The sequence below is a fragment of the Panthera leo genome, chromosome D1, assembly GCF_018350215.1.
Source record: "Panthera leo isolate Ple1 chromosome D1, P.leo_Ple1_pat1.1, whole genome shotgun sequence".
NCBI classification, from domain to species: domain Eukaryota; kingdom Metazoa; phylum Chordata; class Mammalia; order Carnivora; family Felidae; genus Panthera; species Panthera leo.
In genome coordinates this window covers 38,351,618-38,495,796 of record NC_056688.1, presented here as the reverse complement: position 1 = coordinate 38,495,796, position 144,179 = coordinate 38,351,618, and the positions used below count along the sequence as shown (strand labels likewise).

Genomic DNA, 144,179 nt, shown 5'->3' with positions numbered 1-144,179 from the left:
GGGTTTCTGTTGCTGCAGAACAAAGCAGCCCATTACTTCATGGCTTAAAACAACAGTTTATTATTACCTGCCATAGTCCGCGGTTTGACTGGGCTCAGTGGGGCCGTTCTTTGGGGGGCCTCCCGGGGTTGCAGTTATATGTTGGCTGGGGCGCAGGCATCTGAAGGCCCAATGGGGCCTGACATCCAAGGTGGCTCACTCCGTCGGCTGGCAGGTGATGCTGGCTGACAGCTGGGGCTATTAAGGAGATACCTTTGCCATAACCTCTCCAAGTGTTTGGGCTTCTGACCGCATGCCGGCTGGGCTCCAACAGGGATGCTACAAGAAACCCAGATGAAGTGACTTGGTCTCCTGTAATCTAACCTCAGAGGTCCCAGAATCTTGTTTCCGCAACATTCTATGGTCAAGTAAGTCACTGAGGTCAGACTGGATGCAAGGGGATGGGAATTAGGCTCCATCTGTTGATGGAGGAATGTCAAGGTCATTTTAGAAGAGCAGCTGGGATGAGAAATACTACCGGAGGCATACAAGGAAAATACCATCTGTCATAAGTATGTACTATTAATGTCCCATTCTACAGATGAGGACATTTTGCAATGATTCGCTAGGTCATAAGGTTAGCTTGCTCATTTAAGGGCAACCAAATCCACACTCCCTCTGATTTCTTAACCACTATTGCTTCATTTAAGACAGAGTTCTAAAACTTTAATAATGAAAGACTTATCCCTTTTGGGGTGCTTGGGTGGCTCAGTGAGTTAAGCATCCAACTTCGGCTCAGGTCATGATCTCAAGGTTCATGGGTTCGAGCCCAGCATCGGGCTCTGTGATGACAGCTCAGAGCCTGGACCCTGCTTCAGATTCTGTGTCTCCCTCTCTCTATGCCCCTCCCCAGCTCATACTCTGTCTCTCTGTCTCTCTCAAAAATAAATAAAAACATTTAAAAAAAATTTTTAAAGACTTATCCCTTTCAAGGATGCAGTATTATTTTCAAGAATATAAAAATGTAAATTCTAGCAAAATGTATAAACTTGAAAGGCAAGTTCCAGTAGGATCGGGGATGTCATGTTTGACAAGTATTACTAAAGAAAGAAGTCCCATTTGTTTCCCATCCAAATACTAACCAGGCCCGGCCCTGCTTAGCTTCCGAGATCAGGCACATTCGGGGTGGTATGGCCGTAGACAGAAGTCACGTTTGTTAAGCTGCTTCAGTGACCCAGGTACTTACACACTGCATATAAACTCATTTAATCTTTCCCATCATCTGTTTCCCCCAGATGGAAAAAGAAGTTTCCAGAGGTTAAAGAGCTTGCCCAAAGTCACATAGCCACTGAGTGATAGAGGCAGGATGGAAACACAGGTGTGTCTCAGGCCACTTTCCATGCAGCTCCATGTTGGAGGTCGGGCCCCCAGGAATTCTGATTCCTGAGATGAGACCAGCATGATGGAAGGTAACTGATGAGCGCTCAGGGAGCACCCCTGAAAGAGGACACAGTGTCCAGCAGAGGAAGAGGTGGGCTGTGGCCGTCATACCAAAGGCCTCAGCAGGCCCTTGGAGAGCTTTGAAGCTGGAAGAGCTCTCCAGAGTTGTCCCGAATAGAGGGCAAGGTGTGGGGGCTTTATTACCACCCCCTCCCCACAGCAGGGATCACAGTAAATGGTTGCCCGATAAACAACTGCATCAAGCGATCAATCCAGATTGAACTGTATAAGGAAGCGGCACCACAGAGGGGCGGACCGGCTGACGGGTAAGGGGCTGAGCCCCGGACCAGGACAGTCTTTCCTGTTGGACACAAGAACATTCAGGCCCTGACTTCCGGATAATCCTCAAAAGGAGCAGCCAGATCGCTAAGCCCAAACGAAGCACTAAGATGAACACTGCAAGTCCTTTCAACGAAGCTGCCCAAGGAGCCCTCAGCACAGGCTGGTACATTTTTAATGTTGCTGAGTCCAGGCATGGCCCCAAATGGAATCAGCTTACAGTATTGAATTTATTTATTGTAGGGTTCCACGTTGTGACCACACACCCAGTGAAAAGTTCCTAAAAGTAAATAATTCAGAGGCTGTTTACTCCTAGAGGCTGCTGCTGGTGGTGGGAGCTCGTTAGGTGACAAGATAGTAAGAGCCACTCACAATGGCGGTCATCTTCAAACGGTAGCGGCCAGACAGGGTGGAATGGTATAAAGGAAGCGCACATTTCCCAGACGCACCCTTCGTCTCTGCGGCTGATCCAGTCTCACTTTCCATCTCTTTGGAGAAGGGGAAGAAGGAGAAGGAGGGAAAATTAGAAGTCAACAGGGAAGAGGAAAATATGAGGCGGCTGAAGGGAGATAGGGCTGACTTATTGAATATGTTATCTCTCTTGACCCTTCTTGCGACCCTCTGAATTCATTACTCTGATTGCCAGCTTTCAGATGAGGACATTGAGATTCAAAAGGACTAATTGAGATCCAGTCGGTGCGGGAGAAACAGGGGAGAGAAGGAAAAGGGGGTGACGGGAGGAGGGAAGGGGGGGAGACTAGACTTGGGCCCATTTAGCAAAAAGGGGAGACAATTTTTAAGATGTTGCCAAAACACCGTCATGCTGCCAGAAAACCACGCTTCCTCCCCCTAGCACTCAAACTGAGAATCCGAGAAGGAAATACGTACCCGAACCCTCCAGTCTTCATTCCAGCTTCTTTTCCTCCTTTCTAAATATCTCCAGCTCCTGCTTGAGGTGCCCAAAGACCTCTGAAGGACTGTCTTTCCAGAGACTGATGACAGAAATCATCTTCGGCTTCATTTTGAATAGAATTTTCAACAATGAAATTAACACTCAACTGAGCATTTGCCGCACACGAGACACTTTCAAATAGGTTATTTCATTTACTCTTCACAAAAACCCTGCCAAGATAAAGGATTGTGGTTTCTGTTTTTTGTGGAAGATGAATCGGAAGCTCAGAGAGGTTGAATAGCCGATCCAAGATGGAACGGCCAGTGTCAGAACCAGGATTCTAAGCCAGGTTAGAGGCTGTGTGTTTTTCACTTGTTCCTCCTGCCTCAAGGTTACTGGGGGGTCCGTGAGCCCCACATGGATGACCCTGGTCTTGCTTTTGGTTGATCCAAACATTCAGCATCGGTCAAGGATCACAAGTGTGCCAGGGATCAGTTACCCAGTCCTGGGCATTTTATTTTTATTTATTTAATTCAACCTTTTTGCGTGTGACTCTTGGTACCCATATAGTATACAGCCCTCTCTCAAATAAGCAAAACTTCCCAACTGTACTGAGTCATCTGGCAAGACGAAATGAACCACAGCCAATGCAAACAGAGGAGGAGCACAGGCAGGGAAAAGGTGGGGGTGGGAGGAGAATTCGGTCACATATGGAGCTGTGACTTCAAGCACCTCATTTTCGTCTCCCGCAAAATAACCAACACCCCCATGTGAATATTCTCCCCAAGGAGTCACTCAGTCTGTACTTTCGGTCTGTGGTCCCTTAGTGACCCCACAGCCAGCACCTACTGCCCTCTGCCTTTGGCAATCATCCTGGGTCTGGGACTGGCTCTAACTTGCGTGGACGCCTGTGGATGCTGCCAACGGGTCCCCAAGGTGGGGCAGGGGTGTGACCACCCCTGAGGCTCTGCCCTTCTGCAGAGCAGATGGGAGAGACCAGGTCCTCCCAGGTCTTGGCAGGGTGCTGAGACACTGGCAGGAGCTTTGTGGGGGGCTGACAAGCCAGAGCCGGAAGGGAGAGGACCATTCTGGGGGCACAGCCAGCAGAAGGCACCACCTCTCAGATCTAAATGAGGAGGCAGGCGGGGTGGTCTATGAGGGGGGACCTCCAAAGCAGTGACACTGTGACCCTAAGTGCTACTAAGCAACCAAGGAAGCGGGGCAGGTAAAAGGGAGGTGGGTGAAGGAGGGAGTGAGGGTGTTATTTGCTGGGGCACATGGAAGGCCTGGACGCAAGTACACACCAGCCACAGTTCTGGAGATGGAAAGGGGACAACGTCGAAATGGCATTTGTTCTCAGCCCTGGGTGGTGGAAAGGAAAAAAAATGCACATGTGTAAATTCGTATGTGTATATATTCATGTGTGTGTGCATGTGTGTACGTAATTTCTCTGAAACAGTGCTGGGTTTGAGACCCTCTGCCATTCACCAACCGTGGGACCTCGCACAAGGTGCAGGACCCGAAAGAACTAATTCCTGGGGTCAAGGCTGTCAGGGAGGAGACAAGGGCGCCCACACTCAAAGGGCAGGAAATGTTCTCTTCCCTTGCACTCCCCCGGAGCGATGAGGAAGGCTGCTTTGTTTTCTTCGCAGGCAGGGGACCTGGAAGAACGGTGGTGAGGCTCCTGGCCGGCTTTGGAGTCCTCGAAGGGAAGGGAGCCCCGGGCGTGGCGGGGCAGCCTCGGCCCCGGGAAGGCGGGCGACAAAGGGGCTTTGTTCCTGGGAGGGCAGGCCGGGGCGGGCGCCGACTTCGCCGCTGGCCTGGGAATGGGCGGGTTTGCTCCGCCCGAGGGGAAGTTCTCCATCCCCGGCCCACAGTGGCCAATCTCCAACAATAGTTTGGTTGAAAATCAGGAATGCAGGAAAATGCCAGCGACTGTTTATTTTCCCCTGGGGTAGTTGGGGGAGAAAGCCACTCCTTCTCTTGGGCTGGACCGAGTCTGTCCACCCCCTCCCCCCCACCGCTGCGTGTGGCTGCACCAAGTTCCGAAGTCGTCGGGGAGGCGGCCAGGTGACAGCACTGTCCCTTCCTCCGGGCGACCGCGCGCCTTTCCGAGGCCGCTCGGCCTGTTTCCTCCTGGGCAAAAGGACAGGCCGATGCTTAGGACACAAGGCCCAAACCGGGATGAAACCCCCTTCCCTATCCCAATCCAGTACCGGGAGACTGAGCGGAGACTCAGTTCTGAAAGCTGGCGGTCCTGCAGCCGTCACTGGGCAACTGACTTAGACATTTCGTGCCCAGCTGCAGGGAAAGCCGGCGCCGCCTCTGACAGCCCCTGGGCCCTCGAGGGCAGCGGTGGGGCGGACTCTCGGGGAGGAGGGCGGCGGGGCGCCCGTCTCCGCTTGGGGGCTGTCGGCCGCCTGGCGGGGGGGAGGGGGGGGTCCGGAGGCGCCGCGGCGAGAACCGTTCTCCACCAGGGTCGCCGTGGGCCCCGCGGCCTCCAGGTGGCGCGCCCTGCGACTGCAGCCGGCCCAGTCCGACGGCGGCGGCACAAGGTGGGGTGGGGTCCTGTCGGCGCAGGGCCCTGCGTGTCCGAGGGTGGCGGCCCCACCAATCTCCCGACACCCACCCGCTCCCTGCATCCCTGGTGACGGCCGCCGCCGCGGGGAAGGTGGGCCCAAGGGAAAGGGCTGAGACGAGTCGGACAGCCAGGGGGCTCGCTGGCGGGACCTCCGTCCTTCCTTCCGGCGCGGGGTCTTCCCCGGCATCCGGCTGCGAAGGAAGGAGGCCTTAGACTCCCAGGAAAGGGCACTCTCATCCACCCAATTCCGCACTGTCGCCTGGGCCTCCCTGTAGCCGCCGAGGGCCCCGCTGGGGCTCGAGCCCATCCCGCGAAGGGCGGAGCACGCGGGAGGCCAGCGCTCGGCTCCGGGGTCTGGGCCCCGGCCCGCCCCAGGGTGACCCTACCCGGCCAGCGTTGGCGGCTCCGGCAGAGCTGGGCGCCCCCGACCGCCAACGGCCTCACCTGGTGACCCGACTGGTAAGGACCGGGAGGCGCTGACCCGGCTGAGGGTCACTTGTGACCTTACACCGAGAAGGGGCTGCGGGGGGTCCACACCTGTGAATCCGCCTATGCAGTGTCTCTCCCTGGAGGCGAGCTCCAAGGGAGGCCCGAACAAGCGAAGTTGCTGGAAGACCGTGAACTCAGAGCAGGGGAGTTAGGTGAATCAAAGGTACACTTGCATCAGGCTCGGACAGTCTGTTAACCCACCTCAGTGGGGCCCGTAGGGCCCGCCCTTCCCTAACCCGTGTGCCCTTTTGTGTGTGTGTGTGACGCGCCGCATCTGAGATGTGCTAACAAGTGCATCGGGTTTCAGCTGAGTCCGGCAGGTATTTGCTCCCATTATCCCTGCGCTCTTCCTCTGTGCGCTGATTTCATAGGTTTGCCAGCAGGGGGCAGTCTTATCCCAAGTTCCCTCCCTAACGGGTGAGGCGGGACTAGGTGACTTCCTTCACAGCCATCGCGGTCACCTTGCAGGAAGGCTTCCGGGGAGGGTCTCCTGCGCCTCTTGTCTCTGGCAGAGCCAGTGCGAGTCCGGTTGATTGTACTTGCATTCGTCCTCTTGAGAACTGTTTGCATTTTAAGGAGCCACAAAGTCTCCACACGAAAGAAAGCGGGCCAAGGAGGGCAGGGTGTATGGAATCCCTCAGATTCCAAGTCAGGTCGCATGGGAAAGCTCCTACTCTGTGCACACCGTCTGGGCGGAAGAAGCCCTGGCTGGGGAGCTGTTACATCCAGCTGGAGTTCCCCCTCCCTCCCTGTGAATTTCCTCTTACCAAAGTGCATCTTCTTTCTAGCACTTACCACTCTACGATTCAGTGCTTGAATAGTCACTTTAACCATTCAACACATATTTATAGAGTGCCCACTCTGTGCCAGTTAATGGTTCCTTGCTGAGCCTGTAGTCAGACAATAGACAATACATATAATAGCGAAATCGTTTCTGTTGGAAGGGGGGCCGATTATACAGGGCTTGGCAGTTTATGACTTTGGCCTTCATGTGAAAGAAATGGGGAGCCACTCCTGGGGTTTTGAGCAGCAGGTGGACATTTGCTTTTCACAAGGTTCCCCTTGGTTGCTGTGTTGAGAATAGACGGTGGGAGACAATTAAGCAAAATGGAGGCCACAGTAAGGAGCCAGGTGAGAAGGGTGTTCTCTCAGGCCAGTGGGGGGGGGGGGGGGGCGGTGCTGGAGGTGGAGAGAAGTGGTCACATGGTGGGTGTGCATTTCAAACTAGAGTAAAAAAGATTCTTGGGGCTCCTGGGGGGCTCAGCCAGTTGAACGTCCAACTCTTGATTTCAGCTCCCTTTATGATCCCAGGGTTGTGGGATCGAGCCCCATGACAGGCTCCGCACTGAGTGTGGAGCCTGCTTGGGATTCTCTCTTGAGCTTCCTCTGCCCCTCTCCCCCGCTCACTTTCTCTCTCTCTCTAAAATAAAGTTTTTGGTTTTTTTTTTAAGTCTTAAAAAAAAAAAAAAAGATTCTTGTCCGATTGTGGACATAGAGCCGCCACCGACCGAGACTGGAAGACTGTGGAGAAAGGCACAGAAAAGCTTAAGTTTGGGACATTTCAAGGTTGAGGTGTCTACTAGAAGAACTATTGGAGAGGTTGTCTGGAGAGGGCCGGGCTGGAGATAGAAGTATGGGGCTGTCAGGGTACATAGAGGTGGCACTGAAAGGCATGAGTTTGGAAAGATCCAGAAAGAGTGAGTAGGATGTAGGAGTGTAAGCACTGCGCCCGGGGCTGCCAATAGGCACGCCGCGGCTGTTCCCTTTGCTCCGTTGTAGTTCCCGTGATCCTCTCTTCTTCACGGCTCCATCGGTACCTGCTCACAGAACATTTGATTCTTACATGTAAGAGCCACCTAAACGTGATTCCTACTTTATAAGATTGCTGTCAGGAAGAGTTAGATGAGGTCATGAAAGTGAAAATGCCTTACGAAATAGTAGGCACTTAGTAGACAGTTTTTAAATGTCAGCTTGATTATCTCATTCTTACTTACGACTCAGGTTTTATGAACTTCACGGTCTGTGTTACTTGGTGGTATCTTCGCAGTTCCTAATACGTGCAGGGAAAACACTGTTATTCTCAGTTTTATAGATGAGGGAAGTAGGCTTGGTGAGGTAAAAGAACTTCCTGAAGGTGGACACATAATAGTAACACCAGTGGCTAATTATGTGTCGGGCACTGTTTAACTCTTTTGCGTATATCTTGCAACGGTGCTCTGAGGTGGGTATTATTCCCCTTGTTTGCAAATGAGGAACCTGAAGCATAGAAAGGGTGGTTAACTCAGCCAAGGTCACATGCTGAGTGGGTGGCAGAGCCTGGGTCAGGAAGCACACACCTCCTGACCCTGAAGTGAAGTTTCTTTTCCCAACCTTGCGGCTCCCTTTCCTCCACATCCTAGCCTCCTGCCAGGGCTGAGCCTCACCACAGGCAAAGTGAGTGGCTACCTCCTGGCTTTGAAGTTAGCAAAATTCTCTCTCCTTACACTTCTCTCCTACCAGGCCCACTGCGGAATCTGAACGTTCAGTCGCTCCTTGGGAACTTTCTAGAGCAAGAGAGGTCAAAGCATTTTGGTTCAGGGCTCCCTCCCTCTGGAATGTCCTTTCCCGGGCTCTCTTCATGGGGAGCATTTCCTGTGTGTTTCTCCAAATTCCGGTGAACCCCTATGTGTTTTTCCAAACCCAACGCATATGTCTCTTCCACTGTGAGGTCTTGCCTGCTTGCTGCCGACAGAATTAGTCACGACTTAGTTCACGTGACGCTTTGTTCATACCTCTGTTGCAGCAAGTGTCACAACGAACGGACAGTTTCCTGTGGATTTGACTGATGCCACTGTAAGATGATGATTTCCTCTAGGGAAGACCTATTTTTTGTGCGTCTTTGTATTGACGTGGTGTTTACTTCATGAACACAGAAGTGAATGAATGACCCATCAACAATCAGTATCACAAAGCAATTTTACGCATATTAAATACTGTTTTAGAGATAAGGAAACAGGCCCAAAGCAGTGACCGGCCCAAAGTCCCTCAGCTAATTAAATGTTGGAGGGTGAGCTCCAGAGGGATGATGATGTTACGTTGTGCCTCACAAAGTCTCCGACAGCGAGGGAAGCCCAAAGACTTCACGCTGCTGTTAACCTGCTTTTTCCACTGCCGTCCAAGGTCACTGAACTCTCCCCCAAATGATCCTGCAGGTGGCAACAGAGGCCAAGGAAAGGTGCGGTGTCCTGAAAGGGGCCCCTGTTTAGGGGTGTGTGTGTGAGGCAGGCAGAGCCCCCCTCCTGCCCCCCCAGGGCAAGGTGACCTGAGGAAATCCAGGCAGGGGAGAGCATCTGATGCCCCGATCCTTTGTAACCCAGAGAGAAACTGTTTAGACTCATGAAATTGACATGAAGAAAAAAAAACAATTAAAAGGACATCAAAAGGCGAAATGGAACTTTATCTCTGGATGGAAAAGCTGCATGACCTGTCCCGAGTGACAGAGGTGGAAAGTGGCAGAGAAGAGGGTTGGACTCCGAACCCACCGGCGTTTGTCATCTCCAGAGCAAGCTTCTGCCTGATGGCTGAGCACAGAGAAGCCAGGGGTGGGTACAGGCACATTAGATGGGCCCCGCAAGGTGTTTGGTCATGGACGGAGGGCCAGAATTTATAGCCTGTGGGGCTCTGTCCCTAACTCTGCCCTCAGAAACATTTTTACCCAGGCTCACTAAAAAAGTGGAGGAAACCTCATCAAGTTTGCCGAGGGAAAGAACCTCTGAGCACGTGCAAGTGCCCACGTGGGAGAGCAGAGAATTGCACAAGTCCAAGGGGCACGGGCCAGGGGGAAATGGGACAAGGTGACATTTCACTCTTGCGTTCAAAATAACCAGGCACAGGGGCGCCTGGGTGGCTCAGTCGGTTGAGCGTCCGACTGACTTCGGCTCAGGTCATGATCTCTCGGTCTGTGAGTTTGAGCCCCGCGTCGGTCTCTGTGCTGACAGCTTGGAGCCTGCTTTGGATTCTGTGTCTCCCTCTCTCTCTGCCCCTCCCCCACTCATGCTCTGTCTCTCTCTCTCTCTCTGTCAAAAATAAATAAAAAATTAAAAAGAAAAAATAATCGGGCACAGACAGCGTGGAAGACACATGGCTTTAGCAGCCGTGGATGTGGAGAAGAACAGGGCTGGGGCCTTGTGATAACAATTCATGTCTGTGCAGCTCCTGTAAGGCATTTCCACCACCTCTTTACTCCTCGTGACACATTTTGAGGTGCTAATGGGGAAACTGAGGCGGGGAGAATCCTGCCTAATTAAGTGGCAGAGTGACAGTGTGAATTGTCCTTCTCTAACTCTTAGGTAACTTCTCTGTCTTTGCTCCGCATCTCTGACCAGGCTGTGGGTTCTTTTTTTTTTTTTTTTCATAAGTTTATTTTAAGAGAGAGAGAGTGTGCGCATGCACGCAAGTGGGGGAGGGGCAGAGAGAGGGAGAGACTCCCAAGCAGGATCTACACCATCCGACCCCACAAACTGAGATCGTGACCTGAGCCGAAACCAAGAGTCAGACCCTGAACCCACTGAGCCACCCAGGTGCCCCTGGATGTTCTGCCTGTTCCTTCTTCAGAACCTCTGTCCCCTCCTGTCCAGCTACCTGCCCAGTAAGGGGGATTATCGATCTCTTTTGGGGGATCCTGTACAACCTCCACATTTGATCTCATCCTCTTTTCCTCCCAATAATCTGATATACACCACCTGAGTACAGTTGCCAGATTCAGCCAAAACCAAAACCACAATGCTCAGTTAAGTTTGAATTTTAGAAAAGCAGTGAAAACTTTTTATTGTATGGGACATACTCGCATTAAAAATATTTTTGTTGTTTCCCTAAAATTCAAATTGTTTTTTAAATTTTTTTAGTGTTTATTTATTTCTGAGACAGAGAGAAACAGACAGAGCATGAGTGGGGGAGGGACAGAGAGAGAAGGAAACACAGAATCAGAAGCAGGCTCCAGGCTCTGTGCTGTCAGCATAGAGCCCGACGCGGGGCTCAAACTCACAAACTGTGAGATCATGACCTGAGCCAGAGTCAGTCGTTCAACTGACTGAGCCACCCAGGCACCCCCTGAAATTCAAATTTAACTGGGCATCTGTATTTGATCTGCCAACCCTACGTGCGAGTGATAGTTCTGAAACACCATTTCCATCCTTCTGAAAACATCCCCTTTTCCCGTTGCCCATTGGGTTAGGATCCACAAACTCAAGTTCCTACAGGACCTGGGGGAGGGTAACAGAAACGTATGAATCCGGTGGTCAGCAGGAGGAATGGGGCCTGGAGCGAAATTGAAAATTGGAGAGCAACTTTTCCCCCACCCCAGACATTCAAATTCAGATTTTGCAAATCTATAAGAAATCCCTAGTAAAGCAAAAAGCAAACACACACACACACACACACACACACACACACACAGCTGTCAGAGTCTGGCACCCCAATCTCGAAGCCAGGATAATCCAAACCAGTTGGCCTGGCGGTGGGGGCCCCTGACTGAACGTTCTGTGCCCCTCTCCCATCTCCCTTCCAGCACCAGCTAGAGCTCACTCATCATGGCCCACCTCACCCCTGGCCGTGTCTCCCGTGCCGATCCTGCTGGCCACTCAGGCCCACCCAGGTCTTTCCCTTTCCATGGTCAAAGTGCACCTCTCTGCCCCAGGACATCTCTAGTGGTCACCTCGCTTCCTCTCCAACAGCCCAGAGAGAAGACAGGAAGTGACTTGGAGAGGCCCTGCCACGTGCCACGTCCTTTATACACCGATCTTCGCTTATTTCAGGCCCCGAACTCCGTGGTGAGGTGATGAATCACTCGGAGGGTGGCGCCCTGTGGCTGACACCTTCGGATTCCACACTAAGTTTTAGTTCCAGGACGTGCTCAGTATATACTTGCCAATGGGGCCAAGAGTGTGCAAGCTCATGAACTCAGTCATCGCAGACTGGAAGCCAAACCCTACACCAGTGTTTCCCCCGCCCCCACATTTCCTTACCACCTCCCATGTCCTCTCCCAGTTCTGGTTGTAAACATTTTTCAAATCTGGGGCTTCAACACATGTTTAAGCTTTGGCTGAAAAATCCATTTTTTTACAGAGCTGACAAGGACCTGAATTTGAAAGATGTCTGTTCTTTATCTGGCCTCGATCCCGCTGGGTAGTTTTGCGTTATTAGAAAAATTAGCCGTAGCACCTTCAAAGGCCTCCTCTTGTGCGCGTTGAATTGAGCCAGACTGGGGAGTTTTGAAAGACAGGCCATTTAATCTTGGCAAAGCCACACTTTTTGTTTCTAAGTGTGTGTGTTGGGGGCGGGGGGTCGGGGGGACGCAAGAACGTGGAACACTCAGGGCAAAGGACCAGTTGGCCCCAGACCTGATCCAGGTCTGATGGGAAAGGAAAGAATCCTGGAGATGTGCAATTTAGACCATAAACTGTGAGGCAAGAAAAGGGACAATCACCAGCCGGGCAGCCTTTCAGTCTTGCTAACTCCAAGGATTTTGCCCAAATCCTCTGTCTCTCAGGACTGCTTATCTTCGTGCTACATTCTGGCTGAGAGACGAGCACGGGGCTGTGCAGCCTTCACAGTGCTCCCCTTGTGGCTCTCCAGCGGCCTCCAGGAGCTGCCCCGCCAGAGAGCGACGTTTCTGGAAGCCCCATTGCCATTTGAATTCTGCTATTACTCTTTTCTTTAAAAACAGAATCCCTTGGGGCACCTGGGTGGCTCAGTCGGTTAGGCGGCCGACTTCAGCTCAGGTCATGATCTTGCGGTCCGTGAGTTCTAGCCCCGTGTCGGGCTCTGTGCTGACAGCTCAGAGCCTGGAGCCTGCTTCATATTCTGTGTCTCCCGCTCTCTGACCCTCCCCTGTTCATGCTCTGTCTCTCCCTGTCTCAAAAATAAATAAACGTTAAAAAAAATTTTTTTTTTTAAAAAATGAAAACAGAATCCCTCTCTTTCAATGGGAAAAGGTGTCACTACAAATGCTATGTCTCTGTTTATAATTAGGCTCCAGGCTTCTCTCCATGGGGAAAAATAAAAGCTGTTTTAAAAAGCATTGGATAAACTAGAAGTTCTTTATTAGACATCAACTTCAAAGAGACTGTACTTGGCCCCTTGCACAGGAATCAGAGTGGAATTTCCCAATCAGAAATCAGGGACAGAAAGAAAAGGAGACCAGGACACGTGGGTGAGTTTTCTTGGATTAGTGGTTTTTCCTTTAATAATCTGTTTATTGTCTTGGGGGAAGGAGGTTGCATGAGCTTGTGTGCCGGGTACTGTGCTGAGATCCTGGGGTGGTGGTGGCGGGGGGGGGGGGCCAGGAATGATGGAACACAGTCCCCCGGCTCTCCCTGCCTGACACGGAAGAGAAGGGCCCAGGCACCCTGCACCAAGAGAAGCAGCATAGTGTGGTGACCACGGTCCTAGCTCTGCAGTTTGTGCCCTGGCCCTGCTGCTTCTGGGCTGTGTGGCACTGGGCAAGTTACTTAGCATCTCCGTGCCTCACGTTTTGTATCTAAAGCAGAGTCAATTATAAAACCTGCATTATAGGGTCCCTGCGGTTATTTGATGGGTTTAGAAAGCTAAGGGACTTCAGCGCATTGCTCAGCGCTTGTGTTTATCAGTCTTAGGTGTGGAGGAAGTGTGTGGGAGCGCTGAGGAAGGTGCAGCTGACTGCGGCCTGCCTGCAGCCCCCGGAGGCTTCAAAGAAAAGGGGACGTTTGGTTTGCACCTGAAAAGCGAGTAGGAGTTGGGGAGACAGAGGTGGTGGGAGGGAGCCCAGTTGGAGCCTGTGGTCAGAGGCAGGAGAGAAGGTGGGGGCTGTAAGAAGGAGCGAGGCCAGTGTGGCTGCAGTCAAGGCCCTGTATTGGGCTTAAGGAGGGGGGAAGGGCACAAGGAAGAATGTGGAGAGGCGGGACCAGGCAAAAAGGCCTGGACTTCTGGGAAATAGGTCATTCTTTCACTCGTTCATTCATGTAAACCGCTTTGACCGTATCAGGTGTACTGTAAGTGTGCAGTCAACATTAGCATCATAATTACTCCTATTATCATCAAGTCCTTTACAGGCATTATCTCGCTGAATTCTCAAAACATCCCTGGGAAGGAAGTTCTATTATCCGCATTCTAGAAGACTGAGAAGGAAGATGAAGTTGTGGAATCTGCCCAAGGTCACAGAACCAGTTGGGGCGGAGCCGGTAGATGGCAGAGCTGGGCTTTGAATCTGGGTCTGAGTCCCGGGAGGGCGCCTGGGTGGCTCAGTCAGGTCAGCATCCAACTTGGGCTCAGGTCGAACTTGGAGAGTTCAAGCCCCGCATTGGGCTTGCTGCTGTCAGGCGGGGCGGCTTCCGATCCTCTGTCCCTTCTCTCTCTGCCCCTCCCCCGCTCTCTCTCTCTCAAAAAGAAATAAACATTTAAATCTGGATCTGAGGCCAGAGCCTAAGGACTCCCTTCACAGTGACTTGGTGCTTTCTCACAGTGTTTAAGGCTGCCGCCTTACAAGGGTGCTTCTCATTTGCCTTGGTTAAATGGGATTGTGTATGAATAATACCACACCGTTTACTTTGCAAAGAATTAAATTAAAGAAATCCAATAAAGCAGTCCGACAGGGACCTTAGGTGGAGAAATGCACCTTTAGTCTGGGGTGTATTTCAGGCAGCCTGGGCAGGAAAAGTCTTGGGCTGTATCTCCAAGGCTATCAGAATCCCTGGTGCCCTCACCACAAAAATCACCATGGCAACCCCAGTTAGCATTTCTTTGCAGACTGCTTGGCAGGGCTGAGTGGTACCTGACACCCTCTCTGTCACTTTACTTTGAACAAGGGCTTGGCTGCCTCACGGGTCAGTGCAGGCCAGGTTGTACATGTCCCTAGGCTGTGGACAAGAGCCCAAACACCTTCCAACTGGACCAGGGCCTGTGGTACCTTCTCTCCACCTATTGATGGCCGGCCAGACATTCGTCCTGGGCCAATCCCACCAGTCCTGTCCCCTTCTTTTGGGAGACACTCACTGGTCAAAAATAGTCAGTGGGTCCCCATGGGTCCTCAGCACCTCCTGGCAGTTGCTGGGGAGGGAAGAATAGGCTCCAGTGGGGAGGCAGACAATGGGCGCCAGGAGCACCCCTCCTCCCCAAACACGTCCCTGTTCCCTGTGCACTGGTGTCTTCAATCCAGGAGTTAAAGAAATCAACGTGGATCCTGGGGCATATTTACCTGGGACCAGCGGCCCCCCATTAGCATCCCAGTGGAGAGGAGCTGATCTGCGGAACGTCCCCTCCTCCAACAACCCTTCCCTGCGCCACAATTCACCCTTATTCCCCCTGTCTTTCCCTTTACAACACTTACTGCGATTTGTAGTTCTATTGTTTTGTGGATTGCAAAGTCCCTGGGAGCATATGTATTTATCTCCTGTTGTGTGGCTCCCACTGAGAACAGGTGGGGCACGAGGCCTTTCTGCCTGCGTCTCTGGGAGTCCCTTTGCTACCTCCTAACCTGGCACAGTGCCTTCTCCTCGTCCTGGCCTCCAGGCTGGCTTTCAGGTCTCCTTCAACCCTCACTCTTCATCCTAAGCCATCGCACCTAGGAGCAGAGCTTCAGCTCACCTACGTGACATTTTTGTGTGTCTTAAAGGCACCCCAGACCCCCAGGGACCAAGGCAAAAGACACATGGTCTCTTCCCTATGACTTGGCCCCCTCCCGTGTTCTCTAAGTGGCTCCAGCAGGTGGCGACTTGGGCCAGGCAAGAACCTGGGGGTCGTCCTGACATCTTCTTACTGTTTACGCCTGTCCCCCCATCTGTGTGCTTGCGGCTACTCCTCACGTGTCCTGGAATCCATCTACTCTCACCCTCTGTGCAGCGCCCACCCCAGTGGGTGCCACCTGCACCTCTTACTGCTCTGCCTGCCTCCTTAAACCAGCCTTCACACTTCTATTCTGGGCCCCTCCATTCTCTGTGCCCCCTCCAGCAGAATGTTCTTGAAATGCAAATCCCATCATGTCCCTATCCTTCCTTCCTCCCTCCTCCACACACAGTTTTAAACTCTGCTGTAGCTTTTGTTGCTCTTATAATAAAAGCCAACAGCGCAGGCCACAGTGGATGCAATCGGAAGACGTACTCTGGGGGTGGTCTCTTGCGGAACCTCTCCCCAGTCTGGCCTATGTTTGTGTTTGGGGGTGGGGTGGGGCGGGCAACCTTACTCTGGCAGATCCTCTTCCTCTTTTATTTTTTTAATGCTTATTTTTTTATTTTTGAGAGAGCACGAGCAGGGGAGGGGAAGGGGGGGACAGAGCATCCGAGGCAGGCTCAGTGCAGACATTTTAATGTTTATTTTTTATTTTTGAGAGAGCAGGAGCAGGGGAGGGGAGGGGGGGGAGGAGACAGAAGATCTGAGGCAAGCTCAGTGCTGACAGCAGTGACCCAACACAGGGCTCGAACTCAAGAACCACAAGATCGTGACCTGAGCCCGAGTCAGATGCTCAACCGACTGAGCCACCCAGGCGCCCCAAGGGTGCTCTTCCTAAACAGTGTCCCTTCAAATGCTGCAGCCTGGTTACCCCTCCTGGCCTCCGTAAGGGGAGCGGACATCCTTGCCATGGCAGGTGCTGGGCGGGTAGTTGTGTCTGCCCCTTGCCCTCTCTCCCGGGCTGGCCTGCCCACCAGGGAAGCCCAGGCCACAGTTTCGCTGTGTGCTTCCTTAGAGTGGAGTTGAATAGCAATCTGTAAGTTTCCCTAAACTCCCCAAGACATGTATAAATTCCTCAGAGTGGTCTCTGTGAAGGGAGCTGGGACTCGAGCCCAGTTCTTTCTAAAGAAAGAACTCTTCTCTCTCGGCTCTTTCATAGCCAGTAGCAGGGCTGGAGGAAGGGTCGCCGAGAGGATTAGGGTCACCTCTGTTGCCAGTCCCGAATACATGGGGCATCATTCCACTTTGGCATACGGGGGCACTTTACCTTCTCCTGAATCCTTTTGGGGGCCACAGGCAGAATTGGTAGAAAGAGTTACAGAATCCTGTATTACGTAGCAGGGTTCAGTGGAAGGAGTTGGTTAGAATCTACTATTCTGAGATGAGAAAGGGCATATTCCTTTTGGAAAAGTCAGGCCAGTACAGCTCTGAGCAGCTAGAGGCCCCACGAGAGCCCAGGAAGTAGACAGGCTGTACCAGCTATCTTGCCTCCATCACCACCATGCCTGGTGCCCACAGTCAGGGTGGAGGGGCTTCTGAAGCCCACAACCTCCCCCTCCCCTGCTCACCTCCCAGCCTCCCAGTCAGCTCCTGGACCCCATCTGGTTTCCCAGTCCAATACTGAACACAGAGAGAGTATAGGCAGTCAAGGTGCATTTAAGGGCATGTAACTCTGTGGATAATGTGGTCTAAGGAGACTTGCTCCCAAAAGCTACATGGTTCTCAAAAGCAGGACTTCGAGGGATGGTGCTGAATGCATAAAAATTTGTCTGCAGAGCTCATAGAAAGGGAAACCGTCTGAGCCCTTACCTTCCAGTCTAATCCAGTAAATCTGAGTGTTTCCAGGAATGTTTATTTTTAAGGAACTTTCCTGTAGATTTTGATGCTCCGAGGGAAGGTTTGAGAACCACAATTTAGACTACAGTCTAGCATAGTCCATTTAATTTTTTTTTAAATTTCTACCCAAGTTAGTTAGCATATGGTGCAACAATGATTTCAGGAGTAGATTCCTTAGTGGCCCTTACCCCTTTAGCCCATCCCCCCTCCCACACCCCCTCCAGTAACCCTCTGTTTGTTCTGCATATTTAAGAGTCTCTTATGTTTTGTTGCCCTCCCTGTTTTTATATTATTTTTGCTTCCCTTCCCTTATGTTCATCTGTTGTGTATCTTAAAGTCCTCGTATGAGTGAGGTCATATGATATTCGTCTTCCTCTGACTAATTTCGCTCCAGTTCCATCCACGTGCTTGCAAATGGCAAGATTTCATTCTTTTTGACTGCCGAGTGATACTCCATTGTGCATATATACCACATCTTCTTTATCCATTCATCCACCGAAAGCAGAGTCCGTTTAATTTTTAGATTCCCCCTATGTCTTTTTTTCATGGGTGTATTTCATTCTTACCACAAAGTTACAGGGAGCAGAGTGATGACAGAAGACACAATGTAGCTCATGCACCATCCTGGTAAGTACACATATAGGCACAGCAATGTAGATACATAGAAATACAGATATAAAAATGTAGAGAAATCTAGAATGACTTCAATGTGCACTGGTGCTCTGCTCAGAAGCGGGCAGGGGCACTTGTCTTCTTTTCCTAGGGGTCCCGTGAGATGGGTGTATGTTTCCCTGTTCACCTTCCCAGCACTTTTGAGATCCCACCGTGAGGACGCCGTCTTAGAAGCGGCTGGGAATTCTTTTTCGTTTCTGCCTAATCTTTCTTCTCCGCATTCTGCCTGCAGGTCAGTGTGGTAAATCAGGGCTGCAATTTTTTCCACTGTTAGAAAGAAATCTCTTCAAGTGGGATGTGTTCTAATTCTGCCCGCTGGTTCTCAAAATGGGCCGGGCATTGGAATCACCAGGAGAGATTTCGAAACCAATTGACCTGGACGCAACTCAAACTAATTCCATCAAAGTCTCAGGGTGGGGGATCGTTTTCAGATATCAGTATTGTTAAAGTCCCCAGGGTTGAGAACTATTAATTTGGCCTACACTCCACCTGGGAGAGCAATAAAAGTATAGCAGGAACCTTCACTGAGATGCCTGGAGAAAACTATTCCTTTTCCTTGTACCTACCCCCATTCATGATTTCATCATTACTTTCTGTAGCCACTTGTCCTTCTGTGGTTTATTTCCTTTTTCTTTTTCCGTGGTGTGTACCTGTATTGTAGTTTTAGTACATTTAGAACTGTGAAGTTCTTTTTTAAATTTTTTAATGTTTTTTATTTTGAAAGTGAGAGAGAGAGAGAGAGCACAAGCAGGGGAGGGAGGGAGAGAGAGAGAGAGAAGAGAGAGGGAATCCCAAACAGGCTCCATGCTGGAGCCCAACATGGGGCTCGATCCCGTGACCCTGGGATGATGACCTGAGCCGAGATCAAGAGTCAGATGCTTAACCGACTGAGCCACCCAGGCGCCCCAGAACTGTAAAGTTCTTATAACCCAACCATTTTCCTTCCAGGTCTGACTATGTGGCCCCCGGTTACTTGAGATTTTAAAAATGGAGGCCTGTACTCGCTCAGTCAGAATTGCTGCGGGTGGTTCCCTGAATCTGGATTTTTAAAAAGCTCCTCAGTCATTCTTATCCTCTGAAGTTTGGATATTTCGGCCCTGACCTCACCAGGCCAGGTATGGGTACAGTCATGCTTAAGGGCCCAAAGTATAGAGGGTGAAGACCTAAGAACAAGCTTAGTAGGAATGTGATATATCAACCTCCCAAAGATGGACATTCTGACAAAGGGCTGATTGGTAAGTTCCTAACTGCATTGACTCTGGAGATACAAATGAAAATCCCTAAGACTATTCTCCAGGCTATCCTTCATGAACTGCGATCTGAGCAAGAAATTTCCCAATGCAGATTCTGTACGGCGTGCAGTACTGACCACATCCAGCACGTACACGACACCAGCTACCTGTTGCCACGACAATGCTGTCTGACATTCAAGCAGAGAACCTCAGTAGGAATAATGAGGTATGCTCATGTGTCTGGGTCGCCTGGGTGATTATGCTTATCTGCACTGAGCTCAGTGAGCTATCAGTCAGGTGGAGGTCAGCTAATGACTACTGATCTTGGGTGAGCTTCTCTACCCAAGGCCTTGGCCAGAGTATCTGGATCAACTCGTTGCAGGTGTCCTATCCTCCAGCAGCCTGGCCCCAGGCACGGCAGGATTCCGAGAGAGGGCAGACGCATGCGAGGTTTCTTAGAACCTAGGTCTGCAACTTATACAATGTCACTTCTGCCATACTGTGGGCCACACCAAGTCACAAGACAAACCAAGAAAAATAGGCTCTACTCCTTGATAAGTTGTTAAAGTCACATTTCAAAGGTTGTGGCTGCTGGCAGGACATTAATTGTTGCATTTATGCAAACAATCTACCTGAACTTTAGGTAATGCACAGCCAGAAAGCACGAAGTTCCCTTCTGACGGCTCTCGGGTTGGTCCCGGGCATCAGGCGGGTCTTGCGTGGGAAGGGAAGGCCTTGCATGTCTACAGTATGGCTTCCAGGATCTCATTCCGGTACAGTGAGGGTGTGCCATACATCACCGTCGGGGATGTGCGAAAATATTCAGGAAATTATTCAAGATACTCAGGACACCTCCCAAAGATGGCATCCCAGCTACCTGCTTCCACGAGGCCCTGAAATTCTAGTCAGGCTCTGGTTGTCAAGGAGATGCTGTGGTTTCAAAGCGGGAAATGTCCATTCCCGCGCTCAAGACCTATTGAAAATGGCTTTCATCCATGAATAAGTACACGTATTTTAGCCTAACCCTTAAGACCCTGCACAGTCTGAGCAAATTACACTTTCCAAATTCATCTTCTAATGCAACGTGCCACACCCATGGCCTGAGCATGGCGCTCGGGGGCTTGCTCCCTCTGGCTTCTCTACCTAAATGTGCCGTTCTGCAGTCTGCAAATCCAAATCGTAGCAATTCTACAAGCGCCCGTTAGACCTTCACTCAGAACACCAAGCAGAATGTGATGGCGTAGAAGAAACAGAAGAGCAACTCAAGCTAGACAAACCTGAGGGTGGTCCTACCATCCCCCTGTTTGACCTTAGACAAGTCACTTCATTTTGCTCAGCCTATTTTTTTTAACTCTTTTTTTTTTAATTTTTTTTTTTAAACGTTTATTTATTTTTGAGACAGAGAGAGACAGAGCATGAATGGGGGAGGGTCAGAGAGAGGGAGACACAGAATCTGAAACAGGCTCCGGGCTCTGAGCTGTCAGCACAGGGGCCCGATGCGGGGCTCGAACTCAAGGACCGCGAGATCGTGACCTGAGCCGAAGTCGGCGCTCAACCGACTGAGCCACCCAGGCGCCCCTTTTTTTAACTCTTTAAACTGGAGGAAATACCCACTTGCAGATTATAATAAAATAATGTCTTCAAAGTTCCTAACACTGAGAGAAGGTTCTTGGTAAATGATAGCTATTTTTATGACCCCGGGCTACAAACGATTACTTTATTCTTTTCTATGTTGTGTGATGTCGCTATATTACCTTCTTCCTACCCATACCTCCCCTTTCTTAAGGACAGGGGCTATGTCCTTCTTAATATTGTGATCTGCAGTTTACAGTTGAGGAAACAGAGAAACCACAGCATTAAGTTCCTTGTTCAAGGCCAGATAGCTAGCAATGGTGGCACTGAGATTTGAATTTATTCTAGGATGTGTTTTCTAAGCTCCTATCTCGCACTGCCTTGTCAATGTGCTGGTCAGTACTGGTTATACACGCCTCGTGCAAAGGCGGTTGGCTCTGGCATCCTGCCACGAGCACTCACTCGGAGCATCCCCAGGGCCAGAAGCCAGAAGCCAGCTGTCCACGGCCCATCGAACATTCTCCCCCATCGAACCTGGCCAGTGCCTCCAACCTGGCCAGAGGCCTACAACTGGCCTCAGCAGGAAGGCGGGAGGGAGTTAGCAAGAGGCCACTGTGACTGTGCAATGGGTGTACAAGAGGCGTGCACTAATGCATCTGACCAAGTGAAGGAGAGAGTTAATGGGTGGTGGAAAGTTGTGTAACCAGGGCCGTTTTCCGAAATTCCGCCTTGAAACGAAGATGACGGATTTGGTAATGTTTATTTCAGGAGCAGGCTGATGCCAAACAGGGAGCATGAAGAAGTCTAGCCTCACCTTCCTTTGAAAGAGTTCTGTGGAGAGGTTTGGCTCACCTGTGTTTTGACACAGGTCAAGGATGTGAGATTAGGGAAAAGAGACATTTTCTGCCACTGACTTCTCTTCTCCATCCATAGTGAGAAAGTTAGGTGCATTAGAAACTATGACTTTGAATGGGTAACTTCCACCAAATAGTAGAGTGCTCCTAAGAATAAAAATGCAATACATTAAAAAAAATTTTTTTAATTATTTATTTAGGGAGAGTGAGCAGGGGAGGGGCAGAGAGAGAGGGGGTGAAAGAACCCCAAGCAGGCTCCACACTGTCAGCGTGAAACCTGATGTGGGGCTTGAACTCATGAACTGTGATATCATGACCTGAGCCGAAACCAAGAGTCTGGACGCTTGACCAGCTGAGCCGCCCAGGCACCCCGGAAATGCAATACATTCTTAAATTTTCCTGAGTCTTCTTTAGGATCAGGCTTGTTCTCTTGGGAAAAATTTTTAGCTTTTAAATTTACAGCTACTGATTTGATATAATTGGTCTGGGAACCTTTCCCCTGGGGACTGTCTTTTAAATAGAAGCGCCCCTACAGGACTGGAAGAAAAAAACAAACAAAAAAACCCCTATTTTTTAAAACTCAAAAAAGTTGCAAGTTACCCAGAGAGGAAATTTCTCTAACCTCTTATTTGGAGCATGGACCAGCCTTTCATTTTTTAGTAAAATATCATGCTGATGGTACTTACATCATCAAGTAAGAAGCGTAGGCTGAATAAAGGTGGGGAAGTTTAGTATAAAAAGTGATATTAGAAAGACGACTTCAGGTCCTCACTGTGACTCTTCTAGGTGCCAACTCTTAGGCAGACAAAGCTCTCTAAGGCTCAACTTCCTCGTCTGCAAAATGGACACAGTGGCTCTTTCCAAAGTTACCATGAGACATAAATGAGATCGTGTATGTGAAACGACCAAGCATACACGTAAACATGGACTTTTATTTCACTTTAAAAAATGGTTCAGGGTTAACAAATTCTCAGGGAACCAGTGTTCAAAAGGGGGATTTTGAGTTGAGGGAGGCCGTGGGGAAGGGCCAGGCTGCTGGCTGAGTTGGCCGGATGTGCCCTCCCCTAATTCTCCCCCCGGACGTTGCATATTATTGAAACAGACAGACTCTCATCAGCAAGGAGGTGGTTTCTGCCGATCCTCCCTTACAGCTGGACAGGCAGCACAAAGGGAAAGCGCTCGCCTTTGATAGGGATTTTTATGTAATCAGCATAAATCAAAATTAGGATTTGGCTTAGAAAACCCTACATGAAAGACTTTACACATCCTCTGTAGCTTTCCAAAAGCCTATCTTACATTTCTACTTGGGACTTTACCATCACTTCCCATTACACATTATAACCTCCCTTTCCCCATCTGTTCTTATCTGTTTCAATTAGCCACAACACTGCTTTCAGGCTTTCTCATTTAGCTGCTCAAACTCACCACTGTATGTATATTTCGAATCCATGGCTACATTTCACCTAATTCTCAACCACGTCAAGGAGGTATTACTCCCCTCAGACTGTGGTGTGGAAATCATGGATCACAGAGATTAAATTACTTCTAGGGTCACAAAGCTAACACTGGAATACAAAGAGAAAGTTTCGAAGCCAGGCTCTGACCCCAGGTTCAATGCTCCATTCCCATTCTACATTACTGTTTTGGCTCACAAGAGACAATGGTGAAATTAATTTGCCTCTTGCTGTGATCACAACTGACATTTTATGCTTTTGGGGGGGTGGGTACGGAGGGGGAGGCAGAGGATCTGAAGCAGGCTCCGCACTGACAGCAATGAGCCTGATGGGGCTTGAACTCCTGAACCGGGAGATCGTGACCTGAGCGGAAATCAGACGCTCAACTGAATGAGCCACCCAGGTGCCCCTCACAAATGACATTTAAAAAGGTAACAGGATTTATATATTTTGCACAACTTAACGCTATTGCAATATTCCATTAATACAATACCAAGTGATAATAAGAACTGTCACCAGAAATCTGTGGGTCAGGAATTCGGGGAAAAAACGACTTACTGTTGTGATGTCTTTCCGAACGCATGTCTCAGTAATTGAGCAGAAACAAACCTACGCAAGAATGCTACTCCAATAAAAATGTAAATATATAAAAGCAAATAATCAAGGATCAGTTTTGCCAATTTTATTGAACCAATAAAATTCCTACTAATAACAATGAAATAAATTTCTGCAAGTATAAATGTGATACAGTTTAACAAAACCCATTGTTCTGTACCTATAAATAGATTTTCAAAATGTCATAAAAAGTGCAGTTATGAATTGTTAACATGTTAATACACAGTTCCTTTATTTCAAATGTGTTTGTCTTGACTCACTAACAGTTCCTTCTGCATCTGTTCAAATAATATTACCCATCCCTCCAAAAAAAAAAAAAAAGCCATTAAAGCACTAGAATATTACACATAAACTGATCCATTCAGGTCAGCTTTAGTCAGAATTGTAAAATCAGCAACATAAGAAAAATAAAACCTACTTATACATACAAAAAGCTTTCATGGGTTCTATAATCTCCTTAACTGCTGACTCTGTGGAGGGCATAATAGTTGAAAAGGCTTATATGGTTAACTACCTTAGACTACTACATCTAGAGCAGGGTCTGGTTTGCCAGAACAAGTTTAAAGTGGCTGTTTATCAAGTTTGCTATCTTCAGAATTGAAACTATAAATATAAGACCGCCATTGGACGCTGAAAACTGCGTGAATCCTAAATTGCATCAATGATCTATTTGATAAAAGCTTATTCTAATTGAAAACCTTATATAGTAAGAGACTGATATATATAGCAGTCTTAAAGATCATGTCATCTGCCTCACATTAGTCCAAAGTCACGTGCTTCGTAAAAAAAAAAAAAAATTACAGTAACAAAGCACAGGACTACAAAGGCAAAACATCACAGCTTCTGATTACACTGAATAAAAAGTACCAAGGAACGCAAAAGATAATTCTGTATTAATACTGATGAATTAAAGAACTATAATAGACGTTTCACAGCATGCTACATATATCGCTCACAACTTAAGGATAAAATGATGTCTAAAATTGAAAGTCAAGAAGTTGGCAATCTGATTTCATGTGCAATTCAGCTACAAAGTCTTAATATATACATTCATTATGTAGCTGCCCTGCAGAATCAGGATTTAAAAAAAAAAAAAAGATTTCAAGTTCAAATCCTATTTCATAAGCTAAAGGATACATCCAGTTCTTCCATGACCAGGAAAGTTATTTTCAGGTTCGAAGGAGCTAATCCAAGAAGCAAGGCCAGGTTCCGAGTTGACCTGACAAGGTTCTTTTTTACCTTGCTCAAACTGTGCATGTGGATGGGACTATTCTATTAGCATGGAGATGATGCCGAACTGGCTTGATTTGTTTCCTGTGTCTGTCTTATTTTGAGTTGAAAAGAGTACATATGAAGAGAAAGAGGAAGGGAAAAATCGTATTTTCTTTCCAGAGAAGATATGCGGATGCAAAGAAAATATGTGCACGAGATAGAGAGTTTGGATCACTTGCCTTGATGAACAAGGGTACCAGTGAACTCTTACCTTTAATTTTAGAGAACCAGTGAAATTCAGAAAGGAGAAAATAGTCTCTCAATGTTACAAAGGAAATGACTTGGCTACCCAACTGATAGGTTTCCTTTATCCTACCTTTGGGTCCTTCCTTACAAGATTTGGAAGTCAGTGGAAAATCTGTAAAGACTGATTAAGAAAGATATCTGCTAAATGTCATAGTGCATACACTTAGCTAATCAGAATTCATGAACAATACTTTAGCATTACATACCAGAGATTCTCTCTCCCTTTGATAATCTTTCTGTGGAAATTATACATTCATTTCTAAGAGGGTAAGCTGAGGGATGCAAGAAAATAGACTGTTTTAGCAAAATTTATATACCAAAAATTATATTTATCGTACTTAGACTCACTAATGTTTGATGTTGTCCTATAAGTTAGAAGTAAAATGGGGTGTTTGTTCTAAAGGCTATTTTATAGTATGCATATCGTTACCTCAAAGATTTCCACAAGCACTGAAAAAAATCAGATACTCCTTCTTCCCCCACCCCTGTATTTTTTTCTTTGTTAGTTCTGTATTTCATGGTGGTGCAGCCAGAATTAATTTAAGCTAGAATGAACCCTTCACCACATACGATTTTGCGAGAACCATCCCTTCGGTCTCCATTATTAAGTGTCACTTCTCAATGAGGCATCGATTCACTCCTGGGAACCTTAAAGGCATCTGTGAGACTCTGCCATCAGGTTGGGTTGTTCACGAATGGAACGTAAAGCATTCAAATGCCACCACAGATTGTATTAATCTACACTTCCAAACAGGGTGGTTCATCACCGGGTCAGCCAGCCATCTGTAGATGAACATGCCCCGTGTTAGAAACCGGACAGAGTCGTCAGCCATGAACAGGGTGCACACTGGCTGGAGAGGAAGAACTGTTGTTGCTTCTTCTGTGCACTTGTTCCTTAAGGACAGTCTGGATATACCCGAACTGCAGCCAGGGGAATAAAGACTACAAAGTCAATGCATTCCCTTTTCACCCCATAGTACTTTTCTCCCCCGTGGAGAACACAAGGTAGGAATGGGGGCTAGAAGCCTAGTCTAATCCAGGAGAGCTTGTTCAAAAACCCTTATGTACCCAATTGTGTGGTATTTTATCTATGTTATATATCAAATGGGCTTCTGCGATCCAATGGGACCACCTCAACACTCTTTATCATACGTCCTTCTCTTAGAAGCGTGTTTCAAGGCCCAAGTAACGACACCCATGGATATGCCAGAAATTTCCTGTTTCCCCGAGGGGTTACACATCAGTCTGGATTGCTAGAGAATTGTTCATTTACATTCAAATAACTTGGACTAACACCAGTATTTATTACCTAATATAGATCCAGGTTAGGGTGGTAACTCAATCAATCACTTTACAGTCCTGCTAAATGCTAAATTCTGCATGGTAGAAATAGTTTCATTTCTGTATCGTGTATAAATATAAAGACTTCTACTTTGATAGAAGGCAAAAATCTTCTAAGATTTATTAAAATATGGAAGTAGCATTACTGAACAACAGAGAGTGAATCCATGAAAAGGTTGGATACTCTGAATTTATAGGCTCTTTGGGGATGAGGTAGAGGCAGCCGGGAAAGGGTATTCGAGTATGGGATGGACAGGATTACACTCGGTGCTGCATAATATCTGCTAGGGTGTCTATGGAGAAGGTTAGCCGACGTGTCGCTGGATGACTGGGGGATGTAGAGGAGCGGGGACAAAGTCCTATTCCTAACGAGTGCAGAAAAAGGAACTCAGAAAAGTAAATGCTGGTGACTATCAGCAGGTGGCTGGTGATGTTTGGTTTGGATTGTGAAGAGGCCTTCAGACCAAGATGGGCTGAGGGAAGGGGAAGATGGCGAGCATGTAGAGGTTGAGGCACTTGGGGGAAGAAAGCAGGCAGGAAAGGGTGGACTGAATGCAGATAGGAACTCCCACATGGGAATGTTCCTTAATATCAGGCGCACGATGCTGAGGATGGCCACGCTCGAACGTTCCACGCGTTCACTGAAAACCTTCTCCTTCCTCACAGGGCTCTGCCTCCACCTCTAGGATCCGTTTCACCCCAGCGATGTTTGTTCTACTTCTCACCTGAGCAGACACTACTAACTAAGCCAAATCAGCGTGGACGTAGGCTCCACACACAGGGGGGCGTTGCAGTTCTGTGGACTGAGAGGGATACATTCATGTTACAGTACTGCTCTGAGGAAAGACGACGTCATTTGATTCTCTGTCTCCAGAGGGATACGATAGGGAAACAGATTAAAATGACGGCCACCGAGAATAGGTTCTGATTATACAAATTAGGTGACTTAACACTCGATCCGAACTGTGGGGCCCCGTGTCTTTCAGGGTGCTGTTGCATTATACTACTAAGAAAATTTCATATGCTATTTATACAACGTTACTGTTGCATACTTTTTACTCCATGCAAGACCGTCTATTTGCATAAAAGAAGAAAAAGTCCATTAGGTAAAGAGAAGAGTTTAAGGTCTTGCTTTCCAGAGGGATGATTTAGAATCGTCTTCAAAACACAACACAAAACGAAAACCTCATTTTACTATCACAGTGCAAATCATTCTTATAACATGCACTGAAATTAATTTTTGTCCCCGATGAACCGGATTTACGAGTTTAAAAGAATCTTACCTTCACACATGCATGCACTGTGCACTAAAGTGGTGAACTATTTTTAAGTATAGATCTTTGATTGTTTGCTGATCATTTTATTTTGCTGCGGCCTAAGAATCTAGGATTTTGGATTAAACAAAACAAAACAAAACTCTGTAAGGTGGAAAAGGGAAAAGCTGCTGTAGACTAATGTGATTTAGTTTTTAGAAGAATTTAAAATCCTTAGGGGACTTCCTAACAATTAAAATAGGGGCTCTGGTTCAAATATGATTTTAATATAAAGCTTCCACTGAGTTTTCTGTTTGAAAACAGCCCTGTGTTGCTCTGCCATTGTTTGGGTTTAAAGCCATAACTAAAGGCCAAGGCCATGGCCCAGATTCCACATTAGCCATCTTTTATTGTAAAAGTACCCCGGATGGGACAAAGATTCTTCCTGAGACTGAGACAACATGCTTGGTTCAAAAAGGTAAAGAAGGTAATGAGTGGTCTCATCTCAGCAAGCCTCGTTTCCTCTGATTATCAAGGATCCATCGGAGGAGACCGAAGCTGAAGGATCCAGGGGGCCAGCTGCCTGGCCAACCCCACAGTCAAGGGATCGGTTTACAGATCAGATTGACGTTCAGGTGGGAGAGTCTTTATTTAGGTATTTCCTAAGGTGCTCTGAGAAATTAAGAATGACAAGGGAAGCCGGGAAGTAAATAGACATCAACCAGGCAGATTATCAGTGGCTTGTTAGACTAATTTCAACGTAATAAGCAACGAAGTTAGAGAATTCACAGTCACATGTGCTGTTTTTCCAAGTACACTTGCACATTTAAGTTTGGCACAATGTGAGCCCCAAGGTGGAGGTTAGCGTATCGTATAATCATATCGTTACACTAATTGAACCAGATATCTCTTTGAAAAATATCACATTTTAATATAAAAAGCTATACTATAAATTACTACATAGTAAATTCAATACTCTGAAAAAATACCACCCTGGAAAACCGCATCAGAATTTCAAGTCTGCATTAGAGAAAGTTCACAGCAACCTCGCTGTAAAATGGTACTCATGTTGTGCGTGCTGCGTCTCAGTAGGTGCCCCAGCACCTTCGGAAGTCAATTTTTCTAGGCTGGTTCACTGAGGTTCATAAAGACATTGTTTTGTTTTTGTTTATAGTTCCAAGTCAATTTACGTTCCTGATTACTGATGAGTAGAGCAATGCTGAGCTAAAAAGAAACTCTGCTAGAAAAGAGATCTAGTAAAGGCACTAATATTTCCAAAACCCAAACTCCAACTACTTCCATTTCTGGGGTAAAAAAAAAAAAAAAAAAAAGACAAAAACTAAGTGGCCATTTTCATTACGTACACCTTGTTTCCCCTTTTGGTCTAAAGCTCATAATGGTTTTTCTGTGAGAATTTCTCCTTCTTTTCCATTTTATAAAGATCCTTTTTTATCCTGTAATACAGGTCACCTGCACAATAATACAGGGTTATTAACTGAAAGGATTGTAGTTAAAAAACAAAACAAAATAAAAAAACATCAAGAATAAAAGATATCCTCAACTCGAAAGTTCTAAGGTTAGGGAAGTCAAATATGCATTGATGTTATTATCCGTGTTTTATCATTTTCCTAAATACTTTCCTTGCAGTTAACAGACATATCTACATGATGTGATGCCGAATGAAGTCAACATATGGCATATGCAATAAACAGAAGAGATCTGGCATGAATTCTCTGAATGATATCTTTAAATAAACCACCTTGTCTTAAAAAATATTAGCGATTTTTTCCTCACGTGGAAGATTTCAAATGAGATCCTGGAATCTAAAAATGCAGAACCACCTTGTGTTAGTAGGTTTACAGTCATCTTTCTATTTTCTTATCTGGGACAAACTCTAAAAGAAAGCAACCTAATGTACTGTATCAGAAAAGGATAGTGAACGGAAGGGGAAAATGACTTAACAAAACCCAAGATTCTTTCATGAGAGAAAAAGTCCTATACAACAAATAAGTCAGTCTTTGATGAAATCTTTGTGGGAACTCTAATGGAGAATTTTGACTCTATTATTTACCATGAGAAAATGGAGTTGTTTTTAAAAAATTAGCAGATTTGTGAAAATTCAAGTCACCCTTAGTTAACCAAAAAGTGTTTAAGCAGTGTGGTCGTGTCCTACTGGATAGTTGTAAGCATCTCTTAGGCACTTCACTGGTTCATTAACACAATACAAATTAAAGCTAGAAACACATAATATTGTGCTCTGTAAGGATAGTCTAATCAGGCAACACAAACCGATGCAAAAATGTGACTTTTTGGATGCTTCTTCCTCCCCTAAGACTTGATAGCTTTTTTAAACCAGTTGTCCAAAGAGATTTTTTTTTTTTTTCTGGGGAAGGGGGGTGCTTTGGCATTAGGAAAACAATATTGTTCAACCCCAGTAAGGCAAAAGCCTTGTGCAATAAAGAAATTTGAACAAAATTTCTTTATGGCTCTGTTTACAAGGACACTTCTGCAATGACATAATGGGGGGAAAGTTCAGCTGAGTATTTTTTTCCCGACATATTGCACTTTTTTTGTTGTTGTTGTTGCTGTTCAATCACATTAATGCATAGAAACACAATTGTTACCTCTGAATATTCAACTCCTCAGCCTATTAGAAGAAAAATCATGGGAAAGAAGTTCTAAAAGCTACCAGGAAAAAATACAAGTATATTAACCTTCCTCTGCTTACTGCAATATAGAAAACGCTATGAGAAAAGAAAAACGTGCAAAGAAACTTTTTTGGTCAGTCTTGTGTGGGTACAGGCTTGCATGTGCCAACTGAATGAGCGGTGAGCAGCTCTGTGAGCGCTGATGACTTACATGACTGAGGAGGACTGTTAGTGATAGAAAGGATTGTGCATAATTCTGCTTTTAATATATACATCTGATACGGAAAACGGAAACTTCTGTTTCAGAAGAGAAAGAAAAGAGCTGAATTTGGCATTTCAGTAGCATGCTATAGAATTCATCATGATTAATTTCACATTAAATTATGGACAATGGCTGTATCACATTTCACGTTATCGCCAATAGCAGTAAAAAAAAAAAAAAAAAAAAACAAAACCCAAAAAACAAAAACAAACAAACAAACAAAAACCACAAACAGTGCCTGACAAATAATCTCCTGGGGACACAGATATGTGTCCTGTGAGCAGCTTAGTTCAACAGCGCATGCTTCTCCTCCATCAGATTTAGGACACAACGTTAAAAGTTTAGAATGGCCAGAAGAGGTCATTCTTTGCTGAATTCCAATATCTGAAAAACAATCACTTGAGCAGATTGTAAGCGCTTTTCCTTATTCCAAAAAAAAAAAAAAATAATAATAAAAAAAAAAAAAAGAAAGAAGGAAATAAAAGAATACACATACATACAAACCCAAAAGCGCTGAAGTTAAGCATTAATAAACCAGGTTCGTGATTTATGATCAGTATCCAAAACTCCAACTATAAAACAATGCAAAGTAGTGCTCCTCAGTATTATTTTTGCAATTGTTAGTAATGTTAAGCATCAAGAAAAATAAAACACATCATTGCACATTACAGCCGCCAAAGAGAACGGCTAAACTTTGACACTAGAGAATTGAATAACTTTTGATGCCCATCACAAACAGCTTCTGATGTATGTTCTTGTGTGGAAAGGTCTTTACACACATATGACGTTTTCGCTGGGTGATGCTTCAGGTCAAATGCCGAGTTATGGCACGAAGGGCATAAAGAAGTTCAGCTTGCATCCGTGCTTCCATTAAAAGCAAATTTACGTGAACCTAGAAACGACAACGTTAGCAACTTAGTGACCATTACAAACAACTGGAAAAACTTCTTTTTTTTTTTTTTTTTTTTAACAGACATTCACAAGGGTTTGTCTTGTGTACACAGACCCACGTACAAACACACATGCCTCGGCATATCTACGCGCGTAAATGATGGAACGCTCATAACAAAACTGTGTCTATAAAAGAGAAAGGGACCTTGTGAGTGGCAAAAATGACCTCTAAAAGTCTTGAAAGTACCAAGCATTATGTCAGAATGTACACGATGTGTATAAAGCCAATCAATCTTCTGGATTATGAAATCACATACTTTTCAATTTTTTAATAAATTGCAACTTTCTCTTCTTCCAGTTGTATGTGGCTAAAAATCAGCTCTACATTTCTCAGAGCCTATGTTCAGTCCTCGGAAAGCTTTTAAAAACATTTCTTCCTGTATACTTGGAAAGGTACGGAAGTGAAAACCTGAAGCTTATAGCAGTTTGCAATTACTGTCTGGTCCTTGTTAGATATGTGTACCTTCCCTGGAGTCTTTCGGATACAAGCCCCTAAGTGTTGGGGGAGACACACATTAGCTGATAGGTTAAAATTAATACCAATGTATTTTTCAAAATAGACTACAAAGAAATGTGTTTTGATATTGCATTTATTTTGATAATGTTCTACGGGTTAGGGATATTCTCTCAATGAATAAAGGGAATTTCTAGATACAACCCAGTAAAGTAATGCAAACATATAAATATATCGTATGTGTGACTGGCCCAAAGACTTCATAAAATCCGTTAGGTATGGAGGCCATAACATTTTCTGTCAAGGCCACAGAGTTAATTAGTGAATATTAGGACCCTAAATGGATTTTCTTACTCTCAAAAGCTGGGAACCTGTGGTGTAAATGGAAGATTCTTGGACTTGCAGGTCAAAACGATCTAGGATTTAAGGCCAATTCTTCAACTACAACGTTGGTAAAGATCCTTAACATTTATTAGATCTTACATAATGATTCCTATGTATTTCATCCAAAGAAATATTCTTTTTTTTTTTTAATTTTTTTTTAACGCTTATTTATTACGGAGAGACAGAGCATGAGCATGGGAGGGGCAGAGAGAGAGGGAGACACAGAATCTGAAGCAGGTTCCAGGCTCTGAGCTGGAGCACAGAGAGTCTAACGTGGGGCTCGAACTTGCAAACCGCGAGATCATGACCTGAGCTGAAGTTGGACACTTAACTGACTGAGCCACCCAGGCGCCCTGAAAGAAATATTCTTACATAAGGGTATATATATTTGGCTCAAAGGTCCTGCATTATATTGTCAAAATACAAAATTACCAAATTGGAATGAGAGACTATCGTACATATAGGTTAACTCTAATGGCTAGTTCATCTCTAAATGGATATACCTTCTGGGCACGGCACAACCACACCTAACACATCTCAGTAGGGTTGATTTTTGTTAGTTGCTGGACTGGTAGACATTTTCCTAAATGGACTTCAAAAATACCAATATTCAGATCCAGTCTTGCAACGGCTGATTCTATGCTTTTGCCGTACTTACCACACCGGAAAAAACGCACAACAAAAATTTAGTTAATCTTCAGTAAACCTGAATTTGAAAACATTGTTCAAGGGATAGCCAGATGATGCCGCTTCCTCTTCTTTAATGGCGCTGATTTATTAACACTTTCACGTGCAATTTTTCACAGTCCTTCCTAATGATAGTGGACACGTGTCTAAGGCACACAGAACGTGCAGTCATGCAACGCACCTTTTCTGAGTGCTTGAACTGACGCCAGTAACTATCATACATGCGCTTGGTAGTTCTCTCAGGATAGCAGGTCACTGTCTTAATGTAAACCTTCAGGCTTCGTTCAAGTAGTTGATTAACTTCTCCGTAATCATAGTCATCATACCTACGAGCAGGAGGACAACAGTTTTATAATGACAAAATCAAACTTCTGATTTCTCGATCTGCCTCAAGAGAGGTTTATGGTCTAGCAGTTAAATGCCAACAGCTCATCCACTAACTGTTCTAACAGATATTCACTGAGTGCCTCTTAGGTGCCGTGCGCTTTGCGTGTCCTCTTCTAGGTACTGGTGATACACTGATGAACAGACTGAACAAAAAAATCCTTGGTCTCATGGAACTGAAATCCTATTGGAGAGAAAAGAGGGAAAAAAAAAAAGACAAGCACATAATATGTCAGGTGGTGCTAATCGCTTCAGAGAGAAAAGGAAATTGAAGCCTGTGGTAGGAGGAGCTGCTGATTTTAGGTAGGGTGGCTGACATCTGAGCAAAGGCTAGAAGGAACAGGGCACATGTAAAGCCCCAAGGCAGGAGCCAGGGTTCCAAGGCGGAGGGAGTTAATCCACTGTGTCAGATGCCGCCGGCTGATCGGATCAGATAGGAGCTGAGCACCAAGCACTGGGAGCAGCCGTCCAGAGATCACCGGGAACCTCCCCAAAAGTGGTTTCTCTGGTGTAGTACCTTAGTGCACTCAACGGGGAATGGGGGATGAGAAGATGGTGACAGATGTGCGGCGCCTGGGAGCAGGAAAAGGATGCAGCAGCCAGAAGGAAAAGTAGGATGAAGAAAGGATTTTGTTTTTAAAGATCAGAGAAGGAACAGCATTGTTTACATACTAACGGGAACGATCCAATAAACAGGGTAAAGTTGATTTTGCAGGAAAGAGAAGGAAAAATTTTTATTTTTTATTTTTTGTTTTAATGTTTATTTGTTTCTGAGAGAGAGAGAGAGAGACAGAGTGTGAGCAGGGGAGCAGAGAGAGAGGGAGACACAGAATCCGAAGCAGGCTCCAGACTCCGAGCTGTCAGCATAGAGCCCAACGTAGGGCTTGAACCCACAAACCGCGAGATCATGACCTGAGCTGAAGTCAGACGCTCAACTGTCTGAGCCACCCAGGCACCCCGAAGTTTTACTTTTAATTACAGTTGACAACCAACTGTATTAGTTATAGGTGTATGACATAGTGATTCAACATTAATGTATTTTACAAAATGCTCACCGCAAAGGTAGTTACCATCTGCCACCATACAAAGTTATTACAATCTTACTGACTGGATTCTTGTGCTGAACATTACATCATCATGACTGATTTTATAACTTTAAGTTTTACCTCTTGATTCCCCTCACCAATTCTGGCCTTCCCTCCACACACACACACACATACACACACACACACCCGCCCCCCTCCCACCATCAGTTTGTTCTCTTTAACTGTCCGTTTCTGTTTCTCTGCTTTGTTTTCTAGATTCCACATATAAGTGAAATCATATGGTATTTGTCTCTCTCTGACTTATTTCACTTAGCATCATACCCTCTAAGTCTATCCCTGTTGTCACAAATGGCAAGATCTGATTATTTTTTTATGGCTGAGTAATATTCCATTGTATGTATATACCACATCTCCTTTATCCTAGAATAGGGATCCTAAATGAGAGGAGATGAGATTTTGTGCCCAAGTGCACAGGGGGACAGTTCATCCATAATACGAGGGAAGAGACAGCAGAGTAAAGGGACACAGAGGCAGACGGGAGGGTAAAGGCAGTAGTGGGAGGTTGTGGGATTTCTCTTCTATGTTTTCAGTTCATTTTTAACCCCAAAATATGCTTAGTTAAACATAAGTATTCAAAGATTTTTATCTGAGCTTTTTAGGGTAGTATCCAACAGGTAAATATAATCACCATAACATGTTATTTAGTGTCTTGAATACAATTTATCATAATTGAATTAAATTGTTAGTATTTATTTTTCTTAATTAGGTAGATATAATGTGTGTGTTTCGAAATGTGATGGTTCTGTGATAATTTATCGTCTGGACTGGTAAATGAGCAAAGAGCACAGTTATTATTTACCATCACAATAGTGTCTTCTAGGTGGAATGCTTTACTCTTAGATGTTTCAGGAAAATTTCTGTAACTTAAAACTACAGAAGATACTTTGCTCAACAAATTGCAGTCTAATTCCATTCCATAAAGGTTTTCTGATCCTGTATCAGAAAGGATACAGTAGAGTCAAGTTGAATGTATTCATGACGGCAAATCTTCTCTTTTTGCAAATCTATCTCCATAAACGCCTTCAAAACCCAGCTCAAAAAGGCACATTCTCCCAAAAAAGCTTTCCTGATTAGACTATTCAATCTCATTCGTTCATGTACTCACTGTTCTCTCAATGCCAATTTTCTAAAGTTAGAGGCCATTAATTTATATTGACTGATGGTTTCATTTCAGTGTTCTCCTGTGATCTTTATGAGGACACAATCTATCCTACTTTTATTTAAACCCTAATTACTATTCTTTTAAAAATAAACAAACAAACCAACATTTAAGGGACATAATAGATGGTTTTTTAACTCCCTGATTCTTACAGGAAGGATTCTTAAAATGAGTCTGAGCCGATCCTATCCCCCGATGATTACTGATTTTTTTCCCTCCTCAATAAATTCTTATTATTGTATTTACAGGTACATGCTAAGATTCCCCACAGTTAAACAAAGAAAAATGTTCTTCTCTAAAATGGAAGGAATTTTTAAAAATCAGAAGCCCACAGGTAATATTCTCTCCCTAGGACTATATAGCGTTGAAGAAGACAGAAGCGAGGCTCAGGCCAGAATTTTCATTTAGAAATGTTCCAAACTGTCTTGACAACGAACATACCTGATTCCAAACATACAGTGAACATAGTTGAATAAAGCTCTGCGCAGCATGGTGGTGTCAACATCCTCGTGGGTGGCCATAGTGTTATAGGTGAGATTGTAGACCATGCGAAACTTCTCATCAAGAAGGTGTCCAATGTCAGAATAAAGTCTGTTCACCAGGGAGAACCCATGATTTTCCCAGGTATAGTCCTAAAAGGAGAAGTTGTATCCAGTTGCAAAATGGTCACTCTCCATTTACACTGTGTATTTTTATTAAATATAATTACTGAAGCAAGTACGTGAACGTATTTCAACTCTAATTCTAAGTTGATAGCTTTACGAAGAACCTTTCACGTCGGTCTGTAGATGAGAGTGCCTCCTCAGTGGGGACCACGGTTTGACATGTTGGGATGAACTCTGACCACCTCCTGTAGTCAGGTAGGATGCAAATGACACCCTTATCTGGAAGAACACCTTCCAGAATGCTGGAATATTCCTACGTGACCAAAGCTGCTCAGTGACACAATCAGCAGATCACGTGGACAAGTGCCAAGGAATCTGTCTTAATTCAAACTTACACTCTTGTTAGGAGCCATATCGCTATGGTGGCTCCGTTTCGTAGGGGTGGGAGTAGGGTGGTGCTTGAGCCCAGAGCTACCGGTGGGTGATCTTATTACCAAATGCCATTTTATTATAAATGGAACTTTATAATCGCTTGATTTCCTCCCTGCTCCTCTCCAAGAAAAAAAAAATGGTATGAACATTATACAATTACCATATAATAATGCAAGTAACCGAACAAGACAGATTCCTTTTGCTTTCTTAGAGGGGGAAACATAGAAATAATAAAATAATAAGCTGTCTACTGGGAGATCAAATTAGACTAGGCTAAAAACAAGGTTACGTAAAAGGATTTACAGACTCTATCAAAATGACCATTAATTTCTTTAGAAGTCAATGGATTTACATTTCAACGTTTCACAGTTAGAGGACAGTATTTATTCTCTAGTTCCTCTGAACAAAAGGCATCTTCTACCTGAGCTCGGAATGTTGGCAAATGCTCTTCTCCTCGTCTGGCAAAATCCTCATACCCAAAACCAGGGTCTTCAATGTATCGGGAGACATCAGATGTTATAATCATGTCATCTTCAAAATCTAAGGGCAACAATGAACATTCTAGTATAAAGGAAACTGAATACAGATCAATGCAACTGTTCCATTTCCCTCCACTTTTTAGCTTTTCCATGGATTTCCGAAGTGACAATATTGACTTTACGGCTTAAGGTTTGAATACAATTTCATTACCAAAACAGAGGCAATCAGCATGTAAGTGTAGTTGTCTGGGCGAGAAAATGACTACACTGAAATATCTAAGCAGTAGTGGCAAAGGATCAATACACTAGTTTTACTCGCGCATCTAAATGGAGTATAAGGCTTAAACGTTATTTGAACTCAACGCGGGATGAAGAGGGAAAGAGAGGAGGCGAAGGGAAAAGACCACTTCAGTGGAGCTTAAAGTTAAGGTAGATTTTGTTAAAATTTGATGGTGTTTCATCTGGATGTGTTCATGGTAAAAAATTAATGCAGTGTAGTTCATGATTAGCTCATCAGCCGGCATTTACGGAGAGGGCCTGGGAAGGGAACTCAGCAGCGAGGAAAGTGGCCTTTTTGGGTACCACTGTTCTAATTCTTAGTTGACTTTGGGTGCTAAAATAGGAAGATTCAGTTTGGGAAAATTCACTGAGTTTTACACCTAACCTATGTGTGCTTTCCTGTGCATGTGGAGATAAAAAAAGCTTGCATGCAACATAGGAAGTAAACAATGTGTTGATGAGATTGTGATTAAAATATTATAAACGTGGCATTCAGGAAGATAGACTACAAGAATCTTTAAGACAGCTGGCTTCTGCATACTTGAGAAGAGTAAAAATTTACCACTGAAAAATTTTATTTCACTTTTTAAAGTTTATTTATTTTGAGAGAGAGAGAGAGAGAGAGAGAGAGAGAAGCAAGAGAGAATCCCAAGCAAGCTCCACACCATGAGCATGGAGCCTGATGTGGGGCTCGAACTCACAAACCAGGAGATCATGACCTGAGCCGAAGTCAAGAGTTAGATGCCCAACCAACTGAGTGCTACCCAGGAGCCCACCACTGAAAAATTTTAAATGCTCAGTGCATGTTAATTTGGTGTAAAAACAACTCTCTTCTAACTCACTTTTTTTTTAGGTTAGTCTGTCTTCATACTTTTTTCCGATTTCAACCACTGAAAGGGAATGAGCTACCTTTATTTACTACCTTCTACTCTAGAAAGTGAACATGCTCTTTTCAAAATAAGAGAAAAAATACTCCTTCCATGCAAAGACCAATGTTTTCTTATTAAGTTATTTTAATCAGTATCAAATAAGTCTAATACTTAATAAGTAATTAATAAACAAATATTAAATAGCTCCTAAAACAATTTGATGGCATAAAAAAACGAATTCTTAACCAGTCTTGAGAAGCTTAAATAAACAAGTACAATTATAGTAATGCATCCAGAAGATGTGGTCAATTAGTACTGCCTTCATTATCTTTAATCTCTGTTCTTTTGTGAAAATCCTAGCAATAATTATTCTTTCCTTACAAGGTTTAACCTTTCCTTAGGTCACTGCCATGGCCTAATGGGTGCTTGGTAATGTCAGGGGAGATCAAGCATCCAGGCTACCCAACTTTGGAAATATTAAAATTCTTACCTAACTTCTTTATTATACCAAATGAGAAGAGACTGGCATTTGTTGAGGACTTACTATATACAAGGTACTATGCTATGTACTTAGTATCTATTTTTTTTTTTGTTTGTTTCATTAATGTAAAAAGAAGTACCTCCTTAAGAAAAAAGTAAACTAAGTGTCAGTTTCACCACTGTCAGTAAGAAATACCATGCGGATTCATTTAGGAGGATGTGGAAAACTTGGAAACACTGGACTACGTAATCTGATCTGAAGCTTTCAAGTGACTTTCCGTTTTCTAAAACAAAATCTCAGACTTATCCCTCGCCCAACCCACAACCACTGCGCTGTCTCCCCCTGTTGCACAACTCTCTTCGGGTAAATGGAAACACTTTGAAAATGGCATTTTCGATCCTTTATCTCTTAACATTTACGATTGACGTTAGGCTTTCCTTAAGTCAGTCCATCACAGACTAATCAATAGAAACGAGGGAAAAAATTAAAAATTTGCAGCGATCACTGCAGTGCTAGGAAAACGAGAAGTTTTGTAGGTTGTGAAGTAAAATCAAACCAAGAACAGTGAGTGATAACTAAAGTGTGTGAAACAGTTTCTCTCCTGACGTGATCCTTCCACCCACACTGCACAACCAGTTGGGTTTCATTTGGCAAATACCGATACGAGAGTTGACCATTACACAACTGGTTCATTTGATGGTGATGCTAGTTTTTGTTTCGCTCATACGCATTTTCAAAGTTGTCGTATGCCTTTCAACGTTTTTAAATAAACAATGAGTAACTAAACAAATAAGATAGAATTTATCCTACGAATAATATTCCTTTATTCATTTTAAAATTAGGAGTTAGGGTGCCAGTGTGGCTCAGTCAGTTAAGCATCTGACTCTTGACTTCAGCTCAGGTCATGATCTCACGGTTCGTGGGCTCAAGCCCTGCATCAGGCTCTGCGTCTCTCCTTCTCTGCCCTTCCCCTACTTGCTCTCTCTCTTTCTCTCTCACTCTCACTCTCAAAATAAATAAACTTAAAACAATAAAAAATTTAAAAAAATAAATAAAATTAAGAGTCAATCAAAACCTGTTTGCCAATTTCATCCACGGAAAGAAATGTACAAAGGTCTCTCAAACTACACATGCTTTTTCTCTAAATTTATTTCGAGAAGTTAAAATTAGTACTCTGATCAACAAATCTAAAACTCCAATTTTAACTCTATCTAAAACAAATATTTCAGTCTAGACTCAAAGGAAATAGTATGTTGCACACAGGCTGGATTCATCTGCCCCTAACAGAACACAGAAAACACTCTATTACAGTAATGGGAAGGCTTTCTAACTTGAGCAACAAAAAAAGAATAAAAGCTAGTTAACTCGGTTACCAAGCTATAGAATACTACCTCTGTAGAACATTTTAAACATTTTCTTCAAAAGGCTTGAAAAGCTATTCTTAGAATCTCCACATGGAATCTGGAATGCTTTATCACACTGGTCAAACCAAGAAATTCATTACAGAAAAAATATAAATTTCTATTTCCATTTTAAAACATGGTTAAGATTATAAAAATGACTCCATAAGCCATCGTACAGAGACCTTTTGCTGTTACCTTTGTGGGACTAGCAAATGTAGTATTGGGAATGGTTAAGAGTAAACAACAAAATGATTTCTTTCCCTGAATGATTTACAAATGATACAGCCTCTCTTGTCAAAACTAGAACATAATTTCTGGCTAGGATTTAAAACTTGCTAGTAAAAATTCACTGTAGAAGGCAGAAGTCCCTGCTCAAGGGTCCAAGAAGGCAGAGGCTGGGGTCCAGAATGTATTTTCAATATTAAAAACAAAACCGACTAAAAGAAATAAAATATTTTTATCCTTCAAGCTCTAGTGATGTTAGAGAAGCTCTTAAAAGTTAATGTCTGGGGGCCCATGGGTGGCTCAGTTGGTTAGGCAACCGACTTCAGCTCAGGTCATGATCTCACAGTTCTTGAGTTCGAGCCCTGCATCGGGCTCTGTGCTGACAGCTCAGAGCCTGGAGCCTACTTCAGATTCTGTGTCTCCCCTCTCTCTGCCCCTCCCCTGCTCACGCTCTGTATCTCCCTGTCTCTCAATAATAAATAAACGTTAAAAAATTTTAAAAAAAGTTAATGTCTGAAAGCAAATAGATATTACTAACCTTAATAAAAATGTTTACATTTTAAAATATTGGTTTACCTAGAAGGTTCACCCTAAGTTTATAATTTTCCTTTGTCCCATGTATTCTCTCTGGATGGTTTTTATAAATAACTCTTTTGATTTTAACTCCCAATTACATGCCTATAACTTCCAAAATTTCATCCTGAGTTTAAAACCCTCTCCTGGGGGCACCTGGGTGGCTCAGTCGGTTAAGCATCTGACTCTTGATTTCTGCTCAGGTCATGATCTCATGGTTTGTGGGTTCAAGCTCTGCCTTAGGCTCTGTGCTGACAGTGGGAGCCTGCTTGGGATTCTCTATCTCTCCCCTACTTGTGTGCACGCACACGCTCTATCAAGATAAATAAACTTAAAAAATTAAAAAAACAAACACACAAATCAAACCCTTTCCTGACCCTCAGACTATCTGCCAGCCCCTTCCTACTCAGGTGTGGTTTGCAGACTGGCAGCACTGACAGGACTTGGGGGGAATTTTAGAAATGTGGCCTCTCAGGTCCTAGCCCAGACTGACTGAATCAAAATCGGCATTTAAACAAGATTCCCCCAGGGACTCACACGCAGTGAAAGTCTGAGAAGCAGTGTACTAGACATCTCCAGACCTCTTAGCTCAAAATGTCCCAAATATGGCAGACTGCATGCTCCTGAAGGTTAGAAAGGTCATCACGATAAGGCCTCTGTTTACCTAACCGGCTTATGTGATGACATTACCTACATCATCACCTCTGCCCTAACAACACGGAACCACTTGTTCCTGTGCCCGGCATCCTGTTTCCTTACCATCATGCCTTGGCTCACTTGACTGTTTGCCACCAACCCCCTTGCACTCAAGTCTCTTAGAGCCAAATGGCTGGAGGAAGTCTTGTAGGGCCCCTTCTGTGCACGTTCCTCTCCCACCAACAGTGGATTCAGGGCCTTCTTCTAGGCTCCTATACTGTTCACATTCTGCTACATAATTGAAATTGTTTCTCTCCCATCAGCACTGAGAGCTCCCAAAGGGTAGGAGTTGGGTCCTATTTAGTCTGAAAGCCTTAGCTCCCATTACAGTGCCAAAACCATCTAGGGAACTCAAGGCATGTTTGTAGAATGGATATTAAGCTAATACCTAAAACACCATGTTTCTTTACTTGGGATTTCCTGCCGCTTAGAAGCTCTGAGAAACTAGAACTTAATATACTCAATTTGGTGGATAAAAATCTATCATAAAAAAGATCGTCAGGGGAGATGATAAAAGGGGTTTTTGTTCTTTTTGGCAAAACTTCTGAGAACTACTGGTCAGTGCTATGTTTAACAAGCAAGTTATGTTTAACAAACAAGTTGTGGCCAAATCAGTTACCCTTGGAATTTATGAGACTGGGCTTAAGACTAAAAATTTTTTAAATCAATGGAACTCTATTTTTAAAATGTGATGTAGATTGATGACTTTGAAGGGTTTCGGCTTTCTACCGAGTCAATGCTATTTTAATAACATTTACTATGTGGTATTCAACATCTTTTTTAGTCATAACTGAAAAGTCTCCTAATTCAATGTCTCTGAGAGTATTAGAAAAAAAAGTACATTTTTAAGACTAGAGCCAAGAAGCCTAGCTTTTAATACAGAATGAATTCCTTTTAAAAGAGAATGAATTCCTCCAAATTCCATACAAGAAAATGACCTAAATAATACATTTTTATTAAATTCTGAAGATTTCTCCAAAGAAATCTTGCAAACGCAAGTACAATGTAATTTTAGAACTAATGTGGAAAAGTAACAGTGCGAGAACAATCCTCCCACATGCTCCCCACGCGCACACAAAAAAGGCAGAGATGTATTATAAGAATGTTATCTATTGAAACAGGATTTCACTTATCACTTGAAAACATCACAAAAGTAGAATGAATCAGGTATCTCAACTTTCTAAGCAACTGTTCTGCTTTGAATAACATTTTCTGCAGGACAGAGCGCGTCCTGCGAAGCTGGAAGTTCCTGTCAGCTGGACCTGGGGTGCATTGAAAGATGCATGAACCTAACGGGAGAGCACCAGCATTCGGGCAAGGTGGAGGAGGAGGCCTACATAAGAGGAACATGGTGGTCGCAGAGTCGCTTCTACATGTCTATATGAAAAATACCGAAGGTGGTCTGTCAGGGATATGGCAAGTCAAGGGCAAAGACAGTGGGGGCTTGGGCAGAAGCACACCTGAATGAGGAAATGAATGAAAAGTATCTCCAGAGACCACAAAAAGACTTTCTTTCTTCTCCTTCTCAAAGCGAGTGGTCATTTCTTCCTGAGATGCCTCTTCATCTTCCCTTTCTTCGTGAAGCCTTTTCATTCTTTCCATTAAGGCCTCTAGCTCGCTTAGAGAATCTACAATCTGGAGCCAGGAAAGATCATGTTGGGTGTTATTAAGAATTATTCTAGTACATGTCTCTGTCTCCCAATGTCACCTTATTATGTACAGTGGCACGGGCACAGTTTAGGTGGGTTTTAACTCCAAAGGGAATCAAATGACAGATTTCAGACATTTTCAGAAGTATGATGTTTCTGCTTCAGTTGCAAACACAGAAAATTGATAAGTATAGATATATTTAACCTAGAATTCTAGCATTTGGTATATATTATAGTTTATTTTAAAAAATGAGGCAGCCTTATGATTTGTAATAATATCTATTTGCTTTAAAAGCCTCTTAAGACAATTCAGAACTTCATGTACAGGCTGCATTTTTACAGTAAGAAAAACTGTACAAAAATATTTCAAGTATATGATATCCTGTAGAGTCCGACAATGATTTCTTTCTAGATATTTTTAACATTGGGGAATTTAAAGGCAAAATAGTAAAGAAAAACAAAGTTCAGAAAACTGACCCCGAAGTTGCTGCCTGTGAGGGATGCATTCTCTATGCTGTTGTCATTAGCGAGATCGCAAACACAGAAATTGTTGACTGATATTAGCCTGAATCCGTTGGAGATTTCTGGATCTCTCTCTGGATTGATGCCACTACCAAAAACAAAGCTTGCCAAAGCATGATAATGTGCCAGTAGGACCACAGCATGTACCAGTTCGGGCAGAGACCAATTATTTTCTCCAGTTTTGACAAGTTTCTGAAACGAGAAAAGCAAATCAGAGTAAAAATGAAAATCACAGAATGCTACAAAGCAATTTTGGAAAGCATGAAAACTCCGCCAGTTTTATGTCCATTTATAGTAATCAAACATAAAACTCCCTTTTGAAAATGTTTCACATAACAAAGATATGGCTTTGGCCAAACAATATTGCATTAAACTGTGAAACCTAACAATATAATTCTGTGGCAGATTCTTCTAAATCCCTTATACGCTCAATGGAACTTCTGCTTCCAAAGCACTTTTACATGTTATGTGGTTTTCATAAGATATTTCAGAGAATCAAAGAACACGGAAGCTAGAAGGGACTTTAGGGATGATCTTGCAAAACCATTCATTTTAAGGTTTTTAGGTAAAGACTTTTACCTGAAAAGTGACACAAAAAAACCCAATTCAGTAAGGCAACTTTGTTAGTCGTCTTTTAGATATCTTTCCTGATGGAGAAAGAGCCTACGGCAGATGATAGAAACCATACCTCACCTTTGAACAAGAACTTCAAAAGTTTCAGAGCACTGTTTCGTATGCTATTTTACTTCATCCTCCAGCTGAATGATGGAATCACAAGTGAAGCCATTGAAAACAGTGCTGCTTCCATCCCCATTTTCTCCGAGAGCCAATTCCATCTGGCAATCCACTGGGGATTATTTCCCATCAGTGTTCTTGCTCTCTTGCTTGGGGTACATGTCTGTGTCCTGCTGCTCCCCACGAACCTAAGCTTTTATTTAATTTTGCTCACTTCACAGCCAACCCCCCACCAAAACCTCTTTTGCTTTACTCTCCATTAACCACACACACACACACAAACACGCACACTCAGACACACACACACTCACACACATGAAATTTAATATATTACCAAAGGCTCAGGAAAAAGGAAAAATTAATCACAATTTACCATCCTAATATAGTTTTTATGTATTTTATTTTATTTTATTTTTATAAGCATAATTATGTCATCAGAGGATACCTCTATTTTGGGGGGCCTCACATTTTGACATGTTCAATTGTCACGAGGCTCCACGGTCTTATGTTAAGCGTGGGCCATCTATCGCATGGCAGTGGAAATATGGAACTACTTCTCCATCTTCGAATACCCTGTCAGATCCTCAAACTGCTTCTATTTTTTTATGTACCTGTTATTATAAATAGCATCTTCATGCTACAGCTGTGTTCATATTCTAGAAACAACTCCTAATAGGACTTTTAGGACAATTATGATGTGGAGATTTTTGCTAATGCTGCCAAAGAGACTTCCAAAAGGATTGGTAGAATTTACAATGCCTTTGCCAGTCTTCTCCAAGAGTATTAAACCTGAGAGGACAGACAGCCAACACTCATCACCTCGAAATTCGCATCTCACATTCATTTCTGTATCTTTAGTTCATTAGAACCTGCTTTTTGAAGCAAGCTCCAGAAGCTACTTTCACTAAGGGCACATATGACCTCCAACAGGGCAGATCTATTTCTTTTTTAGCACATATCCTATTTGATCTCTGTAGAATTTATGTTTTCCTTACTTCCTTCCTTGAAATTAACCTCCCTTGCCTTAATCACTCCCACTAATTTGTTTTGCACCCTGTCTACCCTGCGATGCATGTCTCCCCATCTCCCTCCCAGCCCCCTTCTTCTTCTGCTTGCCTTTGAAATGCTCTCTTCTACCCATGATCTCCTTTCCTTGTGCAGTATCTTCCTGGAAGGATCGGCCATTCGTTCAACTTGATCTTCACTTATCTGTAAATAACTGTCTGATTTTATTTCTAATCTATCCTTTATCTTGAGTCACAGACCTGTGTTTCCTCCGGTAACTGGACATCACTAAACAGATGTCACAATCTTCCATTCTCAGGGCTGTGTGTATGCCGTCCCGCTCATGGCACTGCCTCTTTCCCGGTCAGGAAGGTAGAAACCTTACTGATTCCCCTCTCTCACCCAGCCCCTCCACCCTCACATTCTATGAGTCAGCAAGCCCTGCTTTTTCTCATGCAGACTGCTTACATACAGTCTGATCGCTCCTCTTTATCTCTCCAGGGCTTAAAAAAAGTCATCTCTCAAGTGGACTGCGGCAATGGCTTTATGACTGGCTCCCCTGTGTCTAGCCTGTACCATTTGTGATTTGTCTTCTGCACCACCACATACACTCATATTACAACTCAGCTCAAGAACCTTTAATGGTTCTTCATTCTTTATCCTAGGGATTCCCTAGGATCGACATCTTCTGATCACATATACTTCTGACAGTGCCAGTTGGAGGGGCCCAACCCCCGAGAGCACGTACATTTACGTATAAATTAAGACATACTAAAAAAAAATACTCATAAAGTACATTTTATATAGTTATAAAAATATACTGTACTACTAACATTGTAAAATATACAAGTAGAGGAACTGATTAAGGAGAGAATACATGTGCACACATGCATGCATATACACGATTTGCTAACATTTTGAAGAACTGCCTTGTGTACCCCTGAGGTGACATAACATGACTCTGGAGAACACAGCTTTCTAAGGATAGGACACAAATTCTTTAGTACAGTATCTGCCGTGTCATAACAACATGCTCTCAATTCTTCCCATCTCTTACCCCCACCTCACATAACCTGCCCTTGATTCAGTCACCCAAAGCTATTGGCTACTTTCCCAACATAAAATGTTTCCATTGTCTGTCTGGAATACCTTCTGCTACCTGAAAATTCCCACTTACTCTTCAAGACCTGTCTCAAATGTTACCTCTTTCATGCAGCTTCCTGGTCCCATTCTTTTTATTCATACCTTCATACACTATGGTGCGGTGATCATCGTCATTACCTCTCTTTCTTTCCTCCCCTAGATTCCAAGCATGGGTAAGGGCAGGGTCTCCCTTTTTAGACCCACCAAACCACAGGGCACCAAGTTATTAACATATGACATAAAAATAATGATTACTTCTTCTATCTAAGTTACACATGATCAAATCAGAACATAAACTTCAGGACAGCATTATGTTTTCACGTGTTCCCAGACAGATATTCAAAAGCTACGAGTATAAAGAATAACCAAAGCTCGGCTTGGTTTAACTGGGGAAATAATTAACAAAAATGTAGTCTAATAAGAGTATCAAAAAAACCAAGAACATTTATGTACATTAGAAGCAGAGATTTTAAATACCTAAGACTTCTCTGATAGTAATTTCAATGACAGCTGCTAGGTACTGAATAGTTACCAAATGCCAAGCACAGTGCCGGGATATTGCATAATGGCCTCACTGAAGCTCCTTTCTGCTACCAAGTGCTCTAGTCAATTGCAACTCTGTTTCTCCTCTAAGCTGGCAGGTCCAGGGAGCATTTCAGTGTTCACACCACTTGGCAAATCATTTTGTATTTGCAAAACTGTATCTTGCAAATCTTAAAATTATGAAATGTTGAGAACCAGAAAAGGGTATAGAACTCATTTAATCCAGGCCCCTCATTTTACAGATGGGGGAACTGAGGCCCACAGAAGTGAATTCACTAAAAGTCACAAACATGTGAGAACCCAGTATCCTAAACTGCCAGTTTATTTTCTTTGTTCCACCTCCTGCCTGAAAACAGAAATCAACTTTTCTCTTGGCCACTCACTAAAGTACCCATAGAGCTAATTATTGATTACCTAAGGAGGCATATTCATCTGCATCTAAATTACAGACTTCCTACATTTATCTCTTCTACATACTGATATACTATGTTTAACTTTCTAATATGCAAGTATTTAAAACTAAGTCTTAAGCAAAAACAAAAACAAAACAAACAAACAAACAAAAAAACCCAAAACAAAAAAGCTCTTAGTTAGAATCATTAGTAAACCTTCTTACAACCCAGCACTTGGTACCTGAATGTGCTCTTTCGTGATGAGCCAGGGTCGGTGTGCTAGCAGCTTATTTATTTCATTAAGATTCTTCAGTCTTTGTGGTACGTATTCCAAGCCATTCAACCACTCAGCAATCCCTCCTGTCTTTAAAAATTCATCCACGTGCATGTTTATTAAGTAAGAACACTGATGTCTAGCTGCAGCCTAAAACACAAAAAGAGTTAGTTGACAGAACCATCATGGTAAAAGTCTTAGTCTACTATTTCTAAACAAATCATTTATTTGGCATTTAATAATTTTAACACCAGTAATTCTTTTCTTACAGATTCCTCTTCCTTCTAAAACTTCTATCACAATACTGCCATAGATTCCTGACTCAATACACGTGGCTGATATCTGTACAAGCAAACACTTGTCACATGAAGGCAATTCCTTCCTCATCCAGAAGCTGGCACAGATCAACCTAGAATCCACTTTCTAGCTGTGTCAAGAAAATACATGTCCGTTTCATTATGGTAAGTGATATAAACTATATTCTACCTGAGACACAGTAAAAGCTCACTAACTTGTATTCTCCCCACTCAAGAAGGCAGGCTAATTTGACCGTCTCTCTTACCCCGGCAAGATAACTGTGATTTCAGAATTATCTGTGCACATCAGCCCTACTGAGATAAAACTGAAGCCGGCGGACACTGTTCCTTCCTATGCAGTCAAAACCGCCAATCTGGGAAATCCATGCGAAGCAGACTTTTCACAGCTCTCTTCCCCAGGAACTGCCTCTCAGCGAAATAGCAGTGTTTGCTCGTTCTGTTTTCTGTATCTTGTTTCTCTCTTAGTTTGTGATCATTCTAAGTCTGGCTTCGGCCTGTCGTCAACACTGTAAGCCGGAATTACAGTCTCGGGCGTGTTCATCAGTCGACAGAACACAGAACGCTGCCCTTCTCTTGTTTAAAACCGCAGGGAGTGCATAAACAGGATCATCACGTTAAACTAGCCTGCTAACTCCCCAGCTGTTCTCCTACACTCTCAACACATGGCACTTGGGCCATGTCCCTCCTCTTTTTCTCCACTAACAGTCCAACTGTAACACTGTTTCTTTCTATCCTTCTCGCTCCTGCTGCCTACCATCCCGATTTATAATTCTCTCCCCACCCCCAGCGAAACATTAACTAGTTTGTACCAAGTACGATACTTGGCAGTGTTATCATCCATTTAAGAATTCTCTCATCCAGAGTCTCCACTGGTGCTGATACTTTTCTTTGGCCAAATTAGTGATGCACTTCACGTATTAAACGGCTAAACAAGAGGTCACAACCAACCTGTTTCATATTCGTAATAAAAACAAGGTGTCAGTAGCAAACCCCAAACTTGTGGGATATTAGGGGTATCGCTTTGGACCCTAGATGCATCATTAACAAGAGAAGAGACTGACACACTTAAGTGAGAAATATTCAGTGCCTTAAGGAATTTGAAAGCAGTCAAAATGTATCCAAGAGACGGTGTCCGAAAAGCCACGGGCTTCTTCAATTCTTAGTTCTACAAAATGATACGCAGCTCTACACACACGAACACACACACACACACACACACACACACACACACACACACACACACACACACTAGAAGGGCGGAGAAGGAGCGCGCGAGGACGACGTCCCGCGAATCAGGAGCGGGGGAACCCAGCGCACCATTATTGCGATGTAGTGCCGGTGCGGCAGAGGAAGGGGGCCGTCCATGCGCAGCATGTAGAACTGGCTCCGCAGGAAAGACTCCAGGTACTGAGCGTGCAAACTCATGACCTGTGTGATGTTGTCCAGGCGACCGGATGTAGAGTATTCTTCCACGAGAAAGTTAGTACGTTCATCCACTGTGTTTGCTTGGACAACCTTAACAGTCAAGAAACGCACAAAATGATTACCGAGAACTAACGTATCTTTCGTTGACCGAAATTATGCCACCATCGGAGCAAATGAATGTTCTTTTCATATGAACAGACACTGAAATTACGCAGTTGCTCAGGCTAGAAACAGAAATAAAAAAAAAAAAAAAAAAAAAAAGAAAGCACCACTCTTTCTTGGCTCTGGGACCACCATTTATTAGACAACAAATGTCGAGTTATCAAACACTATACACACAGCTACGAGTCTGGAGAAAAGAAGCTTCCATCTGCTGCACCAGGCACATAAGGCAAAATTTTCAGGGCCCACTTGCCTGGCCGTTATTACACCACTTCGTGGTGAGGCGAAAGCAGTGGCGTTTTATTCATGTATTTACAATTTTATCGCAACGGCCCACGAAGATACTTAATCACATAATCTTAAGGCAAATATTTTCGGTCTGATCTTTTGCTTGTTTTCGTTCAACATAAAATAAAAAGCTTTCTGAAGTTCTTTTAGGGACAAAGGAAAATATGATAATTTGTAGAAAGTGTTCATTGGAAAAATTAGTAAGGACACTAGAATACGGTCATTCCTATTTTCAGCCTATTGTATTAATGACTACAAACAAGGTCAGTTATTAAAATGGACGTCCTCCATCCCAGGGAATCAAAAGAGCTGTCTCAAGAATACATGAGTCCATATAGCTTTATACACAATGACAGCTTGGGCATCACACCAAGAATTGACTCTGAAGGTGCTAAGAGCTTATCAGCACCTTGTAGAAGAGAGCTGGCTCTGTGGGAATTAATGGACAGGAGATGAATATTTCTATGATTGGTTCATTACTTACTGATACTTTAGAATTAGAATTCCAGACTTAAGAATATTTTCCCCACTTTAGATTCAGAATGAAATTCGAGCTCTTGCATCGAGTTAACAGCACAGCCTGGTCTAGAATCCAGATTTTCTGAAGTCCAGGCTAATGGTCTTTCTAAAGACCCGTACTGCTATCAGAAACTCTGTTTACTCTTTAGGGCTGGCTTCACAGTCTCTTCTGAAAAAATAAGTACAAATTACACAAAGGCACTATTGACTGAGGAAAATGTAATCCCAAAGGAAATACAATGTTTGAAAAGTGTGAACTGTGAGGAAATGTTAATTACAATGGTGTAAAAGAGCAATTTCAGTTCAGCTAGTTAAAAAGCCACATACACTTTCATTTGCCCATTTCCCCACATTTTGTCAACTACAGGGACCAAGTGATGTGAACAGCAGTAAGATCTGGGTCAACCACGTGTCATTAAAAAGAGATTTGTTGGTTTGGTTTTGTTTTCCCCAGCAGTTTCTTTTGTTTAACTGATGCGGAAGACATTAATAGATGCAAGAGGTCCCGAAAACAGTGGTGGCTTCTGCAAACCAGATGACCTTCAGATACACAGCGTGAACACAGCTGTTTCTGGAAGTCTTTATGTATATGAGGCAATCACTCCGCCAAGAGCCGCCCCTACCCTGTCTGAGGAAAATGGGCATCGGCACAGCTGTCTTTCTAATGACTGGTCACTACCAAGATCAGCTAGAGATGCCGAGTTCTCCAAACATTACTGTTCACTTTCCTTTAACCTTTCCATTCAAATGGTAAGGTCACTAAAAAAGCAAAATGAAGATGCAGAAAAACTGACACTGGCCATGACCTGGTAGACATTCTTCAAATTCTATTCTTCCCTTCTGTTCAGAAAATGCCCCGCAGATAAGAGCTGCTCTGTAAACAATCTTTTTTGACTACTTTAAGAACAGTATAGGAATAACGCCGATGCTCTAAGATGAATGTCTTTGCAGTAAATAGTCAATCAGCATATACAATCATATTCAGTAAGTTAATAACTCCTTCAAGCAGAGAAAAACTCCTCAATCAGTGGTTCTTAAACTTTTCTTAGCTCAAGTTTGTATCTGCGAGGCACCTAGGAATCTAGGAAGTCCTGCACATTGCTATGATCTTTCATGGAGATGTATATCCACAAAACAGGCACAAATCTTCTATTGGTTATAATTTCCTTTGCATTATGTTTTACAACCTCTCTTTCTTGCATTTACCATCTTGACTCCCCACCTTCACCAAAGGTACAGATTATACAGATTATGTTGACATTCCGCCCGGAGACTTAGAACCAAAACAAAAGAGTAATTGCTAATGATGTAACAGCATGTTTTGTTTAATAGGTTTAGTTGGGAAACTCATATTTTCATTTCAAAATATTTATTTTCTTAACATTTATATAACCTATATTCACCATGAAATGGTGGCTATTTAAAAACCCAAAAACCTTCAAGTTAATATTAAACTTAATTTAAAAAAAAACTTCATTACTGTTAGCAGCTTTGTTCAGAAAAGTTATATTTGAAGTCAAGTAGGGTAAAATTTAATTTTTCTAACCTCATAGGACAACTAACTCTAAAATAAAAAGGCAGATTCTTATACACATAAACTTGCAAGTGACATTCAAAAGAAAATACCTCTGTGGTTCTCTGACATATAAATAAGAAACAAGAGCAAAATACAGGTTTACTTCCATATTAAAAACGGAGAGGGGAGCCTGGGTGACTCATTCGGTTGAGTGTCCACCTCTTAATCTTGGCTCAGGTCATGATCTCACAGTTAGTGAGATCGAGCCTCATGTCGGGCTCTGTGCTGACAGTGTGGAGCCTGCTTAGGATTCTCTCTATCTGCCCCTCCCCTCCCCCCAAAATAAATAAACTTAAAAAAATGTTTAAAAAAATGGAAATATTCTTTGATATAATGAAGTTGCTTTTTTGTGAGTCACACTTAGTGTATTTTAACACAGATAAACTTACTTCCTTCTCTGGAATAAAGGCACTTGGTCCTCTTGTCAAGGGTTGAGACACTCTGATTCTTTTATCCTGTTTTTAAAAGAAAAGTTTTATGTATTAATGATGACTTTCTAAGGAAAGTTAAATTGGTACAGATTTATTGCTGAGGTACTCAACCAAATTGAATAAATAAATAGAATTATATAAAATCAAAATAAAGTTTAAATCTCAGAACCCAGAAAATCTGGCAATTGCACTACTGGGTATTTACCCAGAGAATATAAGAACACTAATTCAAAGGGATGCACGCATCCCTATGTTTATAGCACCATTACTTAGAATAGCCAAGATATGGAAGCAGCCCCAGTGTCCATCCATTGATGGATGGACAAAAAAGAAGTGAGATATTTCACTGTGTGTATGTATATATATGTATACATACACACAGTGGAATATCATTCAGCCATAAAAAAGAATGAAGTCTTGGGGCACCAGGGTGGCTCAGTCGGTTGAGTGTCCGACTTCGGCTCAGGTCATGATCTCGAGGTTAGTGAGTTTGAGCCCCGCGTCGGGCTCTGTGCTGACAGCTCAGAGCCTGGAGCCTGCTTCAGATTCTGTGTCTCCCTCTCTCTCTGCCCCACCCCTGCTTGTGCTCTGTCTCTCTCTGTCTTTCAAAAAATGAATAAACATTAAAAAAAAATTAAAAAAAAAAGAACGAAGTCTTGCCATTTGCAACAACATGAATGTACCTAGAGAGTATAAATAAATCAGTTAGAGAAAGACAAATAGCATATGATTTCACTCCTATGTGGAATTTAAGAAACAAAACAAACATACAAGGGGGAAAAAATAAGAGAGAGAGAGACAAAACAAGAAACACTCTTAACTACAGAGGACAAACTGATGGTTGCCAGAGGGGAGGGGGGAGGGGGATGGGTGAAACAGGTGATGGGGATTAAGGAGTGCACTTGAGACAAGCTCCGGGTGATGTAAGGGAAGTGCTGAATCGCTACAGTGTATACCTGAAGCTAATATGAAAACTGTATTTAACTAACTGGAATCAAAATAAAACTTAAAAACAAAAACAGATAATGGGGCAAGCTCCTATCCCAGCGCGGGATACACAGTAGGCTTCTGAAATTTCATGTCCCTTTGTTATATTCTGTAGCACCAGAGATTTTTAGCCCGTTTTTGACATGGCTGAAAACGGTCGGTCTCCCTAATAAAATCGTATCTGATATTATACTAGCGGACTGTTACACCTCAATCTGAGCTACAACGAAAGGTGGAATTCAGAGGATTGCTTGCGACTCCTCAGAGCAATGACCTGACCTGTGGGGGTTTTTCCTGAATAAGGCAGGAATAAACATGCCCAAGATAAAGTTGTGAAGCTTTAAGAAAAAATGTGAAACGTGGAGAAGTGGAGGTTCACTTAATCCAAGAAATGGAGAGCACAGTGATGCTTAGGGCAACTCTTGCTACACTGAGAAGGAACTGGTAGACCGCCAATGGTGTGTCTGAGGGTTAGAGTTTTTCAAGTTAGAAAATTTTTGTTAAAAAATTTTTAATTAAAAGTATATGTGGTATCCCTATTTAAGTGTGATATCCACAAAGCCAGAAATATTTCAATCAGGTAATAATAACTTCTCTGCAGGCATGTTGAAGAGCAGAAATGGTCAGAGGGAGGCTCTCAAATCTTTGAAGTCCTTCTTAGCCAGAAGGAGAGAGAGGAGAGCCACTTAATTTTCTATAATAAAAGCAATATTCTTGGGGCGCCTGGGTGGCTCAGTCGGTTGGGCGGCCGACTTCGGCTCAGGTCATGATCTCGTGGTCCGTGAGTTCGAGCCCCGCGTCGGGCTCTGTGCTGACAGCTCAGAGCCTGTAGCCTGTTTCAGATTCTGTGTCTCCCTCTCGCTGACCCTCCCCTGTTCATGCTCTATCTCTGTCTCAAAAATAAATAAAACGTTAAAAAAAAAATTAAAAAAAAATAAAAAATAAAAGCAATATTCTAAAGTTCTAAAAAAGAAGCCCTAAGAAACCGCAACACAAAAATGGGGACTATGCTTACCCCACACACAAAAATTGTCTCAATATGGATTAAAGACTTGAATGGAGGGGTGCCCTCTCTTGATTTTGACTCAGGTCATGATCCCACAGTCGGGGGATCGAGCTCAGCGTTGGCTCCCTCTTTCTCTGCCCCTCCCCCACCTGCATGAGCGTTTTCTCTCTCAAAAATGAATAATAAACTTAAAAAAAATTAAAAATAGAACTACCATATGATCTAGCCATCCTACTGCTAGGAACTTATCTGAAGAAAATGAAAACACTAATTTGGAAAGATATAAATACACCTCTATGTTTACTGCAGCATTATTTACAATAATCAAGATATGGAAATAATCTAAGTATTCATGAATGGATGAATGGGTAAAGATGTACTATACTGTATATGACAATGGAATACCTTTCAGCCATAAAAAAAGAAAGGAATCTTTCCATCTGGGACAACACGAATAGACCTTGAGGACATTATGCCAAATGACGGAAGTTAGACAAAGGTAAATACTGTATGATTTCACTACATGTGGAATCTAAATGATAAAAAAAATGAACACACAAAACCAAACCAAACTCCTAGACAGAGAAAACCGATGGCTGACTCCCAGAGGGGAGAAGGGTGGAGAGGTGGGCAAAGTGGTGAGGAAGATAAAGAGGCACCAACTTCCAGTTATAAAACGAGTAAGTCACAGGGATCGATGTGCAGCACGGCGACTACGGTCAATAATATTGCATAGCAAATTTGAAAGTTGCTAAGAAAGTAACTCTTAAAAAGTTCTCATCACAAGACCAAAAAATGTGGACCTCTGCATGGTGACAGACGGTAACTCGACTTTTGCAATGTAGGTGAGCATCGGATCATTATGTTGTACACCTGAAACTAACACAATGTATGTCAATGTCACGGTTGACAAAGATTATAAAGACTGCGTGGGAAATCAAACATGAGAACAGAGGTCTACTGGAAAAGAGTGTACTAAGTTTCAGATGCCACTAAGTCCTCCTCAGGAAACCTGTAAACTGAGGAAGCCACTCTAAACGGTTCCTTATGCAAGGATGGCAGTATCTAGTTCACGTGACCTCGTCTCCTGGCCACAGCAGACTAGACCAATCAACACAGAGGTTCATCTGCAGCCTACGGGTGCCTTGATGCAAAAGTTCTGCCCAAACAGAATTGAGGGTACTCAGCTGGACCCCTAAGATCTAGAGTTGCTAGACTTGTATGAAAGGAATGCACTGTGACAGAGAGAAGAGCAACAAAATAGCACTCAGAAGCAGAGCAGAGAACACAAGAAGGAAGCATTAGAGGAGGCAACAATAGTACCTGCTTCCAAGGAGAACAGCACTAGAGTTTCTATGGAGTCACTAGAGGAAGTCAAGTCTAACCGTGGGCTCTCCTGTGTCTTTTTCTCCCTTCCTCCTGCCCCTTTCTCCCTCCAGAAAGGTAGCCAGAATCTTTTTTATTCCTTACAATCAGAAAGCCTACCAAACACAAAATAGCTAATCAAATCCCTTACTTCAATCGCAGTTACAAAACAAACTGACAAAAGGAGGTGGCCAGGCATTCAACGAGTTTTTGAGAACCTAATCAGATACTGCGTCAGACTCGGGGCATACAGAGGAAGTGAAACAGAAAGGGTCCCTGCCCTCATGAGCCTGGCACACAATCCCCATCAATTTTCGGAATCGTATCAGAATAAATACATTGAATAATGGTCACCTAAACCTGCTCAAGTTTCAGAAAGGCATCTAGGCTGTATTTATCAAGTAATGATAAGCATATCGCAGCCTACTGGTCAAATACACTAGAGGACTCCATGTAAAAAGGAGTGATTTAGAATTTCTAATATTGGCATTTCCGGTCTACATCAACCACAATCTAGTTTTACCCAGAAAAATAATTTAAAAGAAAATAACAGCTTTCGTCCCTCTGCTAGCCTCTGTAAGTTATAGAAAACAAAATTTCAAATATTCTCTTTATAGTACAGCCTAATTACATGAAAAGTAATTTCCTTGATGACTAATCATTTCAAATGAAAAAAGTAGTTAAGAGACTGTGAGGACCAATCAAAGGTGTGAGGAGGAAAATGCCAATGGGGAGATGAGTGGAGGTTTTTATGTCCTTTAGAAATAATAAATAAAATTCAAAGAAAATATAGGGAAGGAAGAATAAACTAAAAGTGTACAAAGGGACTGTGGGAGACAAAGAATGATTTACTACCAATATGACTGGTTTCTAAAAATCACTATGTAATTCAGTTAATAAATCAGGTCATGATTTCAGGGTTCGTAGGACTGAGCCCCACAACTGGCTCTGCGCTCACAAGGCAGAGCCTGCTTGGGATTCTCTCCCCCCACTCTGCCCCTCCCCTGCTCACGCTCTCCCTCTTTGTGTGTCAGAAATAAAGAAACTTTATATAACAACAACAACAAGCATCCAGGACTGATTTCCTACCTCATTCATACCCCGATTAACTTTTCTGAAGTCCCTAGACCTGTGTTGCCTTGTAAGGTAGTCATCAGCCACATGTGACTACATCTAGATTAATTAAAGCTAAATAAAGTTAAAAGTACAGTTCCTCAGTCACACTAGTCACACTTCACACACTCACCAGCCACATGCGCCCATGGCTACTGCAAAGGACAGTGCAGACATTCCCGTGTGCCAAGGCAGAAGGTTCTGCCAGACAGCACCTCTCTAGACTCTTCATTTACTTTTTTAAAATCACATCTTAGGCATTTTTAATGCCTTTTTGACACGAGAAATGATTTCTCTGCTGAGCTATCAGCTTGATGATCACACCTCCTCAATCCCATAACCAAGCATTTTAACGTAATTGCAGAAATGCTCTCAAATTAAGAGTGAATCCAGAGAAGGACAATTCAGGAAAAACACACAAAATCGGCCCGTTCCAAGAATCGTTATCTCCGTTTCTGTTCGTATTACAGATCGTCTCCAGAAAAATAAAAACTGTTTCTCCCTTTCAAAAAATTATGCTAAGAAACACATAACATGAGACCTACCCTCGGGACAAGTCAGGTAGTACGGTACAGTATTGTTAACTGTGAAGTACAATGTTATACAACAGATGTCTAGGACTTTTTCTCTTGCATAACTGAAATTTTATACCCACTGAACAACAACTCTGCTTTTCCCTCCACCCCCCCGCCCCCAGCCCTTGGCAACCACTCCTTTTGTGGTTTTCACACAAGCGTGCTCTTCAGATCCCAGCTGAGATGCTCCTTACACAATGGCCAGTTTTCTTGCCTCCTTGCATGATTCAGATGTGTCCCCTTGGTTGCTTCCATAACGCTGGACCACCTGATCTACCTAGTCTTTGGCCATTTTTACACTTTTCCTAGACACCCTCTGCCTTTGTTTCATGAACAGTCGTTCTCTCAAGTGAGTATTTTCTTCCAGGGCTTCCATCTTCCTTACATAAAACCACATTTACTGAATGGTGTGACAGTCACTGTCCTGGGGAGAGGAGGGAGGAGAGAAAAGGGCATGTGAATGAAAACGAGCAAGCCATGCAATGGACTCCTTGTATCTGGCTCTTCTCTGCCCTTCAATCTGGCTTTGGGGCACTTTGATTGGCCTGTGACATCACCTGTTTGTACTCTCTGCACCTTAAAACCAAGCTTAAAACTAACCTTCTATCCCAGAGCCACTGTCCTGTCTCACCTTCCTGTCTGACTTATAAAATCACTGCCACGCACCAGTAGCCCTGGTTCCGATTCAGAGTTATCTTCCACTCTGCACCCTACGAGTCTGCGTTCAAACACTAGACAAATCCTGTAACTAACTGCCTTTTCCCAACTAAAGCTTTAAGTCATCCTCTCCACAGATCCTCCCCAGCCACAGGAGTTGAGAAATACTTTCCTCTCACAAATAAGAATAATTTTCACTTGTTCCCTCTTTTCGGGAGGCTTTGAGAACATAACACACACAAAAATGCAAAGCACCTGGGGGGCTCAGCCGGTTAAGCATCTGACTCTTGATTTCAGGTCAGGTCATGATCTCACAGTTCATGAGTTCGGGCCCTGCGTCCAGCCCCAGGTCCAGCCTGGCGTCGAGCCCCACACTGATACTACCAGCATGGAGCCTGCTTGGGATCTTCTCTCTCAAAAATAAACATTTAAAAAAAAATGCAAAGCACAATACAAAATAAGGTCTTAGTTTTATTTTTCTTCTGCCAATTTTCCCTAATGTAAAACAAAACAAAGCACCCAAACTAGAAGAGCTATATTTTCTCAACAGATGCTGCTCTAATTCAAGAATTCAAGGGTTGTTCTAGAAGTGAAAGTCACCTGCAGCTGCATTAGTTTTGAGAAGAATAGTGCCATATTTTCCTCTTTCTAAGTATAAAACTAATATCTTATTCTGCAGAAACAAATGGTTTTGTTTGTACTAGCGACTCTTGTACAATGGCCTTGTTTTATTCCTAAAAATATCGAAAATCCCAGGGCGCCGGTCTGGCTCAGTTGGTGGAGCATGTGACTCTTGATCTTTAGGGTTGTGGGTTCAAGCCCCACGATGGGTTTAGAAAAATTAAAAAATGTAAAGACATCTAAAATCCTAAAATTGGGGCGCCTGGGTGGCTCAGTCGGGTTAAGTGTCCGACTTTGGCTCAGGTCATGATCTCACAGTCCGTGAGTTCGAGCCCCGCGTCGGGCTCTGTGCTGACAGCTCAGAGCCTGGAGCCTGTTTCAGATTCTGTGTCTCCCTCTCTCTGACCCTCCCCCGTTCATGCTCTGTCTCTCTCTGTCTCAAAAATAAATAAACGTTAAAAAAAAAAAATTAAAAAAAATAAAATAAAATCCCCAAATTAGCCCTTAAGGTTTTTGAAGCTACACTGTCCATTACAGTAGCCACTAGTCACAATATGGCAATTGAAATTTAAGTTAACATTAAATAAAGTTAAAAATTTAGTGCCTTAATTACACTTGTCATGTCTGATGGTGTACAATAGTCACATGTTGCTAATGAGTGTCATGCTGTATACAATGCCAATCTAGACTTTTCGAATCATCGCCAAAGGGTCTGTGGTACAGCATTGCTCCATAACATCAATCAGTCCTGACTTTAGCAACTGGGATGTTGCAAAAATACAGAATGGTTAAAATTTCAGGGATGAATATAAGCATAATAAACATGTATCACGTATTACAGTCACTTTATGGAAATCAAATCAAAGTTAATTTGCATATTAAAACTGGAAAACCAACAAATTAACTGTAATGGCAGAAAAGCCGGAAGATCCCATTCTTTGGAGTCTTAATTTGATGACAATGTTCAAATTACTAATGAAAAAGAAGAAAGTCTCTAAAATGTTGACTTTAGTGTTAAAAAATCAAAGAGTATAGAAAATTTCAAGAAACTTTAGACAACAGTAAATGTAATTGTGCTTTGTTTTCAAATGTCTTAGCAGTCACAGGATTTGTTTACATTTTTTTCCCACAAAACTCTGTAATTTCAATCAAGAAAAAAAAATAGCTATAGGAACTGATATTCTGTCAGTTCTATGTGTTTTAAGATTGTTTTACAAGGGTTTTAAGGTCAAGAATGCTACCATAAGGAAAGTTTCTTTTTTTCAGATATGTCATTATAGCTGAAAGAAACTGTGCTTGAAATTCATCAGCAGAGATTATGCTTATTAAGTAATAATCTGCTAGAAAACACTGAAAGGATGAAGATTAATTATATTTAGAAAGTTGCTTCTTTTGACATGCAACAGCCAAGCAGTTTACCAGATAACTTTATATAAATTAATCCCAATAGGAAATTAAGATACTTGGAAGTTAGGAATTCTTAAAATTATGAGTTTTTAGAGGTAATCAACAAATTACTTGGCTCTAAAAAGCTGACTGCTCAGCGGAATTAATTTCTGCACTTCCTGCTCCTAAATACTTTTAATTAAATTTAATTTTTACCCATCTCACCAGTTTACAATGGAAAAGCAAAACACATAACATTCTATTTATTAAAACGTAAAAACCGCTTATGAATTTATCTCTATAGGACAGAAAAATACTGAGTAATATGTACAATTAAGTTTTTACATAGAGACACTTACAAGAAGAGCTTTTTTTTTCTTTTTATATCTTCAACATATAAAAATTATGGCAAGAACACCTGGGTGGTTCAGTCGATTAAGCGTCTGACTCTTGATCTTGGCTCAGGTCATGATCTCACGGTCTGTGAGATCGAGCCCCACATCAGGCTCACACTGACAGCCAGAGTCTGCTAGGGATTCTGTCTCCCTCTCTCTCTGCCCTCCCTTGTTCTCTCTCTCTCTCTCTCTCAATATAAATAAATAAACTTAATAAAATTTTTTAAAAATGATGGCAAAACAGAGATTTGACTCTACGGAGCATACTAATCCCACAGTTTTAAAAGATATCCTGAGAAGACAGTTTTATAGCTTCAACGTTCTTTTTTTTTTTTTTTTTTTTAACACATGACAGTGACAAAACATCTGACATATGAAACACATGCCCCAAACAGAGTTTTTAAGTGTGACTATAAGAAAGCCAACTGCAATTATCAACACGAATAGTACATTTCGGTTGTTGAATCTCCTTTTTTTACAGATGTTTCACTTTGGCACAAACCACTGCAAAAAGGGCAGAGATGGACAGGTGGCTCTATGCTATGAAATAATGCTGATGCCATTTTTTTATTCCTTGGCAGACAATTTCAGGAATAATGGCTGGCTTTATAAAAATTGATGACATTACATATTTCAGAGGAAAAGGGCAAATGGAGAGGAACAGAGATATAAACTCTCTATCCATACCTTAATGAGAAAAGAACAGGCTTCAAGATGAACTACAACAGAGGTAATTTTACGGTAAATTCACATTTAAATTTCTGTAATGACCTGGAATATACCTTATGTTCCCACCACCCCAAAATGGCCTAAAAGACAATTTAACAAAATTGTGACTTCTCCTACACTAGATTATAATACGTATTAGCCTACCTGATATTATAATAATGGAGATCTAAGGTTATTTTGTGAGAAAAGATATGGAAGCAGAAAATGGCAATTGTACCCAGTGGGAAATCTCACCAACATCTCTCCTATTCCTTAGAGTGAAGGGTGGTGCAAAGAACCACTGGGCACCAGAAGCCGAGCCAGGCATCGGAGGGTGTGGCAGAAATGCACTGACACTCCAAAGAACACTTCAAATTCCCCTTCACAGGTAGGGGATCCTGCCTCATTCTCAGGGCCTGGGCCCAAGAGTGGACTCCTTTGAACTGATCTAGTGAAAGAAAGCCTATCGAGTCCTTCCTATGACAGTAGCTCCAACCCTGGGTAGAATCACGGGAAGAACAATGCAAAGACCTTGTTGACTGTGAACTTCAGCATTAACAACACATACTGATGAAAATTTTAACTTGCCATCTCATAACACTTCCACCAAAAGCAATGCACTCATCAAGTGTATTTGTTTCAGTGATGTCTTTACCTCCTCATTCCCTTACTAGGCTGCCCAGTCCAGGTGGGCTCAGAAAGTGCCTTGTTTGTCTTTGAGGATTTCATCTTAATACAGTATACAGTGTGAGGGAAACGTCTCGTCCATTTCTGGAAGTCTTATGTAATCATCATTTAAATAATAGTATTTATCGATTTCATTTTTCAAAAAAGGAGCTCCAAGAAATAACGAGACATCATGATTAAGCAACTCTCATTAAAAAAATTAAAAACCTTGGTGTGCCAAAGTAGTAGGAACCATCTGGGAAATTTGTTTTACCAACTGTGGGCCTAAAGGTAGACAAACTTGCCTATGGAGAAGTATTATTTGTCACTAGCAGGAATCAGTAATCATAGTTGTTGCGGTAGGTGTATTTAAGTATGCAAAGATGAATACGTCTCATCCCACCAATAATTAAACATGTATATCCATAGAGCAAAGGGTAGCTACTGAGTTAAATTTGCACTGCAGAATAGCTGAATTTCTAAATGAAAAAATTTCTAAATGACTTTCTAAATGTTGGCTAGTGCAAAATCTCTTAAATTTTACTCATTAGAACACACGGTGAACACGTGTGCAAAGTGCAGGCAAGTGCTTCCATTTTCATACTGACTACGGGATAGCAAACTTGCAAAAACGAAAGGACCACTAGCACCCTGTACAGCCACAGAGTGGCACAAATTTACAAAGGTGGAAACATTAAAAACAAATCGGAAGCTAGGATAGTCTTTAAACAGCACAAGTAGTATCATACTGCTAGCTAGGTAACCCTTTAGACCGGAGCCAATCTAAAATCGTGTTCATGTCCAAGGTCACCCGAGAGGCGAGCAGCAAAGAACACACCTCCCTTTCTACGTTCCATGTAATGCCACAGAGTAGCATGAATCCATCAAGTTAGATTCACCTATAAATTAAAAGTTGGTAGTTCTGGGGCGCCTGGGTGGCTCAGTCAGTTAAGCGTCTGGCTCTTGATTTCGGCTCAGGTCACGATCTCACAGTTGTAAGATCGAGCCCCGCATCAGGCTCCGCGATAAGCGTGGAGCCTGCTTGGAATTCTCTGTCTCTCTCTCTGGTCCTCACCTGCTCTCTCTCTGTCTCTTTCAAAATAAATAAAAACATTTTAAAAAAAATAAAAAAATAAAAGTTGGTAGTTCTAATACGGCAAGTCTTTTCTGTAGTCTGTGGAATTCAGATAGATTTGAACCAGCATTCCCCAAGACTCTGTCTTCCCTTTTTTATGTCTATTGAAATTCTCCCCATTCCTTGAGGTGCTAAGATCCAGCTCCAATACTGTCTCTTTTGGGCTCCCCTCCCCCCATTCCTACCAATTCCCAATCTCTGCTATGAATTTAAAGCTATTCTTCTTAAGATTCACAATTTTGTTTCTCTTATAGCTATGAATGTGCATCATTATCTTATTACTCCTCTCAAACAATAAATAAGCACCTTAAAGAGCATGATCGATTTCTGATGCAATATCTGTAGTATTGCATAACACAGCAACATGAAAATAATAGCTACTTGTATATTTGTTGCACTGAACTTAGGAGACAGGAGTCTGGTACAGGCTCTTCCATCCTTTTACTCTTCTTTCAGCACGGCAAGAGCATCCTATGGACTTGAGGTCATTCTCTGTATTCTTATTGAGAAACAAGAAGTTAAACTAATAAACACAGTCCTGGATATCAATCCATTACCTTCCTCGTACCCTCTGAATTCCCTATGTGACACTTTTTCCCACTTGTTTATTTTTTTATATTGATAAAACAAGCAATATCTGCAATTTCCTATAATCTGTAGTATTTTCTAGAAATCAGTAATAATGTTATAACATGCTGTGACACTAATCTTGAGCCACAAAGGCTCCTATATAAGTTTTTCAGCATTGAGCACTTTTTTTAAGAGATGCAGAAGTACGAAATATATGTGCTGACTATGCTATTAAAATTTTGGGCTAAAGTCCAAGAAAATGAGGAGAGAGAGGCGCCTGGGTGGCTCAATCAGTTGAGCGTCCAACTCTTGATTTAGGCTCAGGTCATGATCCCAGAGTCATGGGATTGAGCCCTGTGTGGAGCCTGCTTGAGATTCTCTCTCTCAAAAAAAAAAAAAAAAAAAAAGAAGAGAGAACTATTACTCTTTGTATCTGAGAGATAACGCAAATCTGTAATAACTACCTAACTCAATACTTCCCTATTAACATATAGACAATATACTTTTCTACCACCAATTATAAGATCTCTCCCCAAGTTCCCCAAAAGTATTCACAAGAGACTTACATCCCTATAAACATTTTTTAAAGGGGCGCCTGGGTGGCTCAGTCGGTTAAGCATCCGACTTCAGCTCAGGTCACGATCTCGCGGTCTGTGAGTTCGAGCCCCACGTCGGGCTCTGGGCTGATGGCTCAGAGCCTGGAGCCTGCTTCTGATTCTGTGTCTCCCTCTCTCTCTGCCCCTCCCCCATTCATGCTCTGTCTCTCTCTGTCTCAAAAATAGACAAAACGTTAAAAAAAAATTTTTTTTTTAAAGTTTTGTATTCTGTAATAATAAAAACTCTCCTTGATTTTACAAAGATTTACTATTAAAATTATGTACTCGTTAGATTCAAAGACATTAAAATTGTGAGTTTTAGAAAGTAAGACTCCTATTAGAGACAAATACAGTTACATAATATTCTGATGGTAATCAGTATATGGTCGATAGTACAAGTCTTTTGGAGAAACAAAAAAAGTGCTGTGACTGTAGTTCCCTTGGTATACAGGGAAACATAGTCTTTTTCTTTTTAAATGTTCACTTACTGATTTGAGAGAGAGAGATAGCAAGCAAGCAGGGGAGGGGCAGAGAGAGAAGGAGAGAGAATCCCGAGCGGGCTCTACACTGTCAGCACCGAGTCGAATGCTGGGCTCAATCCCACAAACCATGAGATCATTACCTGAGTTGAAACTAAGAGTCAGATGCTTAATCCACTGAGCCACCCAGGCGCCCCAATGGAAACACAGTTTTAAATCAAACTTCTATAACTCAGCATCTACTGACTAGGTTGTAAGAAAATCAAAAGGCCTTTATGTCACCCTACTGGAACACAAAACGCCAGGCCAGTTTCCAGATCCTTCAAGCCACAGTGATTAACAAAATACAGATCCCTTGCTTAGCTTAGAGGACGCAAAGGAAGAAAACATTAAATACAGTTGATTTCTAGAGATTCGCAAAATGTAAGCATTTTCACCACTTGAAAACCAATACTTCTTTACACACTGAGTATTCAAAAATAACAAGAACTCATGCTCTTTGAATGGAGAAAATACCTTTCACACAGCCTTCCAGGAACACAACAGCTGAGCCAATTAAAGTATGCTTGATTTTACATTGAATTATACTCAACCTCAGTTTTAGTGAAATTTAAAAAGAAAAATGGAAGTTTCTGCGTAGTTTTGAAAAGAACTGTTGTGTTTTAATTTTTGCCCGGAATAGAAAAATCTGATCTGTAAATTCTCATTAAGTTCATTTCTGTTCTAAGTTGTCAAAGTCTATAAACAGAGGACTACAAAATTGTACTTTAATATTCACAAGGGAAGCTTAACACCTATTGTAATTACAATGAAAACCATTAATGGTTATGCTCATTTAAATGGATGGTTCACAAACTTCCTGATGTCAGGACATCTTTATGTTAAAATTATTGACCCCAGATGTAAGTAACATCTCTCAATAATCACCGTTTAAGGAATTAAACCAACGAACATTTCAAAAATTTATTTGTTTACATTTAAAAGTAAAAAAAAAACCCATTACATGTTAACACAAATGAGTTTTTTGGAAACTATAAACAACAACAAATTACTGAGAAGAGAAGCATTATTTTACATTTGTGCAAATATCTGGCTTAATTAAAAAGAACTGGAGTCTTGCAGCACCTGGGTGGCTCAGTCGGTTGGGCGTCCGACTTCGGCTCAGGTCATGATCTCACAGTCCGTGAGTTCGAGCCCCGCGTCGGGCTCTGTGCTGACAGCTCGGAGCCTGGAGCCTGCTTTGGATTCTGTGTCTCCCTCTCTCTCTGCACCTCCCTCGTTCATGCTGACTCTCTCTCACCAATAAATAAGTGTTAAAAAATTAAAAAAAAAAAAGAAAAAGAGCTGGAGTCTTATATTTCCTTCTTCATTCAGAATGTTATCTGGTGCAGTGATTATACACCATGAGTAAAATCTGGCCTCACAAAGGTGTAGCTGTGAAAAGCAGGCATATTTTAATAGCCTTTTCACATAATTTTGCACATCCTTTGGTACTACACTAAAACCGGACAAATGGTAGTTTTTAAAAGTTTGATGCACTGTGGAATCTGAAGCCTTATCAATAAACTCTTTACTCCGTCACATTAAAAGCCATTGGCTTATCTTGTACTTTGAATCGATCATTTACCCACTTGTGCTTCTGTAATGTTAACCACTGGTCATTTAGAAAGTATTGGTTCCCTGGGCTTTGCAGGTTTTTAAAATATTGACACATTTAACATAAAATTAAAAATAAGATTTGTTACTACCACCACTGATCACATCAGAAACACCCGCAAGTACTGAGAAGTGGTCAAAGCTCATGGTAAAGGAAGTCTTCTAAAATTCTTTTCTCGTGAAAGCTCAAATTTTATCATTGGCAATAAATCCTGTCAGTTGTTCGCCTTAAAGCGGCAGGCTCACCGTGTTCATTTTTGTGAAAATGTCTGCTAAATACCCAAGTCTGAAACGATGGTTATCAGTCATCCTTTCACGAAAAATGGTGTTCAATAAAATGAACAGTTTGACTCACAACTCAGTCACACTTGCTTTGCCTTGAGACAACCACCATGTTTGGCGAGCAGAAGAGCTTTGCCCATATTCTCTATTCTGAAACAGACTCAAAAAGGTAAGTATTCAATGGTTGAGATGTAATAAAATGTATAATCTCTACTGTCTCATCAACATCAAGATTATTCTTGAGTGAAATTGACTTGTTTACTGTGACTACAGGGCGGTGAGGAAAACAGGGGTTACCATTACCGTGTGATGCCTCTGCTCTGACTTGACCTAAGGTCTAGAGATCCACAGACTGCACTTTGGGAACCACTGATTGAAATAAATGTTTCCAATACGCTTTTGTCCCTCTTTTAATTATGTATCCTTATAAATGGTTTCAGTCATCCGCAAAAGGATTGCTACATTTAACCTTCATATTAAGACAAAGTATTAAGAAACTCTTAAGAACAATTATGATGGTTTGTTTTTCTCATTACTACATGGTCACAGAACTTCTATGGAAGCGCTCATTTTCTTATTTGTAAAATAAACATTCAATTACAAATGACCAAGCAAACCCTGTGGAAGAAGCACAATTTGGGAGTGGGGGCTACCCGTACCATATAGTAAAATGTATTTCTATAAGTAAGAGTTGTGTTGACATATGAACACATGCACAAACCGATGAGCTTTCTTAATTATGACTCAAAATCCAGAAACAATAAAAAAAAAACAACCTGGTAGTTCAACCACACATGCACACACACATATGCATGTGCGCATACACACACATACACAATTTGCACGCTACCAAAATACCGTAAGCAAAATCAGATGGCAAATACTTGCAACTTAACACAGATAATAGTTAATTCTCTAATTTTATAATGAGCTCCTAAAAATCAAGAGGAAAAAACCAAAACCAAATCAAAAACTAGATAAAGAATGGGCATTAAGAGAAGAAATTACTCATAAAAGAGAAGAGCAAATATATTTCTTATATCAGATTGGCAAAAATCCAAGTTAGGCAACATATTATTTATTGACAACACTATAAGGGAACAGACACTCTCAAAACTTGTGGGAATGCCAAAATCAAAGAACTCTCATGGACAGGAATTTGACAACTCCTGGAAAAATTACATATGCATTTATCCTTTGACCCAGCAAGGTCACTTCTAAGAATCTATCCCATTGATACAGCCATAAAGAAGGATTAGGAAAATGTCTATGTACAAAAAGTAACTTGAACCCGAATCTAATCAAGCTCTGAGTCCAAACTTCAAGTTAACAGGAAAGAGAGGGTTAGAGGCACACTTAAAAGACAACACGAAGAAACGCAGAAAAACATCCAGATTATGAAATATTCTGTAGGACAACTAGCCAACTGTTTAAAGGCCTGAGAAACAACAACAGCAGCAAAAGAGGAGAGACTACTCTTAAGTGAGACTTCCAAGACGTGGCTTTGGTGGACCTAATTCAGAAAAGGTCAACCCGAAAGACAGACGCAATGGGAGGAAAATGAGTACGGTGAAATATTACATGGTATTAAGCAATTACTGCCAATTCTGTTAGGTGTGGTGTTACCACTGTAGTTATACAGGAATATATTCGCGTATTTTAGAAATGCATACTAACGAAGCAAGGGTAAAAGAAAACGGGTTTACGGGGCGCCTGGGTGGCTCAGTCGGTTAAGCGGCCGACTTTGGCTCAGGTCATGATCTCGCGGTCCGTGAGTTCGAGCCCCGAGTCGGGCTGTGTGCTGACAGCTCGGAGCCTGGAGCCTGTTTCGGATTCTGTGTCTCCCTCTCTCTCTGACCCTCCCCCGTTCATGCTCTGTCTCTCCCTGTCTCAAAAATAAATAAATGTTAAAAAAAAAATTAAAAAAAAGAAAATGGGTTTTGAGATCGAATTTAAATTACTTCAGCAACAATGACAATACCAGATCGAAAAAGTAAAAGTGGCAAAGTCTTAACCAATACTGAATTTGGCGATGGCTTTTGGAGGTTCAGTGTGCTATGTTTTCTGCTTTTGTACAGCTAGACATGTTTATGGTAATTTTTTTAATGGTGCCGATCAGTGCACCTGCCACATAACAGGCACTTATTACATGGCAATTATTAAAATAAAGTTGTGGTAACTTATAATACAACTAGAAGACGAAAAAATGTGTTACGTGTGTTTAAACCTTACTGAGATTAAAGTGAAACACTGGGACTTTTATAAAGAACTATTAATTTGTTCAATAGATGTTTTGTTTTTAAAAGGCTGTTATTTGGAAGGGCTTGGGCTGAGTACTGGGAGTATGAAGATAAAGCGTAAGTGCTGACCTCCAGGCAACATCAGGTAAATAAAAATGGATGTACAATTACAATAGACGTTAGGAGCTATAGCGGAGATGACCAAAGGAGGAATACTTAGCTCTGCCTGCAAGGCGGATCAAAAAAGCTTTCCCAATGGGATACATCTCTAGGAAGGGACAGAAGTGTTTCAGGCCACCTAGAAAATAGATGGGTATATGTGGGTACAACATCCCAGGTAAAAGGAATAGAAAATGTAAAGCTGTGGCACAGCTGGGGAACTACATGCTGTTCTACATTATCCCTGAGGGATTCCCTGAGGGAATAAGGCTAGAGACACAATAAGGCAAGAGTCATATCCTGAATGCCATACCAAAGAGTTTAGGACTTCATATAAATAACAGACAATATTAAACAGATTCTATTTATCTTTTAAGAAAACATTTCTGACATCGACTAGAAAATGGACTGGTGTGGGGGAGGCTGGAGAACAAAACATGTGTTAGAGGGCTACTATGATTTCTAGGAGAGAAGGCTTGGGTTAACTAAGCAGTAAGGATTAAGAAAAGGCATTTTGGGGAGAGCTACTTAGGAGACAGAATAAATGGAATGGACTGGCTGACTGGATACGAGAGGAGGTAGTGAGAGAAGTCTAGGCTGCCCCACAGAATGCTGAATTGGAAGCGTGGATAGATGGATAATGGTGACACCAACAGATAAAAAAGAAATAAGAGAAGGAGGCATCTTGGATTTAGGTGGACTCTAACGATCCTGAGATAGAAGTTTACAAGGTAGGTATACAGAAGGATATGCATTTCATGGAGATGAGACTGCTGGCAAGAGTGAAGTGTTTGATTATTTTCATCCACATTTAAAGACCCACACTTCCAGGGTGCCTGGGTGGCACAGTCGGTTGAGCATCGGACACTTGATTTGGGTTCAAGTCATGATCCCAGGGTCTTGAGATCAAGCCCCAGATCAGGCTCTGTGGTGAGTGTGGGGTCTGCTTAAGATTCTCTCTCCCTCTGCCCCTCTCCCCCTGCTCATGTGCCCCCTCTCTCTAAAATAAAAAAAATTAAAAACAAAACAAAACTTTGAAGGCATGCACTTCCTACCATTCAGGACACTCTAACATTTAAGAGCAACCTCACACTAGGTTATCTTACTACCAGTTCACAAAGTCTCTTTTCGGGATGAGTATGTGTTCCATTTCCACCACCACTATCCCATTTTAATACATCATTATATCCCCAGCTATGGGGGTGGGGTGGGGGGAGCAAGGGGACAGTAGAAAGAAGAAGGCAAAGTTTTCAACCTTCTGCCCCTTGCATAGCTTTCCAGTATGTGTTTTCCAAGTGTTCTAACATGAGCACTTCACGTCAGCTACCCTGGTGTGCTGACTCCCAAAAACTCTTTGGCATATTTCTTTCTGTTTTAAACAATTTTTTTTAATTTAAAAATTTATTCATTTTTGAGAGACAGAACATGAGTGGGGGAGGGACAGAGAGAGAAGGAGACACAGAATCCGAGGCAGACTCCAGGCTCTGGGCTGTCAGCACAGAGCCCGACATGGGGCTCGAACTCACAGACTGCAAGATCATGGCCCCTGAACTGAAGTCAGATGCTCAACCTACTGAGCCACCCAGGTGCCCCTGCATATTCCTGTGCCTTTTGTTCCTTTGTCCTTGAACGTCTAGGTGGAATGCCACATTCCTTCTTCATATTAAAAAAATTCTTTTAAGGTTTATTTATTTTTGAGAGAGAGAGAAAGAGCATAAGTGGGGGAGGAAAAGAGACAGAAGGGAACAGAGGATCCCAAGCTGGCTCGGTGCTGACAGTAGAAAGCCCAATGCAGGGCCCGAACTCACGAACCGTGAGATCATGGCCTGAGCCGAAGTCAGATGCCTAGCCAACTGAGCCACCCAGGCGCCCCCTTCATATTTTTTAAAAGTTCATTTATTTATTTTGAGAGACAGAGAGAGTACAAACAGGGAAAGGTCAGAGAGAGAGAAAGAATCCCAAGCAGGCTCTGCACTGTCAGTGGGGGATGATCCCATGAACTGTGAGATCACGACCCGAGCCGAAACCAAGAGTTGACGCGTAACTGACTGAGCCACAGAGGTGCCCTTCTTCTTCGTATTTATTAAAGTGTTGCCAACTCCTCTCACAAGACCTCACTCAGTTCCTACATTCTCTACATTGAGTCATTCAAACCGATCCTCTTCTGGGTTCTCACTTAAATGACACCTGATCATACCTTTAAATGGATTTTCCCTCTGTTTCACTAACATAATTCTAAAAGAAGTGTTCTAGGGGTACCCAGGTGGCTCAGTTGGTTAAACGTCTGACTACTGACTTCAGCTCAGGTCATGATCTCACATTTGTGGGATCGAGCCCCATGTTGGGCTCTGCACTGACAGTACAGAAGGATTCTCTCTCTCTCTCTCTCTCTCTCTGCCCTCCACTTGTGTGCTCTTTCTCTCTCAAAATAAATAAAATAAACTTAAAAATAAAACTAAAAAAATAAAAGAAGGGTTCCATCTTACTTGATAATAAATTTAAACGTTTTGCTCAATAAATGTTGACTGGTCATATAACATCTCTATATATTACTAAGACTGTTATACATTTAATGATATTAAGTAGCTACTTTTGGACAACAACCATCTTAAGCAATTATTATCATCATAGACTCATGCTACTTCTAACACATACATACAACACACACACACACACACACACACACACACACACACACACACTTAACACTGAATAGAATTATTCCACATCCAAATATTTTGAATTTGTTTTGGCAACAAAATTCTCAGTGTAGTTTTGATTGAAAGAGCTGTAATTATGTTACAATTAAATTCTCTGAAAGTTATCTTCTAATTATCAAAAAGACTTTCTCCAATTTGTTATTCTTCTGATATCTCCTCCCATTTTCCAGATTAGCTTGTATACAGATGCTATTCATGCACCCTTCTCTTCTTTATCCTTCTATGTAACTAATTTAACTTAAAAACTAAGGACAGCCTCTTCTTAAGGCTTGAGTGTTAGTAGACTAAATCCCTAGTATTTTAGTTAACTCAAAATAAAGATGATTCATATGATCTAAGCTTTACTAATTTTTAAGCACTAAAAAGACATAGACTAGGAACCAGAGTATTGCACTGGGCATTCCAAGTTAAAAACACACATTCAAATCAACCAACCAATCAATCAGTATGCACTACCTGAATTCTTCACTGTTCAATAGCTTACATAATTGCTCTTTCAAGACTATAAAAAGTAGAAAAGCTACCTAAAGGAATTTACAACTAGTTGGTGTGATTAGATATAGGTACCTCAAACAATAATAAACAGAATACTATGTAACTAAATGCTACAAGCAAAATGATATAATGAAAAAGGTACCAACAACCTGAGTTCTCTTCCCTTCTTGAGCACTGAGAAACCTTGATCAGTTTCCAGGGTATCAATTTTCTCACTTGAAAAATGAAAGAGATGATCTCTAAGGGCCTTTTTGTATTCACATTCTCTGGTCTTACAGAATGCTGTGAGCAACTCTAAATGCCAAAAAAGAGTTTTCAGAAGCAAAATAACCAAAATGCTTTCAAATTACCTTCTCATTGTCTTTATTAGTTTAAAATAAACATTATATTTTAGATAGCCATTTTACTTAATCTATTAATAAGCTGATAAACTCAGATTTTGAATTTTTGGTAAAATGTTATAAAACATTTTATAGAAATGTAAATAGAAAATAACCCATTATAGATATACTATATAATTTACATATTTTTATAACGGAATGATTTTCACTTTAAACATATCTAAAAACCTTTTTAGTGTTCTACACTCTATGTTCTGTATAAATGATCCAGTTAAGAAAACATACTATACTCTAAAAAAAACTTAAAATAAAACAAAATCTATTTCTTATAAAGATCCATGCTGCTTTATAAGATTAAAAATCTTTATAATCTAGTATTGTAAATGATCTTTCAAAGTCCTCACAATGATGTATGGTCTTGTTCTCAGATATTTCTATTTAAAAATGTATTGTAGGGGCACCTGGGTGGCTCAGAAGGTTCAGCACCCAACTTTGGCTCAGGTCATGATCTCACGGTTCGTGAGTTCGAGCCTTGTATCAGGCCCTCTGCCGTCAGCACACTGCCTACTTCATATCCTCTGTCCCCCTCTCTCTCTGTCCCTCCCTCATGCACATGCACACACACACACACACACACACACACACACTCTCTCTCTCTCTCTCTCTCACACACACACACACACACATACACAAATAAATAAACATTTAAAAAAATAAATAATGTAGAATTTTAGCTTCACCATTAAGGATTACTCAGTGAGTCCATTTTCCATAACTTATTTTTTAGGGAATTCACATAATCTTAACCAGTCTTCAAATTCAGCTATTTCTTCACTAGAATGCAATTTCCCCATAATACATTTTCTTCTCTTCTAAAAGAAGAGTCATATGATCATCAGTATGTCAAACAGATACACAACTATCAGAGTGTGTAGGTTGGCTACTAGGTCAAGGTGCCTCCCCCAAATGGCTGGCAGGTGCTAGTTACTGGCTGGGGTGTCATGCTTCTCCTCCACATGGGCTGCTTTGGCCTCCTTCCAGTATGGCAGCTGGGTTCCAAATAGCAGCGTCCAAATGGCAAAGGCTGAAGCTATAGATCTTCCCCATGAGTTTTTATTGATAGCCCTTCAAAGCCTAGTTTTACTTTCCAAAGCAAAGACTTCTAGTCTTCTTAGTTGCACCCCAGACTATCTTCGCTCCAAGATCGGTGTATTAGAGTGGGAACAATTCAGTTCCTTCAGCACAAGTGGTACCAAGACCTAAAGACTGAGTTCACAAAGTACATTTCTAAACCAATAGAACTAGTCCAGTGATAATTTTTAGGGGATTTAAACACTAATCAAATGCCGGGGCACCTGGCTGGCTCAGTAGGTTAAGTGTCCAACTTCAGCTCAGGTCATGATCTTGTGGCTCATGGCTCATGAGTTCAAGCCCTGTGTCAGGCTCCGTGCTAACAGCTCAGGGCCTGAAGCTCGCTTTGGATTCTCTCTCTCCCTCTCTCTCTGCCCTTCCCCCTGCTTGTGCTCCGTCTCTCTCTCTCTCTCTCTCTCTCTCTCTCAAAAATAAACATTTAAAACTAAAGACGAATCAAATGGTGATTTTAAATTTTGATCAAGAGCAGAAGTGAACTTAGCCAAAGTTAAATCACTCTTGCCCATAATGTGACTAAAATTATTTTTAATAACAGTCTGATTAGACATGTCATTATTTAACCAGCAAGATTTAGTTGGTAAATATTTTTACATACTTTTAACACACTAAACAGGCTCTTGCATTTCAGATAGCCAATAATTTCTTTTGTATTTTGTTAATGTTATTACTTGATCTTAGAGAAAAGCATGGAAGTTTCAAATAAGAATGTTTCATGGAACTGAGGGCATGGTTTAAGTTCCTTCAGAAGCACTGAAGTCACATTTATTTCTATAGTGGCAAAACACAAAGTACAGATTCTTCAGTCTTGAATGGTAATATTCTACAACATTATAAGGCTTTGGTGTCCTTCTCCACAAAAGCTAACAATCTATTTTCCCCAGAAAGTGTGTTTTGTCTAATTTGGAGAACGACAGTTCTTTGCTTATTACAAAAAGATAAACCAGTGTTTCAAAAAATACACATTTCCCCAGAGAAAAAGAAAAGCAATACATTATAACGGTAACACGGTAGCATCCAAGCAGCAGGTAAATATTTAATCTCTTCAAGCCTCAATTTATTCTTTCATAAAGTGAGGATGGTATCTCAACTTTGTGAGATTGTTATGAAAATGGAATGAGATAAGGTATGAAGAAAAAGCCCACTACTGGGTCAGGAATATAGTGGGCATAAAATGAAAAGTAGCCCTATATTCAAATTTTAGATAGAATTTCTGATACGATTTACTAATTTCCCTTCATTCTGGATTATGTTTTCCTAAGACCTTCCTGCATTAAGAAATGCATTAGCTTATTGTTAGTACTATATCCTCCCACCCCATTTTTGAGTTACAAAGCAGTGGAAAGAGGATGATGGGAAATCAGATGGAAAGCTCTAACACCAGATGAGTATGGGTGGAACTCATAACACTGGTTATGATCCAACACTATATCACTTAAACACAAGTCTCATTGGGGCGCTTGGGTAGCTCAGTCAGTTAAGCGGCTGACTGTTGGTTTTAGTTCAGGTCATGATCTCACAGTTCCTCAGTTCAAGCCCCACAAGGGATTCTCTCTTCCTCTCCCTCTGCCCCTTCCCTCCTACCCTGCCCCCCCCCCACCCCGCTCTCAAAAGTAAATAAACTTTAAAAAAAAAAACAAGGAAGACTAAAGAAATTTATTATCATCATCCCATTATCCCAGACTCAAGACTCTTTAACACATCGAAGTTAAATTGTTTCATGTAAAAAAAGTTAACTTGACAAAGTTCACAGGCAAGATGAAGGGAATGAGAGGAACTCAAATGTGGAAAATTTGCCTTTAAATATGTCATATAGTTTATTATAAATAATACTCTATAAAAATACTTATCTTCCTTACATCAAAGATTTGGTCCTATTTTTTTTAAAAGAACAAAAACAGTTAATTTAGGCAATTTATAATTAGATTTGCATTATTTGAAAACCAAACTCACAGGAAAAGATGACCAATTGTATCAAGAATATTGAGATGCCCTGACACCAGTAGAGTAAAAAAATACAATATATATCTCAGATAATAACCAATTACTTCTTGGCATACAATAAAGTATGTTTATAAAACAACAGGGACAATCAAGTGACAAATCAAGTCTGTAAATTCTAAGGTTGTAATCAAGCAAACCAGCAAAATTTCTATCAACCAAAAGGTATCTTACCTATTTATCAAAAATATAACTTACTCATAGAAATACTAGCCTTTAGAAATGAAGACCAGTAGACCATTCCCTCTATGCTAGATAAAATAAAATCTAAATTATCTTACTATTTTTCTGCTTTCAAAGGCTCTCTGAAGAAGAAACCAAAACTACCACCTCTCTTCATAAGAACTACGTGTAGCAATTCTCAATCAAGAAATGCAAATATATTGAAGTATACTAGAGTTTATAGACTTATGAAAAGAAATGAAATAAAATCATCAGGGCACTTAGATGAAAACTCGTTGGCAATTAGTAATAAAAATACCGAGTTAGTTCATTTCTATATGCTTTTCTTTTCGGATACTGAGAATTTCCATCTAGGTTGAGGGAAAGCAAACGTACAAGAAAATAGTTGAGGGCATGGTTGTCATAGTTTTAAGCAAGTTACCTCGTGTACCTGGTAACTTCATCCCATGAAATGGGGCTAATAATAGTACCTACCTGAAAGGGTAGTATGGCGTGAACTCTAAAATTAAGGCTCAATATCATGTGCTGCCTTGACATCTAATAAAACGAGGAGGATCTCAAATAGCCTAAGTACAAAGTCTTATCCTTACACTGTTCACCATGGATAAGGTCCCCAGGCCAAACAACTCTCCTCACCAATGGACCAGGTACAATTCCTGCTTATTCCCGAGTAGAAGGTTTCAGTTCCTTATCAGCCAATGGAATTACTCAAATAAGCCAATCACAGATTCCCACAGGAGCAGGTATTTTAATCTCTTGATACAAAAGCCTTTTTCCCCACAGACCGTGGTCATTCACTCCTGAATGCAACCGCCATGTTGCCCTGTGTGGCGTGCAGTGTTTTCTTCCCTTGGACTGTGAGTATACATAACAAACTGCTCATCTCATCTGTCCAATGTTTTGTGTGTCTGGCCATCGCCATGACCCAGAGTTGGGAATCTCTCCCTCACCTAAGGGGTAAAAAGCAAGCTATTAAACAGGTAGTGAGAAAAATTATATGAGTGAATGAATGAATACCTGTAAACTGCTTAAAACAGTGCCATATTACCAACTACATATTTGCTGTTATTGGAATTAGGCAACACTGAGTTCTCAGAGCACCATGTAACTAGTCAAAATGTTTAAACATTATCAAACAAGTTAAAGGAGAGATTTATAGCATAGACTGGATTTACAAAACTATTAATTGGCTCACAGTAGTCCTTTAACTCAATATTTTGCTCAACAAATGACCCAGACAATTAAGAATGGAAAACGGAATTGGAAAATACGGCCACTTAAGTGAGAAACCCTCATTAACAAAATAATTGGTTATAGATACTCCTTACTGAGTGATGATCATTTTCAAAAATTAAAATTTAGATTAAAAAAAATCGTTAAAAATAGTCACCAAGATCACATCGCTTTGCCTTGAAAATTTTTAAAAAGTATTTAATATTTAACTATCCTTTTCCACACATTGTATTTAGATGATCGACATTTTATTCACGCCTTCGCAATTGCTAAAGACAAGTAATAATCGACGAATATCTATAAAACGCCAAAATAATATATGTTTTCCATTTTTACCTTCTTTCATAGTTATCTAGAAAATATATTTCTCTCCAACCACACAGTAACCTCTCTGAAACCTAGGTTATACTATGCATACCCTCTTATTCTTCAAAAATGCTGGAATATAATTATTAATTAACTAAATTATTTCATAAAGTAACCACCTATTCCTATCTTCAGGTCCTAATAAGTAACACCTCTAGATTAATAGATGGTGTTCAAATTAAATAATTGATAAATTCCTGGAATTTATACAGTAAGTCTTATCTACCACATGGTATAAAGGTAAAACAATACAACAATAGCTATCTTTTGAATTCAAAATTAAAGAGAAAAACTAATTTTCTGTTTAAATATTAGTAAGGACATCAGGTTCCTCAAGAGAAATCCTGGAATAACTAATATGATAACGGAGAGCTACAATACCTTCATTCCTTTCCAGATTGTGTACATCTATGCCTACATATCTGGGTCCTTATTAACCACCTACACACACATTATTATTCCCTTGGCAATTTACCCACAGCTACTATGGATATCTATTAAATCTATGAGCTTTTGTTTTTGTCTCAATAGGCCTTTAATTTACCATCTCATTTGGATTTACTCTCGGCACTATCCTTCCATTAAATTATTTGTTCAACTTATTATTTCAAAATAGTAATAGCTCTTAAAATTTTGTGAAATACGTGTTTAGTGTTAAAACAAACAAAAGACAATGAAGGGAAGTAAAAGATAAAAAAAGAATTTCCAGTAATCCCATCACAGAGGAATTGATACTATTAATTTTGGAGTCTAACTCTTCTGTATCTCTTTACCTTTTTGAAAATGAAAATGAAAAATAAATAAATAAATATGAAAAACTTCACATCCTGGAAAAAAAAAAAAAAGCCTTTTCCACTCAACAACCTGTTATAGACATCAGTTCACTTCAATACATAGATCTAATCCTAAGAGCTGCCCAGTATTCCATTGGATTTATGTCGCATGTTTGTTTCATGAATTCCCTTGTTAAAAGTAACCTTAGACTATTAAGCATTTAATGATGATACTTGCAAGGTAAGACATGATTCAACTGGAAATTAACCCTATACTGAGATAAGGCTTAGTCAAGAAGGAAATATAGAAAAGACGAAAGATTACAAATGATAATGTGGTCTCATTCTTTAGCCCCTAGGATACAGTACTCTCACTGACCTTTACTGAAAGCTCGGTGGCCCAACCAAAGTTTTGCCTCTTAAGTGGGTATAGATGCAAGAAGGAACAAGGAAGGCAGGCAGGTTGCCAGGACAGTCTTTTAAACAGAACTGATCCAGAGACTCATAATTATAGGAAGCAGTTAGGGGGGAAACATAAGCATAAAGTGTTGATTTGTAATCTTGTCATTGCTTCCAGTGTTCCCCAGAGAACTCTATTTCAATATAATGAAGAACGACCCATAACTCAGTATTTTTATTCTTCATGAGAATAAAATTACAACTAAAGCTAGGCAACCCCCCCCGCTTTCTTTTTTCACAGACAGGGGTCCCAATCCTAAACATACATCTGAGCTTCTCAAGTTTTCCATTAATCTGAAGATAATGATTATCACTCATTAATTAAGAGAAGGAATTGTGTAGCATTTTGAAATGCTCAGATAAAAAGTGCTATGTAAAAAAAGAGATATGCTAGCTTAATCAGACATGCAATAACTGACAGGAAATATTCTCATACCTCACTTTCGCTGCACTGCTATTTTAGACCATGAAAATGCCTCTCTAAATTTCCTTTTTTATGAGTCTCAAAGTCAAAAGCTGACTGCCCATTGCCATGGAGACAGTTCTATTTAAGGTACTATATTAGTCCTTTCCTCACAGAAGGATAGAAAAGTGGTCAATACAAATGCATCACTCTCCATGGGTTAGAATCAAGTAATTACATATGCTTCTGGGGCAGCTAACACATAAGGGAATTTGGGAGTGGGGGGCAATTTAGTACAATCCATTATTTTTCCTCAGATCAACACAGGTTAGATTTTACTACTCAGCGAGAGACAATAAGAGAAAAATTCCCATGACCTCGAAATTATATGCAACCAAGTAAGAAAATAAAATTATTCATATTCACTATCCTGGACAGAACTGCAACTAGCCAAAACACTGTTTCCTTTCAACGAGCAATTTTTTATCCTTTTGATTTATATAGAGCCCACATATAATAAATAGTGCTTAAGTTTCCTTTGTGTTACTTTTCAGACTTCCTGATTCAGCTTTCTGACACCCTGTGTGTAACTGAACAGTAAGCTATCAGTTTACAGGTAAAAAAGAATATCCGTAGTTTACATGCATATTTAAATTTGCCTAAAAGACTCAAAACAATACACAAACAAATAAACAAACAAAAAAAACCCATCTTTCGATCCTAAACCTGTCTTCAGGACAAATAGTGTCACTTCTCCTTCTGTTTAAGAAAAACAAAATGTCCAGTATAATCTTCTCCACAAAAGCTTAAAACATCAATCTTCTGTGAAATAAAAATAATCTAAGATGGTGAGGCCCAGCAAAGTCTATCAATGCTGGTGCTAAAACACTTATTTCTATGTAAACAAGCAATTCCAAAAGATATTTTCATTTGATTTCAGTCATAAAACAGCTTCCAAAATCCAACTCTCTTTTTTTCCTGAAGCTAAACTTCAGAATCCAGCAACAATAGAATATGACATTAGATTTCTTCAGGTGAGAGCATATTGTACCAGATGGTCTCAAATCTGCAACTATATTTTTTAAACAGGCAAAGGAATCCTTCTGATTCTGGAGCTCGTCCTACTTTTACTACCTATAAAGGGTAGGGATTTAGTATTGATTTAATCTGAAACAATCTCCTCTTTTCACCGTATTTCTCAATTAATAATACATACTGAAAATAAAAGGGACACACACAATTCTGATTTGTATAAGCATTAGGTTAATGACCATAGACCAGAGGTTCGCAATCCTTAAGAGTACATCAGGATCACCTGGAGGGATTGCTAAACCACAGATGGACAGACCTCACCTCCAACGTTCCTGATTCAGCAGCTCTGGAGTGGATTCCAAAATAGTGCATTTCTAGCAACCTCCCAGGTGATGCTGATGCTGCTGGTTCCAGGACCACACTTCAAGAACCATTGTCCTAGACATTAAACAAGCTTACTAACTTACGGACTTGTTATTTCTGTTAATAAATGACTTCAACCCAAGTGAACCATTTTAAATAAAACAATAGCTTCAGTCTGAGGGTGGGACGGGAGAGTCAATCCTAGCAATCTGGAAAGGATATTACTTCAATCAAAACCAAATTAATTCCTAAAACTTGCTATTGCTGGGTTAGGTCATTGCTGGGGTTGCAATGACATTCAGGAAAACACACCCTTGCCCATCAGAAAATGGCTTGTGTCTCCCGTGAATCAACTAACTGGTCTTGAAAAGCAACTCTCTGCTATAAACTTGTGCAAAGGTACTTAGTATTTGAATGTAAATTTCTTTTAGCAACAACTGTAAACCAATTATGCATTACATATGTTCCAGAAAAGGTATGTAGCAAGTTTCTGTGAGTCCAGTCTAGCCTTCCCACGGATTTCCATTTTCATTTTAGAAATCCTTTATCTTGAATTGACCGATCTACAACTGGCAGCACACTGCATTTTGGTTTTCAAGTGTTCCACGGCTCTGTAAAATAGTTAATCATCCAGAAACACTAAAAGGCATTAAAATGACTATAACGATTGAATAAAAAGAAACGGACTTTTACAGTCACAATATCCTCCTCTACTATTTTACGGTCATGAAATGCATACCTGTTACTGACAAAGTGAGGGACAAGTCAGAAGTATGAGAGGACAAACTACTTCATTTTTTCACATCAGAGTACCTTTCATAAATGGGAACACAGTGGTTTATTAAAAGCTACAATTGTTGGATGAAGTCACGACAGGTTCAAATTTTAGTGGCCCTCGGCAACAAAAGATGCAACACCTGCCAGGGCTTTGATGGCAGGATTGTGAGTTTCTTACTCAGGTTTTAAAAAATTCAACTGCTGCTATAAATATCTGCAGTGAAATGGAGTTATCATCAAGGTACTCGTTAGTTATCAATTCTTTCCATTTGCCGTTGTGACAAATATGTTCTCTGCAACAGCTTTAATAAAGGTCATTCGTAAAGGAAACAAAAGAAAAAGGCACTGATGTACTTACCTTTAAAAGCTTACCATCAATTAAAAGTAAAATATTTTCCATTAATGGCTGCTTTTACATCACAGGATTAGTTTTTTACTTTTTTATTAAAAGAATTTTTTTTAATGTTTTTATTTATTCTTGAAGGAGAGAGACAGACAGAGCATGAGTGGGGGAGGAGCAGAGAGAGAGGGAGACACAGAATTCGAAGCAGGCTCCAGGCTCTAAGCTATCAGCACAGAGCCCGATGCGGGGCTCGAACACACAAACTGAGATCATGACCTGAGCCGAAGCTGGACGCTCAACCGACTGAGCCACCCAGGAGCCCCAGACAGGATTTGTTTTTTAAAAAAACCAAGTGCATCAGTCCTAAAATGAATATGGAACCACAAAAGATTCCAAACAGCCAAAGCTATCTTGAGAAAAAAAGCAAAGATCATACTCCCTGACATCATACATTACAAAGCTATAGTAATCAAAATAGTACAGTACTGGCAAACAAACAAACAAAAAAAACAGATACATAGATCAACAGAACAGAATAGAGGACCCAGAAATAAACCCAAGCATATATAGTCAATTAATTTAGGACAAAGGAGGCAAGAACATTCAACAGGGAAGGTCAATCTCTTCAATAATTTGTTGGGAAAATTGGACAGTCACATACAAAAGAGTGAAACTGATCACTATCTTAACCCATATACAAAAGTTGGCTCAAAATTAAGACTTGAATGTGAAATGAGAAACATGTAATTCCTAGAAGAAAACAAGGGTGGTCAGCTCCTGGACATCATTCTTGGTGCTTTTGTGTTTGTTTGTTTGTTTGTTTATCTGACTCCAAAGGCAAAGGCAACAAGAGCAAAAATGGTACTACATCAAACTAAAAAGCTTCTGCACAGCAAGGAAACCATCAATAAAATAAAAAAGCAACTATCAAATGGGAGAAAATATTTGCAAATCATATATCTGAGAAGGAGTTAATATTGAAAACATATAAAGAACACATACGATGACAAAAAAAAAAAACACCAAAAAACCCAAATTAAAAAATGGGCAGAGGATCTAAATAGACATTTTTCCAAAGACATCCAGATGGCCAATACGCACATGAAAAGATGCTAAACATCACTAATCATCAGGGAAATGCAAATCAAAACCGCAATGAGATATCTCACACCTGTCAGAATGGCTATTATCAAAAGGACAAGGAATAACAAGTGTCAGTGAGGATGTGAAGAAAAGGGAGGCTTTGTATCCTACTGGTGGGAATGTAAAGTGGTATAGCCACTATGGATGGAAAAGTATGGAGGCTCCTCAATTAAAAATAGAACTACCATACGATTCAGCAATTCCACTTCTGGGTATTTATCATAAGAGAACAAAAAGACTAATCTAAAAAGATATATACACCTCTATGTTCACTGCAGCATTATTTACAACAGCCAAGATATGGAAACAACCTAAACGCCCATCAACGGATGAATGGACAAAGATGTGATATATACACACAATGGAATACCACTCAGCCATGGGGGGGGAAAAAAAGAAATCTTGTCATTTACAACAAAAAGGATAGACCCTGATGGTATTATGCTATGTGAAATAAGTCAGACAGGGAAAGACAAAAACTGTATGGTTTCACTTACCTGTCAAAATCTAAAAAAATAAAGGAATGCACAGGACAAAATCAAACTCATCGATACAAAGAATGGATTGGTGGAAAGGGGAGATATAGAGGGAAGGAAAGATATAGAGGGGTGGGTTAAATTGGTGAAGGGGATCAAGAGGCACAAATTTCCAGGTATAAAATAAATAAGTAGTGGGGATGTAATATACAGCATGGTGACTACAGTCAACGATATTGTATAGCAAAATTGAAAGTTTCAAAGAAAGTAAATCTTAAAGGTTCTCATCACAAGAGAAAAACTTTGAAACTCCGTATGGTGCCAGGTGGTAACTAGACATATTGTGGTCATCATTTTGCAATGCATATAAACATCTAATCATTATGCTGTATACCTGAAACTAACATAACGTACGTCAATTATACTTAAAACCAAGTGCATCAGATTAGTGGTTACTTCATAACATAAAATAGTCAACCATATCAATACTTGGGTTATGCACATTTATTTCTCCCATGTATAACCATAACAATATGCAATCATAACAAGGGTTGGTCAAAAGAACTCCCTATCAGATCTCGTTTGAAGCACACAATATTAACATGCATAGCTGTCGATCTTCATTTCAATGAAAATTCTGGACTGAACACGGTCTAAATCTTGTACTTTGTACCAACTGCGTCAGTGCTTTGGATATCATTAGATCTCAACCACGGAAAAACATCATATACTCATGCTTTTACAAATGTTCAACCCTGATAAACGGTGCCACATTTTACTCACTGACTAAATGCTCCGTGTGAAATTTTTAAAGCTCACTGTCCTAAAAAGTATTCTGGATAATTAATGGTTTTCCATTTTTATAAAGTATTGACAGCCATCACGTCTGCTCGCTGGAGGTGGGGTTTGTCTCCACTGAATCACCCTCCCCTCACACACACTGCCCACATCAACGCTCATACATCTCTGCATTCAGGTACTACCCCTGTCGGCTCTGGAGTGTGTGTTTTTTTCCTTTACCAGATGACACATTTCTTGACTGCCACTGTGATACTGTTGATGGAGGAAGGTAGTTAGGGAATTAGGACTTTAATGGAATAAGATAATGAGTTCAACAGTTTAAAATTTACTACAGAAAAAGTACGAAGCTTCTTGCCTTGCCTAGCTGCAGTCCTAAGAAATATCTATGGAATTATCATATGCCCGCTCCACCCAAGACCTCAAAGACAATATGAATGACACAGCTCTGCAGTCCTAACTAGGGACTCTGACCAGCACAAAATACATTCGGACTCTTAAGAAACTAGTTTTGCACTATGGCCTATCAATCCAAACCATTCGTATAAATTAGGTTTCGAGAAACTCTCAAAAAAGTAACCATAATTACAATGTAAAGCTCTGTAATACATACCGGTTCTGCTACTGAAAATCAAACAAGGTGTGAAAAGGTGTTACTTCAAAAGAGGTGAAAAAGCACTCTGTGTTTAGAAGTGCTCAATGGCCTGACATGTGGGCTTTCTAGTGTGTTTAGTAACTACAGATTTTTAGAAGTTTTACTTTGGATCCGTCCTAACTTATCCAGGTACTAAATAGGTCATTCCAATTAGATGTTTTTATAAATGCAGTGTTTATTACAGAGTGGCATTTGATTAGTTTTATACAGTTAGAATGACACAGACATTTTTTTTAACAGGTACTATTACCTATTACATATTACCTATGTTAGCATGAGCTGGCACAACTCAGAAGATGCCAAATTCCTTGCGCCGTCTTTTACACCTGGAGGTCAGCAAGCTAGCCTGCGGGCTAAACCCAGCCCGCTGTCTCTTTTTGTACTGCCTGGGTTTTACATTTTTAAATAATTGAAAAAAAAACCCACAAAAGAATATTCATGACATGTGAAAATAATATAAAGTTAAAATTAGAGTGTCCATAAACAAAGTTTTATTGGTACAAAACCATCCATTCTGTAATGGGTTATCTATTGCTCTCGCAACACTGGGACAGAGCTGAGTAGCTGTCACACAACTACTTAGGCCTTACTTTAGGCTCGCAAACCTAAACTGTTTACTAGCTAGTCCTTTACAGAAAAAAAAAAAAAATCTGCCAAACACTGTTCTATACCATCTGTCAAATGAGGAGCATAATCTTGAAGTTCTCTTTATGAGATCCAGATGTATGCTGCAACTAATTACACTGCTTAGGCAAGAGCCCTGATGTCCTTGCTGTCGGTGAGTTCAGTACCTAAGAGGTAGGAGCTGAATTAATAAATATAACAGACATTCATATAGTATGCAAGTGGTTTATAAATGCTAACAGCCTTTACATTCCTTGACTCCTTAAGAGTATGAAGGCCATGAAGGGGTAATAACATTGAGATGTAGAATAAGCATAAAAGGGCAATGTATATATTTTTACCAAAAGAGGGAATTGTTTCTACATTCTTATTTACCTAAACATGTACTGTCCCTCACTCTAAGGGCACTAAATACTAAGTAGTTCTCTTGCATAAAAGAACACTTGCAAATTCATGCTAATCTTGGGTGTTCAACCATGCACTTTGCCTCAAGAATATTAAAACCTAGACCTTGTAGTTATCTTAATAGTTACATAATACAAAACAGTATCTTAGAAGATTATTAACTATACAGGTCATACTGTATTTCAAAAACTAAGACTACAACAAATATTCTTTACCCCACCTGAGAATTCACTAATTTCAACTAATACACAAAAATGTTTATGTAAAATAAAAGAATTTGAATATTACTTGGGGTTTAGTGCTAAGGTACCATTAGCTTAGGTGATTTTTGTTTTAATTCTCTTTTGGTGAAGTAAATTGGCTGGGTTTGTTTTCTTTATCGTTTTATACCCCAAACAATAAGATATGCAAGTTAAATTCCTAGCTTCATATAAAAAGGAAACTGGCTGAGGATTTATTTTGATTTTCTTGGGGCACCTGGGTTGTTCAGTTGGTTAAGTGCCCAACTCTTGGTTTTGGCTCAGGTCATGATCTCACCGTTTGTGGGTTTGAGACCCACATCTGGCTCTGTGCTGACAGTGCGGAGCCTGCTTGGGATTCTCTCTCTCCTTCTCTCTCTCTCCCCTGCTCATGCTCTCTCTCTCAAAATAAATAGACTTTAAAAAAATAATAAAAATAAAATAAAATTGATTTTCATTTATATTACCTTAAAGACAAAATGGGTAGTAAAAAATATGCCACCCAGCTTAAAATGCACCAAGCTGGGGCAGAGCCTTAGTAAACACAAAGCACCGAAGGATAAGCCAGCCTGATGCTGGGCCCTTGGTTATCCCAACACCTGATTATCACCCAATTTTTATCCCCTTCTTTTCAATCGTTACGTGAATATTGGATAGAGCTGCATTAACAGAATTTTCTATTGGATAGAGATGCATTAACAGAATTAGACACAATGACCAAACATATTCCCAGAATGAACATACTAAAAACTATTTTTTTTGTCAAAATCACTTACCCTTTTTTTAGTGTTAAGCATACCAAAGTTAGGGAAGCCTCCAGTGAAGCAGTTACTCAGATTTTGGAGTGTATTTTCCCTTGGAAACAATGTTCCACCTAGTGGCTAGGTTTCCAAGATAATCAGTAAACGCCTATTGAGTATACCTGTAATATTCATAGTGCTTAACTAGGAATCTTTTTGTGTTGCTATGGAAAACTCTCAAGAGTTCTATTTCATGAATAGCAGAACTGCCATCTTCCCACAAACTCTTCTCCCTAACATACACCTTTGGTAAGACTGGAAACTCTTCTGTAAGTCTTCTGTGGACGTAGAACACAGAATGCAGGTGGGGAAGCCAGTGGAAGGACAGCAGTCCCAGGGGCTCTTTGTTTCCTTTTACCATCATTTTTGCCTTACCACAGAAAGCCAAAATGAATGGTGGAAATGCGCATTCACATGATCTCTTATCTTCATAAATAACTCTTTTTTACCCAAAGAGATTACCAAAAGCTGAGAACATTTCTTAGGGGTCCTATTCAAAAGACAAAACACTTAAAATATTTTTAGACAGTGTCCCTTGTCAGATATTTCAACAGTACTGAGTGAATCGATGTTACCGAACTAATGAATGACTAATTGGCTAAAGAAATAGGTCACAGTTTGCTGGAAAATTAGGAAAAATGTATCCTGGGATTAGGAAGACTGGTAAGATAATTAACAACAGATTTATAGAGAGAAGAGAGCTAACCAGATAGGGCAAAACTGTCAATGAGAACTTCAATTTATTTCTCAATCAATTTAATCTTTCAGAGAAATTTGCATTTCTAATGTAAAAATAAACTAGTAGAAAATATCTGAATTTGAAATCACTCTTATTAATCTCTTAAGTAATCAAGTCCTGTTAAGTTTCATTAATTTTATGTCTTGTACGGGTCGTTCACATAAAGAAAACGTGGAATGTAAGGAAATGCGGTGCTTATACCTGTATAATGAGCCAGGCTTTGGAGTTAGACCTGTTTTGGTACTATGATCTTAACCGAGTCACTAAAGCTCTCTGAGCCCTAATCTCTTCATCCATAAAATGTGAGTAATAATTCTTTATAGGTTCATTGTGATGATTGAATAGGATACATATGCAGGGTTTCGATATTTAGCAGCCTATGGCACACAGGCGGTATTCAAAAGCAGCTAGTATCGTTGAGTTTATAAAATGCATTTCAAAACTAAGAGTTACGATCTCAGATAATTACTATGATCTTCCACAAAATCCAGCTGTAGTTAGCCATGAGGTCAATTTCAGTCTTCTCAATATTCAGCCTCTAGCTACTAGAAAGAGAGATTTCATTTCTTCTGGTGACTAGTTTCGTCTTTGCGATAAGGCAGAGGTAAGAATAAAATGTTATCTAGAAATGAGAACATATGCCTCCATTACAAGTTGCTATTACTTAGGAAAAAAAGTTAAGTCTTACTCAAATATGTATTTTATACCTTAAGAAATCTCTGGTGCAAGAAAGAATATGGCCCTAAATCAGCCATTTTTATACTTGGTCATACTTATGTATATTTGGTATGTTCAATATATTCTTCATGAAATGTAAGGTAGAATGCCTGTTACTCCTTATTAGAAGCTTTGAGCAACAAAATGTCGACCCACCATTAAATATCCGATAATACTGAGGTGCCCCTCAGGAGGCAGTCAATAACCTGGCCCACGGACCAGCAAGTGACTCACTTTTGGGTGGATCTGAAAAGTGAAGGCTAACTAAGGGGCAGTCCAGGCCTAGGACCAATTCTCTGGTTCAGTTACCAAGGGAGTGCGTGCTGGCCAAGAAGATCACAGCTGGCTTGGGAGATTTCCAAAATAGAGGACTTGGGGGAAGTAGAAGAGGAAAAGCCTCAGCCAGGATAATATGTGGAAAGAACCTTAGGAGGTGGCCTACAAAGAATGTTGTAAGTTTGAAGGTATGTCCTAAGTACTCCAAAACAGCCATCCCTTATAAAACACTAGCACATTCCAGGAGACAGAACAGGTGTCCATATGAAAGCAATGGACATTTTATGTTTCTCAGAAGGACCAATAGCTAACATCAGTGTCCTGACCCTCTTAGTGAACTGATGTGTGTGCTCCCTATCAGAACTCCCTACAGGGGCGCCTGGGTGGCTCAGTCGGTTAAGTGTCCAACTTCAGCCAGGTCGTGATCTCACACTCTGTGAGTTCGAGCCCCGCGTCGGGCTCTGTGCTGACAGCTCAGAGCCTGGAGCCTGCTGCTGGAGCCTGCTTCAGATTCTGTGTCTCCCTCTCTCTCTGCCCCTCCCCTGCTCATGCTCTGTCTCTCTCTGTCTCAAAAATAAATAAAAACATTAAAAAAAAAAAAGAAAAAAAAAGAACCTCTTACAAAAAGTAGATACTTCATTGAAACATTTCCGTGGTTGCAAAGATGATTTTATCACTAAAATCATCTTTGTTCTGAACTTCTCAATGTGTTCTTCATAAATAGAACAAAATATGACCACAAAGAACAGATATATCAGACAAATATCAAACATCTCTTGGAAAAAGAGAAAAGTCTTCATTTTATCAGATTGTATGTATCCAATATAGGTACACCGCCAGTAGTTATAAGAATAATAGATCTTTAAATCAAAATTCTACTTTGCTAAAAATAAACTTTCTATTAACCAGATCCCAAAGAACAGGCAACCTAGTAGCAGAAAGATCTATGTAAATTGTTCATCATAATTTAACGTGTGAAGTGTGATAAATGGACAGCATGGCAGTCTTGAGATAGAAGGAAAACGGTTTAAAGATTAGGAAACACTTTTGAGACCTCCTAAGAGTTTTGAAGAAGAATTTCCAAAGACAAGCAGGAATTCTACATGTTAACTATAGATTTTGATGGTATGCGATATGTATTTTTAAACAGTTTATACCACATGTACTTCTTTGTTTAATGTAACTGTGGGACACAGGACTAAACATTTTGGCTTTGCTGTGTATTTACTATATATGGTGAATCCCACCTCCTCCCCCATCCCCCCCCCCCCCCCCCCCCCCCGTGATATCCGAGGACAGTTCAGATACTGGTAGTCATTTATAGGTGTCATCAGATCTAATCAGATAAATAGATCCTTATGCGGGTGCCTTGGGGACCACATTGAACAGATTGTCTGCCATAGCTTGTGTGGACAGGGTAACTGCACCCCCTACACACAAAATACAAAATGCGCTATATCTTTGGGGATTGCAGTATTTAGGAACTCCTACATTCAGGGTCGTCCTATCTTCTGTCCACAGTGGTGGTTTTCATTCCTTTATTCTACCCATGCTTGTTATCAGCAGCCTGCACTGATACTTTTCTGATTCTTTCTTGTCTCTTCTTTGGTTGCTTCTCCCACATGTCTCAGCTTTCAAGAAAAAAAGGCTAACCCGGCTACTCAGAGCCTTTCTTTCCTTTTCAGCCCCAAACAAACCAATTAGAGCACAATGGACATAATCTTTGGATCTGACCATTCTTCAGTCATTGTGTAGAACTTAGGAGAATATTCCTTCAGAGCCAGAGATGTGTGTTTTCCCCCTCCCTGGTTTCTACCAGATGCCCACAAAAAGTAAAGATCACTTCTAGTCAGCCTCAGTCTCACTATGGTAGTAGAGAAGCTTTTAGAATGTCACTGAAAAGGTGCCAGGCAGCATATGCAAGTCATCCCCACACAAAATAGAGGTGATGAGATGGCCTTATCCACATTTTCTGTCAGTGGTATCAGCCTCTTATTTTCCCCCATAGACTCCTGAGAATTACATTTATATGTACCATACATTTATATGAACTCTGACTCAGCAGTTCTCAAATGTTTTGGTCTCAGAACTCCTTCACTCTTAAAAATTACTGAGAATGCCGAACAGCTTTTGTTGATGTGTGGGTTATAACTGTCAATATTTACTGTATTAGAAGTTAAAACTGAGAAAATGTTAAATGTTAGTTCCCTTAAAATAATAAAACCATTACATGTTAACATAAGGCACGTATTTTTACGAAAATAACTTTATTTTCCAAAACAAAAAAACAGCGAGCAGAGTGACATTTACGTTTGTGCAAATCTCTTTAGTGTCTGTTTAATATAAGACAGCTGAATTTCATGGCTGATTCTGCATGCAATCTGTTGCGATGTTTTGACTGAAGTATGTGAGGAAAATCTGGCCTGACACAGATAAGAAGTTGAGAGATGAAAGAGTTAACTGTGAGTCGTCTTCTTTGATAGCACACCAAAACTCCACAAGCAGAGCTCCTTGTTAGTTACAATGTGGGATCTGAAACCCTATCAGTAAACTTAACTTTCTATACCCTCATATAGGAAAATCCATTCGTCTAGCTTGCACTTTTAATGGCTCTATTACCCAGGCATGATATTGATAAATATTTGCTCCAAAATACGAAAAGCGGTCCTGAAAATTCAGGAACGCCTGACAACATTCATTGCTAGGAATAAAAAGAGTGGTCAGACGGAGAGTTTGTGGGGACCTACAGGCACTCACAGAGGCGGAGGCTGGCAGTGAGGACACTCCCTGGCAGCTTCAATACTGCAGGGGACAATTAGAATACAGTTTTATTATAGAAGCAGTTCTAAGAATGAAATGGACTTTTTATGACAGAGGTCATGGCACTTAAATTTTCTGTTTGTGAGAAACAGCTGACATCATGTGAAAGCACTCTAAAAACTGTGAAAGTCTAGGCAAACTGAAGTTACAACCCAATAGTTTCAAAAGGGAAAAAAAGGGAGAAGGGAGAAGATGAAAAGACTAAGACACCTTTACTCCCATAACTCTTCTCCTAAATTAGAATTATTAAACATTCTTTGCTTAACCCAGCTGGATTTCCCCCAGCTTGTATTAAATATGATCATCTCTGACTCGTAGCCTTTTCAAACTAAATGCTAATTCCCCTCATCTGCTGAAGTGCCCAAAAGGCAATTTCATTTTATTTAATTATTGGAAAAAATGAAAGCAGCGCTCACCGGCTCGCTCTGTTTAAGAGGGGTGGGGTAGGTACAAATAGAAATATGCAAATCAAAAATCAGTATGTTGCAGAATATCTTTACTTCTCATTTATAGACAATAATTAAAAAGGACAGAAAGGTGAAGACTAACCAAATCACTCAGTATGTATTGAAATAGACTGCCACGACTCACAAAGAACTACAGTCTTCTGGGAACATAAATAGGCTCATGTTTTTCTTAGATTCATAGTCGTACTTTATGGTTTACAAAGTACTCGAACGCACATTACCTCTCCTGAGCTACGCAGCAACCCCTAAGTCAAGTAGAGATTATCTACATTTTGCAGAGGAAGCTAGCCTTCCAGGAATTTAATTTGCCCCACATTACAAGACCTACCTATGAGTACATCTTGTGGCTCCCAGCATCACTACTTTAGCAGTTATGTTTCGGCAGTTTACTTATTGGGTGGTGGGGAGGTGGGAGAAAGCAGCAGAATCCCTTTTACCAATGAACTTTCAATTGAAACTGAACTATGAAACATATAAACATACAAAGCAATGGATTGTAATATGCTTCAGCTATAAAGTAACAACTACTGATAACAATACCTTTGCGTTCTCACAAGTAAAGGTATGAACAGGTATGTGCAGGAAGGATTTTTTTTTTTTTTTGAAGGCCAAAGCCTTCGTAATCAATGACAATCTTTCCTATCAATATCACATTAACAAAAAAGTTCAAATACGTACAAAGGTAGCAGAACAAGTTTTAATTCAAGGCCTGCACAAGAATAATCCTGGAACAAAAGGTAACTTTTATAACAACTTGTTAAAATTTGGGAAAACATATTTTTGGGTAGCTGTATTTTTAAGTTCTAACTTAAAAATAATTTTAAAGGTACTGAAAAATGTAATCCAACTCATGCATTTATGAACACTGACGCCTCTTAGGGCTCCCTGAAAAGCAGTGTGAAAACCACTGCATAATGGTTTGCTGTCATAAATTCACTGCTTAATCTCCACCTAGTTCAGTTAAGATAAAATAAAAACTGTTATTTTTTTATCAAAAATATATATGCAAGAAACCAGATTAACCGAGGTAGACTAGGGCTACTAAATCAGTCAAAGCAATTATATTCTATTGGTTGGACCTGAAAAAATTGCTATTAATTGACAATTTTAATTATAAAAGTGGTTCATACGGTTCCATCTAATAGTCCCCATTTTATTTTCAGTCTTTTCACTTAAAAACCCACCAAAAGCTGTCAAAATAAGTGGTTATATAAACAAAGCAGAAAAATGTAATAACCAATAAAGATCTATCACTAGAACTACCTAAACACATGAAGAATTTTCAAATGTTAAATCTTCCAACTTACATGCAGTTTTACTCACCTCAGTAGCACGAGCTGCTCAATACTCAAAAAAACATTGTCATATGCCCCCTTTTATTCATCAGAAAATGAGTGGGCTGACAGTTACCTACCTTAATGCAGTTTGGTACTTCGCTTTAAAATTTATCTAGGCGTCACTGGAATTTCTTCAAGTAAAATGTATGACACTTCAAAACTCATTAACTTTCCCAAAGTAAGTAGAAGCAATTCCTCTTTTATTAGAAGCTTTATTGAATTGTTTCACTGATAACAGAGCAAGTTAGACTTTATATAGAGTTATAGATGTGAGGATAGTTTTTTGTTTGCTCATTTGTTCTCCTATCTGGGAAATATATTGTTGTTCCTGACCTAAGATACCAAATTAGGTATATTCAATATTTTAAAAAGTGTTTCTACTTTTGATGGCACTGAATCCAAATTGTAAAGGCACTTCTAATTATAAATGTTGACTCCCATACAATATACAGCTCAATTTTCAGACATCGGGTTAAATAAACCAAGTTATTCCATTTGAAGAATCCAGTTCCTTTTGAAGTTCCCCCCAAACTCAACACATTGCAACAGATTAAGCTACATAAAGATATAGCTTCATGCCACATAAAAGGTGACTCTTTCCCCATCATTAATGAGGATTATAACAGCAAAGAGTAATATACCCGAGCTTCATTCCTCATTATGGACTACGCTGAACTAAAATTCAGTATGCTGTGACTCACTTGGTTAGCACTGAACACTTTATTAAGTAGAAAACACAAGATCAATTCAAAGAATCGCATTTTGAGAGTTACAGATGAATTTTAAAGTCATATACTTTCTAGCAAAAAGAAAATCATCTCTTTATTAGAAATAAACTCTTCCATGCTATTTTTAGAATGACAAAGAATTTAAAATGCTGAGCACTTGATCTCTTTTAAGAGCACTGAAGAATAGCACTCTTTAAAAGCTACAAATGTTGCCAAGTCATGTCATAACTGGCTCAAACAATCCCATTTCCATCTAAAGTTATTTCATGCTACTGCATGAATCAATATTAAATACCTTGGAGTTACTAAAAACTGGAATACTGGCAGAGGTACGTAGCAATTATAAAATATGAAAATGGTGAATATCCATTTTCCATACACCTCTTTCTTTTAATAATGACTAGAAATGAGGATGTTCTTTCTAGGTAAATAGAAATAGTTTCTCAAAAGCTAAGAGGAAAATATAAAGAATGCTAGCAAAGTGTGATGGATCCATAACCATGGTTCTCCTAAAAGAAAAACTAGATTTTGAAGCCTAATATCACCTCCAAACAAATTTATTAGCCTACCAAATTGCCAGAGGCATTAAAAAAAAGTCAAAGTCAATATAGTTCCTTGTTCAGTCAAAAAAAAAAAAAAAAATAACTAGCTGTTATTTTAACCAGGCTTGTGTTTAAGCAAATGTGTCTCAACAATTTGTTTCGTGTTAAAAACATAACTAACCACTTTTGAAGTTAGCAAATAATAATTTTTTTAAAGCTAGGTTCCCATGACATCTAACCCTGAAGTGAAAGAGTTAACATTCAACTAAGCTGATCTGCACTTCTGATCCATTACATTTCTCACAAGCTGCCCTACAATGAGCTGAGCAAGTATCAACTGTAATTCGATCCCAGAGTTTATGGAAAAAAATAACTGCACATACTCAACATGCACATTTAATAAAAATCTGTTTCAAGAGAAACATATCCAATAAACACAATTTAAGGCATATTTAACTGTTCGATTAACTTCAAATCTAAAATCTCTTTGCTTTCTTCATGATCTCAAATAAAATAGTGGGGGGGGGGGGGGGGAGCAGCAGCCCTACTGCAGGGAAAAGAGGCTTGAAAAACAACTTTGATTGGCACTTGGCCTGACCCACAGAGGAAGAAAAACAGTTTTTGGACAAAGAGCGCAAATATTTGAGCTTGCTTACTTACATGCTTTCTTTATATTTTTAATATATAAATAACAATCCTAATTGAACTGTATTTGGGGAAATTGACTAAAAACGGTGCCGTATTCACCCTAGTCTTTCAGTCCCGATGTATTTGCACAGCTCAGCAATTTTAATTCATTTGTACTGGACAAACAGAAGCACCCCAACTAACGTTTCCACTTGATGAAATGTAATAATAGAGTTTGGAGAAAAATAAACTGATCATAGTATTACCCAGTGGAGGCTGTTAAAGTCTGATTAAAAGCTTTTCTCGCTCTAAAGCGACATCTTTTCACTCCCCTCCCCCACCCCTCAACGGAGTGATTAAGCCAAGTAAACTAAACAATTCCGGAGTAAACTTTCTATCAGTCACTCTGGAGCAATAAACTGATTGTACTTCTGATTTTTCTGGACCTACAAGGGGCGGCGGGTGGGGGGGGGGTGCTGCTAAGGAGTGATAACCTACGTCCACCTCCGTCTCCTCCTCCCCCAACCCCAAAGGAACTGTAAGGTCGAACAGCATTTCCCATGGGCATAAAGTTCAAGCTGCTTTACCAGTTCCTTTCAACACTGAACTACAGACACAAGACTACCGTCAAAAGAATGTAAAAAGGGGGGGTATTAAGGGAGAGCAGGCAAGGAAGGCAGAAGCGACCGAATAAACAAAAACAACCCCCGCCGAGAGTTAGCCACAGCAAAGACGCAGCCAGGTTCCTCAAGCCCAGACCAGGCTGTTCAGATTTCACACCGACCTCCATCAACAGCACCGGGAGGAGGATCGAACCGCTCCCCCCCTCCCTCCGCCCGCGGAGCAGGCCAGAGGTGGCAAGGCAGGGAGGTGAGCCGAAAAAGACTACCGGCAGCAAAAAGAAAATCGGAAGAAAAAAAAAAAAATCCCCAACCCCTCGGGACTAGCATCTGTCCCGGCGGAGATAAAAAGCAGCAGTGCAAACCTCCACCCTCAACCCACGCCCCCTTCTTCGGTCTCGGCGTGGGGAAGGTGCCCCGGGATGGCTTTGAGCCTCGCCCCAACAGTGCGCCCCCGGGCCGAGCTGCCCGAGCCCCGCCGGCCAGGAAGCGCCCCTCTCGGGCTGGACCCCAGGCCGAGCCCGTACCTTCCGCAGCACTTTCCGGCAGTTGGTACAGAGCAGGTAGTTGGCGGCGGCCGACGGGCTGCTGCCGCCCCGGTTCATCTTGGCTGCGGGCGCCGAGGGCGAAGACGGACGGCGGGCCGGGGCTGGGTATCACTGCGGCCGCCCGCGCCGCTGCGGGGCCGGGGCCGGACCGTCCCCCTGCCGCCGGCCGCGCTTCAGCCTCAGCCTCCCCCGGGCGAGATGTCGGGATGGCACGCGCCGGCCCGAGAGTGAACGGCGCTGACCGAGGCGACCACCGCGGCGGCTGCCGAAGCGCCGGCGGAGACGGCGGCGGCTGCTCCTCACCGGCCCGTTGTTCCTCCCGCCCCCATCCTCCAGACCCCCGCCCCCGCCAGGCTAGGACGAGCAGCCGCCACCGCTGCCGCCGCCTCCGCCGCCGCCGCAGCGCCTCAGTGCGGCCCCGCCCCCGCCTCCCCACCACCTTCACCACCTCCACGCTCCGGTACCGCCCCCTCCCGCCATTCGGACAGCCCCGGCCACGCCCCTGGGCCGCTAGCCCGCAGCCAATGAGCAACTAGAGCCCGGTTGGGAGCTGCGCCGGCCAATCACAGACGCCGAGGACGCCTTGAATCTCCGGGCAAGTTAAGTTTATCTCCGAGGCTTGGAACTGAAGAGAGATGGCGGGTTAGTTAGGTAGTGGGGTGGGTGGGAATACAGCTTGTGCGGTCCGCCAATAGGAGGAAGAGGGTGTGTCGGATGCAAATTATCCCTGGAGGCCCAGCCCCGCCCCCGAAGACTGGCCACGCCCCCTTCTCTAGGTCCCTGCAAAAATGGTAAGGAGAGTGAGATAAATAGCTGGGAGCTAGAGCCTCGCTAGAGGGTCTAAAACTGAGCTAAATATTTCCTGGTTTCTTGAGAGATGTTGGGGACGGGAGAGGGGCGGTCGCTAAAACGTTCACATTGTTAGGACAGTTGGTAGGCTTTCTCCCAGCCAAAATCTTAGCTTAGCTGTAAAGAAGACTGCAGTCACGTAGCACTTGGCACCCAGGGATCTCAAAGAACTTTATGCATCATTTATCTTGAGCCTTGTTTTGCAAAAGACCCATTACCTAAGGCTTGGGCTGGGGGTAGAGGTAGATGTTTGAGCTAGATTTACACCATTAATCGAGGTAGGGGGAGAAAGACGCAAAACCTCTGGTTTAGCGGTTTCCTCCTCCCTCTGAAACACCTTCTCGCAGTCCTCTCAGCAATGAAAGTTCCTTTATTCGTCCAGCACGAAAAGGCCAAAGAAACAGGGTTATCCTTTCACCTAACAGCCCTTTCTGGGGCAGTTGATCAGAAACATGCAGAGCATAGAGCCTTGGCTTGGAAGGAAGGTTTGGAAGGAAGAACAAATCGTCTGTAAACTATCGGGCTGGACTTGCCTCTTCCAAAGCTAAAAATGGTGAGTCAGGATTTTGGCGTCCACGCTCTAGGGAGAGAAGCCACATGTAAATGGGGAACGCTCTGGCTGGCAGAGCGAGGGGGAACAGGCGAAGGGGGGAGCCAGGTCTCTTGAGGAGGCCAGGAACGCGCGTGCGGGTCGAATGCGGGTTCCCGACGCAAGACGCCCGGAAACCTGCTCCCCAGTGAGAACAAAGGCAGGCGCCAAGCGAGAACCTGATTGGTGCCGGGTCCTCACGGGTGTCCTCTGGGCCCCGGAGACAACTTGCTTCACCCACTGGCGCGGAGCTCCGTGCTCACTGGAGCCCAGGCTCCCCACCCGGCCTTGGCCGTGACCACACAGGACTGTGCGTTATGACATCACCTGTTTTCGCTCTTTAGAACATGATCTGTAGTCTCAGCTTCTCCTTTTTTAGAGGTCTCTAGTGTACCGGGATTTGGGAAGGCCTGCAGTCCGCAGAATGAATCTGGAGATGATGTCAAACAACGGTTTCACTGGTTTGCATTTCTTTCTTTTCTTCCTTTTCTTTTTAATTAAAAAACACACGGACACACACACACACACACACACACAGAGCCTGGTTTCCTTAGGGATTCAGAGTGGTGTTGTAATGCAAAATCAGAAAGGTACACTTGGAGGAGCTAGCAAGTTTAGCATATCAAAGCTATTAGACCAAATTGTGTGGTTAAAAGTGTCAATCTTATTTTTTCAACAGCTACCTCCTCTGTCCCTTTTAGAGACCAACACACATAAACCAAGTCTACACAAGGAACAAAGGAAGTGGAAATCTGCCAGTGTCAGGTTGAAATACATTAAAATTGACTGGAAAACCCCTGAAGGGCCTGAGTTATGCGGTTGGGTAAATGTGTTGATCCACTTAACTAGTAATAGCTAAAGGTCACTTGATGCTGCTGTAGACATGTATAGCCTAGAATAGCAATGGTGTGGGGAAGGTGCTTGACAATCAGAAAAAAAACTGTAAAAGCAAGAACATTAAGGAGGGAAATTACCATAGGCTCGTCAATGCAGAGAACCAAGAAATCCAGGGAGAAAGTTAGCAAGGCACAGTTTTCCTAAGAACTGAAACACATATGTGTCCCTGTTTAGTGGTAAATTTCTTGGGCTATATTCCTGGCTGGTTCTCCCTTGTAAAGCAGATTTTATGTGAATGCATTTTAAAGGCTAGGAGATATTGAAGGCTCAAGTGAATTTTTGTGCAGAGATTGAATTTTCTCAAATAGTACTTTAGATTCAAATTGTTTTCCATCGTATTCTTATAACCGTTCCTTTTACTTAGTAGTTAAAATCCTTTCACAATGGTTCTTTAAGCTCTTCAGTAACTAAATTCCCCAGAAAAGATGGCCAAGAGAGTGGAGGCTACACAATTACACCCTCTGACAAAGATTGCTAAAGGGAGGTTTTAAGGGAATAGCTTGACCGATACATAGATTCATGTATGTGACCAAATAATGGTGGTCTCCACCAAACTCCTCCAAACTTTTATAACATTAATTGTCCATAGGGCCATTTATTTGGCATTTAACCATGTACTGCATTGGGACATTTCTTACATGGAACCCTTACGTATGAGTCTATGTTTCACCCCTGAAATCTTCAATCTGGCAAGTCCTCAGCACACAACCCCCACCCTTTCTTCTAGTCCTCACCTCCCACACTCTCATCATACGTGTTCTTTTCTGTTCTCATGTTAACATTCGACTTCTGGATCCTTCCTTGCTCTTCCATTCCTTACGTGGTCTCCTTTACTTTTCTAGTCAGCCTGGTTATTATAAAGGGAATGCGACTCAGAGGCTAATTGACTTGTGAATCCTGGATCACACTTTTAAGAGGGAAGAAAACAAAAGTCACTTCTTCAGATTTCGCACAGAACAAGGAGAAACTCCCTTTTGTTGTGTGGTATGTATGGAATAAAAAAAAAACCTCAGAAAAGTTAAGATATTGGTGAAAATTACCAACACTGGGAAGTACTTTTCAACTTTTTATTATAAAATTAGGATAATACTTTATTAAATGTTTTACATTGTTCTTTCTTTTTTTCTTTCTTTTTTTTTTTAGTTTATTTATTTATTTTGAGAGAGTGCACAGGATGGGGAGGGAGAGAGAGAGAGAGAGAGAGAGCGAGAATCCCAGGCAGGCTCTGCACCACCAACACAGAGCTGGAACCCAGAAACCACAAGATCATGACCTGAGCCGAAACCAAGAGTTGGACGCGTAACCCCCTGAGCCACCCAGGCACCCTTGTTTTACATTGTTTTTTAAAATAACTTTTGCCTGTTTTGAAATACTCTTTTAAGATGTGATTTTTTTTTTCATTTAGTGCTTAAAATCACATGGTTTGAATGTTCCATAACTTATTTAACCATTACTCCATTATTGAACATGGAGGCTGTTTCCAGTTTTTCATGGTTATAAATAATGCTGTGATAAGCTTCCTCATACATACGTTTCTGGCAGTCCCTCTGATTCCTGGAAATGGAATTTCTAACTGAAAGGATGTGAATATGTTTTAAGGGTCCTGTTAACGATTTGCTAAAATATTTTGTGGGAAGGTTCAACCAATTTGCACTCCTCTTATAGTGAATGAGAACACAGGGGAAAGAATATTTGAAAAGCACAAATCTGAACCGTCATTCTCCAACATAAGGCCCATAAATAGTCCACTTACCTCTATCTCTAATGCTTTCCACGCCCTTGTGCCTGGCGATTTTCATCGCCTGTTGAAAGATCTCCTGGTAGAGTCAAGCACTTGTCAAAGTGTCCACGCGCTCACCCTCATATCTCTTCTTTAGCACCCATCTCCGCACTGAGATGTTTGGCTTAAATTTTATTTTCTCATTAGACTGTGAACACCTTCAGGGTAAGGATGAAGTTACGTTTACTTTATTCTCAATTCCTAGCTCAACCCAAAGAGAAGTGCTTCAAAAATCTTGGGCAAAAATAATGAGTTTTCACTGTTACTTTCCTAAATACACCATACACTCTTCCAGGGCATCTTGTGAATCTCTAATAACAGCTTAGCATTTTATAAAAGGGCCTCCATAAATCTCTGTGAATTGAACGGTTCACAAAATTATTGCTATGGAACAGATAGACCAGATTCATGTCCTGAACTGTCACCAATTCCTTCTCTGACATTGAACATAATGGTTGTTATGGCCAGGGCTTGCTATCTCTTTTTATAAATTGGAAGTTCTAGCCACAAACCAAGAGCATAAGAAGAGTTGGGGGCAACTTTTTATGTTCAGACATTTTGAAACAAGTTACTCTGTAAATAACATGCTGTGACTTTTGGATGTGAAATTGTTTACTTCTCTAGATATTCTCCTACTGACCTAAGAACTGGGCCCCTTTATAGTTCCTAAATAAGGATTCAATTGAAAAAATCAATTACTAAAGATGTTTTTAAAATTCCATTTCGTGAGACAATAGGTCATTTTCTAACATTTTGCCTCCTCAGACTTCTGTTTCCTTCTCCCTGGGGGCATCCAAAGCATTTGGATAGCCCAAAGTGCTGCATTATTTACAAATTTGCAAATACTGTAATTTGTTTCGTGCACAAAGGAATTTGCACTTCACACAATTGTAAATTGATTGCTCCCTTTGAGCTGTTAATTAGATTTCTGCTATTTTTTCCTTGGGCCCAAGACCAATGCTACACCAGAGGAGAAATTAAGAGGATCTGATCCAAAAAGTCCACTGCTTTAGTGCCCGTATCCATCCCACACCCTGAAACACCCACCTCCACCAAGAGAATTCTTACCAAAGCTCATTTTTCAAAAAACAAATATTCCACCAAGATCCAAATTTCTGTCAGTCCTCCCTTGTCATTTCCCATTTCGGAGTTTCCTGCATTTAACCCCCTTTGGAGCAGACTGCCAGGGAGAGGCCTACTGATGTGGGGTTTGTTGTTGTGTGTTTGGCCTGCACAATGTTAGCGAACACAGTGCTTTAAAAACAAAAAAATTTTTTTTGAATTAGTTTAAAATTTTTACAGTTTAGGAGATTTTACACCAAAAATCTAGATTTCTAGTTTCTCTTGAAGAATGGTCAAGATATGGTCACACTAGGCTTATATTGCCACATGGCAACCGTTTCCTGGAGGCCGGTATCTGCTATTCGAGTTTGAACATGTGCTCTCTACTTTATTTACCAAAGTCTCTGTCACTCCCTAGGGATTACATTTTGCCACTTAATTTACATTATCTTATTGACATTTGTAGGGACTTGCTACCTCGATAGACCTTCTGCAGCATCTAAATCACTGATCTGCTGGTTGTCATTCTTAACTTTATCACAGGATATGAGTCACAAATAAAGTGGCCATCTCTAAGGGACAGCAAAAGTTGAGGACAGGATCAGATGCAGGGAGTATTATGATGTATGGCCTTGACTCTCTCTCTCTCTCTCTCTCACACACACACACACACACACACACACACTCAATCACCCATCACCACCAAGAAAATTCTTTTCAAAGCTCATTTTTCAAAGAACAAATATTCCACTAAGATCCAAACGTGTGTGTGTGTGTGTGTGTGTGTGTGTGTGTGTACAGTGAGATTATATATAAATCTCACAAGGTGGAGAACAGTCGTCAAAGAAGGGGTTACTATATCCTTTAGGCTGCTAACCCCACTCCTTATTCTAATTCTGCCCACATACCCATTCTAATTATAAATTTAGGGGAAAGGAACCACAGGAATTGTGGCAATGGTAGGTCATTGAAGGTATTTCCTTGATGGGCAGTATCATGCAGAAACTCAAAACCCTGACCCTGGAGCCAAGCTTGGATTTGAGTCCTGGCTTTGCCCCTCACCAGACATATGACCTTGGGCACAAATTGTTTAATTTCTCTGTACTTCAGTTTCTCAAGCATAAGATGAAGTAATAATGCTACTTATCTTAACAGGTGATTTTAAAGATTGAACGAGATAATGCACTAACTATAGTGCTTAACAAAGTGCCTAGAACATCATAAGCCCTTAAAAAATGTTTGCTGCTGGATCCACAGTACAAAGGATGTTATAGTCTCTGCAAACTGTGACCTTACTTTAGTTACGTAACCATTCTTTGTATAAATTTTTGTTCTGAAAATGAGGGTATCAATATTAGCTTAATCATAGAGTTGTTTTAAGGATTAAGTGAGCTATATGTGAAACACTTTAAAACAATGCCTAACATATAAGAAATGCTATGTAAGGGTTTACTATTATTACATACTGTGGTCAGGAGATTTTTTTTTTACTTGATTCTTTCTTTTTTTTTTTTTTTTTTTTTTAGTAGAGATATTTGATTTTTTAGGTACTTCTCAAAAGTAAGATGATGTGGGTAAAGATAACAATAGACAAAAAGTCAGGAGACCTAGGGTTTAGTTCAGTACTGCTTGGAACTATGTGGTATGGTTAGGCCTCAGTTTCCCCATCTGTTAAATGTGGAGAGGTGATTAAGTAGGGCTGGGGCCAAATCCAGGTGGGGAGACTGAAGCTTATATAATAAGAATCTTTTTTATGAAAAGAATATAAAATTATAGATCCAAAATTAGCTATGAAAGTGAACAGCTACTTAAAATCAGTAACAAAATGACAACAAATTTTTAGGGTGAAATACCATAAATATCACAAAATCCAATAACTGTTTATCAATTAACTATCCGATACCACCCTTTATTACTTTTTTTCCTACATTTTGGGGGCTGATTTCCTCTTCATGTGACAATGGTTTTTGCAATATTATCTTCTCAGGGAGGATAGAAAGATAATTTATCTTTTCCCTAGCTTACATTGCCAGTGCTGAATGCCCTAAGACAGATATGCATCAGGAAACAGCCTCTAATCCTACATCTTTGTGACATGATGCCAGTTAATGAGCCCACTGGGCACTGGAACTATTCCTAGAATCCATCCTTACACTGGAACAACTCAAAAGAACAACTACCCCCTGAAACAACTGTGATCCACATGTACGTGGATATGACCCAGTATACCCAGGCTAAGGGTATCTCCATCTCAACTGCTCCTTAGCCAGATCAACAAAAATACCCATGGCTGCCCCAGTTCCTCCAGCACAAGGGGGAAGTTTGAAGGAAGTAAATCAGGCTGCAGAGACTATAATCTTTACCAATAATGGTTAAAATAGCTTACTTTTGGGGCACCTGGATGGCTCAGTCTGTTGAATGTCTGACTCTTGATTTTGGCTCAGGTCATGATCTCATGGTTCGTGAGATCAAGCCCCACTTAGGGCTCTGCACTGACAGTGTGGAGCCTGCTTGGGATTCTCTCCCTCTACCTCTTTCTCTCCCTCTTTCTGCCCCTTCCCTGCTTGCGCTCTCTCTTTCTCTCAAAATAAATAAATAAACTTAAAAAACCCTTATTTTTGACATTTAATTAAAAATATAACAATGTGCACACGTTGCTTGGACCTCTCCCAGGGCCTTGGACCCTAAGGCATAAACTTTATTTTATTCGTGGTTAACTCATGTTGGAGTACAGAGACCTTTTCAAGCTCTAAAATTCTGTGGATCTGCTTTATCTTAGGATTTCCATGAGAATCTAGTGTAAGAAGGATAAAGGAGAAGCAGGAGAAGTTCTTCAAGTAGGCAGAGAGAAAGTAAAAGTTCTATTCTTAAAAATTGCCAGAGTTGTGCCGGTTTATACTTTGTTCACTCAGGGATTATTTCTCCTTGTTAACCTGTTTGTCTCCTTGATATTCCAAAATCATGGTCCCAAATTCTCAATATCCTTCTTTCAGAGATGAGAAAACTCAGACAGAGGAATATTTTATATATTTTAAAGCAAGATGATTGTAAAATATGCTGTCTAAAAGGGAAAGTAGATGGATAAAACAGAAAAATCTACATGACAGTAAGGAAGTTTGGGAGTAGGATCTAATTCATAGAGAGGAAGTATAATCTATAGACTCAGAAGTCTTAAATGCCATGGTAGTCTGTTGTGAGGGATTTGTAGGAGTCAACATGCAGGACAGAGGTGAGACTGAAGGGGCCCTTAGAAAGGAATAGTCTACACTTCAACTTTCAGGCCCTCTGAAGGTGGCTATGATACATAAAGACTTGGAGCATCTTTAGGGGCCAGTCTTATTGATCTGAGTAATTCAAGTGCTTGGAACCTAAGAGGTGTTCAAAAAAGCTTGTTGGATGAACTGATGGGATGTATTAGAGTTCGCTAACTAGGAAGCAACTGAGCATGTTACTTTTACCAACAAAAGTTCTCAAGTTATCTTAAAATTGTAAAAATATTTTCATGCAACGGTAAAATGTTCCTTGTTAACAAGAGAAGAAACATTCAACATTTGTGTGAATGGTAACAACAAAGACAGCAATTTCAACCCAAAATGTTGGCTTGAGGTGATGCATTCCTGCATGATCTATAAGCCTGAAATCACAACAGCAATGTGTGAGGTTCTAGAAGTCTGAAAGTTTGGATAGTGTGCTCTGAAATATGTACTGTCCAGATATTCCCTTAGTCACTTACTTATTTACAGGGACTTTACCAAGTGGTAAGTCCTGGTGAGAAAAGTAACAAAAGACATGTTTATAACGTAATAGTGAGACAGAGGTATAATTTCTGCATTGGTATAAAAAGAATAGAAAATGGAGACTAGAGGGTAAAAAGGATTATTAGTAGAGAGCTCAGAAAGACTTTGACCATTTATGCCTGTAACTGGATACCTCATAGTGGTGGAGACATATGATGCAGAATTTTTGCTGTGTCTCAACGCAATTTATAATGTCAACAGGAAAGTAGGACTAATCCTTATAAATATTAGAGAACAATGCAGACCAGTATATGATGCAATCACCTCTGAATTCCATGTTCATTACTTAATTCATTCTTGCATTCATGCGTTCATTCACTCAGCACGTTTGTGGAATACCTACCACGTGCCAGGAACTTGGCCAGTTGTGGAAACAAGGCGATAAACGGAGAGTCAGGGTCAAACAGAGCTTATAAGCAGAAGATAGACCTTAAACAAGTAATACCACTGTGCAGTGAGTATTTTAGTAGGGAAAACACAGGAAGAGAATATACAGCAGGGGACACTAACCCAGGAGGTTTAAGCCTCCCCAGGGAAGTGAAATGTACACCCAAGCAGTGGGCTGTCCCTAGTTTCTGAGAATGACTTCCATGTCTTCCATCCAGTAGGTCCTTTCCATTTGCAATGCTCGATGCTCTAATTCCCCCTTTTAATAGGGTTCATGTTCCAGTTATGAAACTCCTAGGCATCCTGTTACATTACAGCAGATACACTTTCACACTGGGAGCGATCTCTCCTTTCTTTTTGCAGAGGCATTATCCCTATTAAAAATTCACCAGAATTTGAACCTCCTTTTCCCGATTAAAGACTATCGCTTAACATTGTTTCACACATAACATTTCCCACTTAGCCCACCATTTTTCTGAGTCCCGCTTGTGTATGTGCAAATTCTATGCATGCCCACTTCTAATAAGTACATCTATGTCATCTCTCCTAAGATGTCTCGTTTTTGAAGATAATCCTCACATCTCTCATCCACATTCTGCAATCCCCATAACACCCATGTGAATGATAATAGTGAGAGCAATAGAAACCATTACTATCACCTACCGAGTGCTTATTATGTTCCAGGCATGTTGCAATAACCTATGCAGGTTTATCTTGCCTAAATTATCTTGCCTAAATATTTATTTATCTTAAATAATATTATAAATATTATCTTGCCTAGATATTTACAAAACCCCTGTGAACTGGTTCTTATTACATCCACTTAACAAGTGATTCACAGGGACTGGCAATTTTGTCAAAGTCACACAGATATTGCAAGACAGAGCTGTGATTTGAATCCATATTTGCTGGATGCCAGAGTTAATAGTCTTAATGCAATCATGTCTTGGCATTGTACAATCGGTCATTATTGTAAATATTCTTTGAACCGATTCTCTGTATTAGGTGACCAAATGGTGAGGTCAGCTGACTTAGATCTCCCAAAACTCACCAAATATAGTTTGGGCGCTTCTGTTGATTGAATTCCTATTGCAATAAATGCCATGGGAGTGGGCCAAGGGGTATCTATGATCCCTATTCTAATATTTTATTGTCTACCGGCATGATACTCTAAAATAAAACAATTGAGTGACCCTGGAAAATGAGAAATACTTTTGTTGGCGCTCTAAGTTGAAATTCCGAATACTTTGATACAGAAGTCTGCAGATTCCTCGGCATTTGGTCAGTTATGGCGATAGAGTGGTAGATGTAATGGAGATAAAGGTGATAAAGTTGAGGGCAAGGGAGAGGAAAGAAGATGGTGCTGTCATGCTCCCATGCCACTCCGAAAATAGTCCAGGTCTATTGTGATTAGTTAAGATTAGCTCCACTCAGAAGGAAGATGGATAAACTGGTTTCCTGTAATCTGCCAGCAAACTAGAGATACTTTTCTCAGCCTGTCCCATCCATATCTTTCTCTTTCCACTGGGGCCTCATTCTAAATAGTCATGCTCTTATGCCATGTCTTTGCCCCTCTTCTCAGATGAGTGGACCAAAGGGTAGACACTTGGTTTGAAGGCAACCGTTCTGTAACCCAGCCAGCCATCTGTATAGACTAGCTTAAAATGATAACCAGGGCCAATCAGATGCCTCTCTTGGAGATTTGGCAATGGGAAGCTAAGATGTTAAGCCAGTTGGCAGCAGTCAGATTGTAAGAGGATGCCGTGAACCATATGCAAGCTCAAACTTTGAAGGATCAGAACAGATAGAGAGTTAATGTTGAGGCAGCCATAGTAACACACAGAAAGAAAGCAAAGGCACTAAGACACTCGTCGTTAGAGATGCCTTCAGTGCTGATGTGTTTCCTGTTCAGTCCTTGCTGCATATTCTTGTAATAATTCCCTTCCCCCATCTAATCTCCTCCCGCCACCAATTTTATGGAGTAACTTGAATGCACCTTTGTTTCTTTCAAGCAAAAAAGATGGACTGAAACAGTCTTCCTTCGTTTCCATGTCAAGCACTTACAAATATGACATATTACTTTTAGTTCTCATTAGTAAATGGATGTGAAAGTCAGAGAGCCCAGAAGAAAGAACTAGAACTCACTGGGCCAGAAAACCCCAGGTTAGTTTTTGCACATAAAAAATTCTTACAGCCCACGTTTCATGAAGAAAGTCTGCTCTGCACGAACCTCAAACTTTTTAGAAACTTTTTGTGTTCCTAGTTGCACAATGGATATCAGTAATCTATTACCCAAACTGCTTTTCCCCTTCAGGTTAAATGCCAAAGTGATTCCAAAGTGCCTATGCCAGCAACTGCCTGTGAAGAAAACTTTGGGAGACAAAAAGTCTTCTCCCTGCTCACTCTTTATTCTTCATTCAGACTTAATGCCTGCTGGCCCTGTTTAATGATTTTCTAGGGTTTTTGAACCAAAAAGATTTTTTAAAAAAGTAAAACCAAACAGAAATCAAAGTTCAATTTCCTCAAATTTCCTTAGTTCCAAGAACTATGTAGTCGAGAAAAAGATAACGTGAATGAGCGTGACTTTGTGTCAACCTGCAGGTTAAAGATCACTTTGGTGGTCTTCATGGGGGTCCAGAGGGGACCAGGCATATATGAGGAGGTCATTTTGGTTTGGAAATATAAGCACATAGAAGTGTTTTAATTTGATTCAACTTGCCAGATGTGGAATGTTCCTAACAAACTGAGCTGTTTCTGTAGAGCCAATCACTAGCCTTAGTAGATCTGGGCTTTTCTTGGTTTCCATTCCTGTGCCTCATATGCCTTGCCTGTGTAGGAGACACTGCTCCTTTCTCTTCCTAAGGTCTCTCTCTTTCTCTCTCTTGCCACTACTCCTTTGTGTTTCTAAGGCCTCTCTCTGTCTCTTTTACATTGGGCTTGTTCTGAGCTCAGCAAGCCTTGAACTGTTCTCTATCTCCTAGGTAAATAGTTCTTAGGCTAGGCTAAGCCCTTGGAAAATGAGGGAGGTACTTCACCTCATCAGTGAGGATCATCATTGCAGGTGTGCCTTGCCACACGTTTGAAAACTTTATGGATGGGGAAGAGAAGGAAATGGCTCTTCCCCTGGGCCATAAGGGAAGGGTTGTGGTTGTGTTGGACTTGCTATTGATGACATCACTCTGCCGTTAGTCACTTTGCATTTCCTATGTCTCTGAGAAAGCCTGAACATCCAGAGATTCACACATGTATGGGGAGCTAGAATGTCGAGGAATGGAAAATGAAAAACCTTCATATAATTCTATACATATATATCTTTATAAATGTAAATATAAAGATACAAATTTAGCAGTGACCTGAAATATGTTGCCTAAGAGCTCTGTAAGGGCAACGCATGAAAAAATACTCAACATCTCTCATCATCAGGCAAATACAAATCAAAACCACAATGAGATACCACTCACACCAGTCAGAATGATTAAAAATAACAACTCAGACAACAACAGATGTTGGCGAGGATGCGGAGGAAGAGGAACTTTTTGCACTGCTGGTGAGAGTGCAAACTGGTGCAGCCACGCTGGAAAACAGTATGGATGTTCCTCAAAAAATTAAAAATAGAACTACCCTATGACCCAGCAATTACACTACTAGGTATTTATGCAAGGGATACAGGTGTGCTGGTTTGAAGGGGCACATGCATCCCAATGTTTATAGCAGCGCTATTGACAATAGCCAACATGGAAGGAGCCCAAATGTCCATCAACTGATGAATGGATAAAGAAGATGTGGTATATATATACAATGGAATATTCCTCGGCAATCAAAAAGAATGAAATCTTGCCATTTGCAACAACGTGGATGGAGCTAGAGGGTATTATGCTAAGTGAAATAAGTCAGGCAAAGAAAGACAAATATATGACTTCACTCATATGTGGAATTTAAGATACAAAACAGATGAACACAACGGAAGAGAAGCAAAAATAATGTAAAAAAGGGAGGGGGACAGAACGTGAAAGACTCTTAAATACAGAGAATAAATGGTTACTGGAGGGGTTGTAGCTGGAGGGATGGGTTAAACAGGCAAGGAACATTCAGGAGAACACTTGTTGGAATCAACACTGGGTGTTATATGTAGGGGATGAATCACTGGATTCTACTCCTGAAATCATTATTGCACTACATGCTAACTAACTTGGATGTAAATTTAAAAAATTAAAAAATTTTAAAAAAGAGCTCTGTAAGGGCAAAATTGAAAACTTTTTGTTCTATCGCGATATTGTGTATTCTAGTCACTGTTCATGTTTCTTCAAATTTCGTTTTTAAGTATCGAACTTTAGAGGGTGTTTGAGGGTTAAATAAAAAGTATATGCCAAGTGCATAGAACAGTGTTCCTCCTATCATGAGCACTCGACAGATGTTCGCTGTTGTTATTTTTAAAGGTTTCATACAACAATCGTACTTTTTTCCAAGAGGCATTGAAGTTTACTTGAATTTTAATGTTCTGGGTTCCCTCATACCATTTGCCACGGTTTGTTTTGATTTAAAAGGGCCTCAAGTGCTTGATGACATGCAAGGTTTATCATTAAGCATCTTTATTGCACTCGTGTTTGCAAAGAACATTTTTGCTTTCCATTAGCCTATCGAATCACATTCCAAGATAGAGAACTCCCTGTCAGAGATAACGTCGAATAATGAAGAACATAAGTGCTTGGAGAAATGAGGTGACGACAATGTATTCCTCATTCTAACCTCTCTCAGGGTGCAGAAGGATGATCTTCTCTGGAACTTGGGCTTATACATGTATACACGTGAGTGTGCGCACACACACACGTATGTGTATGTACCTTTATGTGTCTTGTGCTCAATGCATTATTTTTGCTAAACTAGAGATAGCCAGTCAGGATTATTACTTAAGGTTTTAACTGAAGGATGGCAGTTTGCCAGCTCAGGAAAAGGAAATATTATATCCATTTAAAAGCTAGAATTCTGAGATAGAGTGGCTTGGAATACTTTAAGAGTTTTGCCTACTAGCCAATAGCTGAAGATCCCCAGTTTTAGTCTGCGGGAGGCAATTACCTTTTGTGTCATGAACAAAATCATGAAAGATAATATACCTGATGGATTCTGTATGACTCAAGCAAGGGCTTAACCACATTCATAGGTCTGTTTTTTTTTTTTTTTTAAACATAGGTCTGGGCTGTGAGGGTACTCTGAGTGGCGTAATGGGCAAGTTAAATATAAAGCATGGACCAAACCATCGGTTTTGTCTTTGCCTTTTACAATTGCCCTCTGTTTATAGGAGCCTATTTGTGAGTCTGCCTTGGTCACCAGGCAAAATATCTTATTTGTTTCCTGGTTGTTTACAAAACCAAGGACCCAGGCTACAGGATATTTATACTGTCGTCTATCAAAGCGTTCACTGGGAGAGGAGATAAGAAAGTCTTCTGCCAAAAATACTGTGGCTTGCACATTATGGGTGCACGTAAGAAAGGTCACTGCATTACCAGGTCAAAAGCAAATGATTTTGTTCTCTTGAGCAAACGACACAACTCACTTATTTTCACCTTCTTCGGACGTGACAAACATGATTTTTGCTTTTTCGCTGTGGTTCTTAGGCTATTGCGCAGTCACGTCTCAGGTAAAAAAGGGCTGAAGTGAAGGCTGAGTTAGATCCTCCTGATAACGTCACGGAGAGTGTTTCCCCTTTTCTGAAGAACTGTGGAGTATATTTAGCCAGACAAGGATGAGGCTGTAGGTGTGGAGGGCAACAAAAATGGATGAGATTGTTCTAGGTAGGAAAGCAAAGAAGGGAAGGAGATGCTTGGGTGTGTTGGTGCGATAGTTTCCGTAGACCTGGTGTTACCCAAAGTAGCTTCAGGATGAAAGCCAGTAGTCCATTCCACTAGACAGGACAGGAAGCTGAGGTCAGTGGAGGCTCTAGCCCCAACTGTCAGCTCTTGAGCCAGGTCAGCACCACCTCGACTCTGTTGTCTCTGCCCTGTGTCTTCAGGGCTACAGCAACACCATTCTACCTGTATTTTGAGTGAGATCAGGTGAATTGCCCAGAGCCCATGGATCCCAGTGACGTGTTAGCTACACTGACTTTGTGTCATTACTGCTTCTGGGGCTCCAGGAGTAGATTGAACAAGATTCCATGATTTCAAAGCCTTTAGTGTCTCTTGCCTTTGGCCCAGTCCCTTATCTGACCTACTTCCAATTTTTCACGTTCCAGTCTCCTGTTCCTTATATGAATCAGCGTCTTCTCCACATTGGCAGCCATATTCCCTGCTCCATTCTAACTATAAACAGCTAAGAGGCCTTTGCTCTCTTGTTCACATTTTCCTCAAAAGTCACCCAAAACATCCTGGAAGCAAAGTAGAAGTGTTTAAAAGCATTTTGCAATGAAAAACCAAGGGATGACTTATCTAAACATGGCCTATTTACCCCTTGATATATCGTTCTTGCTCCTGCCAGAGGGAAGTTATGGGTGGGATTATGCCCAGACACACTTTGGCTTTTCTGTGTTTAGTGCTGTCCATGCTGTCAACTATTGTTTAAGCAAATGAAGGCATGTATCCTTGGGGAATGGTAATGGAAGCTTTGGTGACATTCACTTGACTGGAAACTTGCAGGTTACCTCTGTTCCTGTCCACGTATAGAATCTCAACCCTAGCCATGTTTGTCCAAAAGAAAAGATCATTTTCATTATGAGCTCCATGGGGAGAAAACATCTCTGTCTATTCATCCATGTATCCTAGGAGGAGAGAATGGAGCCTGTCCCAGTCTCGGTGCTCAATAACTCTGTTCATACAAATTCCTACTTGATGAAGTTATACTCCAGCAATATAGTTCAACAAATAGCACAATATCAAATGGGTACAGCAGATGTGCCGATCAAAATACACAGAATTAATGGTCATTGTGTCCATCGTGGGGCTTTGAATGGACATGAGCTGAGCACTGTAAATGTGTCTCAGAGTACAGAGTTAGGAACAGAGTGGACATACACTAGATCTTAAGGAATATCTCAAAATGAAGAGTAGTTGATAAAAGGAAAATTTATCTTTTAAATTATGTAAAGGTGAAATTGATAGAGTTCCCTGATACCAAGTGTTTTCTTAGGATCTTGATATTTTGTTATTCCAAACAAAGGGGAGGGGATTTAGACTAGGTAAAATCCCTTCCTAATCTAAAAAGTTATGAAATTCTGATCATAAATGATCAAAACTTATACAAAATAAATAAAACTGAGGAGTTTTCTCTCTTTTTGGAATGGACTTAGCCCTAGAACAAAGGCTCTTAACCTTGCTGTACAGCCTTGTGTCTTTGAACTCCCTAAAACTGTGTGCAAACATTTTGTATGTGTGCATTTTTTTCCCCCTGAGGAACGAGGACCAATAGTTTTCAGTAGGTTTCCAGAAAGGCTTGAGACCCCAAAAGCCTTATAAGCCACTGGATTCATATAATGTTTTAGATCGTCTGCTTATGAGCCTTGTCAGAACGCTTTCCAGCGGTCAGGCACTATGCTAAACATTTTGTATGTATTACCTAATTTGACCCTAACTTTGCAATACGGTTGCTTTTCTGAGAAGAAGTTCACTTTCTCAGAGTCTGACAGCCAACAAGTGGGGAAGCTGGGGTACCAACCCAGGCTGAACCAGGATGCCACGCTTTGGTTTATCGCATAGAGCTACCTTTGCTTTCAATAGACAGAACAATTACCAAAAAGCAGAGCCCTTTCGTCCTTAACCATCACTTCCCCTTTAAATCATCTTTTATATCTGTATAGCAACTGCTTTCTAAGCATCCACAAGCTTCTCCACATGTGAGCAGCATACCTCTATGGAACCTTCTGAAGTCTTCTAAACACAGAGGCAACCCTCTCCAGACTGCTCCCTTGTTTTTTTTTCCATTGTACAGCAAAGCTGCAGTAAACATCATTTTGTCTTAATTGTCTACTCTGGACTCAAGTCTGGCCACATGGCACAAATGGACAACCCATACATTTGGAGTGACTCCAAGGAATCCATCCCAAGCACTGAATGGTCCTGGCACTGTTCCAAAGTTTTACTAGCCTTTCCACAAATTGTGATTCCAGACACGTTTATACCTTGGTCCCCAGGATAATGGAAGCCACAAAAGAAACAAATTAAAATGTCAGCCCATCTGGGCCCACAGTGTGGGCCAGCAATGACAATGGAACCCCTTGCCTCTTAGATCACCTAAGTGTAGCACATCTGTGCTTCCTGTAAAAGGGGATAACAAAATAATCCCGAGTCTTTCCTAGATGTTCCTTAACTCAGGATAAGTACAGCGTGCTACTTAAGAGCAGCTAAGATTTCAATAGGCAACAGGAAACATTTTTTTAAACCAGGTGAAAATCAGAGAACAGAATTCTGGTAAGCTTTGTAAATTCAGCCACCACTGCTATCATGCGGGACCCAACGAACTTGAAATATATGATCAAGGCTAGAGAGACAAGTAAAATAGCATTGTTATTCTCTGCCTGAGGTTTGTTATTCTCAAACCTTCTCACTTACGGCAGGTTCTGAAGGACGCGGAGCAGGCCATGTTACTACAGACAAAGAAAAGAATGTCTACAGCGAAGGGGACACCTGAGAGGTCGCACGCTTTGTGGGATCATGGTAGAAGTTCAAAACATCAACCTGAGAAAAATCAGTGAAACTGAGGACTTAAGTCAGAAGTATGGGTGACGCAAGGAATTAAAGGGTTTGCGAATCAAGACATTGCTTATCTCCTCCCTTTCTCCTTTTTTATTCTTTATAGACACAGTGGCTGATAGGAGCTGCTCATCTCATTGAAAGTAAGCTGTTGTTTTCTGTGCTCTGAAGGTGGGGGATTGCAATATCCGCGATGTGACGTCCGTGAGTCTTTGCTAGGTTTGGAACTGACGGCCCCAAGCCAGTGGGTAGCGTTTCTTCTTCCCATACGCCAGGGAAACACTGAGATTCCTTCAGCAAAAATAACTTTTCTGCCAATCTGTATCACCACTCAGAGAGGCAGCTGGTCACGTTAACCAAGAAAACTGATATTTAGTGGTGAAGATGCTTGATTAAACTTTCGCTTTATCTTTTTAGATTTTGATGTGATAATAGGGATATAGGTGATTTCCTCATGCTACTGGTCACCTGCTTTGCAATTGTTTTTGTTCCTGTTTGCCTGCTCCATGAAATTATTGGCTTCATGAGGACAGTTCTCCTCATCATTATATCCTCAATATTATAAACATTTTTTGAAGAGGTGAATAAAGAAAGTCAATGTTACAGGGGCGCCTGAGAGGCTCAGTCGGTTAAGCATTGGACTCTTGGTTTCCTCTCAGGTCATGCATGATCTCATGGTTTCATGAGTTCGAGCTCTGCGTCTGGCTCTGGGCTGACAACTCAGAGCCTGCTTGAGATTCTCTCTCTCCCTCTCTTTCTGCCCTTCCCCCACTCATGCTGTTGCTGTCTCTCTCAAAATAAATAAATCAACTTTAAAATAAATAAATTTAAAAAAAAAGTCAATATACAAAAGTCCTCTGGTCTAGTGAATTCTCACCAGGTTAGTAACATGTGCGTTGAATTGCTTGGGAGTTTTTAATAACCAGTGGTGGTCAACCAAATGTATATTATGTGCACATCAACTATTGAATGCAATTACACATTTTATGGTAGGAACAAAGATTTGGGCCGTGGTGGCTAACTGTGGTTTTTGTCTCCCTGCTCTTATTTTTCTGTTGGGTAACTCTTTTTTTTATTTTTTAAAAAAACATTTTTTTTAAATGTTTATCTATTTCTGAGACAGAGAGAGAGCATGAGTGGGGGAGGGGCAGAGAGCAAGGGAGACACAGAATCCGAAGCAGGCTCCAGGCTCCGAGCTGTCAGCGCAGAGCCGGATGCGGGGCTCGAACTCACAAACCATGAGATCGTGACCTGAGCCGAAGTCAGTTGCTCAACCGACTGAGCCACCCAGGTGCCCCTCTGTTGGGTAACTCTTATGCTGTCTTGGTCTGAGAAATCGTCCTCTCCTTCACTCTCAGCCCTGTCCCCGTCCTTCTCCCTCAACTGCCCTGGGTCCAACATTGGCAGGTGATACTCTGTTCCACCAGAGAACTGCCTTCCTGGGGCCACGGGTTTTGTTCAGCCACCGTCCCAGCTGGACCTGTCACAGGAGTGTGGAGCAGGAGGATGTCCTTCCCTTGCGTTGGGACAAGTGAGCTGGAGCTGTGGGGGACTTTGCACTGAAGCCAGCACAGGGGCAGTGGTGGTGGGAGGAAAAGAGGGGCACCTAGTGACACCGTCGGAGGCAATAAATCACCCACGACTTAATTTTCTTCTGTCATTTGTCACAAACATAACTCTTACTGGTCCAGAGACTTAGTCGCATCACTTAAAAGAAAGAGAAGGCTTAGATGGCTCCTAGAGTAGAGAGAGAGCAATTTGGTACATCTTGGTCTTGTTAGGAAATTCATCATTTTGTTGGACTGAGATCTCTGCCTTTGGTATAATGTTCAAGCTCCTGGAACGACAGATGACTCAGAACGCAGGTAATCTCTCTTCTAGTTGAGAGCTCCAGATGGAGAGAGCTATTCTGACTCATTTGTTCATTCAGTAAATATTTATTGAGCACCTACTAAACGCAGGCACATCTTTTCTCCACGCTTTATGTTTAGGCCATTTCTTGAACTGTTTCTCGTATCATGTGGATTTTGGACCAATACTGGTGTTCCTTTCTTAGGAGGGCTCCACTGTGGCAAAGGATCCCCCTTAAAATACGGCATTTGGAGCAGAGAATAGTAACACCCATTCATTCGTGTTCCACATTCTTTAAGTGCCAGCCATGTGCCAGGCATAAATGGAACAGGGATAAATGAGACACAATTCTGTGCTCAGAGGACTCACTGACAGGAAGGAGACAGCTGTCCTGCAAATAATCTAGAACAGCACAAGGAGCTGCAGCAGAGCCCAAACGAGGCAGAGGCCAGTTCTCCTTGAGAGGGGAATCCTGGAAATGTTCCTCACACAGCCTAAGAGTGTGGATTTCTTCCTTCCTTTCTTTCTTTCTTTTTCTTTCTTTCTTTCAAGTTTATTTTTTTAATTTTTGAGACAGCGTGAGCAGGGGAGGGGCAGAGAGAGAGGAGGACAGAGGATCCGAAGCAGGCTCTGCACAGAGCCCGATGCAGGGCTCGAACCCAGGAAACCAGGAGATCATGACCTGAGCCAAAGTCAGGCACTCAACTGATTGAGCCACCAAGAGTGTGGCTTTCTGACAGGCAGATGGAGCCGGAGAGGGTATTCCAAGGGAAGTCAGTGGCCTGAGCAAAGGTAGAGAGGGGTCAAATAGCCTAGTGAGTCTGAGGATCTGCAAGGGCTTCGAGAGGGCAGGAGTCTGGGATGTAAGATGGTGATGCAGAAGAGGAAGGGCCCGAAAAGTAGGCAGGGTTAAGCCTTGAATGCCGTACCCAGAAGCTTGTTTTGTTTGTTTGTTTGTTTTTCCTACAAGGTGGCAGGGAGTCTCTAAAGTTTTGAAAAGAAGGGGGGAAGCATGATTGGGTTCACACTGCAGAAAGACACTTTGAAGGTGTGCGGCCTAGGGGCTGGACCGCTAGGAACCCGAGGTGGGAAGACCGGCTCGGCGGGACTAGATCATCTGAGTGATCTGGGAAGAAGAGGGTGTTGCATAGGCTGTGCTGCGGAACTTGCCTTTTCAAAGTGGATCAGAAGACCAGTAATGTCACCACGTCTGGAAGAAATGCAGGATCTCAGGCCCCACCCCAGACCTCCTGAATCAGAATCTGCAGGTTAACAGGATCCCTGAGGCCATTCATAGGCACTAAAGTTTAAGAAACACTGGCCTGGGTACGTGGGATCCAGTGGCGAAGACACAGGACAGCCAATGCCCCTGCCCTCATGGAGTGCACGCTGTAGCAGGGGAGGCAGATTTTCAACAATAATTCCCTGGCTAACGTTGAAAGAGGCCTGTAGAAAGTGCTAGCAAGGGGACGCATTGGGAGCTGGAAGAATGTACAACAGAGGGGTCGGGCCTGGGCTGCGGTTCAGGGAGGGTTCCCTGAGCAAGTTCAAGCAATGTGCCATAGTGAACCGGGAGAAGCAGGTGGAAAACCTGTGGGTGAGGTGGGGCAAGGGTGCGGTGGGGAGGAGTCTCCTATGCAGAGTCCAGCACTTTTTCTTGGCTTCGGAGGAACCGAAAAAGCTGGAACAGTGTGTGAACAAAAAGAACCCTGTCAAGTGGGACTGGAGGTGAGGCAGGCATCGAGTCAGACTTCTAAGTCTTGCAAAGGATTCTGATTTTGGTTATCAGCTTAAGAAACAGGAGGAGGAAGCCCAGGGCAGTATCAGGAAAGTTGTACGTAAGAGAAGAGTTTATAGCTTTCCCTGGTGGTCCTGACCACAACCCATTCTTTAGTGGAGCTTATTACTTGAGGCTTTTTCGCTTCTGACCCCGTTTAAGAAAGTCCTACAGAGCTCATACTCTGTGTTGGGCTCTATGGTAGGCAAAGGAGGGATATTAAAAATATTTAAGGTGTGATCCCTGCCCTTAAGGTTATTACGGTTTAATAATGACATTTTGTTTCGTTAAAGAAGCTTGTTAGTCAAACCAAGAAGAACTTCCAGTTCATCGTTCCCTATGTCTTCTCACATAGGCTGCTTCTGAGCCAGTTCTCTCTCCTCCTGTTTTTATGTATTTGGTTTTTTAATACAAATTTTTACATTTTTCTTGGTTTCAGGCCATCCTCCCAGGCTGCTAGATCTTTTCGAATCTTGCTTTTTAAGTCGTCAATTTACTAGCGCTCTCTCCCAACTTTATGCCATATGCAGATCTGATAAACATGTCTTCTTTTTGCTAATTTGAGATCCTACTTTTAAAATTGGGTGACAGGTCTCAGAGGGACCTTAAGCCCCCTAGCATGGCAGTATTTAGAGATTCCGTTCTGGGTGATTATTGATTGATTAATCAATGCATGTTGGAGACCATATGGTACTGTTATCCTGGGAAGTGTCTCCCTGTCTTGTAGCCTGAGATAAGTGCAGTACTGATGGGAACCCAGGGTCCCTGTGAATCCCCACGTCACAGTACTTGTGACATTGTATTTTGCTTTTGCTGCCTACCTGACTGTCCGTATGGGGCGGCTGTTTTTCTCATCAGGGGATTCCGCACACCGAGCACAGGTGCATTAGTGCTGAGTGCACTGGACACTCAGTACACATTGGCTCAGGAACTTAGCCTGCATGATTTTTCATAGGCTTGAAGAAATTGTACAGAACATCCCGGATATTTGAGACATTTGCAGGACAGAAATGTAAAGTTTAGTCCTTCAGACGTTTCCCAGGTCTCCATGATGATTGAGTAACGCGGGCTCACGTTCATTCCCCAGAGTTGGCCCCACAGCCTCATGCGCTTTGGTCTCCAGAGACGTTTTCTGATATTTTGTGAAAGTTTTTGGTCTCTGGAGTTTCTTCTACAGAGCCTGCAAATGATGCAGTGAGACCAGGAGAAAAGAAATGTGCAACTCCTTCTATGTATCACCGATCCCCAATTTCATCCACAGAGTACATCAAAAGGGCTGGATTTTGCCCCCAGGACTCTAATTAACAAACATACCAAATGTAATAAAAGCCATGGTTTTATTTGGCAAAGCTCAGGAACAACAGCAAAAGTCCTTCTTTTTGATGTTAAGCTTCTAGATGTATTTGTAGTTTTTCGTCTTATCCCCGCATATTTCACGTTTTTTTTTTTTTTTTTCTTTAATGAGACTATGGGTACCACAGGCACTCATTCTTGAAATCTGCTTTCCTGAATGCCTCATTGCCTTGGTTTGTTTCCTTATTGCATCTGAATTTTTGTCTGTTTGGCAAAAATACGCAGTGACGTTTTTTGGGACTTTTTTACATCCTACATCCCAGGTCTGCGATATGGACTTCATGGGCCTTGTGCTCTTTAATCCTCATCTATGAGAAGTACATCCATGACTGTCCTTGACTGATAAAAAGAAGAAGAAGAAAAAAAGAAACAGATGGGGGAGGTTAAATTATCAGCACGTTTACATTGGTTTCTGTCCCTCCTCTCAGTCTGCTGGTGTGTTGTAGAGCTGAGGTTTGAATGAGGCTTGATTCCGGGGCCTGAATTCTCAACCTAGCCCACGTGATTTTGCATAAGGCCGGAAGACCTAGGATGCCATGCAGAAGTGTCCTTTGAGGTCATCTAGCTCAGAGCATGATGTATGTTCCGTGATCTGGTTTGCTCTGTCACCTTCTAGGCAAAATGAATCTTCCGATAGAGAGTGGGAGTCAGGGAGGGGAAGTTGATGGATTAAGAGGAAGGGGTGATCCAGCTCCGGGGATCCCAGGAGAGAGCTTTCATGCCTGGGGTTTTGGAACAAGATGGATTCCGTACACATTTCTTAACCTACGTGAATGTGTTTCTTCCTCAAAAAAATATTTGTTTAAGTGAGGTCAGGATCTAATTTTAATTTCAAGTGCCACCAACTAGCTATGTGGCTGTAGGATTTTTTTTTTTTTTTCTTGAACATTTACTGAGAGCTAACTGTGCTTTTTGTAAGATACACATTTCCGGCAAGGGACGGTAGGAGCAAAGGTGTAGTGTGTTCACTCAACAGAGAGGAGAGGATTGGCTGTGAAGACTGCCTAGGGTCCCTCTGGAGAGTTCATGAGACCAAGATTCTGGCTTTCAATGTGAAAAATGATTTGTCGGCTTCAAATAACACAGAAAGACAAGAATCAGTATGTTTGTACTTCCACAGGCAGTGAAAACATGGACATCTGAGCAGTGTCAGCAGTTTCAGATAGAGCGTTTTGCTGCAATTGAGAGTGACCTGTGAATACGTCAGTCGCACACAGGAGTCATGAAACATGAGGACTGAGAGGGACACGCAGCCCCACAATGTCCCCAAAGGGGGAAAAGGTAACTATTGAGAGAGTGACAGAAACATGTAAAGTACCTGAGATCAGCTACGTAAATTGTGATGTGTAAGTCACAGTACTATGTTTTGGGGCTGCAGTCACAAAGGTCAAGACAGAAAATAAACACCTACAATTCCATGAGGCATCGGTGCCCCTCACTCCTTCATTCCCTCCTCCAACATTTTAGCCTCCAAAGTCATTGCAGAGGGATTTTTGTCCCATTTTAAAATGAAGCTGAGTGAGGGCGTATTGTTTTTGTCTAAGCAAACCAGATGTGGTGGGCTCCAAGGAGTAACTCCTTGGGTTTTGCTCTGCGTATGTACAAATTACTTAGGGAGGCTGAAATATTTCAAATGTGTCTTAAAAGTTGAAGAGCAACTTAGAAGTTTGGAGCAACGAACAAGATGAAAGCCAAGCAAATGGTGGTTCATCAGCCCAGCCGGAGATCGACAAGAGAAATCCAGGGTCTCCTCAGGGACGAGGAGGAGCCCGGCTTTCCATGGCAGAAATGCCTCTGCCATCTAAGTTACTGAGCTGGGTAAGGAGCCTGTGATTTCTGCTCTGTCAAAGTCATTCCATTGCAACTTAAAATAAGCCTGCAACTAGAGACTCCTACCTCTTATAGAAGCCTTATGTAACGTATGCAAATGTGCATCTGAATTATTAGCCTTCTATTTTTTCCCCTGAAAGCTTCACTTAATAAGTAAAAGCTTGTGAAAGCCTAGAGATTTCTAAAATAAATGTGTATCTAAGAACATCCCTAAAGAAAACCTGAAGAATGCTGTCTTGAGAGCTCACAAGAGGTTTAGAAGAAAAGACCCTGTACTGAGAATGAGATGTTCTGGATCCTGGCACTGGGTTAGCCATTTACTTTGGACCGACCCTTGCAAGCCACTTAAGTCCCCCTGGGCTACAGATGCTGCGTCCGAATAAGAAACATTCAGAAAGGAGAGTCAGAAAGCCTGGGTGTAAATCCCAGCTCTGTCATTTTCGACTATGTGGCTGGCAAACAATGTAATATTGGGCGGGGGGGGGGGGGACAACGGGGGGTGGGGGGAGGGACTTGTTTCCTTACCTATAACATGGAGGAAGTAATATACTCAGTTCATGGGATTGTCGTGAGGGGCAAATGAGACGGAGCATAGAAAGCGCTTCGCAAACTGTAAAGGGCAATAAATAGCTCAGCTGGCCTTTGCCATTCACCTCCCCCGTTTATCAATGCCTCATAGAATACCGTGAGAATAAATGAGAGCTGGGAAGGCATTTATTGCAGAAAGCCCGAAGTGCTACTTCACAATTCACAGTAGCAAGTAAGAACATACTTCAATTCTGTTGATAAAGGCGAACATAAGCTAATCGGCAAGCCAGCCTCATCTGGGAGGTGTATAAAACATCTACCACCGACACTCAAAGAAGAAAGGTATTCTAGACGGGGTTGCGGTTGGGTGGCTTGGAGGAGAGTGCCACACAAAAGCTTTTGCCACATTATGGGGTGGGGGTGGGGGAGGCACACAAAAGAGGCGTAAAATGATTGAAACTATCACCCACGAAGGAGAGCATTCCATTTGAGCTACCATCTGATTTCGCTGTTGATTACAATGTCCCCTTCACAAGAATCTGAAGTCGGATCCAGGGCTCCGCAGCAGTTTTCCACCCAGCAACAGGATGACGTCAGCGGCCAGGAGAGCGGCCAATCAGCAGGCAGAATGAATCAGAGCGTGCTGGGATTTTGCTCAACGGTTTCCTAGCAAAGCAAACTCAGCTCTGAAGTGCAGAGGCTATTTGCACTTCCTCTGCACTTGAAGCTGAGACTGAATGGCTCCTTAGCTGAAAGGGTACCAATGGGTGTGCAAGCAGTTAAGATTATTTGCATCCAAACAGTGGGTCCTGTGGGTAATACGAGTCATATCTATGCAAGTGGTTTTTTTTTTTTTTTGCCTCAAAAATTTCAACGTTAATAAATACTTTAAATGCTTGATTTATATGTTGTGCCTTATAACTGTTGGAAACCTGTTTAGTTGCATGCACTATGTGCTGCTGGGCAGCTCTTGGCACATGAACCATATACAAAGTTCAATACTGTACCTTACAGAGTTTGAACTTGCAGAGGGTTCAAGCCTTCTCTCTAACCACGAGCAGTCTGGAAGCCAACAGCTGTTTCATTTCTGGGTCAAAGGCTCCAGTTCTCTAATTTCACTGAAATGTGTTTTGTGTATGCTTTAAAAATAAGTCTAAGTGGGAAGGTTATGATGTGACTTGTAGATATCGCTTCATGGTGAGGGAGTGTAGACCTCTGTAGTTGTTCTAAGAACATGATGTTACCGCCTGCCATTTTGTCAGGTTTTCTGACCTTAGCAGACAGTGCCCACAGTACCGGAAAAGGGCTCAAAGGGTTAACCCCACCTAACTGGCATCCCAGGCTATTACACTTCCCAGCAGGTTTCTCACCTATCTGGCCTGCACCCAGAGACCACAGGAAGTCTGTCTCTGCTGAGAGTGGGGAAAACACATCTTTCCAGAAGAGGAAAAGATGTAACAAAGAGGGAGTGATTTTCCATCGTGTCTTCCTGCAGAGTGGTTGGTAGAGCTGAGGAAGGCACACAGACCACCAGGTAGTAGCCCAGACCTGCCTCTCCCCTGACCCCTTGCTTCGCGGTGGCCGAATGCCTCATTTTCCTTGTGCCTGAAATGAAAACAGAGTTTCCGAAAGCCAGCTAATTTGGGCTTAGAGACAGGCCGTTCTGAAATACTGAGGAGACTGAATTTGGGAATATATTTTGGAAGGAAGCAGACTTAGTATGTTCAAACGTTGATAACATGCTGGAGCAGGGCTTTCAGGCTCCCCCGTTTTGCATCCGGCTCCGCAACCTACCTACTACCTAGGCTCCCGGTGCCTTGGGCTAAATCTCCATTCCCCAGGTGCAACCCCGGGGGCACTGCTTAGCTCCGAGGATGGCTGTGAAGATAAAGATAAGCAACCTCTCCTCCCGCACAGGCAAAACACTGTGTAGCCGCTCAATAATTCATAGACCCTTCACTCCCTTTACACTGGAAATAAACAACTTGTTGGCAAATAGAAATCCCAGAGGGACCCGCTTTCACAAACACCGAAGGGTTTGTAATTAGCATGTAAAAGGATTGCTTCCAAGCCTTGAAAGCAGGCTGTCCTTTACAGGCTCTTAGGCGGACTCAAGAAGCCTTGTTTACACTCCTGCATTAATTTGCTCAGCAAATCCTTACTGCTAGGGCAAAATTAAATTTTGTTCACACTCTGTTTGAATGACCCCAAGCTCCAAATGAAGGTGCTTTAGTGTGATCTAAGTTTTACCTTTCTGGGGGAGCTTGGAGGGAATGCAGTGAGCCTTTGAACGCTTCTCTAAAGTCCTGGCAGTCTTTACAAGAAAGGTGTAGCCGTGAGGTATCTGAAGCTATCCTGTTCTTAGTCTTCCCCTTCTTCGTCTGAACATCCCTCAAGGGGACGTGCTCCCTGGTGCCGGGAGGAGTTGAGAAAGGCTTTCTCCAGACTGGTCAGACTGGGAGTCCAAGGGGATGTGAAAGCCCCAGGGCAGGTTAGAGGTCAGAGCTGCTGCCCAGGGGAGGAAATAGGAGGAAGTGGGGGGAGAGCATTTCCTGGGCGAGACCAAATCAGCTATTTTAGACTCTGGTTTCTCATTAGTCAGCAGTCAAGAAAACTACAGAGTGGTAATATTCTATTATTTCCACCAGGCATTTCCTCTGAAAAATGCATTTGCTATGGAAGATGAAATGTTGTCGATTCTCTGTTCATCCAAGGCTTATCGTACCAGGGAGAAGGAATTGAGAAGCTGCTATCTTCCCACTTTACGACCAGATAAACTGATAGCTTGTGGGCAAGCTCGGGAACTGTGAAAGGCCACACCTGAGGCAAAATTCAGAGGCTGACTGGGGAAACACTGCAGGAGCGTGAGATCCCCTCACACTGCCTCCCTTAATCCAATCACTTCAAATCCAAGTGGATTTACCTTGACTGGAGTCAAGATTGCCTGTTTTTGAGGACTTGACCTCCACATATAGGTCCTCACGGAACTTTACATGTATTTAGGCAAGGGAAGCCAAAGTATTCCAAGAGAGGCACTTGTACCCCAATGTTTATAGCAGCACTTTCAACAATAGCCAAATTATGGAAAGAACCTAAATGTCCATCAACTGATGAATGGAGAAAGAAATTGTAGTTTACAGACACAATGGAATACTACGTGGCAATGAGAAAGAATGAAATCTGGCCTTTTGTAGCAACGTGGGTAGAACTGGAGAGTGTTATGCTAAGTGAAATAAGTCATACAGAGAAAGACAGACACCATATGTTTTCACTCTTATGTGGATCCTGAGAAACTTAACAGAAGACCATGGAGGAGGGAAAGGGGAAAAAAAAGTTAGAGAGGGAGAGAGCCAAGCCGTAAGAGACACTTAAAAACTGAAAGTAAACTGAGGGTTCATGGGGGGGGTGTGGGAGGGAGGGGAAAGTGGGTGATGGGCATTGAGGAGGGCACCTGTTGGGATGAGCACTGGGTGTTGTATGGAAACCAATTTGACGATAAATTTCATATTAAAAAAAAAAAAGTATTCCAAGAGAATGCTGTTTTGTTTCAAGACAACTTGATACGGTGTCATGGGTTGAGTTGAATTTTGGCCTCCCCGCCCCACCCTCCCCACTGAGAATAAAAAAAAAAAGAGAGAGATTGAAGTCCTAAGTACCTCAGAATGTGAACTTCTTTGAGAAGAGATTTGCCGCAGATGTTATTAGTTAAGATGGAGTGGTACTGGAGTAGTGCGGGTCCCCCTCACCAAGTATAATTGGGGCCTTATAAGAAGGTGACAGCGTGGAGACAGACACAAAGAAGGAGAATGCCATGCGAAGAGAATTGGAATGATGCAGCCACAGGCCAAGGAACACCAAAGACTGGCAGCAAACCACCAGAAGCTAGGAGGACGCGAGGAAGGTTTCCCCCAGAAGGCTCAGGGGAGACACAGTCCCGCTGGCACCTTGATTTCGGATGTTAGCCTCCAAGCCTGTAAGGCCCTGCACTTCTGTTGTTTTAAGCAGCCACCTAATTTGTGGTGTTTTGTCACAAGCAGCCCGAGCTAACCAGTAGGTATGGCGATAACCACAATTGCCGCTGTCGCTTCAGCCCCGGTGAGGTTGGCAATTGCGTGATCTTGGGCAGGTTACTTGACCTCTCTGGTAGGAAGTTCTCCTATCTGTGAAATAGGGGTAACGTAGGTGACTCCAAAGAGTCCAAAAATCCTTTCAGAATATGCACTTATCTCCCCATATTTCAGTGTTTCTTCCTCCCATCTAGCTCTTGAATCGTTCCCCATCTTTCCATCTGCTCTTGCCTTCATGGTTCAGGGCCCAGTTATTTCTTGCCCGGGAAATTGCAAAACCGTTCTCCCCTTCAACTATATATGATACAAAGGGCCCGAGGGATCTTGGGAGACACAGAACTGATAACATCAGCCCCCTATGTACCCCATCTACGGCCTGATGCTGCCCACAGAATACTGTTGGAACTTTTCGGCCTGGCATGAGGCTTTTCGTGTCAGAACCAAGCCTCACCCTTCAGGCCTGCCTCCCACCACCCCCTGCCAAGTTCCCCTCATCCCCACACTTTATGTATTCTAGCTACACTGCTGTCTCCTAACCAAGCCTTGAACTTCCCTCTTCTAAAATCCGATAGCCATCTATTCCCCCAGAGAATTCCCCCTACCCTTTTATTTCCCATAAGAGCATGAACAATTTGAAGGCAGGAACTGCGGGTTTTTCACTGTTATTTTTTTCTCCACCACATCACCTAGCACTTTCCTTAGTATAGGGTTTCAGAGCTTGATAAGTATGAATTGAAGCAAAGAATCTTTTATTCTTCCAAACTCATTTCGAAGTTTTTGTGGTTGCCGTTGGTGTTTTTACCTACGTGAAAACCTGAGTTAGGAGCTCCCTTGCAGTCCCCATTGCACAGCTACAAGGTTATTACAGCCGACCCCCTTCCCCCCAGTTTCTCTTTCCACAGTTTCAGTTATCTGTGGTCACACCGCCCTCTGGAAGCAGATGATCCTGCGGACCTATTGCCAACGGTAGCCTAATGCTATGTCACGGCGCCTACGTCACTCACTTCCACTCCTCACTAGGCATCTTATCATCTCACATCATCTCAAAACATTCTATTTTATTATTAGTTATTGTTGTACATCTCTTACTGCATCTAATTTATAAATTAAACTTTATGACAGGTATGTATGTGCAGGAAAAAACATAACGTATATAGGTTTTGTTACCATCCGTGTTTCAGGCATCCACCGGGGGGTCGCAGATCGCATCCTTTGCCCCTAAGGGGGGACTACTGTATATCAGTTCTCTATGAATCCTCTTGTACCATACATGGTGCTTTGCACACAAATACTAAATAAATGACTGTGGAGTAAATGGACAGACAAGTAATGGACATATTATTTACTATGAGTGTTTGTGTGCATTTTTTATTTAGCGTGAAACAGTCTGCCGAAGTAGAAAAGCTTCACCCTCATTCAATGGACTTTTCTTATCTCGGCTGATTGTGACCCCAGCAGTTCAGTTCAGTTGGTCAGTATGTGTGCCGATGGTTGGCTTCCTATACAGTCCTGCCCTTATTTGGGGGTAGGCACAGTTAGCTCCCAAGCCCCAGATGGCACCAGGGAAGTTCTGTGGGGCAGGGCCTCCCCCTCGGTTATGGGGGGGACAGAGTGAAAGAGCGCGAGGGCTTGGCACAAACTCACCATGAGAGCGGTTGGGGCTGGATGGTAACTAGAAATGAGCTGCTTGCAGTGTGTGCCTGAACTTTGGTACGCGTCTCTGCTTCGGTACCCCCCCCTTTCCCTCTTCTCTATGGTTAAGTTTGGCCACACAAGGCCCCGGGGTGGGTGTGGAGGGAGTGAAGCCTCCTGGGAAGTGACTCACACACACTCTTCTCCAGGTTGGTCTTTATAGCCAAGGGGTCTCCGTGCATGGCATCAGCTGCCAGGCTTAGTTGTACTCCCAGGTTAGGAGAGTCATCCTCTGAATTATGATGATAGATAGATAGATAGATAGATAGATATGAAATGAAATGAATATGTATGATATCTATCCATCCATCTATGATTAAAATGAATTGTAATAACTCTGCAAGGTAGATATTATTATCCCCATTTCCCAGATGTGGACACTGAGGCAATATGTTCAGGTCACACAGCTAGCAAGTGGCAAAGGCATAAATTCAAGTCAGGTCTGTTTGACTTCAAGACTTAGCTCTTTCCCTGTCCATTATAGTCTATCAGATCAATAAATTAATTAAGTAACTAAACAGTATTTATTTAACACCTACTGTATGCCAGTTCCAGTTGAGGTTCTAACGGTGATGTGGCAAACAAGATAGATCAAGTCCCTTACAAGACAGGTAAAGGATAGAGCCCCTGAGACAGCCCCTAATGACATTCACCTTCTGGTGTATACGTCCTGTGTGATCAGTTGAGTGGGAACAACCCAGTGACTCGCTTCTAACTAATAGAATATGGCAAAGGTGAACGGATGTCATTTCTAAGAATGACAAAATTACAAAAATACATTTTAAAGGGCTTTGAAGTATTTTATGCATATGGGATTCAGTGAGATGCACGTTACTTAAGTAACATTACTACATTAATTTACGTTAAGTTCTGTTAACTAGCAATTAGCCTTAGAGACAAAGCTTGGTTTAAAAAAATATTTTGTAAAAAGAAGAACTCCAACTGTTGATACAGCATGTGTTTAACTTCCTTGAGCCAAAAGACCAACAGATTTTATACCTTCTACCCAATTTTGTTTAATGTCCCTGTCCAGGTCATTCTAAGTCCTCAATTCATACAGTGGGCCCATTTTGATGTTCTCCAATAACCCAGACTCCTGAAAGCTGGATGTATTAAAAGCCTGACCTTGACTTTTATGGGTACTAAAAAGCAACATTAAGGCTTTCAGGGAGCATTTTTGCATTTTCTCAAGCTATAAAGAAATATGAGATGAGAAATTTCTTCAATTAGACCAGGCCGGAACAAGAGTTTAAAAATTAAACATTTATGAATAATAAATATACAAAAGAAGTATAACCTCACTAGAAATTAAAAAAAAAAGTACAAAGGCAACGATGAGATATAATTTTTCACCTTTCAAATTGGAAAATCTGATTCTTGGTCCATATGGGATTCAGTAAAATGCATTCTCAAGCAGCTTCTGTAGCATAAAATATTGGAACAGCCTTTCAAGTGAAACAGTTGCCCACATGTGTCAAGATTCTTTTCTCTTTTAAATTTTTTTGGAATATTTATTTATTTTTGAGAGAGAGTAAGAGAGAGACAGAGCACGAACAAGGGAGGGGCAGAGAGAGAGAGGGAGACCCCAAATCCAAAGCAGGCTCCAGGCTCCGAGCTGTCAGCACAGATTCCGATGCGGGGTTAGATCTCACGGACTGTGAGGTCATGCCCTGAGTCGAAGTCAGACGCTTAACTGACTGAGCCACCCAGGTGCCCCCCACGTGTCAAGATTCTTAACCATATTCCATCCTTTTGACCCAGTAACACAATAGTACAGTAGCCCCTCAGCGGCAGCTCATACATCATACGTATTGAGTAAGTATTTGTGGAATTAACTATTTAATGAAGTCTGATACAATCCTAATAGAGCCTAAAAAGAAATACTGTTAAAAAAATGTATAAAGATGTTTATGGAAGCATTAATTTTATTTATTTATTTAATTTTATTTTGTTTTTTACAGAGAGAGAGAGAGAGCATGCGGAGGAGAGGGCCAGAGGCAGAGAGAGAGAGAGAGAGAGAGAAAGAACCCTAAGTGGGCTCCATGCTCAGCACAGAGCCTGACGTGGAGATCGACCCCATGACCCTGGGATCATGACCTGAGCTGAAATCAAGAGTCGGATGCTCAACCAACTGAGCCACCCAGCACCCCTGGAAGCATTTATTTCAGTGAGGGAAATGGTGACAACCCGAATGGCTAAAAGAGTGATTTGATTGAATAAATCATAGAATACACATTTGGTGACATATATTTCTGCCTTTATGATGAGATTTTAGAAGAAATTTTTGTAAAAAAGTACAACACAGACAAAGGTTGAGACACTGAACTGAATATACCATGATCCTCAATCTGCCTATCTAGAACGCAAATACATAGCTATACCCTGGAAAGAATAATTGACATGAAATACTCCAAAATGTAAATAGTGGTTGTCTAAGTGACTTGTTTCTCTCTTTACCTGTTCTATATTTAAATTTTTTTCTACAGTGACCTTGATTTACATTACAGTTAGGAAAATAACAATACAAATATTTTAACAATAATTTTTCAAATCTAAGCCTACAAAATTTGGACTGCTAAACTATGGCTATGCATCGAACCAAAAGTTTACAGTAAAACAAGCAAACTAACACTTTTGGCTTCCCCAAATGTTTAGAATCATGCTAGTTTTTCTCCTTTGGTTGCTTGTAACCAGGTAAATCAGTTTGGATAAGCATACCACGTGGAACAATGGTAATGAGCATATTCTGTAGAACTAGGCTTTGTTCGTTTATACCCAGGCTCTGACATTTGACAGCTGAGTGATCTTTGGCAAATTATTTAACCTCTTGGAGTCTGTTTCCTCATCTGTAAAAGGTAAATATTAATAGTATCAATCTCATAGGAAGGTTGCATGTATTGAATGAAAATAATATATAGAGAGTACCTAGGAGCGACCAGGTAGTTCAGTCGGTTAAGAGTCCGACTTCGGCTCAGGTCATGATCTCACGGTTCGTGGGTTCGAGCCCCGCATCAGGCTCTCTGTTGGCAGCACGGAACCTGCTTTGGATCCTCCGTCTTCTTCTCTCTGCCTCTCTCAGTCTCTCTCTCTCAAAAATAAATAAACATTAAAAAAATAGAAAATACATATATATATATATATATATATATATATATATATATATATATATAGCACTTGGAACCATGCCTGGCACATGGTGAGTGGTACTCATGCTTACTATGTTATATGATTTCTAACCAAGTGGAGTTCTTTTTATTGTCAAAGATCTGGAATCTAAACTCTCTCCCTTCTCTCCACAAACCAAAAAGAGCATCTTGACAGTAAGACTTTGGCATTACTTGGATATCCATGTATTCATGATTTATAGAAGAAATGACAAAGATGATGAATTGAAAGAATTTAGATGAGCTGAACCTTAAATGTCGTGGCCTTTTAAAGCAAGCACTTGGGAAGGTATTTTATTACGGGCACTTGGAGTTCTCTTGCCTTTGAATTGTCCAAAATAGTATGAAGCTCTCCATTCACAGAGGAGTTCTCTCAACATTAATGGATAAACAGAAAAAGCTTGGGAGTTTCGGCTTCTGGGAAATAGAAGGATTTTTGAACACTGAGTGGACATTTGAGGTCTAGATCCTGTTCTCCAGGAAGTCTCTCTTGGTTTGCTCAGCAAGACTAATTCCTCTGTCCATTAAAGTCCCTGAGCCCTTTTTCTAGAGCCCCTTGGCTCTATCTTACATCATGATTATTGTGTGTGTATCAACATAGATCTTAAATTTCATGTTTATTTTTCAGCTACACCTAGCATAGTAGAACCTCAAGTTTTTTTGAATAAATTAAATAATAAATCACACAGATACTTAGAGCTGGGACAAGATCTTAAGGATGCCATGTTAGGGCCAAAGACCAGGAGGTATGGAGAGAAGAACCATAATTTGTAGTCAAGGAGACCTCGGGTTTTAATCAAGCTTTAACACTCATAAGCTGTACGATCTTGGGAACTTTCTAACCTTTCTGATAACCACTGTCCTTATCTGTAATCACGAGGATAATGATACCTATCTCACGGAACTGATGATCGGGTATAGAAATATAACTAACTTGTGAGTGGTTGTCACTCAGTAACACAAGTAAAAAATATTGCTCAAAGCCACGTAGCTTGGCAGCTGCTGAAGACACTGCACTGTAGTCTCTGGTTTCTCTTTCTTTGATCAACTTTTAGGTTTGCCCAAATACTGTGGCTGTATTTGAGGATCTCTTATAGGAGGAGAGTGAGGAGAGGAAGCAAGATTTGTTGAGAGTCAGCTATGTACTGGACAACACCACCCAGAGACTCTTACCTACAGCTTTTCAAGCCACTCTTGATGGCAAAGCCCATGGGTGGAAAAGCCAAGTGAGCCGACTTTCCATTCTTATGTTTCACGCACTCTTGAGTGTTTCTTGAAATCTTGCTCACTTTGTGCCCCTTTATTCAGACCCCAAGATATCTGGAGATAGCAGATCCGATCACTGGATGAAAAGCTCTAGGAAATGAGAGTAACATTCACCTATGTGGGATGATTGGAACTTCTGGGTACTTGAAACTCCCTCCATTATGAAGTTTTCAGAGATCAAGGGCTAAAATGGCTTATGGTCTTTCTGTGAATCCTGCACGTGTTTCAAGGAGCACAATGACCTATAGAGCTAGATCATGTACCACCACCAACCTCCTGGAAAGTGGAGTAACTCAGCCCTACGACTGGCCCATCAGTAGCTTTTAAAAATTATAGACAACCGCCGCCTCCACAAAGCAAGAGTTTTCAAGCAAGGATAACGATGCATCCCAGATGTAATCTAACTCTTTTGATCTCTTGTTTCACAAAAAAGTGTAACCTAACACGTGGATTTTCTGTTTTGGATGAAAGAAACATTAGTGGGGACCTACCATGTATCAACACTGTTCGGCGCTCCACCGAATGTTCTGCTCTATTTTTTCTTCACAGAGTCAAACAAAATAACATCATTCCCATGATACCGCAACTATAGAGCAGTTTATTTACTAGCAAGAAGCCACACGCAATGCAGGTCTTAAGTAGGAAGGAATCAAACTTTTTTGTTATTGAAACCCGCAGGGTCAGTGTTCTTTTGGCAACACTGTACATCTCATATTCAGTTATTTTCAGAGTGATTTAAAAAAAATAAATTGTTTACTTGTTTATTTTATTCAACAGACATTTGTTGAACAAGGAGTGTGTTCAAGACATAGAGTAGTCAGTAGAGAGAGACACACATTTGAAAGACGGTCCTTTTTTTCCTCAGGGAGTTCACTCTACAGCATCTTATTTTAAGGACTGTCGGAATCCGTCTCTAAGGTCAACTGATTCCATTAGGATCTGGTTGCAAAAGGGATGATATTGAATAAATCACACCAAATCTCCGTAGAAATATCTATGTTGAAATACTGAGAATTTTTAAAATGTGATTTATAAGCTAATCATTGACTCAGTGTGCAGAGAATGGAACCATTGTGAGTAGTTTGAAGTGTTAGGTACGTGGGGTGTGGCAATCTTGCCAAGAGGTTAAGCTGTCCCTGCATGTGACATTGTGAACCCCGAGTTAACAATGGCTGCTCTTCTAATTACATGACCTTTGGAGAAAGGAACTGCTGGAATCATGATTTTCTAAACGCAGCAACGGAACTTGTTGAAATTCGTGGAGAAAATGTTGGTAACGTCTATCGAAAGAGGCGTGCAAAGTTTTGGCCGGGAAGTCTGGTGTCAGGGATATTGTACCTCATAGAAGACCAGCAAAATGCAAACTGTGGGTTACGTGATTTACTCTTGTTGGCCTTGAGATGCTTGCCCCAAAGCTCATGGTGGCCTAACACAGTGGTGGGTAGAAAGTATATTTTGGAGACATACCTATCTCTGGGTTCACATTCCAGCTTTCTCATTAATTTATGCTCTTGTGCTCATCTAGGTTATTTAGATCTCATGAGCCATGGTTTCCTCAAATGTAGTAATAGTCCTGACTTCCTAGCATTGTTGTGAGGATAAAATGAAGTGTTTTCTGGTAAGCACTCAGCAGAGTTCCCAACAAAGAAGAAATAATAAATTGTAGTCATTTTAAATAAATATTAGTTATTAATGGGGAAAGTTGGTTTAGAAATAATCAAGAGTGGAAATATTTGCAATACCTTCTTGTCTTGTGCTAACAATGGATTAAGATATATAATATAATATTATATATATTATAAAAATTATGATATATATGTACATATATATATATATATCTCCTGAGTCTTTCCTTTTTTAAAATTATTTTATTTTGTTTATTTGAGAGAGAGAGAGAGAGAGAGAGTGAGAGAGAATTGCAAGCAGGCTCCATGCACAGTGTGGAGCCCAACACAGGGCTCGGTCTTATGACCCCAGGATCGTGACCTGCACAGAAATCAAAACAGTCAGTTGCTCAACTGACTGAACCACCCAGGTGCCCCTGTGTCTTTCCTTTTAAACAATTCTGGAAATCATTCCTATAGAATGCGAGCTCCACGAGGACAAGGACTTTGTCTAAGCACCTCTATATCTCCTATACTTAGAACTGTATCCGGCCCATAGCAAGCAGTCAATAAATATTTGTTGAATGAATGAATTCGCTCAATCGGTCACTCATCCTGTAGTGTTTACTGTTAAGTTCTGTGCGCATTTGGAGAGACACAAAGACGAGTAGCACAGGTTTCTCTCCCGAGTATATTGTACTGAACTAGGGGAGAGAAATGTATACACAGAAAAGCAGCACTGCAAGTTGAATAAAGTGACTCTAAGCTTGGAAATGAGAGGAGGAAGAGGGATATGGGAGCGTAAGAGAAATGCTGCCGGGGGGAGCAGTATTTGAATTGAGCTTAAATCGATATGGGGCATTTTGAAAAACAGAGGTAATGGGCATGGGGAGAGAAAGGAGGGAATGGAGGTGGTATTTCTGGGAATGAAACATCACAGTCAAAGTCTCGGAGGCAGGAAAGCACCAGGTATGTTTGGGGACAAGGGGAAGTACAATTTTAGTAAAAAATAGACTTGAAGGGAACTTAAGGACAGGCGCTATGTTTCTGGAACACTTTGCACAGAGCCCAGAAGCCCATCCAAGGTTCAGTAAACAAGCTGTGAGTCACAGCAATGGAGGGTGGGAAATGAGCAGCCAGAAGGCCCAGGGAGAAGATTTTTAGCCACAGGAAGGAGAAGACTCGGCTTTGGAATTCGCTACAGACAAGGATGAAGCATGGGATTGATTAGAGTGTTGTTTCCAAACCTACCCACCAGCACTGTCTGGGAGGATTTCACCAGATTCTAGGAAATTAGAAATTTGGAACCTTGCGTTTATTGGCTCGGGACTTTGACTCTAAATAAAGGATGTTGGTGTTTCCATTACATGAGTCCCTTTATTAGGAGGAGTGCACAGTCCTGAAGAACATGTGTGTTACACAGAGTTGCATCTGGCAGGTGGCATTCAGCCCCATCCATACCTCCAAATTTTGGCTGTTAGAACTGATGGAAATCCTGTCTCACCTGTGCACACCAAAGAACGCACAGAACTGAGCTGCAGCATACAAACTTCGGATCTCTTTCAGTGTCTGAAATTTCTACATAAGATCAACTTCCAGACGATCCCCCTCCTGCCTGGATTAGGGGAGGGCAATAGTAACAGTTAATCTTTATTGACCAGACACCGCATCATCTCATTTTTTTTTTTTTAAAGGTTATATATTTTTAAGGAGTCTCCACGCCCAACGCGGGGCTTGAACTTACAACCCTGAGATCAAGAGTCGCACACGCGCTACCCACTGAACCAGCCAGGCACCCCTGCATTATCTCACTTAATTGAATCTTCAAAACAACCCAGTGAGGTGACTTTTATTACCCCCATCATTATCTACTTGAGAAAATAAAGTTCTACGAGGTGTAGATTACTGAAGTAGTGAAACACAGAGCTTGGGCTCAAAGCCAGATCTGTTTGCTAAGTTAATTGCATTTCGATACAATCATAGACAACTTTTTTTTTTTTTAAAAGATCAAAGAAAACTTGGCTTGATAGGCACAAAGAATTGAGGGAAGATGCAAAACTTCCTGGAATTTAGGGAGAGTCTCAGAATGCATAAGGGGCAGAGATCCAAAGTTAGCAAGTGACATGGAGAGAATTACAAACCTGACCAGCTCCAGCTTTTTCTCCTAAGGTGACCACAGCTCCCTCCCCACCCCCCCACAGTCGGGTGGAGGTGGTGGCTTTGGAGGTGGTAGCTTCATGGCCTCCCTGACAAAGGGCAGGTATTTTAAATAAAATCCACACCGTGCATCGGTCCCTTGTCCGTGGCCACAGGTGCAAGTGTGGTCAGGCCTTCCTGAGTCCAAGCAAGCAGTGCTAGAATCCTGGGCGGCCACCTTGCGCAGGACTCTGTTCTCATTCTAGTTAATCATTAAGCCTGGAGATTTGCAGTGACAGGAGCCTGAGCCCGGTGCAGGACACAGGAGCTTACACTTGCCACACCCAGCCTGGTACACTTCCCGCAGTCGGTTCTGCACACCAGCTCCGATCCGCAGGCACCTCTGGAGCTGAGGGGAGGGAAGCAAGCTGTTCCCGTGGATTCCTAGGCTCCCAGGCAACAGGAAATCCAGAAGGAAACTGAGAAGGCAAAATGGACTTCATTCCAAGATTTCCCCCTCTGGAATAAAGTCAGTATTGTTGAGTCAGGTGGAGGCAAAACCCTCCACTCTGACAAAGGGAAATACACCCGTACCGTTCTATGTTGTGAAGTGGAAATTCAGGCTGGCCTCCAAACTCTTCCTGAGGGTCCGGTGGTATCTGCTTCACAAACCCTGGGCTCTTCCTAATATAAATTTCCCCCCAGAGACTGTGTCTCCATTTGGCCTGAGAGTTGGAGTGCGTAGAAGCAGAAGGGGCCCCCAGACAGTGAAAGTGAAACGTGAGGGTGGAAGGGAAGTGGCTCAGCAGACCCCGCTCAGCCAACACTTGCATTTGGGGCAAAAGCAAAACAAAGTAAAACGGAAAGCGGATCTCGGACCAATCTGCCAGCTGAGAGATGTCTCACTAGGATAAACAATTGGATAAGCGCTCAGACTCCGAGGTGCATCCAGGAATGGCAATCTGTTCATCATTCCCCTGTCTAAAATGGCTTCCCTTTGCTCTTAGGAGAGAGATGAGTATCTCTGAAGTGCCTACAAGGCCCGCAATCTGGGCCTGTCCTCTCTGTCGTTGGGCTGTAGCCACACTGGCTCTATCTCAGTTCCGGGAACGTGCCAGCACCAAGCTCCATGTTATACCCAGCCTTAGTTTTGCGCGGGCCGTCCTCCCTTCCTGCACGGTTATTGTCTGCCCCATCCTGACCCCGCCCCACCAAAACAAAACAAAACAAAACAAAAAACACAATAAAACAAACCTCCCCTTCGCTCTGAAAGAGAATGTTAGCTCCTTGAGTGCAGGGACCGTGTCGTTCTTTTTTCACACTCCATCCCCATGCCTAGAATAGTGCCTGGCATGTAGTCAGTGCTCAATAAATATTTGAATGAATGAATGGAGCCAGATTGTGTCAAGTAGTCACAGTTTCATCGCATAGTATTGTTCTGTTGGACAAACAGTATAAACACAAAGGCTGGTTATATAGCATACTTCCACAATATATTGCAAACTAGGTGCCAATCAATAAACAATTTGCACCTACAGGGTGCCAAGTGCCATGTTGAGTGCTTTCAACTTGACAGTTGAACAATTCTCTGAGTGCAAAAAAAGCTTCTGAGAACAGCCTTAATGGGGGGTGCTGGTGGGGAGGCGAATCTAAGGAAAGTGCCTGTATCTTCTCCGCACGTGAGAGAGGAATTGAAACGGTCCGTGTGACATTTTTAACTCAGGCAGAGAACTAGCTCATGTACATAGAATATCTTTGAGTCGACATTCATTCACTTAACTATTTGTTGGGAAATTACTAGATTCTCTTGTGAAAAAGTAGTAAGTGAGACAAGTCTGGAGGAACTGAGAGTCTGATCGCCAGAACCATCGAAGCTCAGGCTGCAATAAACTCTGTGTTTCTGGCTTCCATGGGCCCCCAGTGCTGCTGGGTGGCCTGTCCCTTCTGGGGGCTGAGCATCCCCTTTCATTTGCCTCAGTGTCTTTCCCAAATCTTCACCCTTCTCCTTATGCCCTCTACCACTGGAGGGTGTAACCCTCCACTCCCTGACTCCATTTTCCCCATCTTCCACCCATGGCCTCAGCTCCTACTTGAAGAAACGTGAGGCCGGAAGGCCTGAAATGCCTCAGCGACCTCTGTATCACTACAGATTTATCCTCATTTTTTCCAATTTTACTTTCTTCTAATTTTGGAAGATTCAGAGACTGAAGTTTTAGAGACCGAAAGCAATTTCTCTCATTCCAGGGTCCTTTCAGACGTTAGGCCCTGATCAGTTAGTAGGGCATGAAATCAACTTGGTGGCTTGTGACCAGCAATGGTTCAAGAAATAAACCAGAGCAGAAGCGAGAATCTCAGGGTATGTAACATGCAGTAAGGACATATATTGTCTCCTAAACTTTCTTTTACATCTATGATTGAGTGTATATCTTTGTGTGTGTACTGAGTCTTGAGTGAGATGCATTTCTTATAGTGTGTTGTGCTCAGTAAGAGCATTATCCTATTCAAGGCCATGGTCCCCACATTTTTATGTTTCTACAGCCCTCCCATTTCTTCCGCCATTTTCTATTTTTTCTACATAGCCAACATCTTACTTTCTAGTGACTTATTTTTTTAAGGATTTTATTTTTAATTAATCTCCACATCCAACATGGGGCTTGAACCCACAACCGGGAGATCGAGAGCCACAGGTTCCACCCACTGAGCCAGCCAGGTGCCCCACTTTCTTGTGATTCTTAACCTTTATCTTGTCATGCCTTCTAATTTCTCCAGCTTAAAATTGTGCCTTTCTTTGACCTAAAGTTCCTTTATCTTTCTCTTCTTGGTCAAGAAACACAACCTAAACTCACTTCTCTTCCTTGTCTTCCAAACCCCACACCATTGAAACTGCTTTTGAAGAGCTTATAAATGCTCTTTACATTGCTAACAGAATGAATATTATTTTAGGCTGATACCAGTTGCATTTTTGTGTGTATTTGTCATTGCTGGCCATTCCCTTGAAACTGTCGACATTGTAGCTTTCTTTCCTGCCATTCTGCCCCCTTTGAGAATTTTTCTTTTTCCTGCTCCTTAAGCTTGAGTGTTCCTCGGGGTGCCAACTCAACTTCTGATCTTTTCCCTTGATATGTTTTTCTGGCTACCTCTCCTTCCCTTCAGTTGATGACTCCCAAATCTATATGCCCTGTCTGTCACTCTCCTCTGAGATTTATTTGTTATCAAGGTGCCTGCTATGTTTACTTCATTCTCCCACAACATATCCCAGGCTGAGCTCATCATTGCCTCTACGTCTGCCAGCTCCTACTCTTCTTTTGATCAGGCTGTTCCCTGTATCTGAAATGCTCTTCCCTGCCTTATTCACCTGGCTAACCCTCCTGTGTCTTGGAAAGTCAGCTCAGGTGTCATCTCTTTGAAGAAGCCATGGTGTGCTGAAAGTTCTGTGTCACTGATACATTTCTACACATTTACTACACTGTGTCAATATGATTTGGGTGTCTGTCTTTCTCATTAGACCCTAAGTACTTTAAGGACAGGAAAGTTTAAATCACTTTTGCATTCCTGGTACCTAACACATGCATCTGGCACGTTATAAGTGTCCAATAACTACTGTCATAATGGGGAATCAGAAATTATCACGTGAATTCATACTGCAAACAGGTCCTCAGGTCATTTTCAATGAAGCAGGTAGAGTCTGATGTGCCCTATCCATTAACTTTGCCATATTGGCTATATAGTTGTTCTGTCTTTTTTATTTTAATTAGTTTATCTTATTTTAGAGAGAGAGAGAGAGCAAGTGCATGCATATGTGGGGGTGGAGGGGCAGAGCGAGCGGGAGAGAAAGAATCTTAAGCAGGCTCCACACTCAGTGCAGAGCCCCAGTTGGGGCTTGATCCCACGACCATGAGATCATGACCTGAGCCCAAATCAAAAGTCAGATGCCTTCCAGATGGCTAACAGACACATGAAAAGATGCTCAACATCACTCATCATCAGGGAAACACAAATCAAAACCACAATGAGATGTCACCTCACACCAGTCAGAATGGCCAACATTAACAACTCGGGCAACAACAGATGCTGGTGAGGATGCGGAGAAAGAGGAACCTTCTTGCACTGCTGGTGGGGAAGCAAACTGGTGCAGCCACTCTGGAAAACAGTATGGAAGTTCCTCAAAAAGTTAAAAATAGAACTCCCCCACAATCCAACAATTGCACTATTAGGTATTTATCCAAAGGATGCAGGTGTGCTGCTTCAAAGGGGCACATGCACCCCAATGTGTATAGCGGCACTATCAACAATAGCCAAAGTATGGAAGGAGCCCAAATGTCCATCAACTGCTGAATGAATAAAGAAGGTATACATATACAATGGAATATTACTCGGTGATCAGAAAGAATGAAATGTTGCCATTTGCAACAACAGTGGCTGGAACTAGAGTGTATTATGCTAAGTGAAGTTAATCAGGCAGAGAAAGACAAATATCATATGACATCACTCATATGTGGAATTTAAGATATAAAACAGATGAACAGAAGGGAAGGGAAGACAAAACATAAGAGACTTACATACAGAGAACAAACTGGGGGTTGTTCTCTTAAATACAGAGAACAAACTGGGGGTTTCCAGAGGGGTTGTGGGTAGAGGGATGGACTAAATGGGTGATGGGCATTAAGGAGGACACTTGCTGGGATGAGCACTGGGTGTTATAGGTAGGGGATGAATCACTTGATTCTACTCCTGAAGTCATTTTTGCGCTACATGCTAACTTGGATGTAAATTAAAAAAAAAAAAACAATCAGATGCTTAACTGACTGAGCCACCCAGAAACCCCATATAACTGTTCTGCTTTTTAAATTGCTTTGTGATGTGTAAACCTGGAGATAGATGCAAAGAGGAAATTTGATATAAGAAACTAGGACTCCCTGGGATTTGATATAAGAAACTAAAACAAACGACTTAGAGAATTAGACATTACACACCTCATCTAAGTTATTGAATATCCCAAGGAGAAGGAAGTCAAGATGTGGTCAAATGTGCTCAGAACCGAATTAGAGAAACTCTTTAAAACTGTATCACACCCATTATTGGATATAATCACGTTCCTAAATTGTGACTGAGCCTAGTTCATGCTATTTTTCACGGCAGCCTTGTAACAGAGCTATCTCACCTCTCATCTAAGCTTATAACCAAATTGCTGTCGTGTACTTGTGTTAACCTGAAAAGCCACTCAAAGATTCTTTTTGGTGGGCTCTTCTTCTTGCGTTAATACCTTTGCATCTTTGGTGTTCATCTGCCACTCATTGTGAAAATCCAGGGAATTGAGAAATTGGTGTTAGGGTGAGTTTGGGAACCAGGTTCAGATATATTTCTTCTCTCAGCTTCTTAGAAGTAGGGTTTGCTGGGAGTGGGGAGAATGCAGCTAAGATTCGTCTATGTGATTATTACTATAAACTGCTTCACAAATACTTGAATGGATGAGCGCACGCTCTACTGATTTCATTCGTTCTAATAATGTGCACAGTGAATAGTGATTCAATTTCTCCCACATGAGTTGATATGTGGGATCAGAAAGCCCTTGGTATATTGAAAATGCCATTGTGCCATGATTTGAATTTGTGGTGATTTAAACCTTTCATGTTTCCTCTGTAGCCTCATCATGGTTACATGTGGGCTCAAAAATAAGAGAAAGAAAACCCCTCTGTAGTCCAGTCCTGAAAAATATTAATATTTTTGCATTTCTGGCTAGCCCTATGTAATGTACAAAGAGTTTTATACACATTATTTCATTTAATTTTCAAAACTACCCTACTGATTACTCTAGATTTATCAATGACCAAATTAAAACTCAGAGACGTTAGGGGTGTCTGGGTGAATCACTCGATTAGGCATCTGACCCTTGATTTCAGCTCAGGTCATGAGCTCATGGTTCATGGGATTGAGCCTCGTGTTAGCTCTGTGCTGACTGCACAGGGCTTGGTTGAGATTCTTTCTCTCCTTTCTCTGCCCCTTGCTCTCTGGCTTTCTCTCTCTTAAAATAAATAAATGAGCTTAAAGAAAATAAATCTGTAAACAAAACAAAACAAAACAAAACCACCTCAGAGAGGTTAGAGTGACTTGTCCAAAGTCATGCAACCTATGCCAGAACCACAATCTTGTTTGAAAGCAAGAGTTTTCAGCAAAGGGCTTTGGAAATTCCCTTCAAATCGAATCCAATCAAATGCTAGTTTTAGAGTAAAGTATTTTGAACACCTAACTCTCCTGACAACTATTATCTAAGAATAGTTAGTTCTTTTCTTTCTGAGTTCTGGTTATCATAAAATATTTCTTGAAGTAGATTTCTTCTAATGTTTCAGTTATTTCCTGACTTTCTCTGTAGATAACGATCATGTAGAAATGTCCTCCATTTTACCTTTTGGGGAGGTTGAAGTGAATTTGGTTGTGTTCACTTTGTCCCAACCCAATGATAAGAATTTCTAATCATCTGTCTCTAAGTCTCTCATAGAGTCAAAAACTGTTAGAACTAGAAGATGCTAGAGACCATATGATTCCAGCTATGGTAAGCTATATCATCTATCTCTTATAGGTAGTACTCTAGTACTCTAGTGCATTTCAGGGCACTGTGTTCACAAGGATTGAGAGACTGTGCTGAGCTCAGTTGGAATGAGAGCCATAACTGATTTGCAATGCCAGCTATGAGCTCATAGTTGTACTGTGCTTATTCTTGATTTTTCTTTCTTTTGCCACTTCTCTGTAATCTGTCAGAAAGTCCTATCGGTCAAGCCTCTGAACTGTATCCCAAATCTGATTACATTTCACCATGTCTGCTGTTAGTACCTATATTGGTTAGGATGTGCTAAGTTATGCTGTGGTGACAAATAACTCCCCAGATCTCTGTGGCTTGAACAACGAACGTCTCCCTCTCACTCGGACACATGTCCATTGCAGATCCGCAGGGAGACCTGCTCTGCTTCTTCCTCATTCCAGGCCCCACACTGAAAAGTATCCACAATCTAGAATGTTACCAGCCACAGTTACAGAGGCTAAGAGAGCACAGGAAGTTCTCACCCAGCAATCAACTCTCCAGCCTGGAAGTGATACACACCATTGCAGCCCCAAATCCATTGGCCAGAACTAGTCACGTGGTGCCAGCCAACTGCAAAGGGGACAAGGAAGTATAATTCTTCCACGTGTGTGGAAGGCGAAGAAAGCAGGTATAGGTGATCATTAGAATTCTAAGTCACTACCATCCTTCATTTGGATTCCTAAAAAAATCACCCTAAATAGTTTCTCTGCTTCCATTCCTGCCCCCCCGAAGTACACTCTCCATAGGGCAACTAGAAGATTTATTTAAAACGTAAATGAGAGGGGCACCTGGGTAGCTCAGTCAGTTGAGCACCGGACTCTTGATTTCGGCTCAGGTTATGATCCCAGGGTCATGGGATTGAGCCCCACATTGGGCTCTGTGCTGAGAGTGGAGCCTGCCTGGGATTCTTTCTCTTTCCCTCTGCCCCTTCTCCCCTACTCTTGCTCTCTGTCTCCCTATCTATAAATAAATAAATAAATAAATAAATCCCCCTCCAATTACTTGATTGGTACAGAAGAATTCTTTTTTAGAAAAGCAACATCTATGATGTTCACAGCACCTTCTATGTTGCCATGTACTTCTTAGAACAACTGCTCTCTTAAGCCTTTCATTTTGAATGAGGAATGGGTCAGAGCATTTTCACACAGAGCCAGATGGAGATGGCAAGGGAGAGTCCTTATACAGGGTGGCCTTCTGCTCTACTCTGGTGGAATGTCTAAGAAGGCCCATGAAAGAAGCAAAGAGTCTGACAGCTACTGTGTGGAGCCTCAACAAGGGTGGGGATTGTGACCTTGTCTTCATGACCCAGATCATGTTCCCTGGTGTTAGGGCCACTGGTTCAGCTTTGCACGAGAGTGAAAGGGAAGTAGGGAGTGGCTTATTCTCCTTCCAAACAGGACCAGGACAAAATAAGTGTCTAAGACATATCGATTGCTTTCCCCTTTCTTATCACATCTCTTACCTCCCGTATCTCTAAATCGGCTTATTTTTTCTGATGCTCTTTGATAGAAAGCAACCCTTCAAAAATTTTGTCAGTATCTTACTGGAGGCGGTATCTTACTTCCTCAGTATACTTTTCACATTATTCTGACTACAATGAGCACCATAGGGACATAATTACCCATAGGTATAAACAGCTTAGAGAGGAAATAAACTGTAAATAAATAAGCCCTAACATCGGATCCCTCCTTGATGTT

At 41.8% G+C, this 144,179-nt stretch overlaps 1 protein-coding gene and 3 long non-coding RNA genes across 11 annotated transcripts; 2 read left to right on the top strand and 2 right to left on the bottom strand.

Annotated features, from left to right (window-relative positions):
* Positions 1-23,685: 23,685 nt before the first annotated feature.
* SESN3 (sestrin 3) lies at positions 23,686-96,918 on the bottom strand. Of its 3 annotated transcripts, none has more exons than XM_042907285.1 (10): positions 96,578-96,918; positions 52,762-52,827; positions 49,720-49,917; positions 48,053-48,235; positions 43,949-44,185; positions 43,283-43,457; positions 37,239-37,357; positions 36,222-36,412; positions 33,313-33,457; positions 23,686-31,547 (listed from the first exon to the last, which is right to left on the bottom strand). In XM_042907285.1, exons 1-10 carry the CDS (start codon positions 96,653-96,655, stop codon positions 31,461-31,463), a joined length of 1,479 nt encoding a protein of 492 aa, XP_042763219.1. In that variant the 5' UTR covers positions 96,656-96,918; the 3' UTR covers positions 23,686-31,460. The 3 variants fall into 3 exon arrangements, with proteins under 3 accessions (XP_042763219.1, XP_042763220.1, XP_042763221.1); XM_042907286.1 differs by lacking the exon at positions 96,578-96,918 and adding an exon at positions 58,044-58,760; XM_042907287.1 differs by lacking the exon at positions 49,720-49,917.
* LOC122201426 lies at positions 36,248-63,239 on the top strand. 2 transcript variants are annotated; one of them, XR_006194144.1, is made up of 5 exons: positions 36,248-36,311; positions 43,041-43,219; positions 48,357-48,546; positions 61,490-61,638; positions 61,894-63,239. It is a non-coding gene; the product is annotated as an uncharacterized LOC122201426 (long non-coding RNA). The 2 variants fall into 2 exon arrangements; XR_006194143.1 differs by lacking the exons at positions 61,490-61,638; positions 61,894-63,239 and having other exon boundaries at positions 48,357-49,711.
* Positions 96,919-97,799: 881 nt separating the features above from the next.
* Positions 97,800-98,323, bottom strand: LOC122201425. Its single transcript, XR_006194142.1, has 2 exons — positions 98,216-98,323; positions 97,800-98,027 (listed from the first exon to the last, which is right to left on the bottom strand). It is a non-coding gene; the product is annotated as an uncharacterized LOC122201425 (long non-coding RNA).
* A 28-nt stretch (positions 98,324-98,351) lies between these two features.
* On the top strand, positions 98,352-121,468 carry LOC122201424. 5 transcript variants are annotated; one of them, XR_006194139.1, is made up of 4 exons: positions 98,352-98,497; positions 99,776-99,917; positions 120,739-120,899; positions 121,266-121,468. It is a non-coding gene; the product is annotated as an uncharacterized LOC122201424 (long non-coding RNA). The 5 variants fall into 5 exon arrangements; XR_006194140.1 differs by lacking the exon at positions 121,266-121,468 and adding an exon at positions 114,744-114,780 and having other exon boundaries at positions 98,354-98,497; positions 120,739-121,039; XR_006194138.1 differs by lacking the exon at positions 121,266-121,468 and having other exon boundaries at positions 98,354-98,497; positions 120,739-121,039.
* The last annotated feature ends 22,711 nt before the right edge of the window (positions 121,469-144,179 follow it).

Bases quoted from the DNA above. Each gene is read 5' to 3' on its own strand.
- SESN3 (XM_042907285.1), bottom strand. From the start codon at position 96,655: ATGAACCGGGGCGGCAGCAGCCCGTCGGCCGCCGCCAACTACCTGCTC. The intron at 37,358-43,282 runs GTGTGCTTCTGC...TGTTGCCCTTAG, and splicing joins TCATTCATTTCCTCATTCAG to ATTTTGAAGATGACATGATT. The intron at 33,458-36,221 runs GTATGTTCGTTG...TCCTGCTCGTAG, and splicing joins CACTGTATGTTTGGAATCAG to GTATGATGACTATGATTACG.